Source organism: Salvelinus fontinalis, chromosome 24 (genome assembly GCF_029448725.1).
Source record: "Salvelinus fontinalis isolate EN_2023a chromosome 24, ASM2944872v1, whole genome shotgun sequence".
Classification (NCBI taxonomy): Eukaryota; Metazoa; Chordata; class Actinopteri; order Salmoniformes; family Salmonidae; genus Salvelinus; species Salvelinus fontinalis.
Genome location: NC_074688.1, coordinates 44490540 through 44634718, shown reverse-complemented (window position 1 = coordinate 44634718; position 144179 = coordinate 44490540). Strand labels below are relative to the sequence as shown.

Sequence of the window (144179 nt, the reverse complement as noted above, 5' to 3'; positions counted from 1 at the left end):
TGTCTCCCTGTCCCATCTCTAGTATACACAGCAATGTCTCCCTGTCCCATCTCTAGTATACACAGCAATGTCTCCCTGTCTCATCTCTAGTATACACAGCAATGTCTCCCTGTCCCATCTCTAGTATACACAGCAATATCTCCCTGTCCCATCTCTAGTATACACAGCAATGTCTCCCTGTCCCATCTCTAGTATACACAGCAATATCTCCCTGTCCCATCTCTAGTATACACAGCAATGTCTCCCTGTCCCATCTCTAGTATACACAGCAATGTCTCCCTGTCTCATCTCTAGTATACACAGCAATGTCTCCTTGTCCCATCTCTAGTTTACACAGCAATGTCTCCCTGTCCCATCTCTAGTATACACAGCAATGTCTCCTTGTCCCATCTCTAGTTTACACAGCAATGTCTCCCTGTCTCATCTCTAGTATACACAGCAATGTCTCCTTGTCCCATCTCTAGTATACACAGCAATGTCTCCCTGTCCCATCTCTAGTATACACAGCAATGTCTCCCTGTCTCATCTCTAGTATACACAGCAATGTCTCCCTGTCTCATCTCTAGTATACACAGCAATGTCTCCTTGTCCCATCTCTAGTTTACACAGCAATGTCTCCCTGTCTCATCTCTAGTATACACAGCAATGTCTCCCTGTCCCATCTCTAGTATACACAGCAATGTCTCCCTGTCTCATCTCTAGTATACACAGCAATGTCTCCCTGTCCCATCTCTAGTATACACAGCAATGTCTCCCTGTCTCATCTCTAGTATACACAGCAATGTCTCCCTGTCCCATCTCTAGTATACACAGCAATGTCTCCCTGTCTCATCTCTAGTATACACAGCAATGTCTCCCTGTCCCATCTCTAGTATACACAGCAATGTCTCCCTGTCCCATCTCTAGTATACACAGCAATGTCTCCCTGTCCCATCTCTAGTATACACAGCAATGTCTCCTTGTCCCATCTCTAGTATACACAGCAATGTCTCCCTGTCCCATCTCTAGTATACACAGCAATGTCTCCCTGTCTCATCTCTAGTATACACAGCAATGTCTCCCTGTCTCATCTCTAGTATACACAGCAATGTCTCCTTGTCCCATCTCTAGTTTACACAGCAATGTCTCCCTGTCTCATCTCTAGTATACACAGCAATGTCTCCCTGTCCCATCTCTAGTATACACAGCAATGTCTCCCTGTCTCATCTCTAGTATACACAGCAATGTCTCCCTGTCCCATCTCTAGTATACACAGCAATGTCTCCCTGTCCCATCTCTAGTATACACAGCAATGTCGTGTACAACCTACATTACACTACTGATTGTCTTTAAAACTTCTTCTGGATCGGTGTCCCTTCCACGGGACGGTTGAGCTAATGTAAGTAACAAGAATATTTCCCAGGACATAGACATATCTGATATGGGCAGAAAGCTTAAATTCTTGTTAATCTAACTGCACTGTCCAATTTACATTAGCTATTACAGTGAAATAATACCCTGCTATTGTTTGAGGAGAGTGCACCATTTTGAACATGAAAAGTTATTAATAAACAAATTAGGCATATTTGGGCTGACTTGATACAACATTCTGAACAGAAATACAATTGTTCATTGGATCAGTCTAAAACTTTGCACATACCCTGCTGCCATCTAGTGGCCAAAATCTAAATTGCACCTGGGCTGGAATAATACATGATGGCCTTTCTCTTGCATTTCAAAGATGCTGGATACAAAAAAATACATAAGAACGGTTGGCTTTTTCTTTGTATTATCTTTGACCAGATCTATTGTGTTATATTCTCCTACATTCCTGTCACATTTCCATAAACTTCAAAGTCTTTCTTTTCAAATGGTACCAAGAATATGCATATCCTTGCTACACAGCTACATTACTCTGTCTTTAATACACACCTACATTACTCTACTGTCTTTAATACACACCTACATTACTCTACTGTATTTAATACACACCTACATTACTCTACTGTCTGTCTTTAATACACACCTACATTACTCTACTATCTGTCTTTAATACACACCTGCATTACTCTACTGTCTTTAATACACACCTACATTACTCTACTGTCTCATTACTCTACTGTTTGTCTTTAATACACACCTACATTACTCTACTGTCTGTCTTTAATACACACCTACATTAATCTACTGTCTTTAATACACACCTACATTACTCTACTGTCTTTAATACACACCTACATTACAATACTGTCTTTAATACGCACCTACATTACTCTACTGTCTGTCTTTAATACACACCTACATTACTATACTGTCTTTAATACACACCTACATTACTCTACTGTCTGTCTTTAATACACACCTACATTACTCTACTGTCTTTAATACACACCTACATTACTCTACTGTCTTTAATACACACCTACATTACTCTATTGTCTGTCTTTAATACACACCTACATTACTCTACTGTCTTTAATACACACCTACATTACTCTACTGTCTTTAATACACACCTACATTACTCTACTGTCTTTAATACACACCTACATTACTCTACTGTCTTTAATACACACCTACATTACAATACTGTCTTTAATACACACCTGCATTACTCTACTGTCTTTAATACACACCTACATTACTCTACTGTCTGTCTTTAATACACACCTACATTACTCTACTGTCTTTAATACACACCTACATTACTCTACTGTCTGTCTTTAATACACACCTACATTACTCTACTGTCTTTAATACACACCTGCATTACTCTACTGTCTTTACTACACACCTACATTACTCTACTGTCTTTAATACACACCTACATTACTCTACTGTCTTTACTACACACCTACATTACTCTACTGTCTTTAATACACACCTGCATTACTCTACTGTCTTTAATACACACCTACATTACTCTACTGTCTTTAATACACACCTACATTACTCTACTGTCTTTAATACACACCTACATTACTCTACTGTCTGTCTTTAATACACACCTACATTACTCTACTGTCTTTAATACACACCTACATTACTCTACTGTCTTTAATACACACCTACATTACTCTACTGTCTTTAATACACACCTACATTACTCTACTGTCTTTAATACACACCTACATTACACTACTGTCTGTCTTTAATACACACCTACATTACTCTACTGTCTGTCTTTAATACACACCTACATTACTCTACTGTCTGTCTTTAATACACACCTACATTACTCTACTGTCTGTCTTTAATACACACCTACATTACTCTACTGTCTTTAATACACACCTACATTACTCTACTGTCTGTCTTTAATACACACCTACATTACTATACTGTCTGTCTTTAATACACACCGACATTACTCTACTGTCTGTCTTTAATACACACCTACATTACTCTACTGTCTGTCTTTAATACACACCTGCATTACTCTACTGTCTTTAATACACACCTACATTACTCTACTGTCTTTAATACACACCTACATTACACTACTGTCTTTAATACACACCTACATTACTCTACTGTCTTTAATACACACCTACATTACTCTACTGTCTTTAATACACACCTACATTACTCTACTGTCTTTAATACACACCTACATTACTCTACTGTCTTTAATACACACCTACATTACTCTACTGTCTTTAATACACACCTACATTACTCTACTGTCTTTAATACACACCTACATTACTCTACTGTCTGTCTTTAATACACACCTACATTACTATACTGTCTGTCTTTAATACACACCTACATTACTCTACTGTCTGTCTTTAATACACACCTACATTACTCTACTGTCTGTCTTTAATACACACCTACATTACTATACTGTCTGTCTTTAATACACACCTACATTACTCTACTGTCTGTCTTTAATACACACCTACATTACTCTACTGTCTTTAATACACACCTACATTACTCTACTCTCCTCTCTTGACTGGACGGAACTGTTTGCCAATAATTAGTCTGAAATCTACTGTCACTCTAACCTGGGATGTTGTTTAGCTAAATGATATCATTACACTACTCTGTCTCCCATCTCTACCGTCTCTCTACAATATCTACCTACACTCTCTCTACCGACACTGCAATATCTACCTACACTCTCTCTCTACCGACACTGCAATATCTACCTACACTCTCTCTCTACCGACACTGCAATATCTACCTACACTCTCTCTCTACCGACACTGCAATATCTACCTACACTCTCTCTCTACCGACACTGCAATATCTACCTACACTCTCTCTCTACCGACACTGCAATATCTACCTACACTCTCTCTCTACCGACACTGCGATGTTGTTTAATTACATGACACAGTTCTGTCCACAGAACAGGAAAAACGCCAAGGTCTCACAGTCAGTCACTCGTCTATAGCTGTAGAACTACATGTTCTGCACAGTGATTGGTCTGTATGCCAAATGTTTGGCTTAAAGTGACTGATTGTATTATATTGACATCTTATTTTGGTTATAAAGAAGAATCTATTTTTGAAAACCATCTTTATAAACCCATTATGCGTTGTGTGAAGAAAATCTGCAAAATAAACAAACTCCATCTATAGCCTACTGTTGTTTAGTGATGTTACATTTCCGGGAACTGAGACGATTCTATCTCGGTGTTTACACAAAACTTTTTCCCTTTTAGTTTTGTAACAAAAGCTTTCACATGAATATTCAACTTTTTTGCATATTTTTTATTTTATTTCCCGGCAAGCGGTGATTCGTGGCATAAAACAACAGTGCAGTATTTACCGATTCCTGTGTCAAGTGCAATTGTCTTGTACGAGACGATATACAATAAAGTGCCTACTACGAGTTTTTAGGATTTAAAAATCTCCTCAGGCACACACAGTATACTGTATACTCATAAAACACTTCTAAGACCTGTTTTCAGATACATACACAATTTGAAAATATCAAAACTAACATCACTGAGATACACAAAGCAATCTTTAGCCTGATATTTCTCAAGTTGACTGAAATCGAGGCCATGGTAATAAAGTTAGCGCTGCCATGAAAACAGATTCATTGGTAGCTACATGTTACACTGCTAGCAGTCCTGTTCTCTCTCTCTCTCTCCCTCTCTCTCTCTATGTCTCTGTCTCTCTCTCTCTCTGTCTCTGTCTCTCTCTGTCTCTGTCTCTCTCTGTCTCTCTCTGTCTCTCTCTCTGTCTGTCTCTCTCTCTGTCTGTCTCTCTCTCTCTCTCTCTCTCTCTCTCTGTGTCTCTCTCTGTCTCTCTCTGTCTCTCTCTCTGTCTGTCTCTCTCTCTGTCTCTCTCTGTCTCTCTCTCTCTCTGTCTCTCTCTCTCTCTCTGTCTATCTCTGTCTCTCTCTATCTCTCTCTGTCTCTCTTTCTCTCTCTCTGTCTGTCTCTTTCTCTCTCTCTGTCTGTCTCTGTCTGTCTCTCTCTCTCTCTCTCTCTGTGTCTCTCTCTCTCTCTCTCTCTATCTGTCTCTGTCTCTCTCTCTCTCTCTCTGTCTCTCTCTCTCTCTCTCTGTCTCTCTCTGTCTCTCTCTCTCTCTCTCTCCAGTGATCACAATCCATTCCAATTCATATTTTTCAGAAGTTTAATAACTTTTGTCTGGCACAATTATTGTGCAAAAACAGTTGTAATTCCACAAGGGGATGTTAGTTAGTTATATATATTAAATTAACATATTAACTAACAGGGGATCAACTAAGACAACCTGTATAGTGTAGGGTAGACTGTCTGGTAGATATGGCATGGACAGTCACAGGGGCCTGGTCCATGTTGCAGCCCTGAGATAAACACTGAAATCCTATAAGTATGTCCTCGATTCCTTGCTGATGCCTCAGCAGTCCTCCTCAAAGTCCAATGTCTCCAACGTCTCCCAGAGGCTTGCTGATAATCCATTGTGCTTGATGTTAATCCAGTGTGTGTGTAATGTCTGTATGTGTATTTGTATTTATCAATTAAATTCACAAGTCTTAAGTCCAGAACTACAGATAGATAGAACCATTTAGAGACCCTGGGTGCTACTGCTAGCAACCAGCCAGTCAGTCTCTACATCCCTATTGTGTGGTGTAGCCAGACAGACAGACAACCAGACAACCAGCCAGCCAACCAGCCATCCAGTCAGCCAGTCAGCCTGCCATTAAGCCAGCCAGTCAGTTAACCAGGCAACCAGCCAGCCAGTCAGTTAACCAGTCAACCAGCCATCCAGTCAGCCAGTAAGCCTGCCATTAAGCCAGTCAGTCAGTTAACCAGTCAACCAGCCATTAAGCCAGCCAGTCAGTTAACCAGTCAACCAGCCATCTAGTTAGCCAGTAAGCCTGCCATTAAGCCAGCCAGTCAGTTAACCAGCCATCCAACCAACCAGCCAGTCAGTTAACCAGTCAACCAGCCATCCAATCAGCCATTAAGCCAGCCAGTCAGTTAACCAGTCAACCAGCCATCCAATCAGCCATTAAGCCAGCCAGTCAGTTAACCAGTCAACCAACCAACCAGCCAGTCAGTTAACCAGTCAACCAGCCATCCAGTCAGCCAGTAAGCCTGCCATACAGCCAGCCAGTCAGTTAACCAGTCAACCAGCCAGCCAGTCAGTCCCTCCACACCCCCCAGTGTCACACAGAAGACTCTGTGTTGTTAAACACCTTGTTTTTCAGTGTCCTCAGGCTGCAGTGGATGTTAGAGCTGGTCTCACTCTGCAGCGCCTCAGAGAACTTAATGTCGTAGGCCTGGCTGATCGTGGATTTCCTCTTGATAGAGTTCTGGATGGTCTCCGAGGTAAAGTAGTAGATGATCGGGTCGAAGCAGCAGTTAGACACAGCGATACAGAGAGCGATAGGATAGATAGTTCGGACTACGGTCTCTGCAGCGCAGCCCTTCAGGTTCCCGGTGCGAACCAAGGCATAGAAGACTAGGTTGACGTTATACGGGATGAAACAAAAGCAAAAGATGAAGAGATGAACCACGATCATTCGAAGGATCTTGGTTTTGTTGAGTTTCCCCCCACGGCTGATGGTCTGAGGTCTCCTCAGGGTCTGGAGAACCATGACGGAACATACCACGTTGAGGAGCAGGGGGATCAGGAAACCCACCGTCTCGATGAAGATGACCATCTTGGAGAGGTGGGACTTCCACTGCGTGGACGAGAAGTTCTCGAAACAGAACCGTGCGGTGGAGTGGTTGTGTTGTAGTGACGTGGTCTCCAGTTTAAAACCTGTCGGTAGACTCCCCGCCAACACCAGCACCCAGACCGCCACGCACACCATTTTAGCGTTCCTCTTTGTCCTCAACGCCCGTGACCTGAGCGGGTGAACGATGGCCAGGAACCGATCCACACTGATACAGGTGAGGAATAGAATACTCCCGTACATGTTGGTATAAAATAACGACACAGAGAGCTTGCAGAGTACCCCGCCGAACGGCCAGTCCTGGTTGAGGAAGTAGAAAACCCTGAGAGGCAGTGTGAAGACGAAGAGAAGGTCTGACACCACTAGGTTGATCATGTAGGTCGTCGTCTCGTTCCTCAACTTGAGAGAACAGGTGAATATATACATGGCTGCCATGTTAGTGATCAACCCTACAATGAACACCAGGCTGAACACGGTGCTGTAGAGAGGATACTTAAAGCCATCGTTCTTGGTGCAGTTGGAATTGTCTGAGGCAACGGAAGAGTTGTGGTGAGGCAAAGGGGTGACGGTTGACCTGATAATCCCGCCGAGACCGTAGTTCATCAGGGTGAAGTTGTCCGTCGACATGGCCAGTGGGAGCAGGGTGGTATTGTTCATGTTGTCGAGGAAACAAGGGAACGGTGAGAGGTGCCGGTGGGTTGTGTAACAACTATATACAATGAAAGTATTTCCCTCAATTCTTGGTCCCAATCCACCATGAATGCCCAGCGAGGCACAACACAAAGGCAGAACACAAAACGCCTCTAAAGTGTCACAGTGTAAAACTCTTGAACAACCGTTAAAACGCCAAGGCTTTCATTCCAAAATCGCCATGATCACTATGGTTTCCTACCCCATTTTGTTGACATGTTGGTGACGGTGTTGTTGGAAGAGGACCCCCTTCCTTCCCCAAGTACTGGGGATCCAAGCTGCAGCTTCCTCCTATTCTCCCCCTGCCCCCTTAACCCCTGCCGGCAGGACTCCGGCCCCGAGGCTGCAGGACTAACTGGCCCAGACAGAGAGCTGTACTTACTCAGATAGCAGCCAGCCACTCAGTCAGTCACAAAAAAAAAAATCCCTTTTTTTTTTTTTATATACTGCGCTCAGAATAACTCGTGTAACCGTTCTCCAGTCAAGTCCTCGCAGAGAAGAAGGGTTTAATAAAATATAATAATTCACTTGTGGAGAGTTCTTTATAGTAACCCTTTCCCCTCTTTTCTTGTCAAAATGTTTATCAATAGAATCCACGATCCTCCTTTGTCCTCTTTGTTTGAAAATGATCCAGGCTTTCCATCCTAGTTCTCCCGTAGTAAAGGTTTAAAGCAGTTGACGGTGTATCTGTGCTCTAAAGTTCAACCGCGTGTTGCTTTGTCCTGAGCGTAGAGTAGAGACTTGGAGAATTACGGTCCTCTTCAGTCCTCCGTGTGGGTGTGTGTGTGAGTGAGTCTCTGTTTCTCTTCAAGGTCTATTTCCTGCCCTCTCCTCTGTCGCCCTCCCTCTCTCTGTTTTTCTCTCTCTCTGTTTTTCTCTCTCTCCCCTCTGTTTTTGTCTGTGACAGCCTCAAGGGTATTGTACAGCTCACACATCCAGTGAGAGGAACACAGGCTTGTGGTATAGGAACGATTACTTCTCTCCCTGCCCTGCCCTGCCCTGCCTGCCTCCCTGCCTGCCTGCCTGCCTGCCTGCCTCCCTGCCTGCGTGCCTCCCTGCCTGCCTGCCTCCCTGCCTGCCTCCCTGCCTGCCTCCCTCCCTCCCTCCCTCCCTCCCTCCCTGCCTGCCTGCCTCCCTCCCTGCCTCCCTGCCCTGCAGACAGTTTTTTTGTGGTCTGAGAGGAGAGAATAGGCAGTTGTTTAGCCCCTCCCCCCTCTTCTCTTTGTCTGTTGACTGTGTGTGTGTGTGTGGGGGGGGGGGGGGGGGGGCACTCCATTTTCCCTTTCTGTGTCTCTTATTCCCTATAGTTTGACCCAGTCAAAAGGGGGACCAAATATGGAATAGGGTGCCATTTGGGACAGACAGAGTTTAGACAGGTCCAGTGGGCAGTATTGGGTTGAAGCGACCCTTTGGTTGGTGACAGGGTGAGTTTGGGCAGCTGTATTTCTCATTAACAGACATTCATGTGTTGTATTCTGAAAGGACCTTTAACACTGAGGTGGAATAAACAACTGCTTCTATTCACTGCTGCTTCAGATGCCTTTGTCAGTCAACAAGAGGTCAGGGCTCTCTATCTCCCCCCTCCCTCTCCTCTCTCTCTCTCTCTCCTCCCTCCCTCTCCTCTCTCTCCCCTTCTCTCCTCTCTCTCTCTCTCTCTCTCCCCTCTTTCTCTCTCCCCTCTTTCTCTCTCTCTCTCCCTCTCCTTCTCTCTCTCCTTCTCTATTCAATTCAAAGGGCTTTATTGGCATGGGAAACATATGTTTACATTGCCAAAGCAAGTGAAATAGATCATAAACACAAGTTAAATAAACAATAAAAAATGAACAGTGAACATTACACACTGTCTAAGTTTTTTTTTTTAAAGCACTGCTCTGTCCGTCTCTCCCTCCCTCTCCCTCTCCGTCTCCCTCTCTCCCTCCCTCAGCAGACTCTTTAATCCAAAGTGACTTATGGCATGACTGTGGGTTTTTGCCATTCAACCGGTGTGTTCAGGGGAGACAGAGACAGGAGGGCAGAGCAGGTTAAAGTAGGTGTGGTATTAATCCTCTGGAACCTGACAGCTAATTTTAAACCCAAAATTCCAGAATTTATAAGTGCTTCTCTTTATTGTTCTGTGTTATTCCAATAGATCTGCTATTCATTTATTAGCAGTATTCTAATTCCAAATTCTATGGTTATTCAATGATGTGGAATTCTTTAAAGATTCTCAGCATTTCACAACAGTGAGATGGAACGCCTTTGGGCTTCTTGAGTTGTTGACACTGATCATTCAGTACTTTTCAACGTGTTTGAACAGTTTGAAATGGGCACAGCGTTTATCAAACATAAAAAAAAAAAAAACGTTATTACGCCAATCCCAGGACTGGATATCTTTTAAACTATTAGCATCATTGCATCATTCGTTTTAAAAACCACATCTACACAACAAGCACCTGAACCGAGGATTGGATTCTCACTTCGCTTTGCCACCTCAAATCTAATTCCTCATTCTTTGGAGAAAATAACTTTTACACCACATGACTTTGCAGCACAGCAAACCCCCAAAAATGTTCGAACAAACAAATATAGGACAGCGAGACAATGTTTATGACCAAGGCCCCTTTCTTCTTCACCTCCAGTTGGCCACAACATAAACACCATCGAGGTTACAAACAAACGTTTTAGATAAACATGGAACCATTGTCCTCGAAGCAACAACAACAAAAAAAAACGTTCCACTCAGCACATTAAAAAACCAAGCGCTTCACATGCGATTCAGTCAGTGTGTGGTTGTGGCTAAAGCACAAACATGTGGTAAGAATCCCAGAACCGTTAAACCTCCCCACAATGCCAGGAAACAGCCAACTGCCTCCAGGCCCCAAGGCATTCAGTCTCCAAATTCAGTCTTCAAATACGGAGACAAAACAAAAAAACATCAAAGTCAAAATGTGAAATCATTATGTCATGTGATCAATGCTATGTACTGTGTGAGGGACAAAGGGTGGTTGGATACCAGATGGATAATCTGTTGAAAATGCCATTTAAATAGATGGATACTATTAGTATTAGTTAGACAGTATCCTGGTGTCTCAGTCTGGTGTATTAGTTAGACAGTATCCTGGTGTCTCAGTCTGGTGTATTAGACAGTATCCTGGTGTCTCAGTCTGGTGTATTAGACAGTATCCTGGTGTCTCAGTCTGGTGTATTAGACAGTATCCTGGTGTCTCAGTCTGGTGTATTAGACAGTATCCTGGTGTCTCAGTCTGGTGTATTAGACAGTATTCTGGTGTCTCAGTCTGGTGTATTAGACAGTATCCTGGTGTCTCAGTCTGGTGTATTAGACAGTATCCTGGTGTCTCAGTCTGGTGTATTAGACAGTATCCTGGTGTCTCAGTCTGGTGTATTAGACAGTATCCTGGTGTCTCAGTCTGGTGTATTAGACAGTATCCTGGTGTCTCAGTCTGGTGTATTAGACAGTATCCTGGTGTCTCAGTCTGGTGTATTAGACAGTATTCTGGTGTCTCAGTCTGGTGTATTAGACAGTATTCTGGTGTCTCAGTCTGGTGTATTAGACAGTATCCTGGTGTCTCAGTCTGGTGTATTAGACAGTATCCTGGTGTCTCAGTCTGGTGTATTAGACAGTATCCTGGTGTCTCAGTCTGGTGTATTAGACAGTATCCTGGTGTCTCAGTCTGGTGTATTAGACAGTATCCTGGTGTCTCAGTCTGGTGTATTAGACAGTATCCTGGTGTCTCAGTCTGGTGTATTAGACAGTATCCTGGTGTCTCAGTCTGGTGTATTAGACAGTATCCTGGTGTCTCAGTCTGGTGTATTAGACAGTATCCTGGTGTCTCAGTCTGGTGTATTAGACAGTATCCTGGTGTCTCAGTCTGGTGTATTAGACAGTATCCTGGTGTCTCAGTCTGGTGTATTAGACAGTATCCTGGTGTCTCAGTCTGGTGTATTAGTTAGACAGTATCCTGGTCTGAACAGTCAGTTGCCTCAGTCTGCACAGGAGGTACAGTAGTTGCTGTCTTTTTTGATTGATGTTCTGAGTATTGGCATTAAAAGTGATTGTGCAGTCCATGATAGTTCCCAGGTACCTAAATCTCCCCTCTCTCTCTCTCTCTCTCTCTCTCTCTCCACCACCCAGGACTAGTTGGCTCACTGTTTCTGCCTTCCACCGGAAATCAATGAGCAGTTATTTTGTTTTTGAGTGTGAGGAAATTGATACCTGAACCCTGTTTATTTCTGTTGGGAAATGCAGTGTGTCAACTGAGAGGTCTGCAAGGCCATTGTCATCTCCATATTTCACTGCTAAGCAGTCCCCGTCAGAGCCTCTCAGGTCATTGGTGTATACGGAGAATAGGACTGGGGAGATGACAGTTCCTTGAGGGGGGAAACTAGTAGATGTACACAGAGGAAGGGATGTTGTGTTGTTGAACTTGACATACTGTTACTTATTCAGCAGGAAGTCCAGCACCCACAAAGTCATTTTGGGTCCAGCTGTTGGCGGGAGAGTTTGTCACATAGAAGGGTGAGACTGCATGCAGTTAAAAGCAGAGAAGTCCAGGAAAAAGATGCACACATTTATTTATTAATATAACCTTTATTTACCTAGGCAAGTCAGTTAAGAACAAATTCGTATTTACAATGACGGCCTACCCCGGCCAAACCCTTACCCGGACGATGCTGGGCCAATTGTGCTCTGCCCTGTGGGACTCCCAATCACGTCCGGTTGTGATACAGTCTGGACTCGAACCAGGGTCTGTAGTAAACGTCTCTAGCACTGAGATGCAGTGCCTTAGACTGATGCGCGACTCGGCGAGTCCCTCTCCAGCTGTGCGACTCGGCGAGTCCCTCTCCAGCTGTGCGACTCGGCGAGTCCCTCTCCAGCTGTGCGACTCGGCGAGTCCCTCTCCAGCTGTGCGACTCGGCGAGTCCCTCTCCAGCTGTGCGACTCGGCGAGTCCCTCTCCAGCTGTGCGAGTCGGCGAGTCCCTCTCCAGCTGTGCGAGTCGGCGAGTCCCTCTCCAGCTGTGCGAGTCCCTCTCCAGCTGTGCGACTCGGCGAGTCCCTCTCCAGCTGTGCGACTCGGCGAGTCCCTCTCCAGCTGTGCGACTCGGCGAGTCCCTCTCCAGCTGTGCGAGTCCCTCTCCAGCTGTGCAACTCGGCGAGTCCCTCTCCAGCTGTGCGAGTCCCTCTCCAGCTGTGCGACTCGGCGAGTCCCTCTCCAGCTGTGCGACTCGGCGAGTCCCTCTCCAGCTGTGCGACTCGGCGAGTCCCTCTCCAGCTGTGCGACTCGGCGAGTCCCTCTCCAGCTGTGCGACTCGGCGAGTCCCTCTCCAGCTGTGCGACTCGGCGAGTCCCTCTCCAGCTGTGCGACTCGGCGAGTCCCTCTCCAGCTGTGCGACTCGGCGAGTCCCTCTCCAGCTGTGCGACTCGGCGAGTCCCTCTCCAGCTGTGCGACTCGGCGAGTCCCTCTCCAGCTGTGCGACTCGGCGAGTCCCTCTCCAGCTGTGCGACTCGGCGAGTCCCTCTACAGCTGTGTCACAACACAGTCAGGACCTGCATCCTCCATTGATCTGTTTCTTTCTGAATGCAAACTGCTTTTGGGTCAAAGACTCCATCCACATGAGACGTGAGAGTACCAAGCACTCAATGAACTTCACAACAACTATCGTTAAGGACGATAGTCATTCATTCAGCGGAGGAGGGGGGGTCTTCTTTGGAACTTACAGCATGAACTGTCATGTTGTCCAACCAATCAAAGGATCAGAGAATTAATCTAGTACTTAAAGCATAAGCTACAGCTAGTTAGCACTGTGGTGCATAAAATGTGGTGAGTAGTTGACTCAAAGAGACAGACAATAACTGAAGAGTTAAAATAGACAGAGAGAGATAGCTATATTTTGTTGTTTTTTTCCCTTTCAGTTTACCCTTTCATTTACTGAGCTAATTTAGCCTACTCAACAACTTGACTCAGAGACGAACGCTATTTATATTTACACTGGCCAGTTTATTAGGTACAGCACCCCGTTCACCAAAATGGTTAGTTGCAACAGACAGTGAGTCACGTGGTCGTGGGTTGCTACATAAAGCAAGCGGACGTTTGATTGAACGATAGCATGAGGAAAAACGAGTGACCTAAGCGACTTTGAGCGTGGTATGATTGTCGGTTCCAGTATCTCAGAAACGGCCGACATCCTGTGATTTTCACGCACAACAGTATCTAAGGGTTGACAGAGAATTGGTGTGACAAACAAAAAGCATCAGATATCAGGAGTCCTCTAGCTATAGAATCACTCCTGGAGATATCAGGAGTCCTCTAGCTATAGAATCACTCCTGGAGATATCAGGAGACCTCTATAATCCCTCCTGGAGATATCAGGAGATAACAGGAGTCCTCTAGCTATAGAATCAATCCTGGAGATATCAGGACTCCTCTAGCTATAGAATCACTCATGGAGATAACAGGAGTCCTCTAGCTATAGAATCACTGCTGGAGATATCAGGAGTCCTCTAGCTATAGAATCACTCCTGGAGATATCAGGAGTCCTCTAGCTCTAGAATCACTCCTGGAGATATCAGGAGTCCTCTAGCTATATAATCACTCCTAGAGATATCAGGAGTCCTCTAGCTATAGAATCACTCCTGGAGATATCAGGAGATATCAGGAGTCCTCTAGCTATAGAATCACTCCTGGAGATAACATGAGTCCTCTAGCTATAGAATCACTAATGGAGATATCAGGAGATATCAGGAGTCCTCTAGCTATAGAATCACTCCTGGAGATAACATGAGTCCTCTAGCTATAGAATCACTCCTGGAGATAACAGGAGTCCTCTAGCTATAGAATCAATCCTGGAGATATCAGGAGATAACAGGAGTCCTCTAGCTATAGAATCACTCCTGAAGATATCAGGACTCCTCTAGCTATAGAATCACTCATGGAGATAACAGGAGTCCTCTAGCTATAGAATCACACCTGGAGATATCAGGAGTCCTCTGGCTATAGAATCACTCCTGGAGATATCAGGAGTCCTCTAGCTCTAGAATCACTCCTGGAGATATCAGGAGTCCTCTAGCTATATAATCACTCCTAGAGATATCAGGAGTCCTCTAGCTATAGAATCACTACTGGAGATAACTGGAGTCCTCTAGCTCTAGAATCACTCCTGGAGATAACAGGAGTCCTCTAGCTATAGAATCACTCCTGGAGATATCAGGAGATATCAGGAGTCCTCTAGCTATAGAATCACTCCTGGAGATAACATGAGTCCTCTAGCTATAGAATCACTCCTGGAGATATCAGGAGATATCAGGAGTCCTCTAGCTATAGAATCACTCCTGGAGATAACATGAGTCCTCTAGCTATAGAATCACTCCTGGAGATAACAGGAGTCCTCTAGCTATAGAATCACTCCTGGAGATATCAGGAGTTATCAGGAGTCCTCTAGCTATATAATCACTCCTGGAGATATCAGGAGTCCTCTAGATATAGAATCACTCCTGGAGATATCAGGAGATATCAGGAGTCCTCTAGCTATAGAATCACTCCTGGAGATAACAGGAGATATCAGGAGTCCTCTAGCTATAGAATCACTCCTGGAGTCATCAGGAGTCCTCTAGCTATAGAATCAATCATGGAGTCATCAGGAGTCCTCTAGCTATAGAATCACTCCTGGAGTCATCAGGAGTCCTCTAGCTATAGAATCACTCCTGGAGATATCAGGAGTCCTCTAGCTATAGAATCACTCCTGGAGATAACAGGAGTCCTCTAGCTATAGAATCACTCCTGGAGATAACAGGAGATATCAGGAGTCCTCTAGCTGAATAATCACTCCTGGAGATATCAGGAGTCCTCTAGCTATAGAATCACTCCTGGAGATATCAGGAGTCCTCTAATTATAGAATCACTCCTGGAGATATCAGGAGTCCTCTAGCTATAGAATCACTCCTGGAGATAACAGGAGTCCTCTAGCTATAGAATCACTCCTGGAGATAACAGGAGATATCAGGAGTCCTCTAGCTCTAGAATCACTCCTGGAGTCATCAGGAGTCCTCTAGTTATAGAACCACTCCTGGAGATAACAGGAGATATCAGGAGTCCTCTAGCTATAGAATCCCTCCGGGAGATATCAGGAGTCCTCTAGCTATAGAATCACTCCGGGAGATATCAGGAGTCCTCTAGCTATAGAATCACTCCTGGAGATAACAGGAGATATCAGGAGTCCTCTAGCTATAGAATCACTCCGGGAGATATCAGGAGTCCTCTAGCTATAGAATCACTCCGGGAGATATCAGGAGTCCTCTAGCTATAGAATCACTCCGGGAGATATCAGGAGTCCTCTAGCTATAGAATCACTCCTGGAGATATCAGGAGTCCTCTAGCTATAGAATCACTCCTGGATATATCAGGAGACCTCTAGCTATAGAATCACTCCTGGAGATATCAGGAGTCCTCTAGCTATAGAATCACTGCTGGAGATAACAGGAGTCCTCTAGCTATAGAATCACTCGTGGAGATAACAGGAGTCCTCTAGCTATAGAATCACTCCTGGAGATATCAGGAGTTATCAGGAGTCCTCTAGCTATAGAATCACTCCTGGAGATATCAGGAGTCCTCTAGCTATAGAATCACTCCTGGAGATAACAGGAGATAACTCCTGGAGATAACAGGAGATATCAGGAGTCCTCTAGCTATAGAATCACTCGTGGAGATAACAGGAGTCCTCTAGCTATAGAATCACTCCTGGAGATAACAGGAGTCCTCTAGCTATAGAATCACTCCTGGAGATATCAGGAGTCCTCTAGCTATAGAATCACTCCTGGAGATAACAGGAGATATCAGGAGTCCTCTAGCTATAGAATCACTCCTGGAGATATCAGGAGTCCTCTAGCTATAGAATCACTCCTGTAAATATCAGGAGTCCTCTAGCTATAGAATCACTCCTGGAGATAACAGGAGTCCTCTAGCTATAGAATCACTCCTGGAGATAACAGGAGATATCAGGAGTCCTCTAGCTGAATAATCACTCCTGGAGATATCAGGAGTCCTCTAGCTATAGAATCACTCCTGGAGATAACAGGAGATATCAGGAGTCCTCTAGCTATAGAATCACTCCTGGAGATATCAGGAGTCCTCTAGCTATAGAATCACTGCTGGAGATAACAGGAGATATCAGGAGTCCTCTAGCTATAGAATCACTCCTGGAGATATCAGGAGTCCTCTAGCTATAGAATCACTCCAGGAGATATCAGGAGTCCTCTAGATATAGAATCACTCCTGGAGATATCAGGAGTCCTCTAGCTATAGAATCACTCCTGGAGATAACATGAGTCCTCTAGCTATAGAATCACTCCTGGAGATATCTGGAGTCCTCTAGCTATAGAATCACTCCTGGAGAAATCAGGAGTCCTCTAGCTATAGAATCAATCCTGGAGATATCAGGAGATAACAGGAGTCCTCTAGCTATAGAATCACTCCTGAAGATATCAGGACTCCTCTAGCTATAGAATCACTCCTGGAGATAACAGGAGTCCTCTAGCTCTAGAATCACTCCTGGAGATATCAGGAGTCCTCTAGCTATAGAATCAATCCTGGAGATATCAGGAGTCCTCTAGCTATAGAATCACTGCTGGAGATAACTGGAGTCCTCTAGCTCTAGAATCACTCCTGGAGATAACAGGAGTCCTCTAGCTATAGAATCACTCCTGGAGATATCAGGAGATATCAGGAGTCCTCTAGCTATAGAATCACTCCTGGAGATAACATGAGTCCTCTAGCTATAGAATCACTCCTGGAGATAACAGGAGTCCTCTAGCTATAGAATCACTCCTGGAGATATCAGGAGATATCAGGAGTCCTCTAGCTATATAATCACTCGTGGAGATATCAGGAGTCCTCTAGCTATAGAATCACTCTTGGAGATATCAGGAGATATCAGGAGTCCTCTAGCTATAGAATCACTCCAGGAGATATCAGGAGTCCTGTAGATATAGAATCACTCCTGGAGATATCAGGAGTCCTCTAGCTATAGAATCACTCCTGGAGATATCAGGAGTCCTCTAGCTATAGAATCAATCCTGGAGATATCAGGAGATAACAGGAGTCCTCTAGCTATAGAATCACTCCTGAAGATATCAGGACTCCTCTAGCTATAGAATCACTCATGGAGATAACAGGAGTCCTCTAGCTATAGAAACACACCTGGAGATATCAGGAGTCCTCTAGCTATAGAATCACTCCTGGAGATATCAGGAGTCCTCTAGCTCTAGAATCACTCCTGGAGATATCAGGAGTCCTCTAGCTATATAATCACTCCTAGAGATATCAGGAGTCCTCTAGCTATAGAATCACTACTGGAGATAACTGGAGTCCTCTAGCTCTAGAATCACTCCTGGAGATAACAGGAGTCCTCTAGCTATAGAATCACTCCTGGAGATATCAGGAGTCCTCTAGCTATAGAATCACTCCTGGAGATAACATGAGTCCTCTAGCTATAGAATCACTAATGGAGATTTCAGGAGATATCAGGAGTCCTCTAGCTATAGAATCACTCCTGGAGATAACATGAGTCCTCTAGCTATAGAATCACTCCTGGAGATAACAGGAGTCCTCTAGCTATAGAATCAATCCTGGAGATATCAGGAGATAACAGGAGTCCTCTAGCTATAGAATCACTCCTGAAGATATCAGGACTCCTCTAGCTATAGAATCACTCATGGAGATAACAGGAGTCCTCTAGCTATAGAATCACACCTGGAGATATCAGGAGTCCTCTAGCTATAGAATCACTCCTGGAGATATCAGGAGTCCTCTAGCTCTAGAATCACTCCTGGAGATATCAGGAGTCCTCTAGCTATATAATCACTCCTAGAGATATCAGGAGTCCTCTAGCTATAGAATCACTACTGGAGATAACTGGAGTCCTCTAGCTCTAGAATCACTCCTGGAGATAACAGGAGTCCTCTAGCTATAGAATCACTCCTGGAGATATCAGGAGATATCAGGAGTCCTCTAGCTATAGAATCACTCCTGGAGATAACATGAGTCCTCTAGCTATAGAATCACTCCTGGAGATATCAGGAGATATCAGGAGTCCTCTAGCTATAGAATCACTCCTGGAGATAACATGAGTCCTCTAGCTATAGAATCACTCCTGGAGATAACAGGAGTCCTCTACCTATAGAATCACTCCTGGAGATATCAGGAGTTATCAGGAGTCCTCTAGCTATATAATCACTCCTGGAGATATCAGGAGTCCTCTAGATATAGAATCACTCCTGGAGATATCAGGAGATATCAGGAGTCCTCTAGCTATAGAATCACTCCTGGAGATAACAGGAGATATCAGGAGTCCTCTAGCTATAGAATCACTCCTGGAGTCATCAGGAGTCCTCTAGCTATAGAATCAATCATGGAGTCATCAGGAGTCCTCTAGCTATAGAATCACTCCTGGAGTCATCAGGAGTCCTCTAGCTATAGAATCACTCCTGGAGATAACAGGAGATATCAGGAGTCCTCTAGCTATAGAATCACTCCTGGAGATATCAGGAGTCCTCTAGCTATAGAATCACTCCTGGAGATAACAGGAGTCCTCTAGCTATAGAATCACTCCTGGAGATAACAGGAGATATCAGGAGTCCTCTAGCTGAATAATCACTCCTGGAGATATCAGGAGTCCTCTAGCTAGAGAATCACTCCTGGAGATAACAGGAGATATCAGGAGTCATCTAGCTATAGAATCACCCCTGGAGATATCAGGAGTCCTCTAATTATAGAGTCACTCCTGGAGATATCAGGAGTCCTCTAGCTATAGAATCACTCCTGGAGATAACAGGAGTCCTCTAGCTATAGAATCACTCCTGGAGATAACAGGAGATATCAGGAGTCCTCTAGCTCTAGAATCACTCCTGGAGTCATCAGGAGTCCTCTAGCTATAGAATCACTCCTGGAGATAACAGGAGATATCAGGAGTCCTCTAGCTATAGAATCACTCCGGGAGATATCAGGAGTCCTCTAGCTATAGAATCACTCCGGGAGATATCAGGAGTCCTCTAGCTATAGAATCACTCCGGGAGATATCAGGAGTCCTCTAGCTATAGAATCACTCCTGGAGATATCAGGAGTCCTCTAGCTATAGAATCACTCCTGGATATATCAGGAGACCTCTAGCTATAGAATCACTCCTGGAGATATCAGGAGTCCTCTAGCTATAGAATCACTGCTGGAGATAACAGGAGTCCTCTAGCTCTAGAATCACTCGTGGAGATAACAGGAGTCCTCTAGCTATAGAATCACTCCTGGAGATATCAGGAGTTATCAGGAGTCCTCTAGCTATAGAATCACTCCTGGAGATATCAGGAGTCCTCTAGCTATAGAATCACTCCTGGAGATAACAGGAGATAACTCCTGGAGATAACAGGAGATATCAGGAGTCCTCTAGCTATAGAATCACTCGTGGAGATAACAGGAGTCCTCTAGCTATAGAATCACTCCTGGAGATAACAGGAGTCCTCTAGCTATAGAATCACTCCTGGAGATATCAGGAGTCCTCTAGCTATAGAATCACTCCTGGAGATAACAGGAGATATCAGGAGTCCTCTAGCTCTAGAATCACTCCTGGAGATATCAGGAGTCCTCTAGCTATATAATCACTCCTAGAGATATCAGGAGTCCTCTAGCTATAGAATCACTCCTGGAGATATCAGGAGATATCAGGAGTCCTCTAGCTATAGAATCACTCCTGGAGATAACATGAGTCCTCTAGCTATAGAATCACTAATGGAGATATCAGGAGATATCAGGAGTCCTCTAGCTATAGAATCACTCCTGGAGATAACATGAGTCCTCTAGCTATAGAATCACTCCTGGAGATAACAGGAGTCCTCTAGCTATAGAATCAATCCTGGAGATATCAGGAGATAACAGGAGTCCTCTAGCTATAGAATCACTCCTGAAGATATCAGGACTCCTCTAGCTATAGAATCACTCATGGAGATAACAGGAGTCCTCTAGCTATAGAATCACACCTGGAGATATCAGGAGTCCTCTGGCTATAGAATCACTCCTGGAGATATCAGGAGTCCTCTAGCTCTAGAATCACTCCTGGAGATATCAGGAGTCCTCTAGCTATATAATCACTCCTAGAGATATCAGGAGTCCTCTAGCTATAGAATCACTACTGGAGATATCAGGAGATATCAGGAGTCCTCTAGCTATAGAATCACTCCTGGAGATAACATGAGTCCTCTAGCTATAGAATCACTCCTGGAGATATCAGGAGATATCAGGAGTCCTCTAGCTATAGAATCACTCCTGGAGATAACATGAGTCCTCTAGCTATAGAATCACTCCTGGAGATAACAGGAGTCCTCTAGCTATAGAATCACTCCTGGAGATATCAGGAGTTATCAGGAGTCCTCTAGCTATATAATCACTCCTGGAGATATCAGGAGTCCTCTAGATATAGAATCACTCCTGGAGATATCAGGAGATATCAGGAGTCCTCTAGCTATAGAATCACTCCTGGAGATAACAGGAGATATCAGGAGTCCTCTAGCTATAGAATCACTCCTGGAGTCATCAGGAGTCCTCTAGCTATAGAATCAATCATGGAGTCATCAGGAGTCCTCTAGCTATAGAATCACTCCTGGAGTCATCAGGAGTCCTCTAGCTATAGAATCACTCCTGGAGATATCAGGAGTCCTCTAGCTATAGAATCACTCCTGGAGATAACAGGAGTCCTCTAGCTATAGAATCACTCCTGGAGATAACAGGAGATATCAGGAGTCCTCTAGCTGAATAATCACTCCTGGAGATATCAGGAGTCCTCTAGCTATAGAATCACTCCTGGAGATATCAGGAGTCCTCTAATTATAGAATCACTCCTGGAGATATCAGGAGTCCTCTAGCTATAGAATCACTCCTGGAGATAACAGGAGTCCTCTAGCTATAGAATCACTCCTGGAGATAACAGGAGATATCAGGAGTCCTCTAGCTCTAGAATCACTCCTGGAGTCATCAGGAGTCCTCTAGTTATAGAACCACTCCTGGAGATAACAGGAGATATCAGGAGTCCTCTAGCTATAGAATCCCTCCGGGAGATATCAGGAGTCCTCTAGCTATAGAATCACTCCGGGAGATATCAGGAGTCCTCTAGCTATAGAATCACTCCTGGAGATAACAGGAGATATCAGGAGTCCTCTAGCTATAGAATCACTCCGGGAGATATCAGGAGTCCTCTAGCTATAGAATCACTCCGGGAGATATCAGGAGTCCTCTAGCTATAGAATCACTCCGGGAGATATCAGGAGTCCTCTAGCTATAGAATCACTCCTGGAGATATCAGGAGTCCTCTAGCTATAGAATCACTCCTGGATATATCAGGAGACCTCTAGCTATAGAATCACTCCTGGAGATATCAGGAGTCCTCTAGCTATAGAATCACTGCTGGAGATAACAGGAGTCCTCTAGCTCTAGAATCACTCGTGGAGATAACAGGAGTCCTCTAGCTATAGAATCACTCCTGGAGATATCAGGAGTTATCAGGAGTCCTCTAGCTATAGAATCACTCCTGGAGATATCAGGAGTCCTCTAGCTATAGAATCACTCCTGGAGATAACAGGAGATAACTCCTGGAGATAACAGGAGATATCAGGAGTCCTCTAGCTATAGAATCACTCGTGGAGATAACAGGAGTCCTCTAGCTATAGAATCACTCCTGGAGATAACAGGAGTCCTCTAGCTATAGAATCACTCCTGGAGATATCAGGAGTCCTCTAGCTATAGAATCACTCCTGGAGATAACAGGAGATATCAGGAGTCCTCTAGCTATAGAATCACTCCTGGAGATATCAGGAGTCCTCTAGCTATAGAATCACTCCTGTAAATATCAGGAGTCCTCTAGCTATAGAATCACTCCTGGAGATAACAGGAGTCCTCTAGCTATAGAATCACTCCTGGAGATAACAGGAGATATCAGGAGTCCTCTAGCTGAATAATCACTCCTGGAGATATCAGGAGTCCTCTAGCTATAGAATCACTCCTGGAGATAACAGGAGATATCAGGAGTCCTCTAGCTATAGAATCACTCCTGGAGATATCAGGAGTCCTCTAGCTATAGAATCACTCCAGGAGATATCAGGAGTCCTCTAGATATAGAATCACTCCTGGAGATATCAGGAGTCCTCTAGCTATAGAATCACTCCTGGAGATAACATGAGTCCTCTAGCTATAGAATCACTCCTGGAGATATCTGGAGTCCTCTAGCTATAGAATCACTCCTGGAGAAATCAGGAGTCCTCTAGCTATAGAATCAATCCTGGAGATATCAGGAGATAACAGGAGTCCTCTAGCTATAGAATCACTCCTGAAGATATCAGGACTCCTCTAGCTATAGAATCACTCCTGGAGATAACAGGAGTCCTCTAGCTCTAGAATCACTCCTGGAGATATCAGGAGTCCTCTAGCTATAGAATCAATCCTGGAGATATCAGGAGTCCTCTAGCTATAGAATCACTGCTGGAGATAACTGGAGTCCTCTAGCTCTAGAATCACTCCTGGAGATAACAGGAGTCCTCTAGCTATAGAATCACTCCTGGAGATATCAGGAGATATCAGGAGTCCTCTAGCTATAGAATCACTCCTGGAGATAACATGAGTCCTCTAGCTATAGAATCACTCCTGGAGATAACAGGAGTCCTCTAGCTATAGAATCACTCCTGGAGATATCAGGAGATATCAGGAGTCCTCTAGCTATATAATCACTCGTGGAGATATCAGGAGTCCTCTAGCTATAGAATCACTCTTGGAGATATCAGGAGATATCAGGAGTCCTCTAGCTATAGAATCACTCCAGGAGATATCAGGAGTCCTGTAGATATAGAATCACTCCTGGAGATATCAGGAGTCCTCTAGCTATAGAATCACTCCTGGAGATATCAGGAGTCCTCTAGCTATAGAATCAATCCTGGAGATATCAGGAGATAACAGGAGTCCTCTAGCTATAGAATCACTCCTGAAGATATCAGGACTCCTCTAGCTATAGAATCACTCATGGAGATAACAGGAGTCCTCTAGCTATAGAAACACACCTGGAGATATCAGGAGTCCTCTAGCTATAGAATCACTCCTGGAGATATCAGGAGTCCTCTAGCTCTAGAATCACTCCTGGAGATATCAGGAGTCCTCTAGCTATATAATCACTCCTAGAGATATCAGGAGTCCTCTAGCTATAGAATCACTACTGGAGATAACTGGAGTCCTCTAGCTCTAGAATCACTCCTGGAGATAACAGGAGTCCTCTAGCTATAGAATCACTCCTGGAGATATCAGGAGTCCTCTAGCTATAGAATCACTCCTGGAGATAACATGAGTCCTCTAGCTATAGAATCACTAATGGAGATATCAGGAGATATCAGGAGTCCTCTAGCTATAGAATCACTCCTGGAGATAACATGAGTCCTCTAGCTATAGAATCACTCCTGGAGATAACAGGAGTCCTCTAGCTATAGAATCAATCCTGGAGATATCAGGAGATAACAGGAGTCCTCTAGCTATAGAATCACTCCTGAAGATATCAGGACTCCTCTAGCTATAGAATCACTCATGGAGATAACAGGAGTCCTCTAGCTATAGAATCACACCTGGAGATATCAGGAGTCCTCTAGCTATAGAATCACTCCTGGAGATATCAGGAGTCCTCTAGCTCTAGAATCACTCCTGGAGATATCAGGAGTCCTCTAGCTATATAATCACTCCTAGAGATATCAGGAGTCCTCTAGCTATAGAATCACTACTGGAGATAACTGGAGTCCTCTAGCTCTAGAATCACTCCTGGAGATAACAGGAGTCCTCTAGCTATAGAATCACTCCTGGAGATATCAGGAGATATCAGGAGTCCTCTAGCTATAGAATCACTCCTGGAGATAACATGAGTCCTCTAGCTATAGAATCACTCCTGGAGATATCAGGAGATATCAGGAGTCCTCTAGCTATAGAATCACTCCTGGAGATAACATGAGTCCTCTAGCTATAGAATCACTCCTGGAGATAACAGGAGTCCTCTACCTATAGAATCACTCCTGGAGATATCAGGAGTTATCAGGAGTCCTCTAGCTATATAATCACTCCTGGAGATATCAGGAGTCCTCTAGATATAGAATCACTCCTGGAGATATCAGGAGATATCAGGAGTCCTCTAGCTATAGAATCACTCCTGGAGATAACAGGAGATATCAGGAGTCCTCTAGCTATAGAATCACTCCTGGAGTCATCAGGAGTCCTCTAGCTATAGAATCAATCATGGAGTCATCAGGAGTCCTCTAGCTATAGAATCACTCCTGGAGTCATCAGGAGTCCTCTAGCTATAGAATCACTCCTGGAGATAACAGGAGATATCAGGAGTCCTCTAGCTATAGAATCACTCCTGGAGATATCAGGAGTCCTCTAGCTATAGAATCACTCCTGGAGATAACAGGAGTCCTCTAGCTATAGAATCACTCCTGGAGATAACAGGAGATATCAGGAGTCCTCTAGCTGAATAATCACTCCTGGAGATATCAGGAGTCCTCTAGCTATAGAATCACTCCTGGAGATAACAGGAGATATCAGGAGTCATCTAGCTATAGAATCACCCCTGGAGATATCAGGAGTCCTCTAATTATAGAATCACTCCTGGAGATATCAGGAGTCCTCTAGCTATAGAATCACTCCTGGAGATAACAGGAGTCCTCTAGCTATAGAATCACTCCTGGAGATAACAGGAGATATCAGGAGTCCTCTAGCTCTAGAATCACTCCTGGAGTCATCAGGAGTCCTCTAGCTATAGAATCACTCCTGGAGATAACAGGAGATATCAGGAGTCCTCTAGCTATAGAATCACTCCGGGAGATATCAGGAGTCCTCTAGCTATAGAATCACTCCGGGAGATATCAGGAGTCCTCTAGCTATAGAATCACTCCGGGAGATATCAGGAGTCCTCTAGCTATAGAATCACTCCTGGAGATATCAGGAGTCCTCTAGCTATAGAATCACTCCTGGATATATCAGGAGACCTCTAGCTATAGAATCACTCCTGGAGATATCAGGAGTCCTCTAGCTATAGAATCACTGCTGGAGATAACAGGAGTCCTCTAGCTCTAGAATCACTCGTGGAGATAACAGGAGTCCTCTAGCTATAGAATCACTCCTGGAGATATCAGGAGTTATCAGGAGTCCTCTAGCTATAGAATCACTCCTGGAGATATCAGGAGTCCTCTAGCTATAGAATCACTCCTGGAGATAACAGGAGATAACTCCTGGAGATAACAGGAGATATCAGGAGTCCTCTAGCTATAGAATCACTCGTGGAGATAACAGGAGTCCTCTAGCTATAGAATCACTCCTGGAGATAACAGGAGTCCTCTAGCTATAGAATCACTCCTGGAGATATCAGGAGTCCTCTAGCTATAGAATCACTCCTGGAGATAACAGGAGATATCAGGAGTCCTCTAGCTATAGAATCACTCCTGGAGATATCAGGAGTCCTCTAGCTATAGAATCACTCCTGTAAATATCAGGAGTCCTCTAGCTATAGAATCACTACTGGAGATAACTGGAGTCCTCTAGCTCTAGAATCACTCCTGGAGATAACAGGAGTCCTCTAGCTATAGAATCACTCCTGGATATATCAGGAGATATCAGGAGTCCTCTAGCTATAGAATCACTCCTGGAGATAAGATGAGTCCTCTAGCTATAGAATCACTCCTGGAGATATCAGGAGATATCAGGAGTCCTCTAGCTATAGAATCACTCCTGGAGATAACATGAGTCCGCTAGCTATAGAATCATTCCTGGAGATAACAGGAGGCCTCTAGCTATAGAATCACTCCTGGAGATATCAGGAGTTATCAGGAGTCCTCTAGCTATATAATCACTCCTGGAGATATCAGGAGTCCTCTAGATATAGAATCACTCCTGGAGATATCAGGAGATATCAGGAGTCCTCTAGCTATAGAATCACTCCTGGAGATAACAGGAGATATCAGGAGTCCTCTAGCTATAGAATCACTCCTGGAGTCATCAGGAGTCCTCTAGCTATAGAATCAATCATGGAGTCATCAGGAGTCCTCTAGCTATAGAATCACTCCTGGAGTCATCAGGAGTCCTCTAGCTATAGAATCACTCCTGGAGATAACAGGAGATATCAGGAGTCCTCTAGCTATAGAATCACTCCTGGAGATATCAGGAGTCCTCTAGCTATAGAATCACTCCTGGAGATAACAGGAGTCCTCTAGCTATAGAATCACTCCTGGAGATAACAGGAGATATCAGGAGTCCTCTAGCTGAATAATCACTCCTGGAGATATCAGGAGTCCTCTAGCTATAGAATCACTCCTGGAGATAACAGGAGATATCAGGAGTCATCTAGCTATAGAATCACTCCTGGAGATATCAGGAGTCCTCTAATTATAGAATCACTCCTGGAGATATCAGGAGTCCTCTAGCTATAGAATCACTCCTGGAGATAACAGGAGTCCTCTAGCTATAGAATCACTCCTGGAGATAACAGGAGATATCAGGAGTCCTCTAGCTCTAGAATCACTCCTGGAGTCATCAGGAATCCTCTAGCTATAGAATCACTCCTGGAGATAACAGGAGATATCAGGAGTCCTCTAGCTATAGAATCACTCCGGGAGATATCAGGAGTCCTCTAGCTATAGAATCACTCCGGGAGATATCAGGAGTCCTCTAGCTATAGAATCACTCCGGGAGATATCAGGAGTCCTCTAGCTATAGAATCACTCCTGGAGATATCAGGAGTCCTCTAGCTATAGAATCACTCCTGGATATATCAGGAGACCTCTAGCTATAGAATCACTGCTGGAGATAACAGGAGTCCTCTAGCTCTAGAATCACTCGTGGAGATAACAGGAGTCCTCTAGCTATAGAATCACTCCTGGAGATATCAGGAGTTATCAGGAGTCCTCTAGCTATAGAATCACTCCTGGAGATATCAGGAGTCCTCTAGCTATAGAATCACTCCTGGAGATTACAGGAGATAACTCCTGGAGATAACAGGAGATATCAGGAGTCCTCTAGCTATAGAATCACTCGTGGAGATAACAGGAGTCCTCTAGCTATAGAATCACTCCTGGAGATAACAGGAGTCCTCTAGCTATAGAATCACTCCTGGAGATATCAGGAGTCCTCTAGCTATAGAATCACTCCTGGAGATAACAGGAGATATCAGGAGTCCTCTAGCTATAGAATCACTCCTGGAGATATAAGGAGTCCTCTAGCTATAGAATCACTCCTGTAAATATCAGGAGTCCTCTAGCTATAGAATCACTCCTGGAGATAACAGGAGTCCTCTAGCTATAGAATCACTCCTGGAGATAACAGGAGATATCAGGAGTCCTCTAGCTGAATAATCACTCCTGGAGATATCAGGAGTCCTCTAGCTATAGAATCACTCCTGGAGATAACAGGAGATATCAGGAGTCCTCTAGCTATAGAATCACTCCTGGAGATATCAGGAGTCCTCTAGCTATAGAATCACTCCAGGAGATATCAGGAGTCCTCTAGATATAGAATCACTCCTGGAGATATCAGGAGTCCTCTAGCTATAGAATCACTCCTGGAGATAACATGAGTCCTCTAGCTATAGAATCACTCCTGGAGATATCTGGAGTCCTCTAGCTATAGAATCACTCCTGGAGATATCAGGAGATATCAGGAGTCCTCTAGCTATAGAATCACTCCTGGAGATATCAGGAGTCCTCTAGCTATAGAATCACTCTTGGAGATATCAGGAGATATCAGGAGTCCTCTAGCTATAGAATCACTCCTGGAGTCATCAGGAGTCCTCTAGCTATAGAATCACTCCTGGAGTCATCAGGAGTCCTCTAGCTATAGAATCAATCATGGAGTCATCAGGAGTCCTCTAGCTATAGAATCACTCCTGGAGTCATCAGGAGTCCTCTAGCTATAGAATCACTCCTGGAGATAACAGGAGATATCAGGAGTCCTCTAGCTATAGAATCACTCCTGGAGATATCAGGAGTCCTCTAGCTATAGAATCACTCCTGGAGATAACAGGAGTCCTCTAGCTATAGAATCACTCCTGGAGATAACAGGAGATATCAGGAGTCCTCTAGCTGAATAATCACTCCTGGAGATATCAGGAGTCCTCTAGCTATATAATCACTCCTGGAGATAACAGGAGATATCAGGAGTCCTCTAGCTATAGAATCACTCCTGGAGATATCAGGAGTCCTCTAATTATAGAATCACTCCTGGAGATATCAGGAGTCCTCTAGCTATAGAATCACTCCTGGAGATAACAGGAGTCCTCTAGCTATAGAATCACTCCTGGAGATAACAGGAGATATCAGGAGTCCTCTAGCTCTAGAATCACTCCTGGAGTCATCAGGAGTCCTCTAGCTATAGAATCACTCCTGGAGATAACAGGAGATATCAGGAGTCCTCTAGCTATAGAATCACTCCGGGAGATATCAGGAGTCCTCTAGCTATAGAATCACTCCGGGAGATATCAGGAGTCCTCTAGCTATAGAATCACTCCTGGAGATATCAGGAGTCCTCTAGCTATAGAATCACTCCTGGATATATCAGGAGACCTCTAGCTATAGAATCACTCCTGGAGATATCAGGAGTCCTCTAGCTATAGAATCACTCCTGGAGATATCAGGAGATATCAGGAGTCCTCTAGCTATAGAATCACTCCTGGAGATATCAGGAGATATCAGGAGTCCTCTAGCTATAGAATCACTCCTGGAGATATCAGGAGTCCTCTAGCTATAGAATCACTCCTGGAGATATCAGGAGTCCTCTAGCTATAGAATCACTCCTGGAGATATCAGGAGATATCAGGAGTCCTCTAGCTATAGAATCACTCCTGGAGATAACAGGAGATATCAGGAGTCCTCTAGCTATAGAATCACTCCTGGAGATATCAGGAGTCCTCTAGCTATAGAATCACTCCTGGAGATAACAGGAGATATCAGGAGTCCTCTAGCTGAATAATCACTCCTGGAGATATCAGGAGTCCTCTAGCTATAGAATCACTCCGGGAGATATCAGGAGTCCTCTACTTATATAATCACTCCTGGAGATATCAGGAGTCCTCTAGCAATAGAATCACTCCTGGAGATAACAGGAGATATCAGGAGTCCTCTAGCTATAGAATCAGTGCTGGAGATAACTGGAGTCCTCTAGCTCTAGAATCACTCCTGGAGATATCAGGAGTCCTCTAGCTATAGAATCAATCCTGGAGATATCTGGAGTCCTCTAGCTATAGCATCACTCCTGGAGAAAACAGGAGATATTAGGAGTCCTCTAGCTACAGAATCACTCCTGGAGTCATCAGGAGTCCTCTAGCTATAGAATCACTCCTGGAGATAACAGGAGATATCAGGAGTCCTCTAGCTGAATAATCACTCCTGGAGATATCAGGAGTCCTCTAGCTATAGAATCACTCCTGGAGATATCAGGAGTCCTCTAGCTATAGAATAACTCCTGGAGATATCAGGAGTCCTCTAGCTATAGAATAACTCCTGGAGATATCAGGAGTCCTCTAGCTATAGAATCACTCCTAGAGATATCAAGAGATATCAGGAGTCCTCTAGCTATAGAATCACTCCTGGAGATATCAGGAGTTCTCTAGCTATAGAATCACTCCTGGAGATATCTGGAGTCCTCTAGCTATAGCATCACTCCTGGAGAAAACAGGAGATATTAGGAGTCCTCTAGCTATAGAATCAGTGCTGGAGATAACTGGAGTCCTCTAGCTCTAGAATCACTCCTGGAGATATCAGGAGTCCTCTAGCTATAGAATCACTCCTGGAGATATCTGGAGTCCTCTAGCTATAGCATCACTCCTGGAGAAAACAGGAGATATTAGGAGTCCTCTAGCTATAGAATCACTCCTGGAGTCATCAGGAGTCCTCTAGCTATAGAATCACTCCTGGAGATAACAGGAGATATCAGGAGTCCTCTAGCTGAATAATCACTCCTGGAGATATCAGGAGTCCTCTAGCTATAGAATCACTCCTGGAGATATCAGGAGTCCTCTAGCTATAGAATAACTCCTGGAGATATCAGGAGTCCTCTAGCTATAGAATCACTCCTAGAGATATCAAGAGATATCAGGAGTCCTCTAGCTATAGAATCACTCCTGGAGATATCAGGAGTTCTCTAGCTATAGAATCACTCCTGGAGATATCAGGAGTCCTCTAGCTATAGAATAACTCCTGGAGATAACAGGAGTCCTCTAGCTATAGAATCACTCCTGGAGATAACAGGAGATATCAGGAGTCCTCTAGCTATAGAATCACTCCTGGAGATATCAGGAGTCCTCTAGCTATAGAACCACTCCTGGAGATATCAGGAGCCCTCTAATTATAGAAACACTCCTGGAGATATCAGGAGTCCTCTAGCTATAGAATCACTCCTGGAGATAACAGGAGTCCTCTAGCTATAGAATCACTCCTGGAGATATCAGGAGTCCTCTATCTAAAGAATCACTCCTGGAGATAACAGGAGTCTTCTAGCTATAGAATCACTCTTGGAGATATCAGGAGATATTAGGAGTCCTCTAGCTATAGAATCACTCCTGGAGATATCAGGAGTCTTCTAGCTATAGAATCACTCCTGGAGATAACAGGAGATATCAGGAGTCCTCTAGCTATAGAATCACTCCTGGAGTCATCAGGAGTCCTCTAGTTATAGAATCACTCCTGGAGATATCAGGAGCCCTCTAGCTATAGAATCACTCCTGGAGATAACAGGAGTCCTCTAGCTATAGAATCACTCCTGGAGATATCAGGAGTCCTCTAGCTATAGAATCACTCCTGGAGATAACAGGAGATATCAGGAGTCCTCTAGCTATAGAATCACTCCTGGAGATAACAGGAGTCCTCTAGCTATAGAATCACTCCTGGAGATAACAGGAGATATCAGGAGACCTCTAGTTATTGAATCACTCCTGGAGATAACAGGAGATAACAGGAGTCCTCTAGCTATAGAATCACTCCTGGAGATATCAGGAGTCCTCTAGCTATAGAATCACTCCTGGAGATATCAGGAGTCCTCTAGCTATAGAATCACTCCTGGAGATAACAGGAGTCCTCTAGCTATAGAATCACTCCTGGAGATAACAGGAGATATCAGGAGTCCTCTAGTTATTGAATCACTCCTGGAGATAACAGGAGATAACAGGAGTCCTCTAGCTATAGAATCACTCCTGGAGATATCAGGAGTCCTCTAGCTATAGAATCACTCCTGGAGATATCAGGAGTCCTCTAGCTATAGAATCACTCCTGGAGATAACAGGAGATATCAGGAGTCCTCTAGCTATAGAATCACTCCTGGAGATAACAGGAGTCCTCTAGCTATAGAATCACTCCTGGAGATAACAGGAGATATCAGGAGTCCTCTAGTTATTGAATCACTCCTGGAGATAACAGGAGATAACAGGAGTCCTCTAGCTATAGAATCACTCCTGGAGATATCAGGAGTCCTCTAGCTATAGAATCACTCCTGGAGATATCAGGAGTCCTCTAGCTATAGAATCACTCCTGGAGATATCAGGAGATATCAGGAGTCCTCTAGCTATAGAATCACTCCTGGAGTCACCAGGAGTCCTCTAGCTATAGAATCACTCCTGGAGTCATCAGGAGTCCTCTAGCTATAGAATCACTCCTGTAGTCATCAGGAGTCCTCTAGTTATAGAATCACTCCTGGAGATAGCAGGAGTCCTCTAGCTATAGAATCACTCCTGGAGATAACAGAAGATATCAGGAGTCCTCTAGCTATAGAATCACTCCTGGAGATATCAGGAGTCCTCTAGCTATAGAATCACTCCTGGAGATAACAGGAGATATCAGGAGCCCTCTAGCTATAGAATCACTCCTGGAGATAACAGGAGTCCTCTAGCTATAGAATCACTCCTGGAGATATCAGGAGTCCTCTAGCTATAGAATCACTCCTGGAGATAACAGGAGATATCAGGAGCCCTCTAGCTATAGAATCACTCCTGGAGATAACAGGAGTCCTCTAGCTATAGAATCACTCCTGGAGATATCAGGAGTCCTCTAGCTATAGAATCACTCCTGGCGTCACCAGGAGTCCTCTAGCTATAGAATCACTCCTGGAGTCATCAGGAGTCCTCTAGCTATAGAATCACTCCTGTAGTCATCAGGAGTCCTCTAGTTATAGAATCACTCCTGGAGATAGCAGGAGTCCTCTAGCTATAGAATCACTCCTGGAGTCATCAGGAGTCCTCTAGCTATAGAATCACTCCTGGAGATAACAGGAGATATCAGGAGTCCTCTAGCTATAGAATCACTCCTGGAGATATCAGGAGTCCTCTAGCTATAGAATCACTCCTGGAGATAACAGGAGATATCAGGAGCCCTCTAGCTATAGAATCACTCCTGGAGATAACAGGAGTCCTCTAGCTATAGAATCACTCCTGGAGATATCAGGAGTCCTCTAGCTATAGAATCACTCCTGGAGATAACAGGAGATATCAGGAGTCCTCTAGCTATAGAATCACTCCTGGAGATAACAGGAGATATCAGGAGTCCTCTAGTTATTGAATCACTCCTGGAGATAACAGGAGATAACAGGAGTCCTCTAGCTATAGAATCACTCCTGGAGATAACAGGAGTCCTCTAGCTATAGAATCACTCCTGGAGATATCAGGAGTCCTCTAGCTATAGAATCACTCCTGGAGATAACAGGAGTCCTCTAGCTATAGAATCACTCCTGGAGATAACAGGAGATATCAGGAGTCCTCTAGTTATTGAATCACTCCTGGAGATAACAGGAGATAACAGGAGTCCTCTAGCTATAGAATCACTCCTGGAGATAACAGGAGTCCTCTAGCTATAGAATCACTCCTGGAGATATCAGGAGTCCTCTAGCTATAGAATCACTCCTGGAGATATCAGGAGTCCTCTAGCTATAGAATCACTGCTGGAGATATCAGGAGTCCTCTAGCTATAGAATCACTCCTGGAGTCATCAGGAGTCCTCTAGCTATAGAATCACTCCTGTAGTCATCAGGAGTCCTCTAGTTATAGAATCACTCCTGGAGATAGCAGGAGTCCTCTAGCTATAGAATCACTCCTGGAGTCATCAGGAGTCCTCTAGCTATAGAATCAATCATGGAGATATCAGGAGCCCTCTAGCTATAGAATCACTCCTGAAGATAACAGGAGATATCAGGAGTCCTCTAGCTATAGAATCCCTCCTGGAGATATCAGGAGTCCTCTAGCTATAGAATCACTCCTGGAGATATCAGGAGCCCTCTAGCTATAGAATCACTCCTGGAGATAACAAGAGTCCTCTAGCTATAGAATCACCCCTGGAGATAACAGGAGATATCAGGAGTCCTCTAGCTATAGAATCACTCCTGGAGATAACAGGAGTCCTCTAGCTATAGAATCACAAGTTGTCACGTTGGTGAGAGAATTATAGAAGACAGGCTCCACCATCTCCACATGATATACAGTGGATGTAGCAGTGGGAAGTCATACACGGGGAGGCATCCCCAATAGCACCCTATTCCCTACATAGTGCACTACTTTAGACCAGAGCCCTATTCCCTATATAGTGCACTACTTTAGACCAGAGCCCTATTCCCTATACAGTGCACTACTTTAGACCAGAGCCCTATTCCCTATTTAGTGCACTACTTTAGACCAGAGCCTTATTCCTTATTATAGTGCACTACTTTAGACCAGAGCCATATATAGTGCACTACTTTAGACCAGGGCCCAATTCCCTATATAGCTCACTATAGGTTCTGGTCAAAAGTAGTGCACGTTTATGGGTAATAGGATGCCATTTAGGATATACACACTCTCTTCCATGTCTGTTTGTGTTGTGTGGTAATCTTCTATCTAGGTCAGGATGTCATGGCGTGTTAATGTTAACAGAGACAGAATGTACAGGTGTTACTCTGTCCACTGGTACTGCCAGGCAGCACACTGGGGCGTGAAACCGCACCCTATTCCCTAATGGGCCCCTGGTCAAAAGTAGTCTACTAGGGCATAGCGTGCCATTTAGGAAGAAGAACCGTGAGAATGTGTGGAATTTAAAAGTCCTATTGCTCTGTCATCTCCTCTTTATGTCATTCTTCCCTAGAATGGATCATGAGTGGATCCAGCGGTCCAAAGCACCGCGCAAGAGGCTTCACTACAGACCTGGGTTCGATCCCCGGGCTGTATCACAACCGGGCGGGATCGGGAGTCCTATAGGGCGGTGCACAATTGGCCCAGCGTCGTTGTAAATAAGAATTTGATCTTTACTGACTTGCCTTGTTCTGACTTGCCTTGTGGAAATCCATTCTATCTACTCCCTATCCTCAGTTTAATATGACTTGTGCTATTTTACACACATGATGTCGGCATAAACGCAGCTATTTGTTTAGCATTAAAGTGTAACATAATTTCACGTTAGCGTGAAGCTATTTCCTTACTCCTTGAGGAGGGATGCAGAGACATTGTTATGCGTGTTATATTAACTGGTGTGTGTGTGTGTGTGTGTGGTGTGTGGTATGTGGTGTGTAAGTTCTGATAATATATGTGTGGGTTCTTCTGACACATCTCCATTACAGACAGGAAGTAACTGAGAATACTGTGACAGCTGCAGGAAACAGAGAGTGCGGCACAAATGGGACCATATTCCCTATGTAGTGCACTATATTGGGGGGGAAAGTAGTGCACTATATTAGGGGGGTAAAAAGTAGTGCACTATATTGGGGGGAAAAGTAGTGCACTATGTTAGGGGGAAAAAGTAGTGCATTGTGTTAGGGGGGAAAAGTAGTGCACTATGTTAGGGGGGAAAAGTAGTGCACTATATTAGGGGGGAAAAAGTAGTGCACTATATTAGGGGGAAAAAGTAGTGCACTATATTAGGGGGGAAAAAGTAGTGCACTATGTTAGGGGGGAAAAGTAGTGCACTATATTAGGGGGAAAAAGTAGTGCACTATATTAGGGGGAAAAGGTAGTGCACTATATTAGGGGGAAAAAGTAGTGCACTATATTAGGGGGGAAAAGTAGTGCTCTATGTTAGGGGGGGAAAGTAGTGCACTATATTAGGGGGGAAAAGTAGTGCACTATATTAGGGGGGAAAAGTAGTGCACTATATTAGGGGGGAAAAGTAGTGCACTATGTTAGGGGGAAAAAGTAGTGCATTGTGTTAGGGGGGAAAAGTAGTGCATTGTGTTAGGGGGGAAAAGTAGTGCATTGTGTTAGGGGGGAAAAGTAGTGCACTATATTAGGGGGGAAAAGTAGTGCTCTTCTTAGGACTGCCACCCTCTGCTGGTATTAGAGATCACATGACACGTCACCAAACTGTCTTTCTTCCTCAATGAAGTTTGCATGTCTTTGATAATGAAAATGTCCCGCTTTTTTACAACTGGCAGTATGTTTTGTTTCCAATAGGGAGGAGGGATAAAGAGGACATTGTTGGACATGTGATGGGCATCGACATCATGCTCCATGTATGTGGATGAGAGCAAACCCAAACTGACCTTACAATCATGATGGTGATTTTACAGACACCATCGTCCGAGTTAACAATATATTATTCACAATCTATTAGACAAATAACCAAGTGAATAATATATTATTAATCATATATTAAAACATTGAGTTAATAAACAAATCAGAAACAGAAGGCTAGAAACACCACTAGTTGGCCCAGAGAGAATCCCTGTTAATCCTAAATGATGTTCTTTCTCTCTCTATGTACATAATCCAGCCAGGCTAAAGGGGATAGGGCATTAGATATCTCCTATTTTTACCTCATCTCCGACTTCCTGTTCTTGTCCATAGTCTAGTTATTTGCTAGTTAAACTAGGAGTGGATGCATGTGGTAGAGGCTCAACTGCTCATTTCAGCCTCTCATCCAACACAACACATGTAGATTGTAGAAGATCGGTTTAATTTGGTTACTATTCTGACATTCGGTCAGGGATATATAGGCAGTATGCTAGGTAGCTATTAAATCACTACAGTGGTGCTCTGCAGCAGGGCAAGGAGTTAAAGACTAAATCTCTGAGTGTTGGAGCAGAGCGAGCTGGCCCTGCCTTGGTATCTAAATCTCTGAGTGTTGGAGCAGAGCGAGCTGGCCCTGCCTTGGTATCTAAATCTCTGAGTGTTGGAGCAGAGCGAGCTGGCCCTGCCTTGGTATCTAAATCTCTGAGTGTTGGAGCAGAGCGAGCTGGCCCTGCCTTGGTATCTAAATCTCTGAGTGTTGGGGCAGAGCGAGCTGGCCCTGCCTTGGTATCTAAATCTCTGAGTGTTGGAGCAGAGCGAGCTGGCCCTGCCTTGGTATCTAAATCTCTGAGTGTTGGAGCAGAGCGAGCTGGCCCTGCCTTGGTATCTAAATCTCTGAGTGTTGGAGCAGAGCGAGCTGGCCCTGCCTTGGTATCTAAATCTCTGAGTGTTGGAGCAGAGCGAGCTGGCCCTGCCTTGGTATCTAAATCTCTGAGTGTTGGAGCAGAGCGAGCTGGCCCTGCCTTGGTATCTAAATCTCTGAGTGTTGGAGCAGAGCGAGCTGGCCCTGCCTTGGTATCTAAATCTCTGAGTGTTGGAGCAGAGCGAGCTGGCCCTGCCTTGGTATCTAAATCTCTGAGTGTTGGAGCAGAGCGAGCTGGCCCTGCCTTGGTATCTAAATCTCTGAGTGTTGGAGCAGAGCGAGCTGGCCCTGCCTTGGTATCTAAATCTCTGAGTGTTGGAGCAGAGCGAGCTGGCCCTGCCTTGGTATCTAAATCTCTGAGTGTTGGAGCAGAGCGAGCTGGCCCTGCCTTGGTATCTAAATCTCTGAGTGTTGGAGCAGAGCGAGCTGGCCCTGCCTTGGTATCTAAATCTCTGAGTGTTGGAGCAGAGCGAGCTGGCCCTGCCTTGGTATCTAAATCTCTGAGTGTTGGAGCAGAGCGAGCTGGCCCTGCCTTGGTATCTAAATCTCTGAGTGTTGGAGCAGAGCGAGCTGGCCCTGCCTTGGTATCTAAATCTCTGAGTGTTGGAGCAGAGCGAGCTGGCCCTGCCTTGGTATCTAAATCTCTGAGTGTTGGAGCAGAGCGAGCTGGCCCTGCCTTGGTATCTAAATCTCTGAGTGTTGGAGCAGAGCGAGCTGGCCCTGCCTTGGTATCTAAATCTCTGAGTGTTGGAGCAGAGCGAGCTGGCCCTGCCTTGGTATCTAAATCTCTGAGTGTTGGAGCAGAGCGAGCTGGCCCTGCCTTGGTATCTAAATCTCTGAGTGTTGGAGCAGAGCGAGCTGGCCCTGCCTTGGTATCTAAATCTCTGAGTGTTGGAGCAGAGCGAGCTGGCCCTGCCTTGGTATCTAAATCTCTGAGTGTTGGAGCAGAGCGAGCTGGCCCTGCCTTGGTATCTAAATCTCTGAGTGTTGGAGCAGAGCGAGCTGGCCCTGCCTTGGTATCTAAATCTCTGAGTGTTGGAGCAGAGCGAGCTGGCCCTGCCTTGGTATCTAAATCTCTGAGTGTTGGAGCAGAGCGAGCTGGCCCTGCCTTGGTATCTAAATCTCTGAGTGTTGGAGCAGAGCGAGCTGGCCCTGCCTTGGTATCTAAATCTCTGAGTGTTGGAGCAGAGCGAGCTGGCCCTGCCTTGGTATCTAAATCTCTGAGTGTTGGAGCAGAGCGAGCTGGCCCTGCCTTGGTATCTAAATCTCTGAGTGTTGGAGCAGAGCGAGCTGGCCCTGCCTTGGTATCTAAATCTCTGAGTGTTGGAGCAGAGCGAGCTGGCCCTGCCTTGGTATCTAAATCTCTGAGTGTTGGAGCAGAGCGAGCTGGCCCTGCCTTGGTATCTAAATCTCTGAGTGTTGGAGCAGAGCGAGCTGGCCCTGCCTTGGTATCTAAATCTCTGAGTGTTGGAGCAGAGCGAGCTGGCCCTGCCTTGGTATCTAAATCTCTGAGTGTTGGAGCAGAGCGAGCTGGCCCTGCCTTGGTATCTAAATCTCTGAGTGTTGGAGCAGAGCGAGCTGGCCCTGCCTTGGTATCTAAATCTCTGAGTGTTGGAGCAGAGCGAGCTGGCCCTGCCTTGGTATCTAAATCTCTGAGTGTTGGAGCAGAGCGAGCTGGCCCTGCCTTGGTATCTAAATCTCTGAGTGTTGGAGCAGAGCGAGCTGGCCCTGCCTTGGTATCTAAATCTCTGAGTGTTGGAGCAGAGCGAGCTGGCCCTGCCTTGGTATCTAAATCTCTGAGTGTTGGAGCAGAGCGAGCTGGCCCTGCCTTGGTATCTAAATCTCTGAGTGTTGGAGCAGAGCGAGCTGGCCCTGCCTTGGTATCTAAATCTCTGAGTGTTGGAGCAGAGCGAGCTGGCCCTGCCTTGGTATCTAAATCTCTGAGTGTTGGAGCAGAGCGAGCTGGCCCTGCCTTGGTATCTAAATCTCTGAGTGTTGGAGCAGAGCGAGCTGGCCCTGCCTTGGTATCTAAATCTCTGAGTGTTGGAGCAGAGCGAGCTGGCCCTGCCTTGGTATCTAAATCTCTGAGTGTTGGAGCAGAGCGAGCTGGCCCTGCCTTGGTATCTAAATCTCTGAGTGTTGGAGCAGAGTGAGCTGGCCCTGCCTTGGTATCTAAATCTCTGAGTGTTGGAGCAGAGCGAGCTGGCCCTGCCTTGGTATCTAAATCTCTGAGTGTTGGGGCAGAGCGAGCTGGCCCTGCCTTGGTATCTAAATCTCTGAGTGTTGGGGCAGAGCGAGCTGGCCCTGCCTTGGTATCTAAATCTCTGAGTGTTGGGGCAGAGTGAGCTGGCCCTGCCTTGGTATCTAAATCTCTGAGTGTTGGGGCAGAGTGAGCTGGCCCTGCCTTGGTATCTAAATCTATAGCAGGTATTGATTATGACGTTACCACATCAGTATAGCAGATATTTATATTTTATTGATTATGACGTTATCTCATCAGTATAGCAGGTATTGATTTTAACGTTACTTCATCAGTATAGCAGGTATTGATATGGTATTGATTAATGTTACCTCATCAGTATAGCAGGTATTGATTATGTTACCTCATCAGTATAGCAGGTATTGATTAATATTACCTCATCAGTATAGCAGGTATTGATATGGTATTGATTAATGTTACCTCATCAGTATAGCAGGTATTGATTATGTTACCTCATCAGTATAGCAGGTATTGATTATGTTACCTCATCAGTATAGCAGGTATTGATTAATGTTACCTCATCAGTATAGCAGGTATTGATATGGTATTGATTATGTTACCTCATCAGTATAGCAGGTATTGATATGGTATTGATTATGTTACCTCATCAGTATAGCAGGTATTGATATGGTATTGATTATGTTACCTTATCAGTACAGCAGGTATTGATTAATGTTACCTCATCAGTATAGCAGGTATTGATATGGTATTGATTATGTTTACTATTAGCAAACGTGCGGAATGTCATTCACCTATCAACTTCAGCCAATGAGCAGGGCCCACAAAGGCAATTCCACCCCGCTTCCTGATTAACCTATGGGATCACTCGTACAATAATCACTTTACTGTCAACCAACCTCGGAGACGAGGCCTACCCCTAAACTATTCAATACAATTCCATACTGTATTCTGTCTCTGAGTACAGGCTTAACTAGTGAATGATAACAGTCTATATTTGTGGCCAAGTTTCAAGTTTTATTAGTCGTATGTACAGGATACACATGGTATACACCGTCTAACCAAATGCTTGCAGATTCCTTCTGGACAATGCAGTAATGAATAAAGAATAACAATAGGAAGGTAAAGTAAATGACTCAGTAGAAAATAATAAACATTTTAGCATTAGTATAATACAGGAAGGCACAGTTTATAGTCCCAATATTTACACATGTATCAGGGAAGGGGGGGTTGAGGGGCAAGTATTTATATGGTGTAGTATTAGTAATTATAATAAGAGTCTGGTAGCAGCAGTTGTGATGTGCGTGTAGCATGAATGTGTATGTGGATGGATGTGTGTGTAGCATGAATGTGTGTGTGTATGGATGTGTGTGTGGATGGATGTGTGTGTGGATGGATGTGTGTGTAGCATGAATGTGTGTGTGTATGAATGTGTGTGTAGCATGAATGTGTGTGTAGCATGAATGTGTGTGTGTATGGATGTGTGTGCTGTATATCTGTGAGCTCTGAAACCAGATCCTATACATGCCAGATCTGTGTATGAGGGTGGAGTCAAAACATGAACATGATTGTTGTGTAATTGAAGCTAGGTACTTAAGTACTGGTATCTTACCCTCCTACTTTGGTATTATTTGTTTTGGGAGTAACCATGAGAGAGGAATGAAGGGCTAATCGCCCAGGAAATACCTTCTGGGTCTGTGTGCCAAATGGCACCCTATTCCCTAGAGAGTGCACTACTATTGACCAGTCCCATGGTAACACATCACATCCCGCCCAAAACAAACCGTCGGAAACAGAGGGGAATAACGTTGAAAAGCTTTTCTCTCCGTGTTTTTTTGGTTAAATTGGAGCAGTTTAGCATTTGTTACAGATTCAAACCATATTTATGAACTCTTTCGCGATTCAGTTTGTCACGGCCTCATTGAAATGGACTTTTGCCAACATATTCTGTGTGTGGAGAATCTTAAAAAACTTTCCCACACTTCCATAGACAAATCATTTGACTACTACAGCAAAACAGAAGAGAATTGGAGAGCATTATTTGTGCGAGGAGAATGAAATGACGATTGCTTATCGGTTCCTGTGTGGTATGACAACATCAGTGGTGAGACTTAAACCCCTAGTTCAGAAGTCTGATACCATCAATAGGATTACATCCGTTTATGTGCGACTTGGAGAGACTTGTGGGCGCCCTTATCATTTCATAAATTACAGGTTATTTCCCCAAGGTTTTCTCCAAGCTAATGGACTAAAATGGTTTTGATATAACCAATTTGAAGCAGGAAATTGACAAGTCATTTGGAAACTCCAAAGTTAAAGACTGGAAAATAAGTAAACTGATTTTTTTTATTTTTTTTATCTGCAAATGTCATGGAAAAAGCTGAAAACATGATACAAATAAAATGCCCCCCATTATCCCCACAAGGAGCAGAGAGCCTCATTTATAACAAATGTTCGTAAGATCATTACTGACGTGCTTACGTTTCATTCATAAAAACATACTGAGCATGAAAAACCTCGCTTAGGCAGCTTCTAATGAGGCCCATTTGTAACTTACGCACCTGTGATCTATGTAAATCTCTAATTAACGACACCTGAACGTGCCTTACAAATCAGCGATGTCCCCTCACAGAACGCTAGCACAAACGTTTAGACGGGAATAGCCACGGTCCCGAAAGACGAGATCACGGCGATGGTAGGAGGAGAATGAAGACAGGCAACACGTATTATTCGGTGGACTGAATAGTGGGTTGACAAACAAAAAGCCCCAAAAACAGGTATCTTTGGGAGTGTGTCGCCGCTGCAATGAACGAGGTGGGACAGCAAGACAGAACTGTGTCTGATGTGAAACTTAAAATGGTCTGACCTTAAACTGCAAGGGGAAAATATAGTCATACATAACCAGCAGGAAAAAAATCACAACGTCAAATCTAGACTTTGAGTAGAGATACGATCATTTCTACGTCAAGGTAAAGTTTTATAAATAACTACTAATTCGTGGTTTTCTGCGTAAGTCATAACTTAAGAACTCAAAATGGATCGAAAGTCCGTTTTTATAAATGAGTTCCCAGGAGCCTTCTGTCAGTATGGACGTCTTGAAGAATGAAACACCGCCCCCATCTGGTTCCCAGCAGGCATCACACCTCGGTGTACAAAGGTTATTCAGTATTATGGACGAGTTAGAATGGGTAGCACTGGCACCAGACGACATAATCTGCATCCCAAATGGAAACCTATTACCTATGTAGTCCACTACTTCTGGCCAGGTTTGTAAATCCTCAAATGGCCAAGGGGGGGGGGGGGGAGTTGTACATCCCCAAATGGCCGGGGGGGGGGGGGGGGGTTGTACATCCTCAAATGGCCAAGGGGGTGGGGGGGGGGGTTGTACATCCCCAAATGGCCGGGGGGGGGGGGGGGGTTGTACATCCTCAAATAGCCGGGGGGGGGGGGGGGGTGTACATCCTCAAATAGCCGGGGGGGGGGGGGGGGTTGTACATCCTCAAATGGGAACCCAGTAACTAAAACAGAACCAAAAAATGACAGTTTCATCCAGATTTATTAAAACATCATTGGCTTCTCAATGACAAAGCATTTGATCCTATTGTTTCTGTATAAAACAGGCCTATAAGACTCTCTTAATAGATCCAAGTTGAAGGAACCAGTTTCCGTCACACATTCAGTTGTCATTTGCACTTGGGGGGGGGGGGGGGGCTAGCAGTACTGCCACGTCACTGACAATAAAGCACCATTCGTAAAGAGAGAGGGTGAGTTCCACCAATATAACCCAGGGCTCAATTCAACCCATATCACAGAAGATCAGCCTTGCGTCATGATTCAAATCTAAAAGGAAACGTTTCTGCGGTAGCGGAGACTCCATTGACGGTAAACGCTGCTCACGTCGCTCTATCGGATATTACATTTACATTATTGATCACTCAATCTGTAACGCTTTGAATAGAGGCCCCTAAACTAACTGCTGTAATTATACTGTATCTGCCAATAGGATGCCGTTTTACTACAATGTCTGCTTACCAAATGACAACCTATCCCCAACACAGTGTTCCCCCTATGGATCCTGATCCCGCCCTGGTCCTCCCCCCCTCCCCTCTTACGGGCCCTGGTCCCCCCCCCTTCCCCTCTTACGGGCCCTGGTCCTCCCCCTCCCCTCCCCTCTTACGGGCCCTGGTCCCCCCCCTCCCCTCCCCTCTTACGGGCCCTGGTCCCCCCCCTCCCCTCCCCTCTTACGGGCCCTGGTCCCCCCCCTCCCCTCCCCTCTTACGGGCCCTGGGCCCCCCCCCCCCCTCCCCTCTTACGGGCCCTGGTCCCCCCCCCCCCCCTCCCCTCTTACGGGCCCTGGTCCTCCCCCTCCCCTCTTACGGGCCCTGGTCCCCCCCCCCCTCCCCTCTTACGGGCCCTGGTCCTCCCCCTCCCCTCTTACGGACCCTGGTCCCCCCCTCCCCTCTTACGGGCCCTGGTCCTCCCCTCCCCTCTTACGGGCCCTGGTCCTCCCCTCTTACGTGCCCTGGTCCCCCACCCCCCTCCCCTCTTACGGGCCCCCCCCCCCCTATGGGCCGTGATCAAAAGTAATGCACTATATAGGGAATCCTTTAGGATGCATATGATGTCCCTGACAGTAAATCCATAGAAAGCTAATGGAGGTCGTCTGTCATGTTTACAGCTGGACACACGGACACACAGTGAGTTAATGAAGGACACTTTAAGGATGTCCCTACTCCCCCATTTCCTATCAGATAATTAGCTCATCGTGGGTGAGATGACTTGGTACACAGCAGCTAGTGAGAATAGACGTGCGCTACAAAAAAAACAGTAATACAATAATGAATGAACGACAAAAGCAGCACAGTACTGTATGAAACCGCTTGGCTAAATGACATTTTGACCTTCTGAGCGTGAAAAAATATGGAATCTACCATTTGCAGTTAGTTGGTGACCATTTAGTTAGTTAGTGTCCATTTGGTCTTTAACTGCCATTAGTCAGCTGCCCCCCCCCCCCCCCCCTCCCCCCTCGTCTGTTTGCTCTCCTGTTCTGTGCTAGTGTGGTGTAACAGCATCTATAGGACCCGTGATAAGGGCGTCCAATAGCATCCAAACCCTCCACAGCAGCAAACTGAGACGACCCTCCCTCTAACAGTGTGCCCGATAGGACCAGTGTTACAGGTCCTATTGCTCCCTCTAACAGTGTGCCCGATAGGACCAGTGTTACAGGTCCTATTGCTCCCTCTAACAGTGTGCCCGATAGGACCAGTGTTACAGGTCCTATTGCTCCCTCTAACAGTGTGCCCGATAGGACCAGTGTTACAGGTCCTATTGCTCCCTCTAACAGTGTGCCCGATAGGACCAGTGTTACAGGTCCTATTGCTCCCTCTAACAGTGTGCCCGATAGGACCAGTAGGACCTGTAGGACTCACCCATTCCCCTCCCCCATTCCCCTTCCTGCTCCCCCATCGCCCTCACCCATTTTCCTACCTGCTCCCCCATCCCCCTCACCCATTCCCCTTCCTGCTCCCCCATCCCCCTCACCCATTCCCCTCCTGCTCCCCCATCGCCCTCACCCATTCCCCTTCCTGCTCCTCACACCCGCTCCCCCATCGCCCTCACCCATTCCCCTACCCGCTCCCCCATCCCCCTCACCCATTCCTGCTCCCCCATCCCCCTCACCCATTCCCCTTCCTGCTCCCCCATTCCCCTTCCCCAGTCTCTTAACCCAGCGTCTTAGCCTGTGGGCTGTGGATCAGTCAGTTTTTGAAGGCCCCATAGCGACTAGCTTTACTGATGAAGGTCTTCAGCAGCTCGTGGTCCATGTCGGCGAAGGCCTGCGTCTGCGTAACGGCGGTCAGGTGGTTCACACAGAACTTGAAGCAGAACTCTTCCAGGTCCTGTAGGAGGAGGAACAGGGAGACGGCTGGTCAGCGCTGGGGACAGGAGGAGTACAACACAGAGGGCAGTGACTGTAGAGGTAACAGCTAGTACAACACAGAGGGCAGTGACTGTAGAGGTAACAACTAGTACAACAGACAGGGCAGTGACTGTAGAGGTAACAGCTAGTACAACAGACAGGGCAGTGACTGTAGAGGTAACAGCTAGTACAACAGACAGGGCAGTGACTGTAGAGGTAACAGCTAGTACAACATAGAGGGCAGTGACTGTAGAGGTAACAGCTAGTACAACATAGAGGGCAGTGACTGTAGAGGTAACAGCTAGTACAACAGACAGGGCAGTGACTGTAGAGGTAACAGCTAGTACAACAGACAGGGCAGTGACTGTAGAGGTAACAGCTAGTACAACACAGAGGGCAGAGGTAACAGCTAGTACAACAGACAGGGCAGTGACTGTAGAGGTAACAGCTAGTACAACAGACAGGACAGTGACTGTAGAGGTAACAGCTAGTACAACACAGAGGGCAGTGACTGTAGAGGTAACAGCTAGTACAACACAGAGGGCAGTGACTGTAGAGGTAACAGCTAGTACAACACAGAGGACAGTGACTGTAGAGGTAACAGCTAGTACAACAGACAGGGCAGTGACTGTAGAGGTAACAGCTAGTACAACAGACAGGGCAGTGACTGTAGAGGTAACAGCTAGTACAACATAGAGGGCAGTGACTGTAGAGGTAACAGCTAGTACAACATAGAGGGCAGTGACTGTAGAGGTAACAGCTAGTACAACAGACAGGGCAGTGACTGTAGAGGTAACAGCTAGTACAACACAGAGGGCAGTGACTGTAGAGGTAACAGCTAGTACAACACAGAGGGCAGTGACTGTAGAGGTAACAGCTAGTACAACACAGAGGGCAGTGACTGTAGAGGTAACAGCTAGTACAACAGACAGGACAGTGACTGTAGAGGTAACAGCTAGTACAACAGACAGGGCAGTGACTGTAGAGGTAACAGCTAGTACAACAGACAGGGCAGTGACTGTAGAGGTAACAGCTAGTACAACACAGAGGGCAGAGGTAACAGCTAGTACAACAGACAGGGCAGTGACTGTAGAGGTAACAGCTAGTACAACAGACAGGACAGTGACTGTAGAGGTAACAGCTAGTACAGCAGACAGGGCAGTGACTGTAGAGGTAACAGCTAGTACAACACAGAGGGCAGTGACTGTAGAGGTAACAGCTAGTACAACATAGAGGGCAGTGACTGTAGAGGTAACAGCTAGTACAACATAGAGGGCAGTGACTGTAGAGGTAACAGCTAGTACAACACAGAGGACAGTGACTGTAGAGGTAACAGCTAGTACAACAGACAGGGCAGTGACTGTAGAGGTAACAGCTAGTACAACAGACAGGGCAGTGACTGTAGAGGTAACAGCTAGTACAACATAGAGGGCAGTGACTGTAGAGGTAACAGCTAGTACAACACAGAGGGCAGTGACTGTAGAGGTAACAGCTAGTACAACACAGAGGGCAGTGACTGTAGAGGTAACAGCTAGTACAACACAGAGGGCAGTGACTGTAGAGGTAACAGCTAGTACAACACAGAGGGCAGTGACTGTAGAGGTAACAGCTAGTACAACATAGAGGGCAGTGACTGTAGAGGTAACAGCTAGTACAACACAGAGGGCAGTGACTGTAGAGGTAACAGCTAGTACAACATAGAGGGCAGTGACTGTAGAGGTAACAGCTAGTACAACATAGAGGGCAGTGACTGTAGAGGTAACAGCTAGTACAACATAGAGGGCAGTGACTGTAGAGGTAACAGCTAGTACAACACAGAGGACAGTGACTGTAGAGGTAACAGCTAGTACAACAGACAGGGCAGTGACTGTAGAGGTAACAGCTAGTACAACAGACAGGGCAGTGACTGTAGAGGTAACAGCTAGTACAACAGACAGGGCAGTGACTGTAGAGGTAACAGCTAGTACAACATAGAGGGCAGTGACTGTAGAGGTAACAGCTAGTACAACATAGAGGGCAGTGACTGTAGAGGTAACAGCTAGTACAACAGACAGGGCAGTGACTGTAGAGGTAACAGCTAGTACAACAGACAGGGCAGTGACTGTAGAGGTAACAGCTAGTACAACACAGAGGGCAGAGGTAACAGCTAGTACAACAGACAGGGCAGTGACTGTAGAGGTAACAGCTAGTACAACAGACAGGACAGTGACTGTAGAGGTAACAGCTAGTACAACACAGAGGGCAGTGACTGTAGAGGTAACAGCTAGTACAACACAGAGGGCAGTGACTGTAGAGGTAACAGCTAGTACAACACAGAGGACAGTGACTGTAGAGGTAACAGCTAGTACAAGAGACAGGGCAGTGACTGTAGAGGTAACAGCTAGTACAACAGACAGGGCAGTGACTGTAGAGGTAACAGCTAGTACAACATAGAGGGCAGTGACTGTAGAGGTAACAGCTAGTACAACATAGAGGGCAGTGACTGTAGAGGTAACAGCTAGTACAACAGACAGGGCAGTGACTGTAGAGGTAACAGCTAGTACAACACAGAGGGCAGTGACTGTAGAGGTAACAGCTAGTACAACACAGAGGGCAGTGACTGTAGAGGTAACAGCTAGTACAACACAGAGGGCAGTGACTGTAGAGGTAACAGCTAGTACAACAGACAGGACAGTGACTGTAGAGGTAACAGCTAGTACAACAGACAGGGCAGTGACTGTAGAGGTAACAGCTAGTACAACAGACAGGGCAGTGACTGTAGAGGTAACAGCTAGTACAACACAGAGGGCAGAGGTAACAGCTAGTACAACAGACAGGGCAGTGACTGTAGAGGTAACAGCTAGTACAACAGACAGGACAGTGACTGTAGAGGTAACAGCTAGTACAGCAGACAGGGCAGTGACTGTAGAGGTAACAGCTAGTACAACACAGAGGGCAGTGACTGTAGAGGTAACAGCTAGTACAACATAGAGGGCAGTGACTGTAGAGGTAACAGCTAGTACAACATAGAGGGCAGTGACTGTAGAGGTAACAGCTAGTACAACACAGAGGACAGTGACTGTAGAGGTAACAGCTAGTACAACAGACAGGGCAGTGACTGTAGAGGTAACAGCTAGTACAACAGACAGGGCAGTGACTGTAGAGGTAACAGCTAGTACAACATAGAGGGCAGTGACTGTAGAGGTAACAGCTAGTACAACACAGAGGGCAGTGACTGTAGAGGTAACAGCTAGTACAACACAGAGGGCAGTGACTGTAGAGGTAACAGCTAGTACAACAGACAGGGCAGTGACTGTAGAGGTAACAGCTAGTACAACAGACAGGGCAGTGACTGTAGAGGTAACAGCTAGTACAACATAGAGGGCAGTGACTGTAGAGGTAACAGCTAGTACAACATAGAGGGCAGTGACTGTAGAGGTAACAGCTAGTACAACAGACAGGGCAGTGACTGTAGAGGTAACAGCTAGTACAACACAGAGGGCAGTGACTGTAGAGGTAACAGCTAGTACAACACAGAGGGCAGTGACTGTAGAGGTAACAGCTAGTACAACACAGAGGGCAGTGACTGTAGAGGTAACAGCTAGTACAACAGACAGGACAGTGACTGTAGAGGTAACAGCTAGTACAACAGACAGGGCAGTGACTGTAGAGGTAACAGCTAGTACAACAGACAGGGCAGTGACTGTAGAGGTAACAGCTAGTACAACACAGAGGGCAGAGGTAACAGCTAGTACAACAGACAGGGCAGTGACTGTAGAGGTAACAGCTAGTACAACAGACAGGACAGTGACTGTAGAGGTAACAGCTAGTACAGCAGACAGGGCAGTGACTGTAGAGGTAACAGCTAGTACAACACAGAGGGCAGTGACTGTAGAGGTAACAGCTAGTACAACATAGAGGGCAGTGACTGTAGAGGTAACAGCTAGTACAACATAGAGGGCAGTGACTGTAGAGGTAACAGCTAGTACAACACAGAGGACAGTGACTGTAGAGGTAACAGCTAGTACAACAGACAGGGCAGTGACTGTAGAGGTAACAGCTAGTACAACAGACAGGGCAGTGACTGTAGAGGTAACAGCTAGTACAACATAGAGGGCAGTGACTGTAGAGGTAACAGCTAGTACAACACAGAGGGCAGTGACTGTAGAGGTAACAGCTAGTACAACACAGAGGGCAGTGACTGTAGAGGTAACAGCTAGTACAACACAGAGGGCAGTGACTGTAGAGGTAACAGCTAGTACAACACAGAGGGCAGTGACTGTAGAGGTAACAGCTAGTACAACATAGAGGGCAGTGACTGTAGAGGTAACAGCTAGTACAACACAGAGGGCAGTGACTGTAGAGGTAACAGCTAGTACAACATAGAGGGCAGTGACTGTAGAGGTAACAGCTAGTACAACATAGAGGGCAGTGACTGTAGAGGTAACAGCTAGTACAACATAGAGGGCAGTGACTGTAGAGGTAACAGCTAGTACAACACAGAGGACAGTGACTGTAGAGGTAACAGCTAGTACAACAGACAGGGCAGTGACTGTAGAGGTAACAGCTAGTACAACAGACAGGGCAGTGACTGTAGAGGTAACAGCTAGTACAACATAGAGGGCAGTGACTGTAGAGGTAACAGCTAGTACAACACAGAGGGCAGTGACTGTAGAGGTAACAGCTAGTACAACACAGAGGGCAGTGACTGTAGAGGTAACAGCTAGTACAACACAGAGGGCAGTGACTGTAGAGGTAACAGCTAGTACAACACAGAGGGCAGTGACTGTAGAGGTAACAGCTAGTACAACATAGAGGGCAGTGACTGTAGAGGTAACAGCTAGTACAACATAGAGGGCAGTGACTGTAGAGGTAACAGCTATTACAACACAGAGGGCAGTGACTGTAGAGGTAACAGCTAGTACAACACAGAGGGCAGTGACTGTAGAGGTAACAGCTAGTACAACACAGAGGGCAGTGACTGTAGAGGTAACAGCTAGTACAACAGACAGGGCAGTGACTGTAGAGGTAACAGCTAGTACAACACAGAGGGCAGTGACTGTAGAGGTAACAGCTAGTACAACACAGAGGGCAGTGACTGTAGAAGTAACAGCTAGTACAACAGACAGGGCAGTGACTGTAGAGGTAACAGCTAGTACAACAGACAGGGCAGTGACTGTAGAGGTAACAGCTAGTACAACACAGAGGGCAGAGGTAACAGCTAGTACAACAGACAGGGCAGTGACTGTAGAGGTAACAGCTAGTACAACAGACAGGACAGTGACTGTAGAGGTAACAGCTAGTACAGCAGACAGGGCAGTGACTGTAGAGGTAACAGCTAGTACAACACAGAGGGCAGTGACTGTAGAGGTAACAGCTAGTACAACACAGAGGGCAGAGGTAACAGCTAGTACAACAGACAGGGCAGTGACTGTAGAGGTAACAGCTAGTACAACAGACAGGACAGTGAATGTAGAGGTAACAGCTAGTACAACACAGAGGGCAGTGACTGTAGAGGTAACAGCTAGTACAACACAGAGGGCAGTGACTGTAGAGGTAACAGCTAGTACAACACAGAGGGCAGTGACTGTAGAGGTAACAGCTAGTACAACACAGAGGGCAGTGACTGTAGAGGTAACAGCTACTACAACATAGAGGGCAGTGACTGTAGAGGTAACAGCTAGTACAACAGACAGGACAGTGACTGTAGAGGTAACAGCTAGTACAACACAGAGGGCAGTGACTGTAGAGGTAACAGCTAGTACAACACAGAGGGCAGTGACTGTAGAGGTAACAGCTAGTACAACAGACAGGACAGTGACTGTAAAGGTAACAGCTAGTACAACAGACAGGGAAGTGACTGTAGAGGTAACAGCTAGTACAACACAGAGGGCAGAGGTAACAGCTAGTACAACAGACAGGGCAGTGACTGTAGAGGTAACAGCTAGTACAACACAGAGGGCAGTGACTGTAGAGGTAACAGCTAGTACAACACAGAGGGAAGTGACTGTAGAGGTAACAGCTAGTACAACACAGAGGGCAGTGACTGTAGAGGTAACAGCTAGTACAACACAGAGGGCAGTGACTGTAGAGGTAACAGCTAGTACAACAGACAGGACAGTGACTGTAGAGGTAACAGCTAGTACAACACAGAGGACAGTGACTGTAGAGGTAACAGCTAGTACAACACAGAGGGCAGTGACTGTAGAGGTAACAGCTAGTACAACACAGAGGGCAGTGACTGTAGAGGTAACAGCTAGTACAACAGACAGGACAGTGACTGTAGAGGTAACAGCTAGTACAACACAGAGGACAGTGACTGTAGAGGTAACAGCTAGTACAACACAGAGGGCAGTGACTGTAGAGGTAACAGCTAGTACAACACAGAGGGCAGTGACTGTAGAGGTAACAGCTAGTACAACAGACAGGGCAGTGACTGTAGAGGTAACAGCTAGTACAACAGACAGGACAGTGACTGTAGAGGTAACAGCTAGTACAACAGACAGGGCAGTGACTGTAGAGGTAACAGCTAATACAACACAGAGGGCAGTGACTGTAGAGGTAACAGCTAGTACAACACAGAGGGCAGTGACTGTAGAAGTAACAGCTAGTACAACAGACAGGGCAGTGACTGTAGAGGTAACAGAGAGGGTCTGGGCTGGCTGGTCGGCGGCCAGGGTCTACGGGAGGACAACAGAGAGGGTCTGGGCTGGTCAGTGTTCAGGGTCTACGGGAGGACAACAGAGAGGGTCTGGGCTGGTCAGTGTTCAGGGTCTACGGAAGGACAACAGAGAGGGTCTGGGCTGGTCAGTGTTCAGGGTCTACGGAAGGACAACAGAGAGGGTCTGGGCTGGTCAGTGTTCAGGGTCTACGGGAGGACAACAGAGAGGGTCTGGGCTGGTCAGTGTTCAGGGTCTACGGGAGGACAACAGAGAGGGTCTGGGCTGGTCAGTGTTCAGGGTCTACGGTAGGACAACAGAGAGGGTCTGGGCTGGTCAGTGTTCAGGGTCTACGGGAGGACAACAGAGAGGGTCTGGGCTGGTCAGTGTTCAGGGTCTACGGGAGGACAACAGAGAGGGTCTGGGCTGGTCAGTGTTCAGGGTCTACGGGAGGACAACAGAGAGGGTCTGGGCTGGCTGGTCGGCGGCCAGGGTCTACGGGAGGACAACAGAGAGGGTCTGGGCTGGCTGGTGTTCAGGGTCTACGGGAGGACAACAGAGAGGGTCTGGGCTGGTCAGTGTTCAGGGTCTACGGGAGGACAACAGAGAGGGTCTGGGCTGGTCAGTGTTCAGGGTCTACGGGAGGACAACAGAGAGGGTCTGGGCTGGTCAGTGTTCAGGGTCTACGGGAGGACAACAGAGAGGGTCTGGGCTGGCTGGTGTTCAGGGTCTACGGGAGGACAACAGAGAGGGTCTGGGCTGGTCAGTGTTCAGGGTCTACGGGAGGACAACAGAGAGGGTCTGGGCTGGTCAGTGTTCAGGGTCTACGGGAGGACAACAGAGAGGGTCTGGGCTGGCTGGTCAGTGTTCAGGGTCTACGAGAGGACAACAGAGAGGGTCTGGGCTGGCTGGTCAGTGTTCAGGGTCTACGGGAGGACAACAGAGAGGGTCTGGGCTGGTCAGTGTTCAGGGTCTACGGGAGGACAACAGAGAGGGTCTGGGCTGGTCAGTGTTCAGGGTCTACGGGAGGACAACAGAGAGGGTCTGGGCTGGTCAGTGTTCAGGGTCTACGGGAGGACAACAGTACGTATTAAGCCTCTTACCCTGGCCTCGTACTTGACGGCAGCAGAGAGCAGCGTAACAGCATTTTCCTCAGAGATGCCTCTCTTGATGGTCTCCTGACACAGTCTCTTCAGACGCGTCTCACGGTAGAACGTAGCTAAGTCCAGGAGACCTACAGTAAACACGGGAGAGATACATGGAATACGGCCCAAATGGTGCCCCAGTCATTTTACAGTGATCTCCCGCTGAGTCCAAGTTGACGGAGGAATTCTAGTGTATTACAACACTTTCTATAAGCCGTCTTAACTCACGTGAGGCCCTAGATGCTGATTTGGGGTCCTTTGCGAACCGCCTGGTAAATCATTATGCTAGGAAAAACACTGCGTCGTACCTCTGGCCTAAAGTTACGCTAGGGTTAGGTGTCGTACCAGGCGGCAGGGTAGCCTAGTGGTTAGAGCGTCGGACTAGTAACCGAAAGGTTTCAAGATCGAATCCCCGAGCTGACAAGGTACAAATCTATCGTTCTGCCCCTTGAACAAAGCTGTTAAACCCACTGTTCCCCGGTAGGCCGTCATTGAAAATAAGAATTTGTTCTTAACTGACTTAGTTAAATAAAGGTAAAATAAATACGAACCTATGGCGTCCTCTGGAGGCAGGTTGATGGTGTCCGTGTACAGGTATTCCAGGAAGGCCCTGTACACCAGGTAAGAGAACTGGTGGACCTCAATAGACTCCTCGTCTGTCTCGTTCAGCAACACACGGAAATGTTCACACCTGAAACCATGGACAAATGACAACAAATCAGTCACCGTGGAGGGTGGCGACAGACCAGTCACCGTGGAGGGTGGCGACAGACCAGTCCCCGTGGAGGGTGGCGACAGACCAGTCACCGTGGAGGGTTGCGACAGACCAGTCACCGTGGAGGGTGGCGACAGACCAGTCCCCGTGGAGGGTGGCGACAGACCAGTCACCGTGGAGGGTTGCGACAGACCAGTCACCGTGGAGGGTGGCGACAGATCAGTCAGATTGGAAGGTGGCGACAGACCAGTCCCCGTGGAGGGTGGCGACAGACCAGTCACCGTGGAGGGTGGCGACAGACCAGTCACCGTGGAGGGTGACGACAGACCAGTCACCGTGGAGGGTGGCGAACAGATCAGTCACCGTGGAGGGTGGCGACAGACCAGTCACCGTGGAGGGTGGCGACAGACCAGTCACCGTGGAGGGTGACGACAGACCAGTCACCGTGGAGGGTGACGACAGACCAGTCACCGTGGAGGGTGACGACAGACCAGTCACCGTGGAGGGTGACGACAGACCAGTCACCGTGGAGGGTGGCGACAGACCAGTCACCGTGGAGGGTGGCGACAGACCAGTCACCGTGGAGGGTGACGACAGACCAGTCACCGTGGAGGGTGACGACAGACCAGTCACCGTGGAGGGTGACGACAGACCAGTCACCGTGGAGGGTGACGACAGACCAGTCACCGTGGAGGGTGACGACAGACCAGTCACCGTGGAGGGTGGCGACAGACCAGTCACCGTGGAGGGTGGCGACAGACCAGTCACCGTGGAGGGTGACGACAGACCAGTCACCGTGGAAAATATGTGCCCTGATGTGAAGTTTGAATTCAGCCCATGTAGATCTATGGAGCATAGCTAGCTGGCTAATTAGATACACTACATGACCAAAAGTAAGTGGACACCTGCTGGTCGAACATCTCATTCCAAAATCATGGGCATTAATATGGAGTTGGTCCCCCCCTTTGCTGTTATAACAGCCTTCACTCTTCTGGGAAGGCTTTCTACTAGATGTTGGGACTTGCTTCCAGTCAGCCACAAGAGCATTAGTGAGGTCGGGCAGTGATGTTGGGCGATTAGGCCTGGCTCGCAGTCGGCGTTCCAATTCATCACAAAGGAGTTCGATGTGGTTGAGGTCAGGGCTCTGCGCAGGCCGGTCAAGTTCTTCCACACCGATCTCGACAAACCGTTTCTGTATGGACCTCGCTTTGTGCACGGGGGCATTGTCATGCTTAAACAGGAAAGGGCCATCCCCAAAATGTTGCCACAAAGTTGGAAGCACAGAATCATCTAGAATGTAATTGTATGCTGTAGCGTTAAGATTCCCCTTCACTGGAACTAAGGGGCACGAAACATGAAAAACAGACCCAGACCATTATTCCTCCTCCACCAAACATTACAGTTGGCACTATGCATTCAGGCAGGTACTGTTCTCCTGGCATCCGCCAAACCCCAGATTCGTCCGACGGACTGCAAGATGGTGAAGTGTGATTCATCACTCCAGACAACATGTTTCCACTGCTCCAGAGTCCCAATGGCGGGGAGCTTTTACACCACTCCAGCCGACGCTTGGCATTGCACATGGTGATCTTAGGCTTGTGCGTGGCTTCCCGGCCATGGAAACCCATTTCATTTAACTCCTTACGAACAGTTCTTGTGCTGACGTTGCTTCCTGAGGCAGTTTGTGCTGCGACCAACGACAGACCATTGTTTTACGCACTACATCACTCTCCGCTCCCGTTCTGTGAACTTGTGTGGTCTACCACTTCACGGCTGAGCCGTTGTTGCTCCTAGACGTGTTCACTTCACAACAACAGCGCTTACATTTGACCGGGGCAGCTCTAGCAGGGTAGAAATTTGACAAACTGACTTGTTGGAAAGGTGGCATCCCTATGACGGTGCCACGTTGAAAGTCACTGAGCTCTTCAGTACGGGTCATTCTACTTCCAATGTTTGTCTATGGAGATTGCATGGCTGTGTGCTCGATTTTATACACCTGTCAGCAACGGGTGTGTGGCTGAAATGGCCGGAATCCACTCATTTGAAGAGGTATCCACATACTTTTGTAAATATGTATCTAGTTTCTACACGGAGTACACCAAACATTAGGAATACCTGCGTCCGGCACCTACTACCATACCCCGTTCAAAAGACACTTCAATGTCTTGCCCGTTCACCCTCTGAAAGGCACACATACACAATCCACGTCTCAAATGGAGTCAAAGTCTTCTTTCCTCTCCTTCACCTACACTGAGCGACATACAATACAGGATCCGTAGCGTTCACCTGGTCAATCTGTGTCGGGGGGGGGGGGGGAAACAGCAGGTGTTCTTAATGTTTTGTCAACTCCATGTAGAAACAAAACACGTCTCCAGATGTAAAATAAATAACATTTTCTTTACCTCTGATTTGGCAAATGGAAAACCATGGCGTTTAAGGCATGAGGATGTTGCATAACAAAAGAACCAGAGGGGAAACTATAGCTGTGTCTTTGCTTCCTCATAGCGTCAACAGGAAGGACAGAGACACTGAATCATAGGTCCAAACACCGCAGTGAAAACATAGCAGACCTGGGAGGAGACAAGGCAACTACTGGAAATCAACATGTCATAATAACACATTGTTTACAGAAATGTTTGTAGCTGTGTGTGGGGGGGGATGGGGTGGCATGAAAAACTAACTCTGAACCCGTGGCAAAATGTGTATAATTCAAAGAAGTTACCCGTTTTAGCTTGCAGGAGGGCCTCGCCTTGACTAGGGTAGAGAGAGAGAGGAGAGACAGACTCGACTAGGGGAGAGAGAGAGGAGAGACTTGACTAGGGGGGGAGAGAGAGAGAGACTTGACTAGGGGAGAGAGAGAGAGACTTGACTAGGGGAGAGAGAGAGAGAGACTTGACTAGGGGAGAGAGAGAGAGAGACTTGACTAGGGGAGAGAGAGAGAGAGAGAGAGAGAGAGAGAAGAGAAGAGAAGAGAAGAAAAGAGAAAGAGAGAGAGAGAGACTTGACTAGGGGAGAGACTTGACTAGGGGGGAGAGAGAGAGAGAGAGAGAGAGAGAGAGAGAGAGAGAGAGAGACTTGACTAGGGGAGAGACTTGACTAGGGGGGAGAGAGAGAGAGAGAGAGAGAGAGAGAGACTTGACTAGGGGAGAGACTTGACTAGGGGAGGGGAGAGAGAGGGAGAGACTTGACTAGGGGAGGGGATAGAGAGAGAGAGACTTGACTAGGGGAGGGGAGAGAGAGAGAGAGACTTGACTAGGGGAGGGGAGAGAGAGAGACTTGACTAGGGGAGGGGAGAGAGAGAGACTTGACTAGGGGGGAGAGAGAGAGAGAGAGGGAGAGAGAGAGAGAGAGAGAAGAGAAGATAAGAGAAGAGGAGAAAGAGAGAGACTTGACTAGGGGAGAGACTTGACTAGGGGAGAGAGAGAGAGAGAGAGACTTGACTAGGGGAGGGGAGGGGAGAGAGACTTGACTAGGGGAGGGGAAAGAGAGAGACTTGACTAGGGGAGGGGAGAGAGAGAGACTTGACTAGGGGAGGGGAGAGTGAGAGACTTGACTAGGGGAGGGGAGAGAGAGAGACTTGACTAGGGGAGGGGAGAGAGAGAGACTTGACTAGGGGAGAGAGAGAGACTTGACTAGGGGAGAGAGAGAGAGAGAGAGACTTGACTAGGGGAGGGGAGAGAGAGAGAGAGACTTGACTAGGGGAGGGGAGAGAGAGAGAGAGACTTGACTAGGGGAGGGGAGAGAGAGAGACTTGACTAGGGGGGAGAGAGAGAGAGAGAGGGAGAGAGAGAGAGAGAGAGAAGAGAAGATAAGAGAAGAGGAGAAAGAGAGAGACTTGACTAGGGGAGAGACTTGACTAGGGGAGAGAGAGAGAGAGAGAGACTTGACTAGGGGAGGGGAGGGGAGAGAGACTTGACTAGGGGAGGGGAAAGAGAGAGACTTGACTAGGGGAGGGGAGAGAGAGAGACTTGACTAGGGGAGGGGAGAGTGAGAGACTTGACTAGGGGAGGGGAGAGAGAGAGACTTGACTAGGGGAGGGGAGAGAGAGAGACTTGACTAGGGGAGAGAGAGAGACTTGACTAGGGGAGAGAGAGAGAGAGACTTGACTAGGGGAGGGGAAAGAGAGAGACTTGACTAGGGGAGGGGAAAGAGAGAGACTTGACTAGGGGAGAGAGAGACTTGACTAGGGGAGAGAGAGAGAGAGGAGAGAGAGACTTGACTAGGGGAGAGACTTGACTAGGGGAGAGAGAGAGAGAGAGAGACTTGACTAGGGGAGGGGAGGGGAGAGAGACTTGACTAGGGGAGGGGAAAGAGAGAGACTTGACTAGGGGAGGGGAGAGAGAGAGACTTGACTAGGGGAGGGGAGAGTGAGAGACTTGACTAGGGGAGGGGAGAGAGAGAGACTTGACTAGGGGAGGGGAGAGAGAGAGACTTGACTAGGGGAGAGAGAGAGACTTGACTAGGGGAGAGAGAGAGAGAGACTTGACTAGGGGAGGGGAAAGAGAGAGACTTGACTAGGGGAGGGGAAAGAGAGAGACTTGACTAGGGGAGAGAGAGACTTGACTAGGGGAGAGAGAGAGAGAGGAGAGAGAGACTTGACTAGGGGAGAGAGAGAGAGAGGAGAGAGAGACTTGACTAGGGGAGAGAGAGACGTGACTAGGGGAGAGAGAGACTTGACTAGGGGAGAGAGAGACTTGACTAGGGGAGAGAGAGACTTGACTAGGGGAGAGAGAGACTTGACTAGGGGAGAGAGAGACTTGACTAGGGGAGAGAGAGAGAGGAGAGAGAGACTTGACTAGGGGAGAGAGAGAGAGAGAGAAAAAGAGAGAGAGACTTGACTAGGGGAGAGAGAGAGAGAGAAAAAGGGAGAGAGACTTGACTAGGGGAGAGAGAGAAGCTTGACTAGGGGAGGAGTGAGGTCTGAGGAGTAATGATGAAGTTCCTAACATGTATTCCCTAACGGTGACTGGCAGCTATCTCTCTGGGTCTCTCCAGTGACCAGCGGGCTGTCTCGAAGACGGTGGTCTGTGTTTCGCGGGCACAGTGTGGCGGGGGGACACAATGTGTCGGGGGGGGGGGGGGGGGCACAGTGTGGCGGGGGGGGGCACAGTGGTACAAAGAGCTAAATAACCTTCAGAATGATGTTGAGCCGCAAATAAATGATGTTTTTACAGAGGAAAAGGGGAAGTATGTCCTCTGTTTGGTAGAAATACTAAAACACACAGCATATACTGAATAAACATGTCACGATTTACAGTTGTTTGGATAAAAGCGTTGGCTACATGAACATCCTCATTGTATTAAACCATGGTTCTGTGTGACCAAGGTCCATAAGGGAGACAACCTGGGTCTGTTTGGCACCGTTTGAACATCTTGGCCCCATGTTCTGTTATAATCTCCACCCGGCACAGCCAGAAGAGGACTGGCCACCCCTCAGAGCCTGGTTCCTCTCCACCCGGCACAGCCAGAAGAGGACTGGCCACCCCTCAGAGCCTGGTTCCTCTCCACCCGGCACAGCCAGAAGAGGACTGGCCACCCCTCAGAGCCTGGTTCCTCTCCACCCGGCACAGCCAGAAGAGGACTGGCCACCCCTCAGAGCCTGGTTCCTCTCTAGGTTTCTTCCTAGGTTCTGTCCTTTCTAGGGAGTTTTTCCAAGCCACCGTGCTTCTACATCTGCATTGCTTGCTGTTTGGGGTTTTAGGCTGGGTTTCTGTACAGCACTTTGAGATATCAGCTGATGTTAGAAGGGCTTTATACATACATTTGATTTGATTTACACAGGCCGCCCAAATTCTGATCCCCCCCCCCAACTACTGTCAAATGAGGTGATCTGATTGGTATAAAAGATGTGAATTGGCCTGCCTGTGTAAACTCAGTCCTTTAGGTACCTGATCTTCAGGAGGGCTTTATGCACGTGGATACACTTTCCATCCACGAGGAACTTGAGATCTGAGATGTCCGGACTGTCAAACTCCCTCTTCAGAGACTGGGCCACTGTCAAGTAGTCATCACCATCTGAATAACACAGAACACAAAAATCTGTCAGTCCTCTACAACAGGCCAGAGCAAAACCACTCAACCTATTGGAAATACTTCAAATAGTATCTGATCCCAGGTCTGTAACCATCATCACTTCCTGTACAGTGTCAGTCTTTACCCACGGTTGAGGAAGTGTGTCAGTCTTTACCCACGGTTGAGGAAGTGTGTCAGTCTTTACCCACGAGGTGTGTCAGTCTTTACCCACGAGGTGTGTCAGTCTTTACCCACGAGGTGTGTCAGTCTTTACCCACGAGGTGTGTCAGTCTTTACCCACGAGGTGTGTCAGTCTTTACCCACGAGGTGTGTCAGTCTTACCCACGGTTGAGGAAGTGTGTCAGTCTTTACCCACGGTTGAGGAAGTGTGTCAGTCTTTACCCACGGTTGAGGAGGTGTGTCAGTCTTTACCCACGGTTGAGGAGGTGTGTCAGTCTTTACCCACGAGGTGTGTCAGTCTTACCCACGAGGTGTGTCAGTCTTTACCCACGAGGTGTGTCAGTCTTTACCCACGAGGTGTGTCAGTCTTTACCCACGAGGTGTGTCAGTCTTTACCCACGAGGTGTGTCAGTCTTTACCCACGAGGTGTGTCAGTCTTACCCACGAGGTGTGTCAGTCTTACCCACGAGGTGTGTCAGTCTTACCCACGAGGTGTGTCAGTCTTTACCCACGAGGTGTGTCAGTCTTACCCACGAGGTGTGTCAGTCTTTACTAACGAGGTGTGTCAGTCTTACCCACGAGGTGTGTCAGTCTTTACTAACGAGGTGTGTCAGTCTTTACTAACGAGGTGTGTCAGTCTTTACCCACGAGGTGTGTCAGTCTTTACTAACGAGGTGTGTCAGTCTTACCCACGAGGTGTGTCAGTCTTTACCCACGAGGTGTGTCAGTCTTTACCCACGAGGTGTGTCAGTCTTTACCCACGAGGTGTGTCAGTCTTTACCCACGAGGTGTGTCAGTCTTACCCACGAGGTGTGTCAGTCTTACCCACGAGGTGTGTCAGTCTTACCCACGAGGTGTGTCAGTCTTTACCCACAGTGAGGAGGTGTGTCAGTCTTACCCACGAGGTGTGTCAGTCTTACCCACGAGGTGTGTCAGTCTTACCCACGAGGTGTGTCAGTCTTACCCACGAGGTGTGTCAGTCTTAACCACGAGGTGTGTCAGTCTTACCCACGAGGTGTGTCAGTCTTTACTAACGAGGTGTGTCAGTCTTACCCACGAGGTGTGTCAGTCTTTACCCACGAGGTGTGTCAGTCTTTACCCACGAGGTGTGTCAGTCTTTACCCACGAGGTGTGTCAGTCTTACCCACGAGGTGTGTCAGTCTTTACCCACAGTGAGGAGGTGTGTCAGTCTTACCCACGAGGTGTGTCAGTCTTACCCACGAGGTGTGTCAGTCTTACCCACGAGGTGTGTCAGTCTTACCCACGAGGTGTGTCAGTCTTACCCACGAGGTGTGTCAGTCTTAACCACGAGGTGTGTCAGTCTTACCCACGAGGTGTGTCAGTCTTAACCACGAGGTGTGTCAGTCTTACCCACGAGGTGTGTCAGTCTTACCCACGAGGTGTGTCAGTCTTACCCACGAGGTGTGTCAGTCTTACCCACGAGGTGTGTCAGTCTTACCCACGAGGTGTGTCAGTCTTACCCACGAGGTGTGTCAGTCTTACCCACGAGGTGTGTCAGTCTTACCCACGAGGTGTGTCAGTCTTACCCACGAGGTGTGTCAGTCTTACCCACGAGGTGTGTCAGTCTTACCCACGAGGTGTGTCAGTCTTACCCACAGTTGAGGAGCTGTGTCAGTCTTACCCACGAGGTGTGTCAGTCTTACCCACGGTGAGGAGGTGTGTCAGTCTTACCCACGAGGTGTGTCAGTCTTACCCACGAGGTGTGTCAGTCTTACCCACGAGGTGTGTGTCAGTCTTACCCACGAGGTGTGTGTCAGTCTTACCCACGAGGTGTGTGTCAGTCTTACCCACGAGGTGTGTGTCAGTCTTACCCACGAGGTGTGTGTCAGTCTTACCCACGAGGTGTGTGTCAGTCTTACCCACGAGGTGTGTGTCAGTCTTACCCACGAGGTGTGTGTCAGTCTTACCCACGAGGTGTGTGTCAGTCTTACCCACGAGGTGTGTGTCAGTCTTACCCACGAGGTGTGTGTCAGTCTTACCCACGAGGTGTGTGTCAGTCTTACCCACGAGGTGTGTGTCAGTCTTACCCACGAGGTGTGTGTCAGTCTTACCCACGAGGTGTGTGTCAGTCTTACCCACGAGGTGTGTGTCAGTCTTACCCACGAGGTGTGTGTCAGTCTTACCCACGAGGTGTGTGTCAGTCTTACCCACGAGGTGTGTGTCAGTCTTACCCACGAGGTGTGTGTCAGTCTTACCCACGAGGTGTGTGTCAGTCTTACCCACGAGGTGTGTGTCAGTCTTACCCACGAGGTGTGTCAGTCTTACCCACGAGGTGTGTCAGTCTTACCCACGAGGTGTGTCAGTCTTACCCACGAGGTGTGTCAGTCTTACCCACGGTTGAGGAGGTGTGTCAGTCTTACCCACGAGGTGTGTCAGTCTTACCCACGAGGTGTGTCAGTCTTACCCACGAGGTGTGTCAGTCTTACCCACGAGGTGTGTCAGTCTTACCCACGGTGAGGAGGTGTGTCAGTCTTACCCACGAGGTGTGTCAGTCTTACCCACGAGGTGTGTCAGTCTTTACCCACGAGGTGTGTCAGTCTTTACCCACGAGGTGTGTCAATCTTACCCACGAGGTGTGTCAGTCTTTACCCACGAGGTGTGTCAGTCTTACCCACGAGGTGTGTCAGTCTTACCCACGAGGTGTGTCAGTCTTAACCACGAGGTGTGTCAGTCTTTACCCACGAGGTGTGTCAGTCTTACCCACGAGGTGTGTCAGTCTTACCCACGAGGTGTGTCAGTCTTAACCACGAGGTGTGTCAGTCTTTACCCAAGAGGTGTGTGTCAGTCTTACCCAAGAGGTGTGTGTCAGTCTTACCCACGAGGTGTGTGTCAGTCTTACCCACGAGGTGTCAGTCTTACCCACGAGGTGTGTCAGTCTTACCCACGAGGTGTGTCAGTCTTACCCACGAGGTGTGTCAGTCTTACCCACGAGGTGTGTCAGTCTTACCCACGAGGTGTGTCAGTCTTACCCACGAGGTGTGTCAGTCTTACCCACGAGGTGTGTCAGTCTTACCCACGAGGTGTGTCAGTCTTACCCACGAGGTGTGTCAGTCTTACCCACGAGGTGTGTCAGTCTTACCCACGAGGTGTGTCAGTCTTACCCACGAGGTGTGTCAGTCTTACCCACGAGGTGTGTCAGTCTTACCCACGAGGTGTGTCAGTCTTACCCACGAGGTGTGTCAGTCTTACCCACGAGGTGTGTCAGTCTTACCCACGAGGTGTGTCAGTCTTACCCACGAGGTGTGTCAGTCTTACCCACGAGGTGTGTCAGTCTTACCCACGAGGTGTGTCAGTCTTACCCACGAGGTGTGTCAGTCTTTACCCACAGTGAGGAGGTGTGTCAGTCTTTACCCACAGTGAGGAGGTGTGTCAGTCTTACCCACGAGGTGTGTCAGTCTTACCCACGAGGTGTGTCAGTCTTACCCACGAGGTGTGTGTCAGTCTTACCCACGAGGTGTGTGTCAGTCTTACCCACGAGGTGTGTGTCAGTCTTACCCACGAGGTGTGTGTCAGTCTTACCCACGAGGTGTGTGTCAGTCTTACCCACGAGGTGTGTGTCAGTCTTACCCACGAGGTGTGTGTCAGTCTTACCCACGAGGTGTGTGTCAGTCTTACCCACGAGGTGTGTGTCAGTCTTACCCACGAGGTGTGTGTCAGTCTTACCCACGAGGTGTGTGTCAGTCTTACCCACGAGGTGTGTGTCAGTCTTACCCACGAGGTGTGTGTCAGTCTTACCCACGAGGTGTGTGTCAGTCTTACCCACGAGGTGTGTGTCAGTCTTACCCACGAGGTGTGTGTCAGTCTTACCCACGAGGTGTGTGTCAGTCTTACCCACGAGGTGTGTCAGTCTTACCCACGAGGTGTGTCAGTCTTACCCACGAGGTGTGTCAGTCTTACCCACGAGGTGTGTCAGTCTTACCCACGAGGTGTGTCAGTCTTACCCACGAGGTGTGTCAGTCTTACCCACGAGGTGTGTCAGTCTTACCCACGAGGTGTGTCAGTCTTACCCACGAGGTGTGTCAGTCTTACCCACGAGGTGTGTCAGTCTTACCCACGAGGTGTGTCAGTCTTACCCACGAGGTGTGTCAGTCTTACCCACGAGGTGTGTCAGTCTTACCCACGAGTTGTGTCAGTCTTACCCACGAGTTGTGTCAGTCTTACCCACGAGGTGTGTCAGTCTTACCCACGAGGTGTGTCAGTCTTACCCACGAGGTGTGTCAGTCTTACCCACGAGGTGTGTCAGTCTTACCCACGAGGTGTGTCAGTCTTACCCACGAGGTGTGTCAGTCTTACCCACGAGGTGTGTCAGTCTTTACCCACGAGGTGTGTCAGTCTTTACCCACGAGGTGTGTCAGTCTTACCCACGAGGTGTGTCAGTCTTTACCCACGAGGTGTGTCAGTCTTTACCCACGAGGTGTGTCAGTCTTACCCACGAGGTGTGTCAGTCTTACCCACGAGGTGTGTCAGTCTTACCCACGAGGTGTGTCAGTCTTACCCACGAGGTGTGTCAGTCTTACCCACGAGGTGTCAGTCTTACCCACGAGGTGTCAGTCTTACCCACGGTGAGGAGGTGTGTCAGTCTTACCCACGGTGAGGAGGTGCCATGTGACCGCGGGCGTGGCGAAGCATGCAAAGACATCGTCAGTGCTGCCGAAGTGAGTGAGGTGAGGGCAGGCTACAGCTTGACCCCGACACTGACCCCACATCAGCACCTGGCCACTCTGAGTCTTAGCTGCAGACGTATGGCTGGTGTGACACGCTGCCACCTCCACCATCCTACAGAGAGACAGGACACACGAGGACGACAGACATCAGTCTTTTAGACACTTCGCCAGGCTGGACAACCAGACTGTGGTATAGACAGGCTGGACAACCAGACTGTGGTAAGGACAGGCTGGACAACCAGACTGTGGTAAAGACAGGCTGGACAACCAGACTGTGGTAACGACAGGCTGGACAACCAGACTGTGGTAACGACAGGCTGGACAACCTGACTGTGGTAACGACAGGCTGGACAACCTGACTGTGGTATAGACAGGCTGGACAACCAGACTGTGGTATAGACAGGCTGGACAACCAGACTGTGGTATAGACAGGCTGGACAACCAGACTGTGGTATAGACAGGCTGGACAACCAGACTGTGGTATAGACAGGCTGGACAACCAGACTGTGGTATAGACAGGCTGGACAACCAGACTGTGGTATAGACAGGCTGGACAACCAGACTGTGGTATAGACAGGCTGGACAACCAGACTGTGGTATATAGACAGGCTGGACAACCAGACTGTGGTATATAGACAGGCTGGACAACCAGACTGTGGTATATAGACAGGCTGGACAACCAGACTGTGGTATATAGACAGGCTGGACAACCAGACTGTGGTATAGACAGGCTGGACAACCAGACTGTGGTATAGACAGGCTGGACAACCTGACTGTGGTAAAGACAGGCTGGACAACCTGACTGTGGTATAGACAGGCTGGACAACCAGACTGTGGTAAAGACAGGCTGGACAACCAGACTGTGGTAAAGACAGGCTGGACAACCAGATTGTGGTAAAGACAGGCTGGACGACCTGACTGTGGTATAGACAGGCTGGACGACCAGACTGTGGTAAAGACAGGCTGGACGACCAGACTGTGGTAAAGACAGGCTGGACGACCAGACTGTGGTAAAGACAGGCTGGACGACCAGACTGTGGTAAAGACAGGCTGGACGACCAGACTGTGGTAAAGACAGGCTGGACGACCAGACTGTGGTATAGACAGGCTGGACGACCAGACTGTGGTATAGACAGGCTGGACGACCAGACTGTGGTATAGACAGGCTGGACAACCAGACTGTGGTATAGACAGGCTGGACAACCAGACTGTGGTATAGACAGGCTGGACAACCAGACTGTGGTATAGACAGGCTGGACAACCAGACTGTGGTATAGACAGGCTGGACAACCAGACTGTGGTATAGACAGGCTGGACAACCAGACTGTGGTATAGACAGGCTGGACAACCAGACTGTGGTATAGACAGGCTGGACAACCAGACTGTGGTATAGACAGGCTGGACAACCAGACTGTGGTATAGACAGGCTGGACAACCAGACTGTGGTATAGACAGGCTGGACAACCTGACTGTGGTATAGACAGGCTGGACAACCAGACTGTGGTAAAGACAGGCTGGACAACCAGACTGTGGTAAAGACAGGCTGGACAACCTGACTGTGGTAAAGACAGGCTGGACAACCAGACTGTGGTAAAGACAGGCTGGACAACCAGACTGTGGTAGAGACAGGCTGGACAACCAGACTGTGGTAAAGACAGGCTGGACAACCAACCCGACCTAAACCCTTCCAGAGTTCCTCACCCCGACCTAATCCCTTCCAGGGTTCCTCAACACGACCTAAACCCTTCCAGAGTTCCTCACCCCGACCTAAACCCTTCCAGAGTTCCTCACCCCGACCTAAACCCTTCCAGGGTTCCTCACCCCGACCTAAACCCTTCCAGGGTTCCTCACCCCGACCTAAACCCTTCCAGGGTTCCTCACCCCGACCTAAACCCTTCCAGGGTTCCTCACCCCGACCTAAACCCTTCCAGGGTTCCTCACCCCGACCTAAACCCTTCCAGGGTTCCTCACCCCGACCTAAACCCTTCCAGGGTTCCTCACCCCGACCTAAACCCTTCCAGGGTTCCTCACCCCGACCTAAACCCTTCCAGGGTTCCTCACCCCGACCTAAACCCTTCCAGGGTTCCTCACCCCGACCTAAACCCTTCCAGGGTTCCTCACCCCGACCTAAACCCTTCCAGGGTTCCTCACCCCGACCTAAACCCTTCCAGGGTTCCTCACCCCGACCTAAACCCTTCCAGGGTTCCTCACCCCGACCTAAACCCTTCCAGGGTTCCTCACCCCGACCTAAACCCTTCCAGGGTTCCTCACCCCGACCTAAACCCTTCCAGGGTTCCTCACCCCGACCTAAACCCTTCCAGGGTTCCTCACCCCGACCTAAACCCTTCCAGGGTTCCTCACCCCGACCTAAACCCTTCCAGGGTTCCTCACCCCGACCTAAACCCTTCCAGGGTTCCTCACCCCGACCTAAACCCTTCCAGGGTTCCTCACCCCGACCTAAACCCTTCCAGGGTTCCTCACAACAACCTAAACCCTTCCAGAGTTCCTCACCCCGACCTAAACCCTTCCAGAGTTCCTCACCCCGACCTAAACCCTTCCAGGTGTTTTCACCCCGACCTAAACCCTTCCAGGGTTCCTCACCCCGACCTAATCCCTTCCAGAGTTCCTCACCCCGACCTAAACCCTCCCATGGTTCCTCACCCCGACCTAAACCCTTCCAGGGTTCCTCACCCCGACCTAAACCCTTCCAGGGTTCCTCACCCCAACCTAAACCCTTCCAGGGTTCCTCACCCCAACCTAAACCCTCCCAGGGTTTTTTCACAGGAAAGATCTTTGCCAAAATACTGAAGTGACTCTAGCCCTGTTTATACCTGGTTCTAACTAGCGTCCTTTGTCGTGATTTTGTCCATACTCTGATTGTGGCCACATTTGAAACCCGGTGTAGATAATCAAAAGACACATAGTGATGTAATTACCTCCAGAGGGTAGTCTTTGATGTAATTACCTCCAGAGGGTAGTCTTTGATGTAATTACCTCCAGAGGGTAGTCTTTGATGTAATTACCTCCAGAGGGTAGTCTTTGATGCAATTACCTCCAGAGGGTAGTCTTTGATGTAATTACCTCCAGAGGGTAGTCAGACACGCATTGTGTCTGGATATCTTACAAGTGTAGACAGATCTGGACAGAGAGAACATTTAAATCGTCATTATCCCGCCCTCTAAAATCATTGGCTGGTAGCACCATTATCCCGCCCTCTAAAATCATTGGCTGGTGGCACCATTATCCCGCCCTCTAAAATCATTGGCTGGTGGCACCATTATCCCGCCCTCTAAAATCATTGCCTGCTGGCACCATTATCCCGCCCTCTAAAATCATTGGCTGGTGGCACCATTATCCCGCCCTCTAAAATCATTGGCTGGTAGCACCATTATCCCGCCCTCTAAAATCATTGGCTGGTAGCACCATTATCCCGCCCTCTAAAATCATTGGCTGGTGGCACCATTATCCCGCCCTCTAAAATCATTGGCTGGTGGCACCATTATCCCGCCCTCTAAAATCATTGGCTGGTAGCACCATTATCCCGCCCTCTAAAATCATTGGCTGGTGGCACCATTATCCCGCCCTCTAAAATCATTGCCTGCTGGCACCATTATCCCGCCCTGTAAAATCATTGCCTGCTGGCACCATTATCCCGCCCTGTAAAATCATTGCCTGTGGCACCATTATCCCGCCCTCTAAAATCATTGGCTGGTGGCACCATTGACTGATTACATCACTATGTTTCTTCGAATAAATAAATATTTTGAAAGAATAGCTGTGAAATCATTTGAACAAAAGGAACCAGGATATCTGGTCACAATGCAGACGTCTGGAAATGTGGGCACATTCAGAATGTGGACAAGATCAGGACAAAGGAGGCAAGTTAGAACAAGGTATAAACGGGGCTATTGCCAATGAATGGTATGCCACCACTAGTATCAGTATGGGGAAGATGAGACCAGAAGAACACACTAGCGACACCTGCATACAAATGAGTTTCTTCATTTCATTTGACAAGGTGAGATTCCAATCCAGGACCTGGGTTTAACATGTCACACAAGAACAGATCTCTTTGAGGCGTATAACAAGGACTACTTCCACTAAAGTTGTATGGGTGTCAATGCGTAGGCTATTGTCTATGGCAGTTCCATTAACAAACGTACACCAGGATAATGCTGTGGAGCGGCGTGTGATACCAGAAAGATATGAAAATATGGACCTCTAGATATCGCCCAAGACTACCTGGTGGCTGTCCTACCCTGGTGGCTGTCCTACCCTGGTGGCTGTCCTACCCCGGTGGCTGTCCTACCCTGGGGCCCTGGTGGCTGTCCTACCCTGGGGCCCTGGTGGCTGTCCTACCCTGGAGGCTGTCCTACCCTGGAGGCTGTCCTACCCTGGAGGCTGTCCTACCCTGGAGGCTGTCCTACCCTGGAGGCAGTCCTACCCTGGAGGCCGTCCTACCCTGGGACCTGGTGGCTGTCCTACCCTGGGGACCTGGTGGCTGTTCTACCCTGGGGACCTGGTGGCTGTTCTACCCTGGAGGCAGTCCTACACTGGAGGCTGTCCTACCCTGGAGGCTGTCCTACCCTGGAGGCTGTCCTACCCTGGGGACCTGGTGGCTGTCCTACCCTGGAGGCTGTCCTACCCTGGAGGCTGTCCTACCCTGGAGGCTGTCCTACCCTGGAGGCTGTCCTACCCTGGAGGCTGTCCTACCCTGGGGACCTGGTGGCTGTTCTACCCTGGAGGCTGTCCTACCCTGGAGGCTGTCCTACCCTGGGGACCTGGTGGCTGTCCTACCCTGGAGGCTGTCCTACCCTGGAGGCTGTCCTACCCTGGAGGCTGTCCTACCCTAGGGACCTGGTGGCTGTTCTACCCTGGAGGCTGTCCTACACTGGAGGCAGTCCTACCCTGGAGGCTGTCCTACCCCGGAGGACCCGTCCAACCCCGGAGGACCCGTCCAACCCCGGAGGACCCGTCCAACCCCGGAGGACCCGTCCAACCCCGGAGGACCCGTCCAACCCCGGAGGACCCGTCCAACCCCGGAGGACCCGTCCAACCCCGGAGGACCCGTCCAACCCTGGGGCCCTGGTGGCCGTCCTACCCCGGCGGCCTGTCCTACCCTGGGGCCCTGGTGGCCGTCCTACCCCGGGGCCCTAAGGCCCGTCCTACCCCGCAGGCCGTCCTACCCCGGAACAGAGGAACTCACCTCTCCTTGTCTGTGTTGATGAGTGTGGGGACAGCCTGGTTACTCTTGTTGCCTGTCCCCAGCTGCCCGTAAGAGTTGGCCCCCCAAGCGTAAATAAAGCCCTCGTCTGTCAGCGCCAGCGTATGGGCGTAGCCACAAGTAACCTGCACGGCACAGGCAAACAGGAAGTTAATATTCAGACCTTCCTATGTCATTACCCTGTGTCTTCCTACCTGCACAACCAACCATGAGTCCCACACAGAGCTAACAGAGTAGGTTTGGGTTGACCCCTCACCTGTGTAATGTTGACCCCTCACCTGTGTAATGTTGACCCCTCACCTGTGTAATGTTGACCCCTCACCTGTGTAATGTTGACCCCTCACCTGTGTAATGTTGACCCCTCACCTGTGTAATGTTGACGCCTCACCTGTGTAATGTTGACCCCTCACCTGTGTAATGTTGACCCCTCACCTGTGTAATGTTGACCCCTCACCTGTGTAATGTTGACCCCTCACCTGTGTAATGATGGCGCCTCACCTGTGTAATGATGGCGCCTCACCTGTGTAATGTTGACGCCTCACCTGTGTAATGTTGGCGCCTCACCTGTGTAATGTTGGCGCCTCACCTGTGTAATGTTGGCGCCTCACCTGTGTAATGTTGGCGCCTCACCTGTGTAATGATGGCGCCTCACCTGTGTAATGATGGCGCCTCACCTGTGTAATGTTGGCGCCTCACCTGTGTAATGTTGGCGCCTCACCTGTGTAATGTTGGCGCCTCACCTGTGTAATGTTGGCGCCTCACCTGTGTAATGTTGGCGCCTCACCTGTGTAATGTTGGCGCCTCACCTGTGTAATGTTGGCGCCTCACCTGTGTAATGTTGGCGCCTCACCTGTGTAATGTTGGCGCCTCACCTGTGTAATGTTGGCGCCTCACCTGTGTAATGTTGGCGCCTCACCTGTGTAATGTTGGCGCCTCACCTGTGTAATGTTGGCGCCTCACCTGTGTAATGTTGGCGCCTCACCTGTGTAATGTTGGCGCCTCACCTGTGTAATGTTGGCGCCTCACCTGTGTAATGTTGGCGCCTCACCTGTGTAATGTTGACTCCTCACCTGTATAATGTTGACTCCTCACCTGTATAATGTTGACTCCTCACCTGTATAATGTTGACTCCTCACCTGTATAATGTTGACTCCTCACCTGTATAATGTTGACTCCTCACCTGTATAATGTTGACTCCTCACCTGTATAATGTTGACTCCTCACCTGTATAATGTTGACTCCTCACCTGTATAATGTTGACTCCTCACCTGTATAATGTTGACTCCTCACCTGTATAATGTTGACTCCTCACCTGTATAATGTTGACTCCTCACCTGTATAATGTTGACTCCTCACCTGTATAATGTTGACTCCTCACCTGTATAATGTTGACTCCTCACCTGTATAATGTTGACTCCTCACCTGTATAATGTTGACTCCTCACCTGTATAATGTTGACTCCTCACCTGTATAATGTTGACTCCCTGTAGAGCTGCGATCCTACACGGGGTCTGCTGGTTCCCATTGTTGCCCAGACCAAGTTGCCCGTTACAGTTATAGCCCCAACCATAGGTCTGCAAACAGATCGCAGATTACAGTCCTACAGATAGCAACAGGACAGGGTTACAGTCCTACAGATAGCAACAGGACAGGGTTGTAGTCCTACAGATAGCAACAGGACAGGGTTGTAGTCCTACAGATAGCAACAGGACAGGGTTACAGTCCTACAGATAGCAACAGGACAGGGTTGTAGTCCTACAGATAGCAACAGGACAGGGTTGTAGTCCTACAGATAGCAACAGGACAGGGTTACAGTCCTACAGATAGCAACAGGACAGGGTTGTAGTCCTACAGATAGCAACAGGACAGGGTTGTAGTCCTACAGATAGCAACAGGACAGGGTTGTAGTCCTACAGATAGCAACAGGACAGGGTTACAGTCCTACAGATAGCAACAGGACAGGGTTACGGTCCTACAGATAGCAACAGGACAGGGTTACGGTCCTACAGATAGCACCAGGACAGGGTTACGGTCCTACAGATAGCAACAGGACAGGGTTACGGTCCTACAGATAGCACCAGGACAGGGTTACAGTCCTACAGATAGCAACAGGACAGGGTTGTAGTCCTACAGATAGCAACAGGACAGGGTTGTAGTCCTACAGATAGCAACAGGACAGGGTTACAGTCCTACAGATAGCACCAGGACAGGGTTACAGTCCTACAGATAGCAACAGGACAGGGTTACAGTCCTACAGATAGCAACAGGACAGGGTTACAGTCCTACAGATAGCAACAGGACAGGGTTACAGTCCTACAGATAGCAACAGGACAGGGTTACAGTCCTACAGATAGCAACAGGACAGGGTTGTAGTCCTACAGATAGCAACAGGACAGGGTTGTAGTCCTACAGATAGCAACAGGACAGGGTTACAGTCCTACAGATAGCAACAGGACAGGGTTGCAGTCCTACAGATAGCAACAGGACAGGGTTGCAGTCCTACAGATAGCAACAGGACAGGGTTGCAGTCCTACAGATAGCAACAGGACAGGGTTACAGTCCTACAGATAGCAACAGGACAGGGTTGTAGTCCTACAGATAGCAACAGGACAGGGTAACGGTCCTACAGATAGCAAAAGGACAGGGTTGTAGTCCTACAGATAGCAACAGGACAGGGTTACAGTCCTACAGATAGCAACAGGACAGGGTTACAGTCCTACAGATAGCAACAGGACAGGGTTGTAGTCCTACAGATAGCAACAGGACAGGGTTGTAGTCCTACAGATAGCAACAGGACAGGATAACGGTCCTACAGATAGCAACAGGACAGGGTTGTAGTCCTACAGATAGCAACAGGACAGGGTTACAGTCCTACAGATAGCAACAGGACAGGGTTACAGTCCTACAGATAGCAACAGGACAGGGTTACAGTCCTACAGATAGCAACAGGACAGGGTTGTAGTCCTACAGATAGCAACAGGACAGGGTTGTAGTCCTACAGATAGCAACAGGACAGGGTTGTAGTCCTACAGATAGCAACAGGACAGGGTTACAGTCCTACAGATAGCAACAGGACAGGGTTACAGTCCTACAGATAGCAACAGGACAGGGTTGTAGTCCTACAGATAGCAACAGGACAGGGTTACGGTCCTACAGATAGCAACAGGACAGGGTTGTAGTCCTACAGATAGCAACAGGACAGGGTTGTAGTCCTACAGATAGCAACAGGACAGGGTTGTAGTCCTACAGATAGCAACAGGACAGGGTTGTAGTCCTACAGATAGCAACAGGACAGGGTTGTAGTCCATAGCAACAGGACAGGGTTGTAGTCCATAGCAACAGGACAGGGTTGTAGTCCATAGCAACAGGACAGGGTTGTAGTCCATAGCAACAGGACAGGGTTGTAGTCCATAGCAACAGGACAGGGTTGTAGTCCATAGCAACAGGACAGGGTTGTAGTCCATAGCAACAGGACAGGGTTGTAGTCCATAGCAACAGGACAGGGTTGTAGTCCATAGCAACAGGACAGGGTTGTAGTCCATAGCAACAGGACAGGGTTGTAGTCCATAGCAACAGGACAGGGTTGTAGTCCATAGCAACAGGACAGGGTTGTAGTCCATAGCAACAGGACAGGGTTGTAGTCCATAGCAACAGGACAGGGTTGTAGTCCATAGCAACAGGACAGGGTTGTAGTCCATAGCAACAGGACAGGGTTACAGTCCATAGCAACAGGACAGGGTTACAGTCCATAGCAACAGGACAGGGTTACAGTCCATAGCAACAGGACAGGGTTACAGTCCATAGCAACAGGACAGGGTTGTAGTCCATAGCAACAGGACAGGGTTGTAGTCCATAGCAACAGGACAGGGTTGTAGTCCCACAGATAGCAACAGGACAGGGTTGTAGTCCATAGCAACAGGGTTACAGTCCTACAGATAGTGGGACTACAACCCTGTCCTGTTGCCATCTGTGGTACTATATTAATACATCTTCATTGGATGCATCAGCAGTCTTCTACGCTCAAAAAGCACAAATGATAAATTTTTGGACAGCTATTATATTTACTGTCTTTTACACTTCTACACTGCAGCAGAATCAATAGTCGATTATGAGCACAGACTCTTCTGCGACGACTTCATCACCTACCGATCAAACGCATCGATTTCTTACCGTTGAGCAACGGTTTCCAGCCTCTTTCTTTCCGCCATTCAGACAAACTAGGCCTTGACGACTCCAACATGACCGTATAAAATACTTGTTGTGTTAAGGATCTACTCGAGTATCCTCACCTCTCCGTTGTCCAGCACAGCCATGGAACAGAGCTGACCACAGGCGATATTAACCACGACTTTGTTCTGCAGGCAGCTGCTGACCCGGCGCGGCGTGGGCTGGTTGGCCGTCGACCCTGACCCCACCTGCCCAGAGTTGTTGTAACCCCATGCAAACACCTTGGGGGGGGGGGGGGGGGGGGTGTCAGAGGGGAAAGGTTAAAAAGGTCACAGAACCAGGAAATTCACAACAAAAACAGACCATTTAAGAACAGATGCCCACTGTATGTACATATCTACCTAAATGACCTCAACCCCTTTGCTGGGGAACGTAACAGGGTGTACCTGAGTCGATGTGCAAGAAAAAAACCAAAAATTGTTGTTCAAACAGAAGCCGTGTTCACAATGGCAGTTTGAACATAAAAGGAGAGCCGCACGCTCTAGGAGCTCAGGTGCAAAAAAATATTTAATTTACCAACGTTTCGACAGGCAAGCTGTCTTCATCAGGGTACAATCACAGACACTGCGGGATGACTCGTTTATATATAGTGTCAAGACACACAGGTGTCTATAAACATGGCCAAGAGTGGCCTAATATCATTGGTTCATTTCTCAAATATTAAAATGGCATAGAAAGAGCAGCATACAATAAACACAAATGGATAGCATACGATCATAGACTCACTTAAGACCACACAAGCCTACAAACAACCACAAGAATGGCTTCAGATCAAAGTCCACGTTGAGACCGAAGGGAACAAGGGTCTTTAAGTTAAAGATCCAGGCAGCCTCTCGTTTTAACAATAAATTATCAAGGTCACCCCGTCTCCTAGAGAGGGGGTGACCCCACCGCCCGTAGCACCATTTATCAGCCTCTATCTGCCTTCAGTTTTACCTCCCTCAGTCGCACGTCTACGGGACTCACCCCACCGCCCGTAGCACCATTTATCAGCCTCTATCTGCCTTCAGTTCTACCTCCCTCAGTCGCACGTCTACGGGACTCACCCCACCGCCCGTAGCACCATTTATCAGCCTCTATCTGCCTTCAGTTCTACCTCCCTCAGTCGCACGTCTACGGGACTCACCCCACCACCCGTAGCACCATTTATCAGCCTCTATCTGCCTTCAGTTCTACCTCCCTCAGTCGCACGTCTACGGGACTCACCCCACCGTCCGTAGCCCCATTTATCAGCCTCTCTCTGCGAGAGCATTTCCTCCTCCACCAAAACAGTACTGAGCAACACTTTATTTTTATAAATGTTACCACTTTTTCTCCCCAATTTTGTGGTATCCAATTGGTACCGTCTTGTCTCATCGCTGCAACTCCCGTACGGACTCGGGAGAGGCGAAGGTCGAGAGCCATGCGTCCTCCGAAACACAACCCAACCAAGCCGCACTGCTTCTTGACACAGTAGCCGCTTAACCCGGAAGCCAGCCGCACCAATGTGTCAGAGGAAACACCGTACAGCTACGCCCAGCCCGCCACAGGAGTCGCTAGAGTGCGATGGGACAAGGACATCCCTGCCCGGCCAAACCCTCCCCCTAACCCGGACGACACTGGGCCAATTGTGCGCCGCCCCATAAGTCGCCCGGTCGCGGCCGGCTGCGAAAGAGCCTGGACACGAAACAGGATCTCTAGTGGCACAGCTAGCACTGCGATGCAGTGTCTCAGACTAATGCTTTAGGATCGCTAGATGCCTCTGATGCCATAATGCATTGCAATGAGCAGATTTGCCTTCGTACCTTTATCTAGCATCTCCCATGTAGGGTTTTCCACAAAATGCTTCAAACTTGGTTTAATTTTTATGAACCTGTGTGTATATGTAATATAATCCCAAGGGTGGATGTCAGTGACAAACTCTCCCAGAAAAGTGTATTTTGAACATTCAAATAGCTTGGCACAGCAGAGCTCCAGAGTAGGAGATTAGAGCGACTGCCACACCCATGGGAAACAAGATCCCCGGACGAGCCCCCATTTTATTACCAAAATATTGTCACTCAAACAGACTCGTGGGGTTTTGTCCACTGAAAGTTGACTAGCAACAACAACTGGGACCTAAAAGACACCCACCATGAGACCCACTACATTTACCCAAGAAGAGGCAAATAACAGAAAAACCCACAACAAACGTGAAAACAGGAAGTAAACCTAAAAGTGGAGCAAAACGAAAACAGGAAAGATCAGACAATAGATTGTTTTTCTACAAATCAAATAAGGGAGCGTCAACTGAAGGTGTTAACCCTCCACATCTCTCAAGACCTCTGGTTTGCTGGGCCAGCCACTCTCAATAACACTGTCTACAGCCACGTCATTATCCCCTCCCCGTCTACAGCCACGTCATTATCCCCTCCCTGCCTACAGCCACGTCATTATCCCCTCCCTGCCCACAGCCACGTCATTATCCCCTCCCCGCCTACAGCCACGTCATTATCCCCTCCCTGCCCACAGCCACGTCATTATCCCCTCCCCGCCTACAGCCACGTCATTATCCCCTCCCTGCCTACAGCCACGTCATTATCCCCTCCCTGCCTACAGCCACGTCATTATCCCCTCCCCGCCTACAGCCACGTCATTATCTCCTCCCCGCCCACAGCCACGTCATTATCCCCTCCCCGCCTACAGCCACGTCATTATCCCCTCCCTGCCCACAGCCACGTCATTATCCCCTCCCCGCCCACAGCCACGTCATTATCCCCTCCCCGTCTACAGCCACGTCATTATCCCCTCCCCGTCTACAGCCACGTCATTATCCCCTCCCTGCCCACAGCCACGTCATTATCCCCTCCCCGTCTACAGCCACGTCATTAACCCCTCCCCGTCTACAGCCACGTCATTATCCCCTCCCCGTCTACAGCCACGTCATTATCCCCTCCCTGCCCACAGCCACGTCATTATCCCCTCCCTGCCTACAGCCACGTCATTATCCCCTCCCTGCCTACAGCCACGTCATTATCCCCTCTCTGCCTACAGCCATGTCATTATCCCCTCTCTGCCTACAGCCATGTCATTATCCCCTCCCCGTCTACAGCCATGTCATTATCCCCTCCCCGTCTACAGCCATGTCATTATCCCCTCCCCGCCTACAGCCACGTCATTATCCCCTCCCTGTCTACAGCCACGTCATTATCCCCTCCCCGTCTACAGCCACATCGTTATCCCCTCCCTGCTTACAGCCACGTCATTATCCCCTCCCCGTCTACAGCCACGTCATTATCCCCTCCCCGTCTACAGCCACGTCATTATCCCCTCCCTGCCCACAGCCACGTCATTATCCCCTCTCTGCCTACAGCCACGTCATTATCCCCTCTCTGCCTACAGCCACGTCATTATCCCCTCTCTGCCTACAGCCACGTCATTATCCCCTCCCTGCCTACAGCCACGCCATTATCCCCTCCCTGCCCACAGCCATGTCATTATCCCCTCCCTGCCCACAGCCACGTCATTATCCCCTCCCTGCCTACAGCCACGCCATTATCCCCTCCCCGTCTACAGCCACGTCATTATCCCCTCCCCGTCTACAGCCACGTCATTATCCCCTCCCTGCCTACAGCCCCGTCATTATCCCCTCCCTGCCTACAGCCACGTCATTATCCCCTCCCCGCCTACAGCCACGTCATTATCCCCTCCCTGCCTACAGCCACGTCATTATCCCCTCCCTGCCTACAGCCACGTCATTATCCCCTCCCTGCCCACAGCCACGTCATTATCCCCTCTCTGCCTACAGCCACGTCATTATCCCCTCCCCGTCTACAGCCACGTCATTATCCCCTCCCCGTCTACAGCCACGTCATTATCCCCTCCCCGTCTACAGCCACATCATTATCCCCTCCCCGTCTACAGCCCCGTCATTATCCCCTCCCTGCCCACAGCCACGTCGTTATCCCCTCCCTGCTTACAGCCACGTCATTATCCCCTCCCCGTCTACAGCCACGTCATTATCCCCTCCCCGTCTACAGCCACGTCATTATCCCCTCCCCGTCTACAGCCACATCATTATCCCCTCCCCGTCTACAGCCCCGTCATTATCCCCTCCCTGCCCACAGCCACGTCGTTATCCCCTCCCTGTATGTACACACACACACACACACCTCTGGGCCCTGATCAAAAGTGGTGCACTATAAGAAATAGGGTGCAATTTGAGAAGCATCCTACCTCTCCGTCGGTAGTGAGGGCGATGGTGTGGTGAGAGCCACAGGCCACCTCCGTCACCCTCTTGTTGAGCAGGTTAGTGGAGACCTGGGCTGGGGTCAAGCCGTGGTTGGTGGTCCCATTGCCCAGCTGGCTGTAGCCGTTGTGTCCCCAGGCAAACACCTCTCCATCTACCACAGCACATATAATAGATTGATTTGATTTAGTTGACAAATATCCACATTTATTAGGTCAGAATTAAACCACTTTGTAAGAAATAACCTCAATCCAATGTCTGCCTTCTACTGAGTAAAAATTGGGAAAATACGAAATCTATTTATTGACAGAAAAACATAAAAAAAAAAAATATGGAATCCTACTTTAACAAGCAACAAAATGTACCAAACATGATTTAGAGCGTCTCATCTCACCGGCAGTAGCGATGACTACATGTGGTCCCGTTCCGTAGCTCAGAGAGACTATCTTCTTCCCACATAGCACGTCGATCCTGCGGGGCTCTATGGTACTCTGCAGGTCCCCCAGACCCAGACAGCCACTACAGTTGGTGCCCAGGGCAAACACCTGTACAATGACAAGCAAAACAGCTTGCCTGAGGCCCAAATTACAACCCATTTCCTATAGAGTACACACATTCTTTACCAGAGCCCATATGACTGAGCTTCTTTTCTATGAGTTTAAAAAGATAGGGATGGGGGGGGGATACCTAGTCAGTTGTAAAACTGAATGCATCTTCCACATTCGATGCCCGGGGGAACAGTGGGTTAACTGCCTTGCTCAGGGCCCGGGGAACAGTGGGTTAACTGCCTTGCTCAGGGCCCGGGGAACAGAGGGTTAACTGCCTTGCTCAGGGCCCGGGGAACAGTGGGTTAACTGCCTTGCTCAGGGCCCGGGGAACAGTGGGTTAACTGCCTTGCTCAGGGCCCGGGGAACAGAGGGTTAACTGCCTTGCTCAGGGCCCGGGGAACAGTGGGTTAACTGCCTTGCTCAGGGCCCGGGGAACAGTGGGTTAACTGCCTTGCTCAGGGCCCGGGGAACAGTGGGTTAACTGCCTTGCTCAGGGCCCGGGGAACAGTGGGTTAACTGCCTTGCTCAGGGCCCGGGGAACAGTGGGTTAACTGCCTTGCTCAGGGCCCGGGGAACAGTGGGTTAACTGCCTTGCTCAGGGCCCGGGGAACAGTGGGTTAACTGCCTTGCTCAGGGCCCGGGGAACAGTGGGTTAACTGCCTTGCTCAGGGCCCGGGGAACAGTGGGTTAACTGCCTTGCTCAGGGCCCGGGGAACAGTGGGTTAACTGCCTTGCTCAGGGCCCGGGGAACAGTGGGTTAACTGCCTTGCTCCGGGGCAAAAATGATAGTAAAACTATATAGGCATGTTGTCGTCACATAACAGCTTCTTATCGTGTTATTTCCACGATAAACATCTAGGGCCCGTTTCCTGGGTAATCCTATTCTTGAACTAAAAAAACGCATGGATAATTTTTTGAAAGACCTTAGAATTTGTATTTATTATGGATCCCCATTAGCTGCTGCCTATTCTTCCTGGCGTCCAGCAAAATTAAGGCCGTTTATACCATTTTAAAAACGTTACAATACATTCACAACACACCGTATGCCCTCGGGCCCCTACTCCACCTCTACCACATATATACAGGACTAAATCCATGTGTAAATCCATGTGTACAGTGCGTATGTTATCGTGTGTTTGTGTCTCTGCCTATGTTTGTGTTGCTTCACAGTCGCCACTGTTCCATAAGGTGTATTTTTAGCTGTTTTTTTTTTATCTAAATTGTACTGGTTGCATCAGTTACTTGATGTGGAATAGAGTTCCATGTAGTCATGGCTCTATGTAGTACTGTGGAATAGAGTTCCATGTAGTCATGGCTCTATGTAGTACTGTGGAATAGAGTTCCATGTAGTCATGGCTCTATGTAGTACTGTGGAATAGAGTTCCATGTAGTCATGGCTCTATGTAGTACTGTGGAATAGAGTTCCATGTAGTCATGGCTCTATGTAGTACTGTGGAATAGAGTTCCATGTAGTCATGGCTCTATGTAGTACTGTGGAATAGAGTTCCATGTAGTCATGGCTCTATGTAGTACTGTGGAATAGAGTTCCATGTAGTCATGTCTCTATGTAGCACTGTGGAATAGAGTTCCATGGAGTCATGGCTCTATGTAGCACTGTGGAATAGAGTTCCATGTAGTCATGGCTCTATGTAGCACTGTGCACCTCCCATAGTCTGTTCTGGACTTGGGCACTGTGAAGAGACCTCGTGGCATGTCTTGTGGGGTATGCTTGGGTGTCCGAGCTGTGTGCCGGTAGTTTAGACAGACAGCGCAGTGTATTCAACATGTCAATACTTCTCATGAATAAAAGTAGTGATGAAATCAATCTCTCGTCCACTTTGAGCCAGGAGAGATTGACATGCATATTATTAATGTTAGCTCTCTGTGTTCATCCAAGGGCCAGACGTGCTGCCCTGTTATTTTCTGTAGCACCTGATCACATGACTGAACAGTAGTCCAGATGGGACAAAACTAGGGCCTGTAGGACCTGCCTTGTTGATAGTGTTGTTAAGAAGGTAGAAACTAGGGCCTGTAGGACCTGCCTTGTTGATAGTGTTGTTAAGAAGGTAGAAACTAGGGCCTGTAGGACCTGCCTTGTTGATAGTGTTGTTAAGAAGGTAGAAACTAGGGCCTGTAGGACCTGCCTTGTTGATAGTGTTGTTAAGAAGGTAGAAACTAGGGTCTGTAGGACCTGCCTTTTTGATAGTGTTGTTAAGAAGGTAGAAACTAGGGTCTGTAGGACCTGCCTTGTTGATAGTGTTGTTAAGAAGGTAGAAACTAGGGCCTGTAGGACCTGCCTTGTTGATAGTGTTGTTAAGAAGGTAGAAACTAGGGCCTGTAGGACCTGCCTTGTTGATAGTGTTGTTAAGAAGGTAGAGACTAGGGTCTGTAGGACCTGCCTTGTTGATAGTGTTGTTAAGAAGGTAGAAACTAGGGCCTGTAGGACCTGCCTTGTTGATAGTGTTGTTAAGAAGGTAGAAACTAGGGCCTGTAGGACCTGCCTTGTTGATAGTGTTGTTAAGAAGGTAGAAACTAGGGCCTGTAGGACCTGCCTTGTTGATAGTGTTGTTAAGAAGGTAGAGACTAGGGCCTGTAGGACCTGCCTTGTTGATAGTGTTGTGAAGAAGGCAGAAACTAGGGCCTGTAGGACCTGCCTGGTTGATAGTGTTGTGAAGAAGGTAGAAACTAGGGCCTGTAGGACCTGCCTTGTTGATAGTGTTGTTAAGACAGTAGAAACTAGGGCCTGTAGGACCTGCCTTGTTGATAGTGTTGTTAAGAAGGTAGAAACTAGGGCCTGTAGGACCTGCCTTTTTTTTTTTATCGCCTTTTTCTCCCCAATTTCGTGGTATCCAATTGCGTCCTCCGAAACACAACCCAACCAAGCCGCACTGCTTCTTGACACAATGCCCATCCAACCCGGAAGCCAGCCGCACCAATGTGTCTGAGGAAACACCGTACACCTGGCGACCGTGTCAGCGTGCACTGCACCCGGCCCGCCACAGGAGTCGCTAGTGCGCAAGGAGACAAGGATATCCCTGCCGGCCAAACCCTCCCTAACCCGGACGACGCTGGGCCAATTGTGCGTCGCCCCATGAGCCTCCCGGTCGCAGCCGGCTGCGGGCAGAACCTGGGCTCAAACCCACAATGTTTTTATGATCCATTTCTCTCAGCCAATCATCAGTCATTTCTGTAAGTGCTGTGCTTGTTAAATGACCTTCTATAAGTTGAAAGTCTTTTGTCAATTTGTTTACAGTGAAATAGCATCGTATCTTGTCAAACACCATTTTTCCCAGAAGTTTACTAAAGGTTGGTAACAGGCTGATTGGTCAGCTGTTTGAGCCAGTAAAGGGGTTTTAATATTATTAGGTAGGGGAATGACTTCAGCTTCCCATCAGGCCTGAGGGCACACACTCTCTAGTAGGCTTGGATTGAAGATGTGGCAAATAGGAGTGGAAATATCATCCGCTATCATCCTCAGTAATCTTCCATCCAAGTTGTCCGACCCCGTGACTTGTCATTGTTGATAAACAACAATATTATTTTTTTCACCTCTACCACACTGACTTTACGGAATTAAAATGTACACTGCTTGTCTTTTATCATTTGGTCAGATATACTTGGATGTGTAGTGTCAGCGTTTGTTGTTGGCATGTTATGCCTTATTTTTTTCATTGGCAAGATTCGCAAACTAACTTAAGTAGTTGGCAAGATCAGTTGGTTTTGTGCTGAACGAGCCATCTGATTCAATGAATGATGGAGCTGAGTTTGCTTTCCCCCCCCAAAAATGTCATTTAAGGTGCTGCAAAGATTTTTTACTTTCATCTTTTTATTCAGTTTAGTCACATGATTTCTCTATTTGCAATAAGTTTGCCAATCGGTTGTTCAGCCAGACTTATTTGCCATTCCTTTTGCCTCATCCCTCTAAACAATACAATGTTTCAATCCCTCATCAATCCACAGAGATATAACAGTTGTTATAGTCATTTTCTTAATGGGTGTTTATTAGTAACTGGAATAAGCAATTTCATTAATGTGTCAAGTGCAGCGTCTGGTTGCTCCTCATTACACACCACGGACCAACACATATTCTTAACATCATCAACATATGAATCACTACAAAACGTATTGTATGACCTCTTATACACTATATTAGGCCCAGCCTTTGGAACTGTGGGTTTCCTAGATGTGGCTACTATATTGTGATCACTACATCTGATGGATCTGGATACTGATTTAAAGCACATTTCTGCTGCATTAGTTAAGATGTGATCAATACCTGTTGATGATTTAATTCCTGTGCTGTTTTTAACAACCCTGGTAGGTTGACTGATAACCTGAACCAGGTTGCAGGCACTAGTTACAGTTTGAAGCTTTTTCTTGAGTGGGCAGCCTGATGAAAGCCAGTCAATATTTAAATCACCCAGAAAATATACTTCTCTGTTGATATCACATGCATTTCATACATATTATCCAGATACTGACTGTTAGCACTTGGTGGTCTATAGCAGTTTCCCACCAGAATGGGCTTTAGGTGAGGCAGATGAACCTGTAGCCATATTACTTCAACAGTATTTAACATGAGATCCTCTCTAATCTTTAATGTGGTTCTGAATATAAACAGCAACACCTCCACCATTGGCATTTCTATATTTTCTGTAAAAGTTTAGCCTGGGTGCCCACTACGACAACAAATTGGTATAGTTTTAAGTTTATAAAGACACTGCATGACAAAAGAAAATAACATCATTGCCTGGGTGTCAACTGGGTCCCTATGAGAAAAACAAATGGATCAGTGTGTTAAGACGCAGTCAGACATGAACAGAGGCTTTCAGATGGATCGAAACAGAGCTTGCACTGGCTTTACATGGCTAAATATAGCGTCACTATCTGCTTGACACAGTCTCTGGAACTATCGCTCGACTGAACTCAGGCTATGACCCACATGGCACCGTATTCCCTATACAGTGCCTCGCAAACGTATACTTCTGCAAGGATTTCATCACATTTTACTGTGTTACAAAGTGGGATTCAAATGGATTTTTTTATTTCTTGTAAACAATACACACAAAATACTCCCAATGTGAAAATGGAAGAAAAGTATACGTTTTTTTTACATAAAAAAAAATATCTATAAATCATAACCAAAATATAGTCATTCCATAAGTATTCAGCCAACTGGTTTAGGCAAGCCTAAATGAGTTCAGGAGATAAATGTGGCTCCACAAATCACAAAATAACTGTGTGAAATAATAGATGTTGACATGATTTATAAATGACTACACCTTCCTCTGCTGCAATGTTCAACAACCAACTTGATTGAGCTTTTAGAATTTTGAAAATAATAAATATGGGCAAATATTTCACCATCCAGGTGCACAAAGCTCTTAGACTTACCCAAGAAGACTATCAACTGTAATCACTGCCAAAGGTGTTTCAAACATGTATTGACTCACGGGAGAGCAGCATACCCCCGGGGGAACCAAAATACTCAGGGGGATACTCGGGGGGGGGGAGCAGAATACTCCGGGGGACACTCAGGGGGGAGCAGAATACTCCCGGGGGGGGGGGGGGGAATACTCAGGGGGGAGCAGAATACTCAGGGGAGAGCAGAATACTCACGGGAGAGCAGAATACTCACGGGAGAGCAGCATACCCCAGGGGGAAGCAAAATACTCAGGGGGATACTCGAGGGGGAGCAGAATACTCCCGGGGGGGGGGGGGATACTCAGGGGGGAGCAGAATACTCAGGGGAGAGCAGAATACTCAGGGGAGAGCAGAATACTCAGGGGGGAGCAGAATACTCAGGGGGGAGCAGAATACTCAGGGGGGAGCAGAATACTCAGGGGGGAGCAGAATACTCAGGGGAGAGCAGAATACTCAGGGGGGAGCAGAATACTCAGGGGAGAGCAGAATACTCAGGGGAGAGCAGAATACTCAGTGGGATACTCGAGGGGGAGCAGAATACTCCCGGGGGGGGGGGGGATACTCAGGGGGGAGCAGAATACTCAGGGGAGAGCAGAATACTCAGGGGGGAGCAGAATACTCAGGGGGGAGCAGAATACTCAGGGGGGAGCAGAATACTCAGGGGGGAGCAGAATACTCAGGGGGGAGCAGAATACTCAGGGGGGAGCAGAATACTCAGGGGGATACTCGAGGGGGAGCAGAATACTCCCGGGGGGGTGGGGGATACTCAGGGGTAAGCAGAATACTCAGGGGGGAGCAGAATACTCAGGGGGGAGCAGAATACTCAGGGGGGAGCAGAATACTCAGGGGGGAGCAGAATACTCAGGGGGGAGCAGAATACTCAGGGGGGAGCAGAATACTCAGGGGGGAGCAGAATACTCAGGGGGGAGCAGAATACTCAGGGGGGAGCAGAATACTCAGGGGGGAGCAGAATACTCAGGGGGGAGCAGAATACTCAGGGGGGAGCAGAATACTCAGGGGAGAGCAGAATACTCAGGGGAGAGCAGAATACTCAGGGGAGAGCAGAATACTCAGGGGAGAGCAGAATACTCAGGGGAGAGCAGAATACTCAGGGGAGAGCAGAATACTCAGGGGGGAGCAGAATACTCAGGGGGGAGCAGAATACTCAGGGGGGAGCAGAATACTCATGCAACCACTAGATTTTTATTTAGATATATAATATATATACAGTGGGGAGAACGAGTTCAAACAGGTGCATAAAATAAAATGCAAATTAATTACTTAAAAATAATACAATGTGATTTCCTGGATTTTTGTTTTAGATTCCATCTCTCACAGTTGAAGTGTACCTATGATACAAATGACAGACCTCTACATGCTTTGTAAGTAGGAAAAGCTGCAAAATCGGCAGTTTCTCAAATACTTGTTCTCCCCACTGTATATATATACACATACACAAGTATTTTGTGTAGCTTGTTGACAAAATATGACAATTAAATCCATTTGAATCCCACTTTGTAACACAAAATGTGAAGAAATCCAAGGGGTTTGAATACTTTTGCAAGGCACTGTATGTAGGGAAGGAGGTGCCACTTGAAGCGTTCTGCCTCAGTGTGCCAAACAACAAGGCCTCTCTGTTTCCAGCGACATATCACTCTGAGGATGCTGCTGATTACTCCGTCAGGCCTAGCCTATACGTTGTCACAAGTAGCATACGAGGCCTTGTCCAAGTACTATCTAGAGGAAAAAGAAACGCAGACATATTTAGGCGAGGTGCTGGCTAGCGGAGTGGAAAACCGACATTTTTGCATCTGAGCTCTTAGTGTGCAGCTCTACTTTATTTTCAAACTTGTCCAAGTACTAAACACTTATTATTTCATAAACACTAGGCCTAACAACTATCGGACTGTGTTAGAATATAACTTTAACCTTGTCTATTACATAGTAGTAGGCTATAGTTATCTACGTCCCAAATGGCACCCTATTCCCTACATAGTGCACTACTATTGACCAGGACCCATAGCACCCTATTCCCTACATAGTGCACTACTTTAGACCAGGACCCATAGCACCCTATTCCCTACATAGTGCACTACTTTAGACCAGGACCCATAGCACCCTATTCCCTACATAGTGCACTACTTTAGACCAGGACCCATAGCACCCTATTCCCTACATAGTGCACTACTTTAGACCAGGACCCATAGCACCCTATTCCCTACATAGTACACTACTTTAGACCAGGACCCATAGCACCCTATTCCCTACATAGTGCACTACTTTTGACATTTACATTTAAGTCATTTAGCAGACGCTCTTATCCAGAGCGACTTACAAGTACATACATTCATCCTTTTTTTTTTTTTTTTTTTGTACTGGCCCCCCGTGGGAATCGAACCCACAAACCTGGCGTTGCAAGCGCCATGCTCTACCAACTGAGCTACAAAATCTGACCAGAGCCCTATGTCAAAAGTAGTGAAGTATATTTGGAACTAGGGTGCCATTTGGGAAGTGAGCCATGTCCCCTGGTGCTGAGCCAGACGGGGCCCAACAGTACTTACCTCATCGTTGACGGTGACATAGAGGGCTTCGTTGGCAGCGCTGCCGAACACACAGGCCTGTCGTATCAGACGCAGTTCCTCTGGAGGCAGGAGAGCAAACACTGGCCACTTCCCCACGTCCAGCATACTACTACTTCTACTCAACTAGGACAAACAGACAGAAACGTCAGAGTAGCATCACGCATACTACTGCTACTCAACTAGGACAAACAGGCAGAGCCACTCTACCATCCATCATCAGCACAGAATAATGTAACAATAACAGTTGTTGAATCACTAATTAAATGAAAACAGTTGGTACACAAACAACATTCTCCCTTAGCAAAAAGTAATGCCAAGGAAGTAAATCTGTCAACAGGAATGCCAGGGGGAATTCCAAAAGGAACAGACAGTTATTCTGGATTTATCAAGGTATAACAATGTTCGTTTAGAGTGAGCAAGGAGAGTTTCAGAGTATAAATTGTCCCCCAAACGGCACCTTATTTGCTTGTCTAAATATCAGACTGTTTCCATGGTTACTCCATTGATATTAGTCTGAAAGAAGCCACTGTTAAAAAAAATATATGCAAGTCTGTACAAGCCAGAATGTTGAATACAATGATATTTAAAAACGTACTTCACCGGTTGTCAGTCCTTTTTTGGCGGTAGGAAGTGGAGATATAGTAACCATAGGAAAGTGTGCTGGTAGGATCTGTTGCTTATATTTCTCATCTCCTGACGGATTCCACGATGCACAATATGTAAACAATATCTGAATGTAACCGAACGTTGTCAGCCATAACGCGTTCCCTCGCTATCAGCTGGAAGTGCCGGTGAACTTCGCCAGATGATTGCGTGGGACAACTTTAGGTCTATGCTTCGGTTAAATTCGGAAATATTAACATATTGTGTAAATCGTGCGCAAATTCCTCAAGCATTGAAAATGCAAACCAGAAATACCCTTACGGGAAAATATAGCAGTCAGGGAGCATTATAACGGCAGTACATTGTAGTATAACTGCAATTAGCGGAATATACTGCTTCCCCCCCCTAATTTTTTTTTACTGCAGTATAATTTTGCAGTAAAGTTCAATCGCAGTAATTCTGCAATTACTGCATCCAAAATACCACAGTCAACTGCAGTTACAACACTTTTAATTTAGTTTCAAAACGGGGAAAAAAAAATGTACGGGTAAAAACCGACATTTTTATTTAACCTGTATTTTTATCAGGGAGTCATACTGAGATGAAGGTCTCTTTTACATATGAGCTCTGAAATACAGACCAGCACACTGAAATGCGGTTTAAGAACACTACTGTGTGGTTATTTTGTCTCAGATTACCTCCTACATTAAAAAAAGGTCAAAAATCATCAGACAAGTACATTCAAATGAAGTGTATTTAACAGTCTGACTTGTGATTGAACTGTTCGCAAATGGGGAGCCTACATGTTTGGAGAGAGAAAGATGAGTCTTCCACTCTCGGATTCCTAGAGGCTACCTATTCCCTGTGTTTACGTCGGCCTTCCAGTTTGCCCACTCTTGTCGCCTCTCAACGCCATCGAAAACCTTTGAGAGTTTATCCCCAACGCTAGCTGGTGTGACCAAAGATAGTACAGTATGAGATATGAAGACAAGCAAAAACTGACATCCCCCCGATCACACTTGTAGGCGATGTCATGGCGACGTTGGCTAGCTAAGATCATGCGCAGAAACTCGTCATGTAGAAACTGTAGTGGCTAAGTTTTAACGCCAAAAACAAACAAACACACTAAATTGCTTAGTTATTGAATGTCATTGTAGAGGTTTATGCTATCACTCACTGACTGTCTCCAACGTAAACAAGACTCGGATAACGTTACCGAAGATGTTTTCTAAAGTAGCGTACGCTAGCTAGCATAGCTTACCCCGGCGTTGTTGTGCTATTCGTCAACGATGTCGTCGGGTCAGACAGTGATATCGTCGACTCCCTAACATTTTCATATGGCAGATCGAGTTAAAAGCGACCACATTTCTGGAAGACAGATGCTTGCTAACCAACCAACCGTGCCAATACAGTGCCGATCCCTTCTCTAGCTGAGGAAGCTTCTTGGCAATTCAGTAGTGATGTGCAGTTCGCGAACGACTCTTTTTACTGACTCGAGTCATGATTCATTTTCCCGAGTGACTCATTCATTTTAGTTGTTCGTTTGACCTGCTGCCAGGCCTCAATTAATCATACAACAGGATAAATACGCGCTCCACCGGAAAATATAAGGGGGAAAAAACATGTTTTGAGCTGATAATTGATCACATGGTGCAAGAATGGATGCAATTAATGAATTATTTTATGTTATGATGGACACAGCTTTGTATAACCAAAACATACACTAAACATACCTCCCTTTGTCAACGAACTCGAGAACGATTCGTTTGGGGTGCTGCAGTTGGAACCATATCACCTTCATAGCAGTCAGGCAATGCCTTCCACCAAGAGTCGTTCACAAACTAGTCCGGCTACGGCCACAACTAGACCTTGTTTCAAATGTATCAATAAATACTCTTATTTGTATGCCTAGCAATCAATAAATGTACATTGTTTAAAGCACACTTTTACAAATCTCAGTCACAAATAACAGCTCCAATAAACCCCTTGTGGTGAACGAGAGGCTTGTAAGATCATGACGAGTTTCCAGTTCATCATTCAACGGTAGAGGGTCCTGCGTGCCCTGGGCATTATTGACTCAAATGAACGAAATGAGTCGAAAGATTCGTTCTTTTGACTGAACGAGTCGAAAAGATCAGTCAGTAAATAGGGCCGAACGTCCCATCACTACTATTCAGACAGTACAAGTTGACTGCCGAGTTCATATCTTCATCGATGGGGGCGGGGGGCGTTCTCGTTCGTGTTGCATTCAAGCACATCCGTCCTGCGCATTCGTCAGCAAGATGTGATTGATGGGCACACTGCTCAGTGGCGGTTCTAGACCATTTCAACTGGGGGGGGGGGGTCAAGCTGGGGCCAGTTGTACTGTTAGAGAAGCCAGTTACATTAGGCGTTATTGTTGTCATCGTTCTCTTCACTGCATTGCAGACATCAGCAGTCAACTGGCCATGTTCATAATCATCATCGTTGCCACTGTCTAATAAAGGATGTAAAAAAAGAACGATAGCAAAAATTAGTTATGTAAAAATTATTTCATACTCCACATTTAGGGGGGCCACAAGGGGGTCCAAAATTGTTGTCACAGGGGCACTGCCCCCCCCCCCCCCCCCCCCCTACCCCCAGGACCGCTAGTGACACTGCTACAGGTTGATTTGAAATCATTCCTTTCCAGTAGCCTAAAATATGTGTTTTATATGTACACAAGATGATATAAGGGGACTGCTCTGTAGCCACCGCACCTTCACCATTGTAAAACATATTTTGGAAGCTATAGATAATATAAATGCATCTGTTAATGTCTACATTCATTTTTTTTCCCATGTTTATTTTATTACAGACACTTTAAATGCATACTTTAAAATTATGTCAGCTAAACATTTTTTTTTTTTTTTTTTTAAGATATCAAAACATTTTCCTTATAAGTATAATTTTTTAGAGAGTACTAATGTTACCGTCCCCACTACAACAAAACAATAGTTAAATACATGTAATTTAGTCCTTGAAACGTTCAATTTAAATACTGTAGAATTCCATCCATTCCCATGGAGGACTGTTCCTACCGGGGAGTACCAATATGGCCGACTAGTGGCTTCAAAGCCTCTTAATTGCCAATACACAGTATCCACAATCCAGGGTTTATATACTGTACATCATAGCCTAAAATACGTCAGTCCAGGGTTATTGAGAGATACTGACAGTATCTTTAAGATAAGAGAATCTTGGCACCATCTTTTCTCTCTTCCCTTTTGGTAACCATAACATAATATATTTACCTTTTAAGTAAACATTATATCATATATTTCACCCCTGCCTTACATTCATTGATTACTAGAATATCTACATGTCCAATAACCAATTTTTTGGGCTACCTAAAGGAGGGGGCGGGGGTTGTACCCAATATTTGATCTGCAAGCCATAGGTGTGTGTTTCTCAGTAACCACGCACAAACTTGTAATTTAAGCTACTGGAAAGGAATGACTTCTCAAGTAAAAAGGCTATGCTCCGTATAGGCCTAACGTCCGGGGTTTTCATCTGGTTGTTTACTTTGTATCCATGGATGTGTATTAACAACTTTTTTCTGGTTGTTTACTTTGGATCGATGAATGTGTATTAATAGATTTTTTTCTCTCCATCCTTAGCAAATCTCTGAGGACAACGGTCTACTGTACACTGTGTGCAGAGAATGTCTCCGACTGCAGTCATAAACCAGCCACCAGAGTTTATAATAATAAAGATGAATTGATTTCTTGACTGATTTGAAACTGAGTTGCAGAAAAAGGAACTCGTCTCACCAACAAATAAACAACGTTTTGAAAATGGAAAGTTTACATTTACATTTACATTTAAGTCATTTAGCAGACGCTCTTATCCAGAGCGACTTATAATAAGCAAGTGTTTATGAATGCAGAAATACAGGCCATACAGACACACGTTAAGACACATTCTATTGCCTTGGTGTCTGGTAACTAGGAATGCTGGGGAGGGAGGGAGGCAGGGGGGGGGGGGGGGGGGGGCTATACAGGCATCTTTTTTTCAAATTCATCTTTAAAAGGACATATGTAGCTTTGCTGGAAGAGCAAAACTAAATGGGCGGGGTGAACGACATCATGACAAGTGTTATTATGAAACGACCAACCGGGGAGATGGAAAATCAAGTGCTTCTAGGGTTGATCCTGCGAACCAACAGTACACGGCGCAGCATACTCCACTCGGTAATGAAGTCTCGCTGTGGCGGTAGGTACACCCCTGGATCTGAGATGAACAGCTGCTGATCGGCAACACAGTGTTAACTGAAAAGTCAGGGTGCTTCTCATCATTAGTGTATCACAGTAGGTAAAAATCAAATCGTGGTCAAGTTTTTTGTTTTAAGATTGATTGTTGTTGCAGCTTATGGCTCTGTTTTGGCATTTTGCTACAGAATGTGTTGTACAATGTGCATGGAAGATTATTAAGAAAATACATACACAAAGTATTGAGTATTTTAAGCTTCTAAATGCTGTGTTATGGGACAATTCTTACAATATTGAGAGTCCACGGGATGGGATTGTGAAGAATTTTGTCAGGTAACAGCCTCCTCAAATTTATAGCAGAAACTATAAACACTCAGGCCATTTGGCTTTTACAAATCTCCTGAACTAACCAGATTTACAATTTTAAGTTATTGTTCTGCTATTGTTCTTATTCTTTACTTAAGGGTTACAGTTAATCACTCTCTTCTCCCACTATTTATCTCTCTCTCTAAGTTGCTATTGTTAAGAATCCTTTCATTATCACAAGTGAAAGCAAGTTTACAGTGCGGGGCAAGAGAGGACTGTGGTATTTGAGAATGTTTGATTTTGGAGAAGCAAAACTCAATTGTGGTCCCAGACGATGTGGTAGATCAGTGATAACTGAACAGGGTTGGCAGTTTTTATTATTTTATATATATGACGTAACGTGTCAACAGGATTAAAGGAAATGGTATTTAGAAGTCTAAATGTCAAAAAGTCTCGTGACAACCACAGATACGAGGAAAAGCTTTGAAACACTCCTGTGGTCTGAATGCGGATCAAGTGAGTTTGAAACCTGCTTGTTGCACTCCAACTTCCGCGTGAATTCTTTCACCCACGGAGGAACACTTCGTGCTGCTGTGTAACTGTTTCACTTTTTTCTCCCCATTACATCAGTCTCTCTTTTGTGTGGACTCAAGGAAAAGTGCATGTGCAACAGCTAATGGGGATCCTAATAAACTGATCTCTCTCTCTGCCTCTCTCTCTCTCTCTCTGCCTCGTTCTCTCTCTCTCTCTCTGCCTCGTTCTCTCTCTCTCGGCCTCGTTCTCTCTCTCTGCCTCGTTCTCTCTCTCTCTCTCTGCCTCGTTCTCTCTCTCTCTCTCTCTCTGCCTCGTTCTCTCTCTCTCTCTCTGCCTCGTTCTCTCTCTCTTTCTCCCTGTCTATCTCTCTTTCTTTCTCCATATTTTAGGAGCAATCTAAAAGGATTAAATCAGTCATCATGGAAGATGGCAACGTGTCCTCTAACTGCTCCATCAGCATGTTCAAACACAGAGTCTACCCACCCATATACCTCGTCATCTTCCTCCTCGGCCTCACCTTCAACCTCATCTCCCTCTGCTTCTTCGTCAGTGTCTGGAGGAGTAAGAAAAGGTTTACTCCTGTCAACCTGTACATGGTCAACCTGCTGGTGTCAGACTTGATGCTGGTGTGCTCCCTGCCACTCCGGGCCTTCTACTACTTCATGGAATCTAGCTGGGTGTTTGGAGACATCGCCTGTCGAGTTATGTCCTACATCTTCTACATCAACATGTACGGGAGCATCTACTTCCTCATGGTGCTGAGTGTGGTTCGTTTTGTGGCAATCACCCAGCCGTACAGGTATATGAGCATGCAGAATAGCCGTAATTCCTGGCTGGTGTGTATTTTAGTCTGGCTGCTGGTGTCGCTAGCCTCCATCCCTATGCTCACTTCAGGGACCGTCATAGATGCTTCTGGTAGAACCAGGTGCTTGGAGCTTAATCCAGAATACAAACTCACTCACATCCGCACGCTGATCATAGCTAACCATGCCACCTTACTTCTGGGCTTCATTGTGCCCTTTGCAGTGATCTCTATCTGTTATATATTTGTGGTGCGTAGCCTGCTGAAGCTGAGGAAGTTTGAAGGAAGGACGAAACCCCACTTCAAGAAGTCCATGTCCCTAGTTGTAATAGTCCTTAGCATCTTCCTGGTGTGTTTCCTGCCCTACCACGTCATGCGGACTGTCTTCCTGGAAGCTGAGATGCAGGTGAGGGATAAAGGGTATGGAGATTCCTGTAGGTACATAGAGCGTGTACGCCAAGCAGCTGTGATCACTCTGTGTCTCGCAGCGGGGAACAGCTGCTTGGACCCACTCCTTTATTTCTTCGTTGGAGAGAACTTCAGGGTTTTCTGTCAGGGTGCTTACAAGGAGATGGAGGCAAAGTCATTGGCTAAGATGGAGGGAAAGAGGAAGGTTCCGACGACAGAGCTACAGGAAGGAACACGTCCGACGACAGAGCTACAGGAAGGGACACGTCCGACGACAGAGCTACAGGAAGGGACACGTCCGACGACAGAGCTACAGGAAGGGACACGTCCGACGACAGAGCTACAGGAAGGGACACGTCCGACGACAGAGCTACAGGAAGGGACACGTACGAAGACAGAGCTACAGGAAGGGACACTTACGACGACAGAGCTACAGGAAGGGACACGTCCGACGACAGAGCTACAGGAAGGGACACGTCCGACGACAGAGCTACAGGAACTAAACACTCCAAACAGCTACAGATCTGATAGTTAGCCCGGGACAGGTTGTACGTGAAATATGACTATATTTGATGGCTTTGAGAAGAAACTCGAGAGATGGTTATTTTCTTTTTCCATAAAAGACACTGCTGACAACCCAAGAAGGGAATATACAGGTATATCAATACAAATTATGTGTCCCACTGTGTATGTATCCAGTCCCCTCCTCATGAATTGTTTTATCTAATTGTTGTAGGCCTAACAGGTTTACTATCAGAATATTCTGTGACTTGTCCAAGCCTGAACCGTTGCAATATACAGGTTAATATGTACCTTAGTCGTGTTCAAACAGCAACTTCTGGAGAAATCAGACACACCCACCATTGGCAGGGTACAGACCGACAGGATTGGACAGCTCTGTAGGTTCTGAATGGAAAGCACCAATCAGCATGAAGGAGTGATAAAGTAGAGGTCAAATCAAACAAACACTTTATTTGTCACGTGCGCCGAATACAACAAGTGTAGACTTTACCGTGAAATGGTAAACCCACAAGCCCTTAACTCTTCTTGAACTGTAGTGTTGGTTAAGAAAATATTTAATAATAAAAAGTAACACAATAAGAATAACAATAACGAGGCTATATACAGGAGGCACCGGTACAGAGTCAATGTGGAGGCTATATACAGGGGGTACCGGTACCGAGTCAGTGTGGAGGCTATATGCAGGGGGCACTGGTACCGAGTCAGTGTGGAGGCTATATACAGGAGGTACCGGTACCGAGTCAGTGTGGAGGCTATATACAGGGGGTACCAGTACCGAGTCAGTGTGGAGGCTATATACAGGGGTACTGGTACAGAGTCAATGTGGAGGCTATATACAGGGGGTACCGGTACCGAGTCAGTGTGGAGGCTATATGCAGGGGGCACTGGTACCGAGTCAGTGTGGAGGCTATATGCAGGGGGCACTGGTACCGAGTCAGTGTGGAGGCTATATACAGGAGGTACCGGTACCGAGTCAGTGTGGAGGCTATATACAGGGGGTACCAGTACCGAGTCAATGTGGAGGCTATATACAGGGGGCACCGGTACAGAGACAGTGTGCGGGGGTACAGACTAGTTGAGGTAATTTGTACATGTAGGTGGGAGTGAAGTGACTATGCATAGATAATCTACAGTGAGTAGCAGCAGTGTACATGTAGGTGGGAGTGAAGTGACTATGCATAGATAATCTACAGTGAGTAGCAGCAGTGTACATGTAGGTGGGAGTGAAGTGACTATGCATAGATAATCTACAGTGAGTAGCAGCAGTGTACAAAAAAGGAGGTTGGCAGTTGTATTAGTTGTTCAGCAGTCTAATGGCTTGGGGGTAGAAGCTGTTGAGGAGCCTTTTGGTCCTAGACTTCGTGCTCTGGCACCGCTTGCAGAGAAAACAGTTTATAACTTGGGTGACTGGAGTCTCTGACAATTTTCTGGTCTTTCCTCTGACACCGCCTATTATATAGGTCCTGGATGGCAGGAAGCTTGGCCCCAGTGATGTACTGGGCCGTTCGCACTACCCTCTGTAGCGCTTTACAGTCAGATGCCGAGCAGTTGCCATACCAGGCAATGATGTAACCGCTCAGGATGCTCTCGATGGTGCAGCTGTAGAACCTTTTGAGGATCTGGGGACCCATGCCAAATCTTTTCAGTCTCCTGAGGGGGAAAAGGTTAAGTTGTGCCCTCTTCACGATTGTCTTGGTATGTTTGGAACATGATAGTTGGTTGGTGATGTGGACACCAAGGAACTTGAAACTCTCCACTACAGCCCTGTCGATGTTAATGGGGGCCTGTTTGGCCCGCCTTTTCCTGTAGTCCACAATCATCTCCTTAGTCTTGATCACGTTGAGGGAGAGGTTGTTGTCCTGGCACCACACTGCCAGTTCTCTGACCTCCTCCCTATAGGCGGTCTCATCGTTGTCGGTGATCAGGCCTACCACTGTTGTGTCGTCAGCAAACTTAATGATGGTGTTGGAGTCGTCTCTGACCATGCAGTCGTGGGTGAACAGGGAGTACAGGAGGAGACTGAGCATGCACCCCTGATGGGCTCCAGTGTCGAGGATCAGCGTGGCAGTTGTGTTGTTACCTACCCTTACCACCTGGGGGCGGCCCGTCAGGAAGTCCAGGATCTAGTTGCAGAGGGAGGTGTTTAGTCCCAGAGTCCTTAGCTTAGTGATGAGCTTTGAGGGCGCTATAGTGTTGAGCGCTGAACTGTAGTCAATGAATAGCATTCTCACATAGGTGTTCCTTTTGTCCAGGTAGGAAAGGGCAGTGTGGAGTGCGATTGAGATTGCATCATCTGTGAGTCTGTTGGAATCCAATTGGAGAATGCTGTTGATGTGAGCCATGATAATTACCTTGATAACTAGTTTATCATAGCACTAAGACACCTCGGCGAAGGCTGTATCCAGGTGTTGCGTTGTGCTTCAGAACAGCCCTTAGCTTTGGTATTGTGATGGCTAGATCTTATAAGCCCAGGGTCGTTACAGTATATTGGCCATATACCCCTACCGCTGCCCCCTCGGGCCTTACACGGTATATTTGGAATTCAATGGCTATTAGTTAATTTTTGACACGTTTTGTTTGAGCTGCTATTTGAAAGCAAAAGTCTAATTGTAAACCGTATTTGTTTTGATTAAATTCGATTTTCATAATAGCAAACTAGGACTGATGGTTTGGTCAACTAAACTAGCACGTCTGTTTGGTTACCACGGCAACTACCGTAGCTATCTAGTAGACTTGCTAGCTACTTCAGTGGATGTTGAACACATTTCTAGCGGCAAATGTGTTAAATTATAGCCATGGTATAAAAGGGATAGGACGTTATGCTTCTGTGGAAAATAATCCAACTCAGTAGGAAGCAGGTGCAGAAAGAGCGTTTGATGCAAGGTAATAAAAAAGACCACAACAGGAGCCGCGTACTGAACATGAAAACAAACCAATACTCTCTGACGACTGAGGCCACAGAGGGCTAAATAAAGAGAAGATAATCAAGGTGATGATGAAGTCTATGTGTGCGTAATAATGGTTGCCAGGGCCGGTGGTTAGTTGAATATCCCTTACATACAATATTCTTTTGAATAACACATTACAGGTGAAAAGAGCCTACAGTAGCCTATCAGTAAAAATAATGGCCTACCTGGGGTGTTTATGAGGGGGATTTGAGTGTGCAACATTGGGCTAGGGAACTTGTAGCTTTAAAAAAAAAAATAATAATTGTGCGAAACCTCTGATCTCAGACGGTTTTGTAGCTTGGTGACAAACTGTCCACAGACAGAGATGGACCTTTCTGCCTCCACGATGTCGCCTTTATGGTGGGGAGCGCCTTGGTCAGCTGGTGGAGGTGTCCCGATCTTTGTTGCATCAAACAATGCCAGCTCCTTGCATAGCCGCGGGAAGAAGGGATGCTGAAAAATCACTATACAAAAAACAATAATATATATATTTTTTTTTTTAATGGAGATTTTTGAAAATAATCTCACAAAAGTAGTACACTGGGTCTTTACAAGTCCTGTATTAGTAGATCTATAGCTGTCTGTAGCACAGGCAAATTAATATTTATAAAAATGTGATCCTTGGAGAATCTTGAGTATGTCATCACTTCTCTCCCATGTCGGGAGGGCGGTTCAGTTGTCATGGAGATCACTTGTTTGTAAGTTTGTGGCCTCCCCTTGTACACTTCAAGAAGATGATCCCTACACAGGTTACTTTACTCAAAGGTTAAACTACATCAAATATTCCCGGACACCTCACCACTGTGCAAGAGGTGCAAGCAGGATGAGGGGACGTTGACCCACTTATTTTGGACATGTCCTTAGTTACATACTTACTGGGCTCTCGTTTTTGACGACTTGTCTAAAGCCTTTGATAGTTCTAGCCCCAGACCCACTGGTCGCTCTGTTTGGTACAGTTGATGGGAATAACCAGGAACGCAAGACTGTCTCTCTTTGTACTCTATTAGCCAGCAATTTTGGAAAGTGGAGACTGTACCGACCTTTGAAATGTGGTTACGTGATTTAGGGAATGTAATGTAACAGTATAACTTTAAACCGTCCCCTCGCCCCGACACGGGCGCGAACCAGGGACTCTCTGCACACATCAACGACGGTCGCCCACGAAGCATCGTTACCCATCGCTCCACAAAGGCCACGGCACCAATGTAACAGTATAACTTTAAACCGTCTTTAAACCGATGTGAAATGGCTAGCTAGTTAGCGGGTACGCGCTAGTAGCATTTCAATCAGTTACGTCACTTGCTCTGAGACTAGAAGTAGTGTTGCACCTTGCTCTGCAAGGGCCGCGGCTTTTGTGGAGCGATGGGTAACTACGCTTCTAGGTTTCAGAGCAAGTGACGTGACTGATTGAAACGCTAGTAGCGCGTACCCGCTAACTAGCTAGCCATTTCACATCCGTTACACTATACATATGGAAAAGATTAGATACAATACCTCCAATAGAAGTCCAATGTTATAACAAAATATGGCAGCCGATACTGGTTAAATGGTCTATTCCCCCTTCATCACTGGGTTGATGATCTGCTGCTACTGTGTGCTGTACTCCACTCAATATTTACTTTGGGTTTAACTACACTGCTTGTAATGACTATATGCTGTCTTCTTATAATATGTACCACCTAGTAGGATTTTTATTTTTGTATATGCGAGTTAAGTTTTGTTTTGTCCTGTACATTTGCCATCCCATTCAACACTACAATGAATGTCAATGTTTGTATCTCCGTCTTCTTTTTCTGTTGGAAAATAATAAACATATTCAAATAATAAACATCATCATGATAAACGTCATCTTCGGGCCTGCTCTCTGACTCTGCATCTTCCTCCTTGGCATAGAGGTCTTCGACAAGGCCATTTGTTGTCCTCAGCTGCATTTGCTGCGATGGCCTTACTGAAGACATCGTCGGGTAGTTTGCTCAGAACAGATGGATTCAGGAGGTACCTGTAAATATATAAATCCACAAAGTCACTCACATAGGTAATTGCATAGTCTGATGATTTACCAAAGATATAATCATAGGCAATTGTTGTAGCCTAAACTATGAGTGTTTTTATAAGAAGGAATAAAACAGATTTATTACACTATATGCATATGTAACCGATGTGAAATGGCTAGCTAGTTAGCGGGGTGCGCGCTAATAGTGTTTCAAATCGGGTGATGTCACTCGCTCTGAGACCTTGAAGTAGTTGTTCCCCTTGCTGTGCAAGGACCATGGCTTTTGTGGAGCGATGGGTAACGATGCTTCGTGGGAAGCAGTTGCAGATGTGTGCAGAGGGTCCCTGGTTCGGGGCGAGGAGAGGGATGGAAGCTATACTGTTACACATAGGAATAATAAAATATAAATTAGATACAATTGCAAGCCTATGCCTGAAGAGGAAGACCAGGTTATTTTGCCTCCACTGGCTGAATCTGGTCTCGATGGTATCTCCTGGCAGATCGGGGTTTGATCCAGCGTGAACCGAAAGATTCCATCTGCCATGATGAGTGTGGTGCCCTGCTGGTTAACTCCACGGCCATTTTGACAGGTTTGAGACAGGTGAGATTAACTTTTTCAAAAGTTTCAGCTGCCCATCACTCACAAGAAGTCCTGGATTGATGTCAATTAGAGCCTTGGACACTGATCTGTGCAACAGCCCACATCGCTCCACCATAAAGGCGAGACTGTTCCAGTGGGTGCGACAATACAATATCAGGGACAGTTCATTCTCCGTCTCCTGTTGCACGCAGGCCTGAAGCTTATCATTGCTGACTGTGTGTAACGGAGGTGAAATGGCTAGCTAGTTAGCGGTGGTGCGCGCTAATAGCCTTTCAATCGGTGACGTCACTTGCTCCGAGACCTTGAAGTAGTGGTTCCCCTTGCTCTGCAAGGGCCGCGGCTTTTGTGGAGCGATGGGTAACGATGCTTCGTGGGTGACTGTTGTTGATGTGTGCAGAGGGTCCCTGGTTCGCGCCCGGGTCGGGGCGAGGGGACGGGCGTAAAGTTATACTGTTACATGTGGCCCTGTGAAAGTGACATGTAATCTTTCGGATCCTTTCTACTGTGTTGTACAGATCATCTCTCACATGGGACAGGGCTCCGATTCCCTCTTCTTCTTCCGTCAGTTTGCTTTATCTGGGCCAGGTCGCAATTGTAAATTAGAACTTGTTCTCAACTTGCCTACCTGGTTAAATAAAGGTGAAATAAATAAATAAATGTTTCAACATCATCTCTGCTGTCATCATCAGTGGCTGCTGTAACGGATGTGTAACGGTTCTCATTTGCTTGGACGACAAAGTCCACAGTGCTGTTCTCTTCCACGGTTTATTCTGCAGACACAACACAATGTGTAACCTTCAGAGAAACTGAAAATTCATCATGAAATCCCCATCAAAGTTGAACAACTCTTTGTCTTTTTTTAATAATAGTTGTAGAAAAGCTTTAAAAAAACAAAACAGTTACCTTTATTTAACTAGGCGAGTCAGTTAATAAGAACAAACTCATACTTCCAATATGCATCGTTACATCTACAACAACATGACTACAGAGGAGCGCTCAATTTATAATGACTCCCTCTGGTGGTCATACCACAGCACCGCAGCACATGGGCTCCACATATACAGTCACATAACATTGGTCCATAACAGTTTGGGAGCACGTACCTGAAGACACACACACACACACACACACACACACACACACACACACACACACACACACACACACACACACACACACACACACACACACACACACACACACACACACACACACACACACACACTGTGTAAACCTCAGAGCAACTGCAAATCCGTCATGAAAACACATTTACACTTCACGAGGTTACTAATCTCACTAGCAAGGAAAAGTACAGGATGGACGCTAGCTAGCCTTTAGCGTACATGTCCATACAATTGTAAATACAGGGCACAACTCTGTAACACTATCATATAACATGTCAACATCGATAGTGATTATAAAACAATATCGTGTTCAGCCTTAACATACATTAGGTATCATTTTAAAAGTGAAAACACTGGGTGCAGCATGATACATACGTCCATCAAAGTTGAACAACTCTGTGGCTGAATGCTGCGTGATCATGCAGACATATATGCACAGAGATGCAGTTACGCAAATAATACAGCAGGTGGCTCCACAACTACACATACACACACACACACACACACATACATGCATACAGTCGTGGCCAAAAGTTTTGAGAATGGCACAAATATTAATTTTCACAAAGTCTGCTGCCTCAGTTTTGTATGATGTCAATTTGCATATTTGGGGCAGCAGGGTAGCCTAGTGGTTAGAGCATTGGACTAGTAACCGAAAGGTTGCAAGTTCAAATCCCCGAGCTGACAAGGTACAAATCTGTCGTTCTGCCCCTGAACAGGCAGTTAACCCACTGTTCCTAGGCTGTCATTGAAAATAAGAATTTGTTCTGAACTGATTTGCCTAGTTAAATAAAGATAAAATATACTCCAGAATGCTATGAAGAGTGATCAGATGAATTGCAAAGACCCTCTTTGCCATGCAAATGAACTGAATCCCCCAAAAATATTTCCACTGCATTTCAGCCCTGCCACAAAAGGACCAGCTGACATCATGTCAGTGATTCTCTCGTTAACACAGGTGTGAGTGTTGACGAGGACAAGGCTGGAGATCACTCTGTCATGCTGATTGAGTTCGAATAACAGACTGGAAGCTTCAAAAGGAGGGTGGTGCTTGCAATCATTGTTCTTCCTCTGTAAACCATGGTTACCTGCAAGGAAACACGTGTCGTCATCATTGCTTTGCACACAAAGGGCTTCACAGGCAAGAATATTGCTGCCAGTAAGATTGCACCTAAATCAACCATTTATCGGATCATCAAGAACTTCAAGGAGAGCGGTTCAATTGTTGTGAAGAAGGCTTCAGGGTGCGCAAAAAAGTCCAGCAAGTGCCAGGACCGTCTCCTAAAGTTGATTCAGCTTCGGGATCGGGGCACCACCAGAACAGAGCTTGCTCAGGAATGGCAGCAGGCAAGTGTGAGTGCATCTGCACGCACAGTGAGGCGAATACTTTTGGAGGAAGGCCTGGTGTCAAGAAGGGCAGCAAAGAAGCCACTTCTCTCCAGGAAAAACATCAGGGACAGACTGATATTCTGCAAAAGGTACAGGGATTGGACTGCTGAGGACTGGGGTAAAGGAATTTTTCTGATGAATCCCCTTTCCGGTTGTTTGGGGCATCTGGAAAAAAGCTTGTCCGGAGAAGACAAGGTGAGCGCTACCATCAGTCCTGTGTCATGCCAACAGTAAAGCATCCTGAGACCATTCATGTGTGGGGTTGCTTCTCAGCCAAGGGAGTGGGCTCACTCCCAATTTTGCCTAAGAACACAGCCATGAATAAAGAATGGTACCAACACATCCTCCGAGGGCAACTTCTCCCAACCATCCAGGAACAGTTTGGTGACGAACAATGCCTTTTCCAGCATGATGGAGCACCTTGCCACAAGGCAAAAGTGATAACTAAGTGGCTCGGGGAACAAAACATCTATATTTTGGGTCCATGGCCAGGAAACTCCCCACACCTTAATCCCATTGAGAACTTGTGGTCAATCCCCAAGAGGCGGGTGGACAAACAAAAACCCACAAATTCTGACAAACTCCAAGCATTGATTATGCAAGAATGGGCTGCCATCAGTCAGGATGTGGCCCAGAAGTTAATTGACAGCATGCCAGGGCGGATTGCAGAGGTCTTGAAAAAGAATGGTCAACACTGTTGCAAAGAGTCAACACTTTTGACTCTTTGCATCAACTTCATGTAGCCTTTGACACTTATGAAATGCTTGTAATTATACTTCAGTATTCCATAGTAACATCTGACAAAAATATCTAAAGACACTGAAGGAGCAAACCTTGTGGAAATTAATATTTGTGTCATTCTCAAAACTTTTACCACGACTGTACATAACCTGGCTGCTTAATTATGGCAAAACTCATACAACCAAGGATGCCAATTTCAACCGTGTTACACCAGGACATCCGTCACAGTCAGGTTCTTGAAAGTAGCAGAGTTGGTGTTCTGGTAAGACAAGAGTCCCGTACTTTAAAAAAAAGAAGACATTTATTATATTTTTCCCTTATTTTAACAGGTCTCCCGTACTTGACCATCACTGACGTTCCATTGGTGGTGCTACATACGATGTAGCCTAACATGTAGTTCAGGTTGTACCTACTCAGTTGACTATTTACCCCTTTCAGTTGGCAGGCTACCACAGATCCAGTGGCGGTCGGTGCCGTTTAAGATGAGGGAGGACAATATATATATTTTTTTCATGAGCACATGGCCTTATTTCTATTACAGCATATTGAATGACTGTCATTCATATTCCATTCACCCAGTTCAATGTAACAGCGATAGGTTTAGGCTACTACATGATACTAGAATGTTCCCCAAATATCTCAAAGTGCTGTACAGAAACCCAGCCTAAAACCCCAAACAGCAAGCAATGCAGGTGTAGAAGCACGGTGGCTAGGAAAAACTCCCTAGAAAGGCCAAAACCTAGGAAGAAACCTAAAGAGGAACCTGGCTATGAGGGGTGGCCAGTCCTCTTCTGGCTGTGCCGGGTGGAGATTATAACAGAACATGGCCAAGATGTTCAAATGTTCATAAATGACCAGCATGGTCAAATAATAATAATCACAGTAGTTGTCGAGGGTGCAGCAAGTCAGCACCTCAGGAGTAAATGTCAGTTGGCTTTTCATAGCCGATCATTAAAAGTATCTCTACCGCTCCTGCGGTCTCTAGAGAGTTGAAAACAGCAGGTCTGGGACAGGTAGCACGTCCGGTGAACAGGTCAGGGTTCCATAGCTGCAGGCAGAACAGTTGAAACTGGAGCAGCAGCACGGCCAGGTGGACTGGGGACAGCAAGGAGTCATCATGCCAGGTAGTCCTGAGGCATGGTCCTAGGGCTCAGGTTCTCCGAGAGAGAGAAAGAAAGAGAGAAAGAATGAACCTACCAGGTACAACCCCAAATCCGTAAATACAGGCACCCTCATAGATATCATCCTAACCAACTTGCCCTCCAAATACACCCCTGCTGTCTTCAACCAAGATCTCAGTGATCACTGCCTCATTACCTGCATCCGTAATGGGTCTGCGGTCAAACGACCACCCCTCATCACTGTCAAATGCTCTCTAAAACACTTCAGCGAGCAGGCCTTTCTAATCGACCTGGCCCGGGTTTCCTGGAAGGATATTGACCTCATCCCGTCAGTAGAGGATGCCTGGTTATTCTTTAAAAGTGCCTTCCTCACCATCTTAAATAAGCATGCCCCATTTAAAAAATGTAGAACCAAGAACAGATATAGCCCTTGGTTCACTCCCGACCTGAATGCTCTTGACCAGCACAAAAACATCCTGTGGCGTACTGCATTAGCATCAAATAGCCCCCGTGATACGCAACCTTTTAGGGAAATTAGGAACCAGGCAAGCTAAGGCTAGCTTTTTTCAAACAGAAATTTGCATCCTGTAGCACAAACTCCAAACAGTTTTGGGACACTGTAAAGTCCATGGAGAATAAGAACACCTCCTCCCAGCTGCTCCCAGGCTAGAAAACACTGTCACCACCGATAAATCCACGATAATTGAGAATTTCAATAAGCATTTTTCTACGGCTGGCTATGCTTTCCACCTGGCTACCCCTACCCCGGTCAACTGCCCTGCACCCCCCACAGCAACTCGCCCAAGCCTCCCCCATTTCTCCTTTACCCAAATCCAGATAGCTGATGTCCTGAAAGAGCGGCAAAATCTGGACCCCTACAAATCAGCCGGGCTAGACAATCTGGACCCTCTCTTTCTAAAATTATCTGCCGAAATTGTTGCAACCCCTATTACTAGCCTGTTCAACCTCTCTTTCGTATCGTCTGAGATCCCCAAAGATTGGAAACCTGCCGCGGTCATCCCCTTCTTTAAAGGGGGAGACACTCTAGACCCAAACTGCTACAGACCTATATCTATCCTACTCTGCCTTTCTAAGGTCTTCGAAAACCAAGTTAACGAACAGATCACCGACCATTTCGAATCCCACCGTACCTTCTCCGCAGTGCAATCTGGCTTCCGAGCTGGTCATGGGTGCACCTCAGCCTCGCTCAAGGTCCAAAATGATATCATAACTGCCATCGATAAGAGACAGTACTGTGCAGCCGTATTCATCGACCTGGCCAAGGCTTTAGACTCTGTCAATCACCACAATCTTATCGGCAGTCTCAACAGCCTTGGTTTCTCAAATGACTGCATCGCCTGGTTCACCAACTACTTATCTGATAGAGTTCAGTGTGTCAAATTGGAGGGCCTGTTGTCCGGACCTCTGGCAGTCTCTATGAGGGTGCCACAGGGTTCAATTCTCAGGCCGACTCTCTTCTCTGTATACATCAATGATGTCGCTCTTGCTGCTGGTGATTCTCTGATCCACCTCTACTGAGACAACACCATTCTGTATACCTCTGGCCGTTCTTTGGACACTGTGTTAACAAACCTCCAGAAGAGCTTCAATGCCATACAACACTTCTTCCGTGGCCTCCGACTACTCTTAAATGTAAGTAAAACTAAATGCATGCTCTTCAACCGTTCACTGCCCGCACCCGCCCGCCCGACTAGCGTCACTACTCTGGACGGTTCTGACCTAGAATATGTGGACAACTACAAATACCTAGGTGTCTGGTAAGACTGTAAACTCTCCTTCCAGACCGACATTAGGCATCTCCAATCCAAATTTAAATCTACAATCGGCTTCCTAATTCGCAACAAAGCATCCTTCACTCATGCTGCCAAACATACCCTCGTAAAACTGACTATCCTACCGATCCTCGACTTTGGCGATGTCATTTACAAAATAGCCTCCAAAACCCTACTCAATAAATTGGATGCAGTCTATCACAGTGCCATCCGTTTTGTCACCAAAGCCCCATACACTACCCACCACTGCGACCTGTACACTCTCGTTGGCTGGCCCTCGCTTCATACTCGTCATCAAACCCACTGGCTCCAGGTCATCTACAAGTCTTTGCTATGTAAAGCCCCGCCTTATCTCAGTACACTGGTCACCATAGCAGCACCCACCCGTAGCACGCGCTCCAGCAGGTATATCTCACTGGTCACCCTCAAAGCCAATTCCTCCTTTGGCCGCCTTTCCTTCCAGTTCTCTGCTGCCAATGACTGGAACGAATTGCAAAAATCACTGAAGCTGGAGACTCTTATCTCCCTCACTAACTTCAAGCACCAGCTGTCAGAGCAGCTCACAGATCATTGCACCTGTACATAGCCCATCTGTAAACAGCCCATCCAACTACCTCATCCCCATAGTGTATTTATTTTGCTCCTTTGCACCCAGTGTTGCCAACTAATTTTCAGGGTAAGTTGCTAGAGGCAGGTTGTTTTGTGGCTAAAAGTTGCTAAATGACGTTCTGATGTCATTGCGTGATAACATAAAACTGCATTATTACGTAGAATACACAATAACGTTACTCAAATTGACTGTCCATCTCGGCAAAAAATATGATTTGACATTTGTTCAGGTACAGACTTTTCTGTACTTCTGGCTGTACAATTTTGATTGAGACATGTTGATTGATGTTGTAAGTTCTGTTCAAGTTCAAACATTCGTGACCAACTATATTCATTGGGTTTGGCTCGTCGAACCCGTACTACTGCTGCTGCTGCAGCCAACAATGATTTGCAAGTTGCTGGAATTGCTGCTGCCTGTGCACGAGTTGAGCGCCTGCTGCTGACGTCACTCACAATGCACTTTTGCAGCCAGGCACGTGTGTTGTGACTGAGTGTGTGACAGGGAAAATCGTTTTTGTGTAATTTAGAGGGAAAATGCGTGCATTTTAGCATTTAAGTCACATTTCAAAAGTTGCGTAAAAGTTCCAAATATATATTTTTTAAAGTAGCTAAATATGTTGCTATATGCTGTTTGATTAAAAAAAAGTTGCCAAGGTAGTCTGAAAAGTTGAAAATTGCTAAATTGTTCTAGCCTACCTGCTTAAATAAAGATGAAATAAAATAAAATAAAAACAAATATTAATACTATGCAAGCTAATCTATATTGGCTAACAGTTGAGGAAAGATTGACTGAATCACTTCTTGTTTTTATAAGAAACATTGAAACTCCCACATCTCATATAGCACAAGTGAACAGCAAACCTGGCTTCAAAAAACAAATATCTGGATGTGTGCTACAGTGAAATGTCTATGATGCGCATGCGTACAAAGATTTGTGTACATTCTTCTGCGAGTCAGTGCGAGAGACGGTTGCGTTATGTACGGACTGGTGCTGGGTTGACGGTTACAAAAGTGTCAAGAATAGCTGGTCATTTGGCATTTTGGGACAGAGAAAATCTCGAAATACTTACTTTAAACACGTCTTCTCTGCGAAACATGTCACATACCCAAAGTCTTCTTGCGGTCTGAATCTGACTGACTACTTAACGTGAGTTAACTTCGCTAGCTAACGTTAGGTAGAGTAGCTATCCAGCTGTCAAGCTAACTACAACAGTATCAGGTGCTGCTTGCCTGTGCTAACTAATTATCTTCGACGATTATAGCTACCTACAGTAACTAGCTAACTTCATCACCATTAATCACATTGCTGCCGCCGAACAAGGAACAACTGTGGTGAGTAGCATTTGGTGACATACATTTGGTGCTAATTAGCAACTAGCATAGATAGCTAACTTAGCTACATAAGACAGTCTTGACTTGTGTAACGTTAATGCTAGGAAGCTAATCGATTGCTATACAAAGTTAAGTTATCCTAACGTAGCCATCGTCAGTGTGAATGTTACTCTCACATGTTGTTTTTGTTAATATTCGCTATTAGCGAGGTAATAGCTACATGTGTTGTAGGTAGGCCATTTAAAGCTAACTTTAGCTCGCTATTAAACGGCCTACTACAACACCTGTAGCTGGCTTTTACCATAGACGCTAACTGCTTTACCGCCTAGTATTGACGATAGTATGTGTCTGACCGGGGAGTTTTGTTAAAACCCCCGACGCAAGGCTAAACATTAACACGCATCGCTTGCGGTACGTTTTTGAGAACACATGTTTAGGGTTTACAACCCTTGTTTACGGAAAACAGACGGAAGATGGAGTGGACTACCTGTGTTATCTGTTCTCTGAACACCTGTGTGTAAACGGAAGATGGACGCCACAAACGTCTTGTCACCGAGAAATGCTGTAGGTTGCAACTGTCTTAAAACCGGTTAAAACTAGGAGTGTGAAGGTTCACCAAAACCATAGTTCGGTACTATTGCGGTTTAAGTCCACGGTTCGATTTCGGTACAGAGAGAAAATTAAATGGCAATCACAATGTTCTTTGCATAGTCTTTTTCTTATCACATTTTATTTATCACATGCGCCGAACACCACAAGTGTAGACCTTCCCGTGGAAATGCTTAGTTGCAAGCCCTTAACCAACAATGCAGTTCAAGAAATAGTTAAGCAAATATTGACTAAATATACTAAAGTGTGTGTGTGTGTGTGTGTATAAGATTTTTTATATATATATATTTATTTTAGTAACACAACAAAATAACATATATATATATATATATATATATATATATATATATATATACAGGGGGTACTGAGTCAATGTGCAGGGGTACAGGTTAGTCGAGGTAATTTGTTCATGTATTTATTATGAATCCCCACTACTCTTCCTGGGGTCCAAACATATTAAAGCACTTACATTACTTAAAAAAACAATAGATGTAAAACAGTACATATATTATTATACCATTACATATCTAGAATACAAAATGTTTAATACCACCATACAACAATATCACAATGAATGTGTATGCATGTCTCTTAACAGTCCCCGTTTTTCCATAAGTTGTAATTTTACCCGTTTAAAAAAAAAATCTGATTCTACCGCTACATCAGTTACCTCATGTGGAATAGTTCCATGTAGTCATGGCTCTATGTAGTACTGTGTACCTCCCATAATCTGTTCTGGACTTGGGGACTGTGAAGAGACCTCTTGTGGCATGTCTTGTGGGGTATGCATGTGTGTCTGAGCTGTGTGCAAGTATTTTAAACTGGCAGCTCGGTACATTCAGCTTGTCAACACCTCTTACAAAAACAAGTGGAGATTAAGTCAATCTCTCCTCTACTTTGAGCCATGAGAGATTGATATGCATGTCATTAATGTTAGCTCACTGTGTACTTTTAAGGGCCAGCGTGCTGCCCTTTTCTATATTAAGGGACTATGCATAGATAATAGAGCGAGTAGCACCAGTGTGACACTGAGTAGTATAGAGGTCCTGGATGGCAGGAAGCTTGGCCTCAGTGATGTACTGGGCCGTTCGCACTACCCTCTGTAGCTCCTTACGGTCAGATGCCGAGCAATTACCATACCAGGCAATGATGTAACCGCTCAGGATGCTCTCGATGGTGCAGCTGTAGAACTGTTTGAGTTTCTGGGGACCCATGACAAATCTTTCAGTCTCCTGAGGGGGGAAACATGTTGTTGTGCCCTCTTCACATCTGTTGTGTGTTTGTGTGTGTGTGTGTGTGTGTGTGTGTGTGTGTGTGTGTGTGTGTGTGTGTGTGTGTGTGTGTGTGTGTGTGTGTGTGTGTGTGTGTGTGTGTGTGTGTGTGTGTGTGTGTGTGTGTGTGTGTGTGTGTTTGTGTGTGTATGTGTACCAGTCATAAGTTTGGACACACCTACTCATTCAAGGGTTTTTCTTTGTTTTTTCTACATTGTAGAATAATAGTGAAGACATCAAAACTATGAAATAACACATATGGAATCATGTAGTAAAACAAAGTGATAAACAAATCAAAATATATTTTAGATTTTTCTTAACTAACCCAAGCCTCCACCAAGTTCAGTTTTATGACTCCTGTGAAAGACATTTTAAATGATTACGTTCAGTCCAAGTTGTTCACAAATGAGTGAAGTGAACAACCGCGGGCTGTATGTGTTCAGGGTCTCTGAATACGAGCGCTGATCTAGGATCAGTTATCCTGTCTTATTTATTACCATCTATACGATAACTGATCTTTAGAGCAGCGCTTCTACTCTTGATAATCTACATTTAGCCCCAGATACAGTATTTTTTCCAGTCCAGGTGTCCTATATAAGAGGGGTCATTACAGCTGCCGAGAGTAGGCTACTGATTGTTGGGACAGACTCAGGAAGGCGGTTGTGCTGTTTATAATCACCCGAAACTGAGAAACAAAACTATCACAACTATTTGGGCTTGTTTCAGTACTGTGTTGAGGTTGAACGTCAGAAACATTTTCAAGTGAAACTCCTCTCTGATCTCAGTTTGTCAGATTTTGTTCTTATGCACGATTATTGCCTGAGGATATTGAAAGTCATTTGCATTTGGGGTGGACATTTGGAGGAATTGATCATGTTCACCAGTAGTGTAACGTCATAGTTCCTAAGTATTGTAGCTAAGGATGTTGTCTTTGTGACCTCATGACTGAGTAAAGACCAATCTCTGTTTCCTCAGAGCACTTGACTTATGTCTGCACCCCATTCCCTATATAGTGCACTGCTTTTAACCAGGGCCAATAGGGTGCCTTTTAACCAGGGCCAATAGGGTGCCTTTTAACCAGGGCCAATAGGGTGCCTTTTAACCAGGGCCAATAGGGTGCCTTTTAACCAGGGCCAATAGGGTGCCTTTTAACCAGGGCCAATAGGGTGCCTTTTAACCAGGGCCAATAGGGTGCCTTTTAACCAGGGCCAATAGGGTGCCTTTTAACCAGGGCCAATAAGGTGCCTTTTAACCAGGGCCAATAGGGTGCCTTTTAACCAGGGCCAATAGGGACTAGGGTGCCATTTTGAAGGCATCCTTGACCTTACCTTTGACTCGACTCATCTTCTCCATCTATAGGTGTCTGCAACTCCTCCGCCATAATTCCCCCCCCCCCCCCCCCCCCAATGTTAAAAAAACAAATACGCCCCTTCTCTCTCTGTCTCTCTCTATTGCTCTCATCTTTATTTCTTGCTAAATGAAGGAAGTCATAAAAAAAAAAATCAAAATAAATTATTTCTCACCCTGACTCTCACTGACACCAATTCTGTAGTAGTAGAAAGTGGTCCACTTATTTTTCAGGGTGCTGTATTCCTGGCTGTTTTCTCTTGCCGTTGGGCCACTGCAGTCAGATCTTGAGAGGAGGCAATGACTGTGAGTAGTGTAATTGCCTATAACCCTGCCTGCCTGTGGTTAGCGCCACACTGCTGGCTGCATTATAGCACTGCGTGGGTGTAGGGTAGACGGGGGACTTGGACGGGAGCTGGGCTGGCAGGTCAGTGAGAGGACCCTTAAGTGTTTGTACTCTAGCAAAGGGGAGGCTAGTATTCACATGGCCACTTAACATAATTGTGTGTGACCCACTTAGAGAGAGAGGTGTGTATGAGCGGTCCTCCAGGCCTGCTGCAGCAGAAGTCAGTTCTCTCAGGTCCCCAGCTCTAATGAGCTGTCCTCCAGGCCTGCTGCAGCAGAAGTCAGTTCTCTCAGGTCCCCAGCTCTAATGAGCTGTCCTCCAGGCCTGCTGCAGCAGAAGTCAGTTCTCTCAGGTCCCCAGCTCTAATGAGCTGTCCTCCAGGCCTGCTGCAGCAGAAGTCAGTTCTCTCAGGTCCCCAGCTCTAATGAGCTGTCCTCCAGGCCTGCTGCAGCAGAAGTCAGTTCTCTCAGGTCCCCAGCTCTAATGAGCTGTCCTCCAGGCCTGCTGCAGCAGAAGTCAGTTCTCTCAGGCCCCCAGCTCTAATGAGCTGTCCTCCAGGCCTGCTGCAGCAGAAGTCAGTTCTCTCAGGCCCCCAGCTCTAATGAGCTGTCCTCCATGGCCTGCTGCAGCGGTAGTCAGTTCTCTCAGGTCCCCAGCTCTAATGAGCTGTCCTCCAGGCCTGCTGCAGCAGAAGTCAGTTCTCTCAGGCCCCCAGCTCTAATGAGCTGTCCTCCATGGCCTGCTGCAGCGGTAGTCAGTTCTCTCAGGCCCCCAGCTCTAATGAGCTGTCCTCCATGGCCTGCTGCAGCGGTAGTCAGTTCTCTCAGGTCCCCAGCTCTAATGAGCTGTCCTCCAGGCCTGCTGCAGCAGAAGTCAGTTCTCTCAGGTCCCCAGCTCTAATGAGCTGTCCTCCAGGCCTGCTGCAGCAGAAGTCAGTTCTCTCAGGCCCCCAGCTCTAATGAGCTGTCCTCCAGGCCTGCTGCAGCAGAAGTCAGTTCTCTCAGGTCCCCAGCTCTAATGAGCTGTCCTCCAGGCCTGCTGCAGCAGAAGTCAGTTCTCTCAGGCCCCCAGCTCTAATGAGTTAGCCGAAGTCTACGCCCTTTCGTCGGTGTTTGGTCACCTATAGGGATTCTTCAATAAAGTCTTTGTTGTCATTCAATCAGAGGCAACTGGTTTTCATGCACTTTTTTATTATTATTATCGAGAAATACTGCACCAAACAGCTTTAGTTAGATGTAAAATATGGCGACTGATCTCATCAAAAACATCTAAGAGTTATCTTAGATTCAGTAGGACTATTTCAAGGAAGTGTTTTCTAGCTACCATGTATCAACATGGACAAGCAGTGCTATTGCTACTCTTTTCTCATTTTTCGAGCGAAGATCTTTTTAAGGGAGTATGGAAGCACACACTTGTTCGTTTCGTCGAGTTTGGCTTGGCGCCAGCCGACCTGATACATGCTAACAGCTTAAGAATCATTATTTGCCCCACTGTGTGTGTGTGCCCACTAAGGGGGCAGAGGATTGTATCATAAACTGAACAGTCATCAGCTTTTAATGTCCCTTTTTACTCACTGTTATTGACCTCCTTATGCTAGTACCAAATCCCACATTTTTTGAAGGACTGTTATTTTCAATATAGAAACATTCATGACTACTATGTAAGCTGCTTGCTACATTGTTGATAGCTTTGTAATAGTAGTCTGCTGTACATTTTAATGAAGTTCTATTATATAGAAACATTCATATAATTATCATAGGCTGCTACTTTGCTGATAGCTTTGTAATGCAGTAGTTGATGTGGCTGTAATGCTATGATAACACTATCATTAACTGGGCCTAAAGAAAATTGCTGCATGGGGGTTCTGAGCTGTTGGCCGGGTTAGGGGTGCAAAGCATGGCCAGTCATAGAAAAAGGCTTATCAAAATGATCGATTATCGTGGTTTTATTGGTGGTGCCAGTGTTTCCTAGCCTCAGTGCAGTCGGCAGCTGGGAGGAGGTGCTCTAATTCTCCATGGACTTTAGTGTCCCAAAACCTTTTGGAATTAGTGCTACAGGATGCACATTTCTGTTTGAAAAAGCTAGCCTGCCGCTACCAACTACTGCTGCCCACAACTAATACCAACAACTGCTTCCACAGCAAATGCCACAACTACTAATACCAACGAATACAACTAAGTACCTACAATACATACATATTTACAAAGTACTAGTGTCAGAGCTTCTGTCTGTGCCTTCCATCTTGACAGAGGAGAATTAATTTATGTGCTAGCCTCGAGATGCTAAAGGCTTTTTCCTCCCTAAATAAAGAACCCTGGCTGAGGTGTGTTTTGAATGAATGATTAAATGTCCTTGCAGTTATTACCGTGCTTCCTTAACTCCCAGGAAGTTGTGTGTGTGCTAGACAAAATACTTTTATTTTGGCCTATACAACTGTCAAGTAACTCACAGGGCTCTAGTCAAAATCAGTGTTGAAATTAGTTACTTGTAAAGTTAATGTATATATATATATATATATATATATATATATATATATATATATATATATATATATATATATATATATATATATATATATAAAATAAATTTTATCCCCTTTTTCTTCCCAGTTTTCGTGGTATCCAATCGCTAGTAATTACTATCTTGTCTCATTGCTACAACTCCCGTACGGGCTCGGGAGAGACGAAGGTCGAAAGCCATGCGTCCTCCGAAGCACAACCCAACCAAGCCGCACTGCTTCTTAACACAGCGCACCTCCAACCCGGAAGCCAGCCGCACCAATGTGTCGGAGGAAACACCGTGTACCTGGCCCCCTTGGTTAGCGCGCACTGCGCCCAGCCCGCCACAGGAGTCGCTGGAGCGCGATGGGACAAGGAAATCCCTACCGGCCAAACCCTCCCTAACCCGGACGACGCTAGCCCAATTGTGCATCGCCCCACGGACCTCCCGGTCGCGGCCGGCTGCGACAGAGCCTGGGGGCGAACCCAGAGACTCTGGTGGCGCAGTTAGCACTGCGATGCAGTGCCCTAGACCACTGCGCCACCCGGGAGGCCCTTGAAAAGTTAATATTTATTGTTACATTTTGAATAAGATTTTACCTGTTTGAAAAGTAACATGTTATATTACTTAGTTACTTTCATGAAGAAAAACCCCCCCCGAAATCTCATCGTTTTTGTTTTGACTGTCAGAGGGAGCAAGGCGAGTTGCGCAAGTTTTAACCAAAGATCGGTTACCTTGCCCTAATTCAAACAGCGCACCTCTTTCTCGTGCGGCTGAAGCACGTCTCTGTTTTCATTTGAGCGCACCAGAGCAGTTCTTCCACTGTCTGGAGAAACGGTCAGGCATATTTAAGGTTGCGTTGGCTACCACACCACAAGTGGAGGACTTGTGTTAGAGGTCACTGTTCTACCTGAGTTCGACCCAAAACCAACAAGGAAGTCTGTTAGTGTTGTATGAAACCAATAGGTGTGTGAAGCGAAGCTCACAATCCCTCTTCATTTCTATTCAAACACTCACTCTGCAGAAATATGATTCTGATCGTAATGGACACGTTGTTTGACAAGGTAATTGTAATATTAGCCGATATGAAAAAGTAACACAACTCCAAAGTTATTTGATTACGTAACACGTTACTTTTTTTAACACGTTACCCCCAACACTGGTCAAATGTAGTGCACTATGCAGGGAAAAGGGTGTAATGTGTTCTCTTTGTGTATGTACAGTGCATTTGGAAAGTATTCAGACCCCTTCATTGTACCCCCCCCCACCATTTTGTTACGTTACAGCCTTATTCTAAAATGGATTAAATAAAAAAAATATCCTCGTTAATCTGCAGACAATACTTCCTGATGACAAAGCAAAAACAGGTTTTTAGAAATGTTTGCAAATTTATTAAGCAATAAAAACAAATCTTACATTCATAAGATTTCAGACCCGTTGCTATGAGACTCAAAATTGAGTTCAGGTGCATCCTGTTTCCATTGATCATCCTTGAGATGTTTCTACAACTATAATTGGTGTCCACCTGTTGTAAATTCAATTGATTGGACATGATTTGGAAAGGCACACACCTGTCTATATAAGGTCCCACAGTTGACCGTTCATGTCAGAGCAAAAACCAAGCCATGAGGTCGAAGGAATTGTCTGTAGAGCTCCGAGACAGGATTGTGTCGATGCACAGATCTGGGGAAGGGTACCAAAACGTTTCTGCAGCATTGAAGGTCCCCAACAACAGAGTGACTTCCATTCTTTAATGGAAGAAGTTTGGAACCACCGAGACTCTTCCTAGAGCTGGCTGCCCGGCCAAACATCAGGGGAGAAGGGCTTTGGTCAGGGAGGTGACCAAGAACCTGATGGTCACTCTGACAGAGCTCCAGATTTCTTCTGTGGAGATGGGACAACCTTCCAGAAGGACAACCATCTCTGCAGCTCTCCACCAATCAGGCCTTTATGGTAGAGTGGCCAAACAGAAGCCACTCCTCAGTAAAAGGCTTATGACAGCCCGCTTGGAGTTTGCCAAAAGACACCTAAAGGACTAAACAAGATTATTTGGTCTGATGAAACCAAGATCGAACTCTTTGTCCTGAATGTCAAGCGTCATGTTTGGAGGAAACCTGGCACCATCCTTACGGTGAAGCATGGTGGTAGCAGCATCATGCTGTGGGGATGTTTTTCAGCGACAGGGACTGGGAGACTAGTCAGGATCGAGGGAAAGATGAACGGAGCAAAGTACAGAGAGATCCTTGATGAAAACCTGCTCCAGAACGCTCAGGACCTCAGACTGGGGCGGAGGTTCAACTTCCAATAGGATAGCGACCCTCAGCACACAGCCAAGACAACGCAGGAGTAGCTTCGTGTCATGTCTCTGAATGTCCTTGAATGGCCCAGTCAGAGCCCGGACGTGAACCCGATCGAACATCTCTGGAGACGTCTCTGCATCTGTTGCCTGTTTGAGAGTTTAATAGCCTACTGATTCCGTGAGCTCAAAGCCTCACGCAACCACATTTACAAATTCTGCGGGTTTTAAATCTTTGCTATGCTGTAATAAATGTTTTACACTATTTTTCTTTAGACCAGCCTCACTGGTATTAGAATTTATTCAGTGTTTACACTTACAAATTGTCTGAATTTTTAATAACCCTCCCTTTTCCTTGATCTCCTTCTTGTTCCTTGATCGTCATTGTTGTAATAATAATAATAATCGTCATTTATCATTAGTACAGCATGCTTAGTATCGCAGCCTTGTATAACCACCATTGAGCTGTAGGCCCAAAGAGCGCATCCTGTTTAGTCTTAATACTGTAACTTAGTAAGGCCCATTATTTCAACACTTTTATATTGGCTTCTGTATCCATCATTTATTCCTTATGTTATAGACAGAAGCGTGCTACTTGGCAGACCAATCCGAACTCCTCTCTCGGGCATTTCCTGCACATCCATTATATCTGCCAATCATGGCTAATGGGAAAGGTTCCTGGCTTTTTCCGTGGTTAACCAAACTAGGCTCGTAATTTAACAATTGTATTCGTATTTACAGATGGTATACAAGTTTGTTATTAAGGCACATGAAAGGTCACATGGTCAAGAAGGGATTTCTGCCATAAAACGCATTTTGCAAAAATGTTTTACATTTAAATGCCTCTAGTAGTGATGCGGGACTTATGCCTAGTTTCCTGAAATGAGTCACATGACACACCCTGTGTGTTTTTAATAAAATCAACTATATGCGTTGACCTTGTCTGATGCTTTAAGCTTACTGTTTGATGAAATAAGACACAAATGACTCGAGGGAGCCAGAGATCTAAACATGAACCTGACCCAACCAGTCTCCTCCTGCTGGCTTTCTCAGATTCTGCCATTATTCTCCGGAAGTTACCGTAATAGGCGGCAGGAGGACCACCTTTTCTCATGTGGCATTCCAATTTATATTTTCTACCGATTTGTGTGCCAGCTATGGTTTTTATATGCACATAAAGACGCATCTCAATCATTGTCATGTGGTTAATCAAAATTCTGTCTAAATTAAAATGATAGAAACCTAAACTTTTATTGCCAAATTTCTAAAAAGATCCAACATATAAAAACTGCAGCTGGCAGGTAGAAAATATCCTGATTTAAAAAAAATAAAAAAAATAAGTAAAATATCCCTAGAAATTGCATTGGCTATGCATGGCCTGTCTGCAACGAACTTGAAACACTGTATCAACTATTTAACCTGGGTTAGACCTGAAGCTCTTTGAAACATTGTATCAACTATTTAACCTGGGTTAGACCTGAAGCTCTTTGAAACACTGTATCAACTATTTAACCTGGGTTAGACCTGAAGCTCTTTGAAACATTGTATCAACTATTTAACCTGGGTTAGACCTGAAGCTCTTTGAAACATTGTATCAACTATTTAACTTGGGTTAGACCTGAAGCTCTTTGAAACATTGTATCAACTATTTAACTTGGGTTAGACCTGAAGCTCTTTGAAACATTGTAGCAACTATTTAACCTGGGTTAGACCTGAAGCTCTTTGAAACACTGTATCAACTATTTAACCTGGGTTAGACCTGAAGCTCTTTGAAACATTGTATCAACTATTTAACCTGGGTTAGACCTGAAGCTCTTTGAAACATTGTATCAACTATTTAACTTGGGTTAGACCTGAAGCTCTTTGAAACATTGTATCAACTATTTAACTTGGGTTAGACCAAGCAAACTTACAACATTGTATAAAATATTCTGGTCCCTCAAGAGTTTTCTGTGCTTGTGAGCTCGGGACAGACACAGCTGTAGGCTATTTGTTCAAGGGATAAGAAGCAGTGTTTGACTTGGGCGGTAGTTGCTCACTGCAATTTTCCACTGCTTGAGCTCTTGTTCCTCTTACAGAATATTTGCTCAAAAGTATTGTAGAGCTCCTGCGTCTAAATATAAACAGTACAAGCACCCAAAATGAGTATTTACAGATGGCATATAAGTTTAGCACTGATAAGTAGTAATCAGGTAGGCCTATTTTATGACTTTCCAGTGGATCAGCATGACATTTTTCCCTTTCATGCTCACCCCGGCTATCCTACAATCGAAGCTTGATGCCCTCAATCTCACACAAATTATCAATGAACCTACCAGGTACAACCCCAAATCCATAAACACGGGCACCCTCATAGATATCATCTTAACCAACCTGCCCTCCCAAACCAGGATCTCAGCTATCACTGCGTCATTGCTTGCGTCTGTAATGGGTCTGCGGTCAAATGACCAACCCTCATCACTGTCAAACGCTCCCAAAACCGTTCTAATCGACCTGGCCCGGGTATCCTGGAAGGATATTGACCTCATTCCATCACTAGAAGATTCCTAGTTATTTTTAAGTGTTTCCTCACAATCTTAAATAAGCATGCCCCAGTCAAATTTAGAACCAGGAACAGATATAGCCCGTGGTTTACTCCAGACCCGACTGCCCTTGACCAGCACAAAAACATCCTGTGGCGTTCTGCATTAGCATCGAATAGCCCCCTGCGATACGCAACTTTTCAGGGTAGTTGAAGTCAGGAAAGCAAAGGCTAGCTTTTTCAAACAGACATTTGCATCCTGATGCACAATGCCAGCAAGCTGCTAGCGCAAAGGAGCCAAATAATCACCTGTTAATTGCACTTAACTAGCGCGTTCACTCTCTACTTCCTGTCGCAAGGCATTCTGGAACTTGCAGTCAAAAGCGTAATTCAATACTAACCAATTCAATTACATATGTAAATAACTGTAAAGAGATATCTTTAGATACAGCTCAATGAATTAACTTAAACATTAACTCTGTAACACATTAAAGTTACAACATCTGGACACTAAAGTCCATAGAGAATAAGAGCACCTCCTCCCAGCTGCCCACTGCTCTGAGGCTAGGAAACACTGTCACCACCGATAAATCCACGATATTCGATCATTTCAATAAGCCTTTTTCTACAGCTGGCCATGCTTTCCACCTGGCTACCCCTAGCCCGGTCAACTGCCCTGCACCCCCCCCCCCCCCCCCAGCAACTCGCCCAAGCCTCCCCCATTTCTCCTTCACCTAAATACAGATAGCTGATGTTCCGAAAGAGCGGCAACATCTGGACCCTCTTTATAAAATTTACAAGCCGAAATTGCTGCTGCTCTTATTACTAGCCTGTTCAACCTCTTTCGTATCTACTGAGACCCCCAAAGATTGGATAGCTGCTGTGGTCATCCCCCTCTTCAAAGGGGGAGACACTCAAGACCCAAACTGCTACAGACCTATATCTATCCTACCCTGCCTTTCTAAGGTCTTCGAAAACCAAGTTAACAAACAGATCACTGTACATTTCGAATCCCATCGTACCTTCTCCGCTATGCAATCTGGTTTCCGAGCTGGTCATGGGTGCACCTCAGCCACGCTCAAGATCCTAAACGATATCATAACCTCCATCGATAAGAGACAATACTGTGCGGCTGTATTCATTAACCTGTCCAAGGCTTTAGACTCTGTCAAACACCACATTCTTATCGGCAGACTCAACAGCCTTGGTTTCTCAAATGACTGCCTCGCCTGGTTCACCAACTACTTCTCTGATAGAGTTCAGTGTGTCAAATCGGAGGGCCTGTTGTCCGGACCTCTGGCAGTCTCTCTGGGTGTGCCACAGGGTTCAATTCTCGGGCCGTCTCTTTTTTTCTCTGTATACATCAATGATGTCGCTCTTGCTGCTGGTGATTCTCTGATCCATCTCTACGCAGACGACTCCATTCTGTATACTTCTGGCACTTCTTTGGACACTGTGTTAACAAACCTCCAAACGAGCTTCAATGTCATACAACACTCCTTCCGTGGCCTCCGACTGCTCTTAAATGTAAAACTAAATGTGTGCTCTTCAACCAATCGCTGTCCACACCTGCCCGCCCGTCCAGCATCACTACTCTGGACGGTTCTGACTTAGAATATGTGGACAACTACAAATACCTAGGTGTCTGGTTAGACTGTAAACTCTCCTTCCAGACTCAATAAGCATCTCCAATCCAAAATGAAATCTAGAATCGGCTTCCTATTTCGCAACAAAGCATCCTTCACTCATGATGCCAAACATACCCTCATAAAACTAACTATCTTACCGATCCTTGACTTCGGCGATGTAATTTACTAAATAGCCTCCAACACTCTACTCAACAAATTGGATGCAGTCTTATCACAGTGCCATCCGTTTTGTCACCAAAGCCCCATATACCATCCACCACTGCAACCTGTATGCTCTCGTTGGCTGGCCCTCGCTTCATATTCGTCGCCAAACCCACTGGTCTTTGCTAGGTAAAGTCTTTGCTAGGTAAAGCCCCGCCTTATCTCAGCTCACTGGTCACCATAGCAGCACCCACCCATAGCACGCGCTACAGCAGGTATATTTTACTGGTCACCCCCAAAGCCAATTCCTCCTTTGGTCGTCTTTCCTTCCAGTTCTCTGCTGCCAATGACTGGAACGAACTGCAAAAATCACTGACGCTGGAGACTCATATCTCCCCCTCTAACTTTAAGCACCAGCTGTCAGAGCAGCTCATAGATCACTGCACCTGTACATAGCCCATCTGTAAATAGCCCATCCAACTACCTCATTCCCATACTAATATTTACATTTTCTTGCTCCTTTGCACCCCATTATCTCTACTTGCACATTCATCTTCTGCACATCTATCACTCCAGTCTCTATCACTCCAGTGTTCAATTGCTAAATTGTAATTATTTCGCCACTATGGCCTATTTTTTGCCTTACCTCCCTTATCTTACCTCATTTGCACACACTGTGTGTATATATATATACTTTTTCCCCCTATTGTGTTATTGAGTGTATGTTTTGTTTATCCCATGTGTAACTGTTGTTTTTATCGCACTGCTTTGCTTTATCTTGGCCAGGTCGCAGTTGTAAGTGAGAACTTGTTCTCAACTAGCCTACCTGCTTAAATAAAGGTGTGAAAAAAATAATGGGTTATTGAAAGGTGTCTGTGTGTGCTTGAAAGATCGTTCAAATATTTTATGTTACTGTTGTAATTATCAATGGATGTAAAAACAGACTTTGTTGGGATAAAGGAACAATGAGCTCCGCAGGTCATTGGTGGTGGTGCGTTAAACCAATCAGAAATACTGTGAGATTGGCCAGGTAGCCTATAGGCCTGCTTCTATGTGTAGTCGGGCCAGGTAGCCTATAGGCCTGCTTCTATGTGTAAGCGGGGCCAGGTAGCCTACAGGCCTGCTTCTATGCGTAAGCAGGGCCAGGTAGCCTATAGATCTGCTTCTATGCGTAAGCAGGGCCAGGTAGCCTATAGACCTGCTTCTATGCGTAAGCAGGGGCAGGTAGCCTATAGGCCTGCTTCTATGTGTAATCAGGCCAGGTAGCCAAAAGGCCTGCTTCTATGTGTAAGCAGGGCCAGGTAGCCTATAGACCTGCTTCTATGTGTAAGCAGGGCCAGGTAGCCTATAGGCCTGCTTCTATGTGTAAGCGGGGCCAGGTAGCCTATAGGCCTGCTTCTATGTGTAAGCGGGGCCAGGTAGCCTACAGGCCTGCTTCTATGTGTAATCGGGCCAGGTAGCCTACAGGCCTGCTTCTATGTGTAAGCAGGGCCAGGTAGCCTATAGGCCTGCATCTATGTGTAAGCAGGGCCAGGTAGCCTATAGGCCTGCTTCTATGTGTAAGCAGGGCCAGGTAGCCTATAGGCCTGCTTCTATGTGTAAGCAGGGCCAGGTAGCCTATAGGCCTGCTTCTATGTGTAAGCAGGGCCAGGTAGCCTATAGGCCTGCTTCTATGTGTAAGCAGGGCCAGGTAGCCTATAGGCCTGCTTCTATGTGTAAGCAGGGCCAGGTAGCCTATAGACCTGCTTCTATGTGTAAGCAGGGCCAGGTAGCCTATAGACCTGCTTCTATGTGTAAGCAGGGCCAGGTAGCCTATAGGCCTGCTTCTATGTGTAAGCGGGGCCAGGTAGCCTATAGGCCTGCTTCTATGTGTAAGCGGGGCCAGGTAGCCTACAGGCCTGCTTCTATGTGTAAGCAGGGCCAGGTAGCCTATAGGCCTGCATCTATGTGTAAGCAGGGCCAGGTAGCCTACAGGCCTGCTTCTATGTGTAAGCAGGGCCAGGTAGCCTATAGGCCTGCTTCTATGTGTAAGCAGGGCCAGGTAGCCTACAGGCCTGCTTCTATGTGTAATCAGGTGCGTGTCCTTACTCAAAGTCGACAGGAGCGCTCCAAACACAAGATAATGACTCAATTGAATTGACAAAACTCATAAATGGAATGAAATTAACTTGTTTTTCACTAGTGTAGCAGCATAGGTTGTGCGCTCTGCAAACAAAGTGTCCACTCTGAAAAGGAGGATGTAAGACTGGAATAATAATACTGAATGCGTTAAAATAAGTGACCATAACCAAAGCAACGAACATTGTGGATGAGAAGGCTAAATGTACTACTGGTGATTATGTGTAATGGGGAAAGTGATAGACACTAACGATCAAATGCAAACGATTCACACAATGAAGTTATGAAACAATGAATGTGCACAAATTGGTGGGAAGAGAGAAGTGCATTGTACATCTGGGTGCTGCGTGGTCAATTCGACTTCTGCGTTGGCCGTGCAGTATTTACAGTGATGCAGAATTCAGGGCATTAATACAATCTTGCGTTTCGGCAGAGCAGCACAGAGCTGTTGTGAAGAAATTTAGGAAGTGAGTTTGTGTTTTATACAGGATGTGCCTACCCGCCTACCGTCAACCAATCTTGTCAACGGGGAGCTATACAGAGCCCGCCGCATTGTTACACCATTAAGGAGGGGCTTGGCACCTCGTTCGATTTGGCCTCCGCATGACTCCGGAAGCTCTGCGATATTGTCACACCCGCCCATATGGAGCTTCCGACGTAAAGTATTAGTCTAGGCCTCCGCAATGGATTTGTTCACTGAGATGGGCGCCTGTGTGTGTGTGTGTGTGTGTGTGTGTGTATGTTATGTGTGTGTGTGTGTGTGTGTGTGTGTGTGTGTGTGTGTATGTTATGTGTGTGCTACTGCTCGACTATAATCTTGGTCGATCAACAGCTTATCAACCAAGCAGTCGACTAATTGCGGTCTTCCCTACTATAAAGGGTACTACTGTAGACCAGGGTCCGTAGGGTCCTATGTAGGGGATAGGGTGCCATTTGTTACTTATTATTTTTGCGTTCGGGGAAACTTTAATGTGCTGCGAGTCAAAAGCCTTTTTTATTTGTTAAGAGCGGCGTCTGTCAAAGGACATGCACAGCGGTAGTGTTTCTAGGCTCACGTCTTTGTGAATGGTTTCCGTCCGTACGTCCGTACCATCATTGTGATGACTGTCCGTTGTGTTCCAGGAGCTTGGAGTGCCTGGTCGCTGTTGTGAATGGTTTCCGTCCGTACGTCCGTGCCATCGTTGTGATGACTGTCCGTTGTGTTCCAGGAGCTTGGAGTGCCTGGTCGGTGTTGTGAATGGTTTCCGTCCGTACGTCCGTGCCATCGTTGTGATGACTGTCCGTTGTGTTCCAGGAGCTTGGAGTGCCTGGTCGGTGTTGTGAATGGTTTCCGTCCGTACGTCCGTACCATCGTTGTGATGACTGTCCGTTGTGTTCCAGGAGCTTGGTGTGCCTGGTCGGTGTTGTGAATGGTTTCCGTCCGTACGTCCGTGCCATCGTTGTGATGACTGTCCGTTGTGTTCCAGGAGCTTGGAGTGCCTGGTCGGTGTTGTGAATGGTTTCCGTCCGTGCCATCGTTGTGATGACTGTCCGTTGTGTTCCAGGAGCTTGGAGTGCCTGGTCGGTGTTGTGAATGGTTTCCGTCCGTACGTCCGTGCCATCGTTGTGATGACTGTCCGTTGTGTTCCAGGAGCTTGGAGTGCCTGGTCGGTGTTGTGAATGGTTTCCGTCCGTACGTCCGTGCCATCGTTGTGATGACTGTTCTTTGTGTTCCAGGAGCTTGGAGTGCCTGGTCGGTGTTGTGAATGGTTTCCGTCCGTACGTCCGTACCATCGTTGTGATGACTGTCCGTTGTGTTCCAGGAGCTTGGAGTGCCTGGTCGGTGTTGTGAATGGATTCCGTACGTCCGTACCATCGTTGTGATAACTGTCCGTTGTGTTCCAGGAACTTGGAGTGCCTGGTCGCTGTTGTGAATGGTTTCCGTCCGTACGTCCGTACCATCATTGTGATGACTGTCCGTTGTGTTCCAGGAGCTTGGAGTGCCTGGTCGGTGTTGTGAATGAGGGAGTCATGGCAGACCACACCCCCCCACTGGAGTCCGGCCAGATACTCAGCCCCGACCTCCCGCTCCTCGCCTCGCCTCCCCCTGCCATGGTCAACGGAGAGGGACCCCAGCAGGTACGGCCACATTCTATTACATTCTATAATGTGTAGGCCCTGAATACTGGACCCCAGCTGGTACTGTCACATTCTATTATATTCTATAATTTGTAGGCCCTGAATACTGGACCCCAGCTGGTACTGTCACATTCTATAATGTGTAGGCCCTGAATACTGGACCCCAGCTGGTACTGTCACATTCTATTATATTCTATAATGTGTAGGCCCTGAATACTGGACCCCAGCTGGTACTGTCACATTCTATTACATTCTATAATGTGTAGGCCCTGAATACTGGACCCCAGCTGGTACTGTCACATTCTATTATATTCTATAATGTGTAGGCCCTGAATACTGGACCCCAGCTGGTATTGTCACATTCTATTATATTCTATAATGTGTAGGCCCTGAATACTGGACCCCAGCAGGTACTGTTACATTCTATAATGTGTAGGCCCTGAATACTGGACCCCAGCAGGTACGGTCACATTCTATTATATTCTATAATGTGTAGGCCCTGAATACTGGACCCCAGCTGGTACGGTCACATTCTATAATGTGTAGGCCCTGAATACTGGGCCCCAGCTGGTACTGTCACATTCTATTCTATAATGTGTAGGCCCTGAATACTGGACCCCAGCAGGTACTGTCACATTCTATTACATTCTATAATGTGTAGGCCCTGAATACTGGGCCCCAGCTGGTACTGTTACATTCTATAATGTGTAGGCCCTGAATACTGGACCCCAGCTGGTACTGTTACATTCTATAATGTGTAGGCCCTGAATACTGGACCCCAGCAGGTACGGTCACATTCTATTATATTCTATAATGTGTAGGCCCTGAATACTGGGCCCCAGCTGGTACTGTCACATTCTATTCTATAATGTGTAGGCCCTGAATACTGGGCCCCAGCAGGTACTGTCACATTCTATTATATTCTATAATGTGTAGGCCCTGAATACTGGGCCCCAGCTGGTACTGTCACATTCTATTCCAAAATGTGTAGGCCCTGAATACTGGACCCCAGCAGGTACTGTCACATTCTATTATATTCTATAATGTGTAGGCCCTGAATACTGGACCCCAGCTGGTACTGTCACATTCTAGTACATTCTATAATGTGTAGGCCCTGAATACTGGACCCCAGCAGGTACTATTATATTCTATAATGTGTAGGCCCTGAATACTGGACCCCAGCTGGTACTGTCACATTCTATTCTATAATGTGTAGGCCCTGAATACTGGGCCCCAGCAGGTACTGTCACATTCTATTATATTCTATAATGTGTAGGCCCTGAATACTGGACCCCAGCTGGTACGGTCACATTCTATTACATTCTATAATGTGTAGGCCCTGAATACTGGACCCCAGCTGGTACTGTCACATTCTATTATATTCTATAATGTGTAGGCCCTGAATACTGGACCCCAGCAGGTACTGTCACATTCTGTTACATTCTATAATGTGTAGGCCCTGAATACTGGACCCCAGCTGGTACTGTCACATTCTATTCTATAATGTGTAGTCCCTGAATACTGGACCCCAGCTGGTACTGTGATAGAGTAGAGATGTACTATCTATAGTTGTGTTTTAACTGGACTTAGGATGTGTCCCTCTGAACTCTCGAGGTTGTAAAACTTGTACCTATGTTTACTGCCTGGGCTTGTTTAGGGAACTAAACCTTGGCTGTGTTAATCCCCTTCTGACACTTGAGCTGTAGGTATAATACCACTGTAATGTTTTCCTAAAAGCTTTCATAAACCTTGATCTCTCTGTAACGTTAGTTATAGTGATCGTTAGTACTGTAATAGTGATCGTTAGTACTAGTAATAGTGATCGTTAGTACTAGTAATTGTGATCGTTAGTACTAGTAATAGTGATCGTTAGTACTAGTAATAGTGATCGTTAGTACTAGTAATAGTGATCGTTAGTACTAGTAATAGTGATCGTTAGTACTAGTAATAGTGATCGTTAGTACTAGTAATAGTGATCGTTAGTACTAGTAATAGTGATCGTTAGTACTAGTAATAGTGATCGTTAGTACTAGTAATAGTGATAGTTAGTACTAGTAATAGTTAGTACTAGTAATAGTGTTTGTTCGTACTAATAGTGATCACAAAGTGCTGTACAGAAACCCAGCCTAAAACCCCAAACAGCAAGCAATGCAGATGTAGAAGCACGGTGGCTAGGAAAAACTCCCTAGAAAGGCAGGAACCTAGGAAGAAACCTAGAGAGGAACCAGGCTATGAGGGGTGGCCAGTCTTCTTCCGGCTGTGCCGGTAGAGATTATAACAGTACATGGCCAAGATGTTCAAACGTTCATATATGACCAGCAGGGTCAGATGAAAATAATCACAGTGGTTGTAAAGGGTGGAACAGGTCAGCACCTCAGGAGTAAATGTCAGTTGGCTTTTCATAGCCGATCATTCAGAGTTAGAGACAGCAGGTGCGGTAGAGAGAGAGTCCAAAACAGCAGATCCGGGACAAGGTAGCACATCTGGTGACCAGGTCAGGGTTCCTTAGCCGCAGGCAGAACAGTTGAAACTGGAGCAGCAGCAAGACCAGGTGGGCTGGGGACAGCAAGGAGTCATCAGGCCAGGTAGTCCTGAGGCATGGTCCTGTGGGGGAGGGGCGGGTCCAACTCAAGGTGTCATTTAAACTTAATACATTAACTCAGCAAAAAAAGAAACATCCTCTCACTGTCAACTGTGTTTATTTTCAGCAAACTTAACGTGTAAATATTTGTATGACCATAACAAGATTCAACAACTGAGACATAAACTGAACAAGTTCCACTGACGTGTGACTAACAGAAATGGAATAATGTGTCCCTGAACAAAGGGTTAAAATCAAAAGTAACTGGTGTGGCCACCAGCTGCATTAAGTACTGCATTTTTCCTCATGAACTGCAACAGATTTGCCAGTTCTTGCTGTGAAATGTTACCCCACTGTTCCAACAAGGCACCTGCAAGTTCCCGGACATTTTTTATTTTTATTTCACCTTTATTTAACCAGGTAGGCTAGTTGAGAACAAGTTCTCATTTGCAACTGCGACCTGGCCAAGATAAAGCATAGCAGTGTGAACAGACAACAACACAGAGTTACACATGGAGTAAACAATAAACAAGTCAATAACATGGTAGAAAAAAAAGAGAATCTATATACAATGTGTGCAAAAGGCATGAGGTAGGCAATAAATCGAGTAATTACAATTTAGCAGATTAACACTGGAGTGATAAATCATCAGATGATCATGTGCAAGAAGAGATACTGGTGTGCAAAATAGCAGAAAAGTAAATAAATAAAAGCAGTATGGGGGGTGAGGTAGGTAAATTGGGTGGGTAGTTTACAGATGGACTATGTACAGCTGCAGCGATCGGTTAGCTGCTCGGATAGCAGATTTTTAAAGTTGTTGAGGGAGATAAAAGTCTCCAACTTCAGAGATTTTTGCAATTCGTTCCAGTCGCAGGCAGCAGAGAACTGGAAGGAAAGGCGTCCAAATTAGGTTTTGGCTTTAGGGATGATCAGTGAGATACACCTGCTGGAGCGCGTGCTACGGGTGGGTGTAGCCATCGTGACCAGTGAACTGAGATAAGGCGGCACTTTACCTAGCATAGCCTTGTAGATGACCTGGAGCCAGTGGGTCTGACGACGAACATGTAGCGAGGGCCAGCCGACTAGGGCATACAGGTCGCAGTGGTGGGTCGTATAAGGTGCTTTAGTAACAAAACGGATGGCACTGTGATAAACTGCATCCAGTTTGCTGAGTAGAGTATTGGAAGCTATTTTGTAGATGACATCGCCGAAGTCGTGGATCGGTAGGATAGTCAGTTTTACTAGGGTAAGTTTGGCGGCGTGAGTGAAGGAGGCTTTGTTGCGGAATAGAAAGCCGACTCTAGATTTGATTTTGGATTGGAGATGTTTGATATGAGTCTGGAAGGAGAGTTTGCAGTCTAGCCAGACACCTAGGTACTTATAGATGTCCACATATTCTATGTCGGAACCGTCCAGGGTGGTGATGCTAGTCGGGCGTGCGGGTGCAGGCAGCGAATGGTTGAAAAGCATGCATTTGGTTTTACTAGCGTTTAAGAGCAGTTGGAGGCCACGGAAGGAGTGTTGTATGGCATTGAAGCTCGTTTGGAGGGTTAGATAGCACAGTGTCCAAGGAAGGGCCGGAAGTATACAGAATGGTGTCGTCTGCATAGAGGTGGATCAGGGAATCGCCCGCAGCAAGAGCAACATCATTGATGTATACAGAGAAAAGAGTCGGCCCGAGAATTGAACCCTGTGGTACCCCCACAGAGACTGCCAGAGGACCGGACAATATGCCCTCCGATTTGACACACTGAACTCTGTCTGCAAAGTTGTTGGTGAACCAGGCAAGGCAGTCATTAGAAAAACCGAGGCTACTGAGTCTGCCGATAAGAATATGGTGATTGACAGAGTCGAAAGCCTTGGCCAGGTCGATGAAGACGGCTGCACAGTAATGTCTTTTATCGATGGCGGTTATGACATCGTTTAGTACCTTGAGCGTGGCTGAGGTGCACCCGTGACCGGCTCGGAAACCGGATTGCACAGCGGAGAAGGTACGGTGGGATTCGAGATGGTCAGTGATCTGTTTGTTGACTTGGCTTTCGAAGACCTTAGATAGGCAGGGCAGGATGGATATAGGTCTGTAACAGTTTGGGTCCAGGGTGTCTCCCCCTTTGAAGAGGGGGATGACCGCGGCAGCTTTCCAATCCTTGGGGATCTCAGATGATACGAAGGAGAGGTTGAACAGGCTGGTAATAGGTAGTGCGACAATGGCGGCGGACAGTTTCAGAAATAGGGGTCCAGATTGTCAAGCCCAGCTGATTTGTATGGGTCCAGGTTTTCCAGCTCTTTCAGAACATCTGCTATCTGGATATGGGTAAAGGAGAAGCTGGGGAGGCTTGGGCGAGTAGCAGCGGGGAGGGGGCGGGGCTGTTGGCCAAGGTTGGAGTCGCCAGGAGGAAGGCATGGCCAGCCATTGAGAAATGTTTGTTGAAGTTTTCGATTATCACGGACTTATCAGTGGTGACCGTGTTACCTAGCCTCAGTGAAGTGGGCAGCTGGGAGGAGGTGCTCTTGTTTTCCATGGACTTTACAGTGTCCCAGAACTTTTTGGATGCAAATTTCTGCTTGAAAAAGCTGGCCTTTGCTTTCCTGACTGACTGCGTGTATTGGTTCCTGATTTCCCTGAACAGTTGCATATCGCGGGGGCTCTCTGATGCTATTGCAGTTCGCCACAGGATGTTTTTGTGCTGGTCGAGGGCAGTCAGGTCTGGAGTGAACCAAGGGCTATATCTGTTCTTGGTTCTGCATTTTTTGAACGGAGCATGCTTGTCTAATATGGTGAGGAAGTAACTTTTAAAGAATGACCAGGCATCCTCAACTGACGGGATGAGGTCAATATCCTTCCAGGGTACCCGGGCCAGGTCGATTAGAAAGGCCTGCTCGCAGAAGTGTTTTAGGGAGCGTTTGACAGTGATGAGGGGTGGTCGTTTGGCCACGGATCCGTGGCGGATACAGGCAATGAGGCAGTGATCGCTGAGATCTTGATTGAAGACAGCAGAGGTGTATTTGGAGGGCAAGTTGGTCAGGATAATGTCTATTAGGGTGCCCATGTTTACGGATTTAGGGTTGTACCTGGTGGGTTCCTTGATGATTTGAGTGAGATTGAGGGCATCAAGCTTAGATTGTAGGACTGCCGGGGTGTTAAGCATATCCCAGTTTAGGTCACCTAACAGAACAAACTCTGAAGCTAGATGGGGAGCGATCAATTCACAGACGGTGTCCAGGGCACAGCTGGGAGCTGAGGGGGGTCGGTAGCAGGCGGCAACAGTGAGAGACTTATTTCTGGAGAGATTAATTTTTAAAATTAGAAGTTCAAACTGTTTGGGCATAGACCTGGAGAGTATGACAGAACTTTGCAGGCTATCTCTGCAGTAGATTGCAACTCCTCCCCCTTTGGCAGTTCTATCTTGACGGAAAGTGTTATAGTTGGGTATGGAAATCTCTGAATTTTTGGTGGCCTTCCTAAGCCAGGATTCGGACACGGCAAGGACATCAGGGTTGGCAGAGTGTGCTAAAGCGGTGAGTAAGGCAAACTTAGGGAGGAGGCTTCTGATGTTGACATGCATGAGGCCAAGGCTTTTTCGATCACAGAAGTCAACAAATGAGGGTGACTGGGGACATGCAGGGCCTGGGTTAACCTCCACATCACCCGAGGAACAGAGGAGTAGTAGGATGAGGGTGCGGCTAAAGGCTATCAAAACTGGTCGCCTAGAGCGTTGGGGACAAGGAATAAAAGGAGCAGATTTATGGGCGTGGTAGAATAGATTCAGACCAGGGTATGGTGGGGCACGGGTACAGCGGAGGCAAGCCCAGGCACTGGGTGATGATAAGAGAGGTTGTATCTCTGGACATGCTGGTCTCAATGGGTGAGGTCACCGCATGTGTGGGGGGTGGGACAAAGGAGGTATCAGAGGTACGGAGAGTGGAACTACGGGGTCCATTGCAAACCAAAACAATGATAACTAGCCTGAACAACAGTATGCAAGGCATATTGATATTTGAGAAAGACATACAATAAGGCATAAAGTGATTGCAGGTCTTGATTGGGAGAGCTAGCTAAAACAACAGGTGAGATAACAGCAGCTAGTCAGCTAACACAGCAACAGCAGGTAAAAATGGCGACGACTAGGCAGAGAGGGTCGGATTAACTACACACAGATCCTGAGTTAAAGCACAGAGCCGACAGATAAAACACAAATAAACGGAATGGAGTACCGTGAATTAATGGACAGTCAAGCAGGCATCAGCTATGTAGCCAAGTGATCATAGTGTCCAGGGGGCAGCCGTAGATGGAGCAGTGAGGCCTCCACTAAGCTAGCCCGCGGCGTTTAAAGTTAGTAGCCCGGGGGGTGGTCTGCTCAGACGGAGGGGGTCTGCTCAGACGGAGGCCGGTTGAGGGCACAGCGGATGGGGTATTCGTCTGCAGACCAGGCGTGGTCGTGTCGACAGAGAATCCAAGCCGGATGGCGATGGCGAAAGAGAGGTTGTGAATTGTCAAATTGTGTTTGCTAACTGGTGCTAGCTTCGTGATTCAGACAGCTAGTCATGGGTAGCAAGCTAGCAGAAGATGGAGGTCTGTTTTTAGCCACGCCGTGAATTTCCGTCGGTAGATTAGTGGGGTTCCGTGTGGTAGAGGGGACCAATCCAATTGTCAAAATAGTTATAGTGGCCTAAGAAGATTGTTCGATAGACCTGTTCAGATAGCAGCCGATATGCTCAAGACAGCTAACGATTAGCGGGCCGCAGTTAGCATATGGGCGTTCAGGTTACGTCGCGATGGAGGGGCCAGTTGAATAACTCCCTCGGGCAGATAACGTCGGTATCCCAGTCGTGAAGGCCCGGTGGGGCTCCGCAACGGCAGTAAAACGGGTCCGGATAGGTGATTGTAGCCCAGGAGTGGCTGATGGAACTCTTCAGCTGGCTAGCTCCGGGATAATTGGTGTTTGCTCCGGAATTGATGTTAGCCAATAGTCACTCGGATAGCAGCTAGTTAGCTGCAAGATCCAGGTGTAAATGTCCAGAGCTTGAGGTAAAAATCCGGGGATATGGAGAGAAAATAGGTCTGGTATGCTCTGGTCTGAATAGTTTTCCGAGCTAAAGGATAGCTGATGAGCGCTATCTGTGGTTAGCTGAACTACTAACGTTAGCTTGTGGCTAACTTCTGGCTAGCTTCTGTTGTAGATTTCGGATACGAGGTGAATAATACTTTTGAGGAAAAAAAAACAGATCCGCACCACACTTGGTGAGGTGGGTTGCAGGAGAGTGTTTTGAAGTTGAGTTTTTAAGAAGAAAAAAAATATATATAAAAAGATATGCGAAGAAAAATATATAAAATATATATACACGGGACAAGACGAGGACAAAGGACGTCTTACTGCTACGCCATCTTGGATTTGATGGGGGGGAATTTCTGGGGGGAATGGCCCTAGCCCTCACCCTCCGATCCAACATGTCCCAGACGTGCTCAATGGGATTGAGATCCGGGCTCGTCGCTGGCCATTGCAGAACACTGACATTCCTGTCTTGCAGGAAATCACTCACAGAACGAGCAGTATGGCTGGTGGCATTGTCATGCTGGAGGGTCATGCCAGGATGAGCCTGCAGGAAGGGTACCACATGAGGGAGGAGGATGTCTTCCCTGTAACGCACAGCCTTGAGATTGCCTGCAATGGACAACAAGCTCAGTCCGATGATGCTGTGACACACCGCCCCAGACCATGACGGACCCTCCACCTCCAAATCAATCCCGCTCCAGAGTACAGGCCTCGGTGTAACACTCATTCCTTCGACGATAAATGCGAATCCGACCATCACCCCTGGTGAGACAAAACCGAGTCTCGTCAGTGAAGAGCACTTTTTGCCGGTCCTGTCTGGTCCAGCGACTGTGGGTTTGTGCCCATAGGCGACGTTGTTGCCGGTGATGTCTGGTGAGGACCTGCCTTACAACAGGCCTACAAGCCCTCAGTCCAGCCTCTCTCAGCCTATTGCGGACAGTCTGAGCACTGATGGAGGGATTGTGCGTTCCTGGTGTAACTCGGGCAGTTGTTGTTGCCATCCTGTACCTGTCCCGCAGGTGTGATGTTCGGATATACCGATCCTGTGCAGGTGTTGTTTTACGTGGTCTGCCACTGTGAGGGTGATCAGCTGTCCGTCCTGTCTCCCTGTAGCGCTGTCTTAGGCGTCTCACAGTACGGACATTGCAATTTATTGCCCTGGCCACATCTGCAGTCCTCATGCGTCCTTGCAGCATGCCTAAGGTACGTTCACGCAGATGAGCAGGGACCCTAGGCATCTTTCTTTTGGTGTTTTTCAGAGTCAGTAGAAAGGCCCCTTGTGTCCTAAGTTTTCATAACTGTGACCTTAATTACCTACCGTCTGTAAGCTGTTAGTGTCTTAACGACCGTTCCACAGGTGCATGTTCATTAATTGTTTATGGTTCATTGAACAAGCATGGGAAACAGTGTTTAAACCCTTTACAATGAAGATCTGTGAAGTTATTTGAATTTTTACGAATTATCGTTGAAAGACAGGGTCATGAAAAAGGGACGTTTCTTTTTTTGCTGCATTTTTATTTTCACTTGATCCCTCCCCTTGTTCTGTAAAATAAATCGAACACCCTCCACCTCATAGAATTAACTCAATAACGTTTACGACCACAATTTAACAACTGTAACTACCCTATGTTTGTAAAAGTGGGTATGGAATTTTGCCACTTCAGCTTGCTTTTGTGGCGTGTTCGATGGCACGCAGTCCACCACAGACGAGCTCACTCTGCTTGCCTCTGGTCGATGGCACGCAGTCCACCACAGACGAGCTCACTCTGCTTGCCTCTGGTCGGTGGCACGCAGTCCACCACAGACGAGCTCACTCTGCTTGCCTCTGGTCGATGGCACGCAGTCCACCACAGACGAGCTCACTCTGCTTGCCTCTGGTCGGTGGCACGCAGTCCACCACAGACGAGCTCACTCTGCTTGCCTCTGGTCGATGGCACGCAGTCCACCACAGACAAGCTCACTCTGCTTGCCTCTGGTCGATGGCTATCAGTCCACCACAGACAAGCTCACTCTGCTTGCCTCTTGTCGATGGCACGCAGTCCACCACAGACAAGCTCACTCTGCTTGCCTCTGGTCGATGGCACGCAGTCCACCACAGACAAGCTCACTCTGCTTGCCTCTTGTCGATGGCACGCAGTCCACCACAGACAAGCTCACTCTGCTTGCCTCTTGTCGATGGCACGCAGTCCACCACAGACAAGCTCACTCTGCTTGCCTCTTGTCGATGGCACGCAGTCCACCACAGACAAGCTCACTCTGCTTGCCTCTGGTCGATGGCACGCAGTCCACCACAGACAAGCTCGCTCTGCTTGCCTCTTTAATAATTCACAATCGGAGCCGGTTGCAGAAAATAATCAGCTAGGGGAGAATCAGATTTGCAACTTTTTGATGCCATATTTTTTTTTTGTTTAAAATATATGCCAAACATTTTCCACCAACAGGTTTCTATGCCAATGCACCACACAACCAATAAACAAAACGTCTTTAGGCACTTAAATATCATGGTTTGTGTTTTCAACTCCACAATCAATCGACTATGTCAATCTGGACAAACAGAAAACACATGCCTCCCTACCTGGTAGTCTTACCCAGTATAGAAGTCTTGGCTTGACAATCTGGACAAACAGAAAACACATGCCTCCCTACCTGGTAGTCTTACCCAGTATAGAAGGCTTGGCTTGACAATCTCTGAATGTCATTCAACTTTTTCGTGTTTTGTAACGGATGTCTCTCTCCGTTAATCAAATTGCCGCTGCGCGGTTTGATTTTATTTGTCAGTTTAAAAAAAAAAAAATTCTTACAGTTGAAGTCGGAAGTTTACATACACTTAGGTTGGTGTCATTTAAACTCGTTTTTCAACCACTCCACAAATTTCTTGTTAACCAACTATAGCTTTGGCAAGTTGTTTAGGACATCTACTTTGTGCATGACACAAGTCGTTTTTCCCAAAATTGTTTACAGACAGATTATTTCACTTTATAATTCACTGTATCACAATTCCAGTGGGTCAGAAGTTTACATACACTAAGTTGACTGTGCCTTTAAACAGCTTGGAAAATTCCAGAAAATGATGTCATGGCTTTAGAAGCTTCTGATAGGCTAATTGACATCATTTGAGTCAATTGGAGGTGTACCTGTGGATGTATTTTAAGGTCTACCTTCAAACTCAGTGCCTCTTTGCTTGACATCATGGGAAAATCAAAAGAAATCAGCTAAGACCTCAGAAAATAATTTGTAGACCCTTCATCCTTGGGAGCAATTTCCAAACGCCTGAAGGTACCACGTTCATCTGTACAAACAATAGTATGCAAGTTTAAACACCATGGGACCACGCAGCCGTCATACCGCTCAGGAAGGAGACGTGTTCTGTCACTTAGAGATGAACGTACTTTGGTGCAAAAAGTGCAAATCAATCCCAGAACAACAGCAAAAGACCTTGTGAAGATGCTGGAGGAAACAGGTACAAAAGTATATTTTTCCACAGTAAAACAAGTCCTATATTGACATAACCTGAAAGGCCGCTCAGCAAGGAAGAAGCCACTGCTCCAAAATCGCCATAAAAATAGCCAGACTACGGTTTGCAACTGCACATGGGGACAAAGATCGTACTTTTTGGAGAAATGTCCTCTGGTCTGATGAAACAAAAATGGAACTGTTTGGGCATAATGACCATTGTTATGTTTGGAGGAAAAAGGGGGATGCTTGCAAGCCGAAGAACACCATCCCAACCGTGAAGCATGGGGGTGGCAGCATCATGTTGTGGGGGTGCTTTGCTGCAGGAGGGACTGGTCCACTTCACAAAATAGATGGCATCATGAGGCAGGAAAATGATGTGGATATATTGAAGCAACATCTCAAGATATCAGTCAGGAAGTTAAAGCTTGGTTGCACATGGGTCTTCCAAATGGACAATGACCCCAAGCATACTTCCAAAGTTGTGGCAAAATGGCAATGCTACCAAATACCAATTGAATGCATGTAAGCTTCTGACCCACTGGGAATGTGATGAAAGAAATAAAAGCTGAAATAAATCATTCTCTCTACTATTATTCTGATATTTCACATTGTTAAAATAAAGTAGGGCTCCTAACTGACCTAAAACAGAGAATTTTTACTAGAAATAAATGTCAGGAATTGTGAAAAACTGAGTTTAAAATGTATTTCGCTAAGGTGTATGTAAACTTCCGTCTTCAACTGTACACACACATAATTTTAAGTAATATTGCACAATAAAATCAGACTTATTTCCATAGTGGTCGCTATGATACAGTGATATAAGGACTACGTGTGTGTGTGTAATTTACATATCTCCATCTGGCTTTCAGGGGTCATCTTATATATATTTTTAAATTATAAATTCAGTGCAGTTATTAGCCTTGATATTTAGCTAATGAATGATAGGCTATGCATAAGCGTGTTACTTTCTCTTGCACAATTCACATTTGGCCTTTCTCCTTTAAAAAAAAACCAACGTGTTTGCTCTTGGAGAAGTAGGAAAAGCAAGACTAGAATAGCTTGCTGGAAAAACATATTTTTTTTTTTAGCATTTCTTATACTAATAGACTTGGAAGAGGGAAGCAAGCTCTTGTTTGCTGAATGTTAAATACAGAAGCCCATAGAACTCATGGCCACAGCCGTGGAGCCTGAAAGAAGAGAGAACGCAGGATGGCGGTAGGCTATATAGCTGTTTATATGTTCAGACTTGTCGCCATTCAATCTTCACAAAGAGACTAGAAAGCCATCTGCATCTTATTCTAGTCCTATATTATTCAAGCGTGTCATTACAATGATGATGATCAGGACAACAAAACATTTCAGTTAACTGTTGGAAGCGAGGAAGGAGTGAATCGACAATAGAGGACGGAGCCGGGCACGTCGTACAACACGAAGGGAAATATTATAAAAGGTGCGCATGAGTCAGCCTACTAATTATGCAAATTATATTTCAAAATCTAATTGGCTAGCCTATTCGATGACCGGCTTGATAAGTCATCTGTAGTCCCTAATTGGCTAGCCTATAATTAACTTTGTGTAACGGGTGACGCTCTCCTCATCCTCGGAAGAGGTGAGGAGAGAAGGATCTTCAGACCAAAACGCAGGCTCAGGGAAATAAGCCATCTTTATTATAAATTACGATGGCACACGAAACGAAACAAAACACTTTCCAAACTACAAAATAACAAAACGACGTTGACGAGACCTGAACATAAACTTACATAACTAAACATAAACTTACGTACAGGTAACAGACGACATCGAAACGAAAACGAAACAAACAAACGCTACAGTCCTATGTGGTACGAACATAACATACGGACACAGGAGACAATCACCCACAAACAAACAGTGAGAATGCCCTACCTAAATATGACTCTTAATTAGAGGCAAACGCAAACCACCTGCCTCTAATCAAGAGCCATACCAGGCAAACCAAAACCAACATAGAAACAGATAACATAGAATGCCCACCCAACCTCACGTCCTGACCAACTAACACACAAAAACTAACATAAATAGGTCAGGAACGTGACACTTTGTTAGACTGCGTGTCCTGCACCAGCATCACAAGTTTTCTCCCAGGTTCATGGTTTGAAACGAGGTGCATAATTCCAGTCTGTATAATATACACTGCTCAAAAAAATAAAGGGAACACTTAAACAACACAATGTAACTCCAAGTCAATCATACTTCTGTGAAATCAAACTGTACACTTAGGAAGCAACACTGATTGACAATACATTTCACATGCTGTTGTGCAAATGGAATAGACAAAAGGTGGAAATTATAGGCAATTAGCAAGACACCCCCAATAAAGGAGTGATTCTGCAGGTGGTGACCACAGACCACTTCTCAGTTCCTATGCTTCCTGGCTGATGTTTTGGTCACTTTTGAATGCTGGCGGTGCTCTCACTCTAGTGGTAGCATGAGACAGAGTCTACAACCCACACAAGTCGCTCAGGTAGTGCAGCTCATCCAGGATGGCACATCAATGCGAGCTGTGGCAAGAAGGTTTGCTGTGTCTGTCAGCGTAGTGTCCAGAGCATGGAGGCGCTACCAGGAGACAGGCCAGTACATCAGGAGACGTGGAGGAGGCCGTAGGAGGGCAACAACCCAGCAGCAGGACCGCTACCTCCGCCTTTGAGCAGGAGGAGCACTGCCAGAGCCCTGCAAAATGACCTCCACCAGGCCACATGTGCATGTGTCAGCATATGGTCTCACAAGGGCTCTGAGGATCGCAAAATGTTGGTGTGAAATTTTTAACATCTTTTTGATGTGCAGCCTTCAGGACCTCTGTGAAGACCGATTTGCGGCCCGCGGGGGGGAAATGAGTTTGACACCCCTGCTGTAGGGAACGACATGGTGTTAACCGTACTGTTAATCACTGGCTAGATCTGGGCCCACAAAGCGTCTCAGCGTAGGAGTGCAGATCTCGGATCAGTACCTTTTTTAAGATTACAGCGAATAAGATAATATGGAAAGATCCTAGATCAGCGCTCTGAATAATAGACCCTGGTAAATTAAGGGATTTCTGTACCACTGGTTTAGTCCTGTAGGCCTGTGTCTGAGAGGTGTGGGGTTTAACTTCTTATGGCTGAGATCCCGTTAACGAGATCGACTTGACAGTGAAAGTGCAGGGCGCCAAATTCAAACAACAGAAATCTCATAATTAAAATTCCTTAAACATACAAGTATTATACACCATTTTAAACACTTGTTAATCCTAGCACAGTGTCCGATTTCAAAAAGGCTTTACGACGAAAGCACATCATGCGATTATGTTAGGTCAGTGCCTAGTCACAGAAAAACACAGCCATTTTTCCAGCCAAAGAGAGGAGTCACAAAAAGCAGAAATAGAGAAAATTAATCACTAACCTTTCATCTTCATCAGATGACACTCATAGTACTTCATGTTACACAATACATGTATATTTTGTTCGATAAAGTTTAGACAAGGATGTTGGGCAGACTTTCTCCCCCACCTACGCTCTCTGACTGTAGAAAATGATGTTGGGCAGACTTCCCCTTACGCTCTCTGACTGTAGTAAAGGATGTTGGGCAGACTTTCCCCCTACGCTCTCTGACTGTAGAACAGGATGTTGGGCAGACTTTCCCCCCTACGCTCTCTGACTGTAGAAAATGATGTTGGGCAGACTTTCCCCCTACGCTCTCTGACTGTAGAACATGATGTTGGGCAGACTTTCCCCCTACGCTCTCTGACTGTAGAACATGATGTTGGGCAGACTTTCCCCCTACGCTCTCTGACTGTAGAACATGATGTTGGGCAGACTTTCCCCCTACGCTCTCTGACTGTAGAAAATGATGTTGGGCAGACTTTCCCCCTACGCTCTCTGACTGTAGAACATGATGTTGGGCAGACTTTCCCCCTACGCTCTCTGACTGTAGTAAATGATGTTGGGCAGACTTTCCCCCTACGCTCTCTGACTGTAGAACATGATGTTGGGCAGACTTTCCCCCCTACGCTCTCTGACTGTAGAAAATGATGTTGGGCAGACTTCCCCTTACGCTCTCTGACTGTAGTAAAGGATGTTGGGCAGACTTTCCCCCTACGCTCTCTGACTGTAGTAAATGATGTTGGGCAGACTTTCCCCCCTACGCTCTCTGACTGTAGTAAAGGATGTTGGGGAGACTTTCCCCCCTACGCTCTCTGACTGTAGTAAATGATGTTGGGCAGACTTTCCCCCCTACGCTCTCTGACTGTAGTAAAGGATGTTGGGCAGACTTTCCCCCTACGCTCTCTGACTGTAGTAAAGGATGTTGGGGGGACTTTCCCCCCTACACTCTCTGACTGTAGACATGATGTTGGGCAGACTTCCCCCTACGCTCTCTGACTGTAGTAAAGGATGTTGGGCAGACTTCCCCCCTACGCTCTCTGACTGTAGTAAAGGATGTTGGGCAGACTTCCCCCCCTACGCTCTCTGACTGTAGTAAAGGATGTTGGGCAGACTTCCCCCCTACGCTCTCTGACTGTAGTAAAGGATGTTGGGCAGACTTCCCCCCTACGCTCTCTGACTGTAGAACAGGATGTTGGGCAGACTTTACCCTTACGCTCTCTGACTGTAGTAAAGGATGTTGGGCAGACTTCCCCCTTACGCTCTCTGACTGTAGTAAAGGATGTTGGGCAGACTTCCCCCTTACGCTCTCTGACTGTAGTAAAGGATGTTGGGCAGACTTTCCCCTTACGCTCTCTGACTGTAGAACAGGATGTTGGGCAGACTTTCCCCCCCCCACCCCTACGCTCTCTGACTGTAGAAAAGGATGTTTGGCAGACTTTCCCCTTACGCTCTCTGACTGTAGTAAAGGATGTTGGGCAGACTTCCCCCCCCTACGCTCTCTGACTGTAGAACAGGATGTTGGGCAGACTTTCCCCCTACGCTCTCTGACTGTAGTAAAGGATGTTGGGCAGACTTTCCCCCCTACGCTCTCTGACTGTAGTAAAGGATGTTGGGCAGACTTTCCCCCCTACGCTCTCTGACTGTAGTAAAGGATGTTGGGCAGACTTCCCCCTACGCTCTCTGACTGTAGAACATGATGTTGGGCAGACTTTCCCCCTACGCTCTCTGACTGTAGTAAAGGATGTTGGGCAGACTTCCCCTTACGCTCTCTGACTGTAGTAAAGGATGTTGGGCAGACTTCCCCCCTACGCTCTCTGACTGTAGTAAAGGATGTTGGGCAGACTTCCCCCTACGCTCTCTGACTGTAGTAAATGATGTTGGGCAGACTTCCCCCCTACGCTCTCTGACTGTAGAACAGGATGTTGGGCAGACTTTACCCTTACGCTCTCTGACTGTAGTAAAGGATGTTGGGCAGACTTTCCCCTTACGCTCTCTGACTGTAGTAAAGGATGTTGGGCAGACTTTCCCCTTACGCTCTCTGACTGTAGAACAGGATGTTGGGCAGACTTTCCCCTTACGCTCTCTGACTGTAGAACATGATGTTGGGCAGACTTCCCCTTACGCTCTCTGACTGTAGTAAAGGATGTTGGGCAGACTTTCCCCTACGCTCTCTGACTGTAGTAAAGGATGTTGGGCAGACTTTCCCCTACGCTCTCTGACTGTAGTAAAGGATGTTGGGCAGACTTTCCCCTACGCTCTCTGACTGTAGTAAAGGATGTTGGGCAGACTTTCCCCCCTACGCTCTCTGACTGTAGAACATGATGTTGGGCAGACTTTCCCCCTACGCTCTCTGACTGTAGTAAAGGATGTTGGGCAGACTTTCCCCCCTACGCTCTCTGACTGTAGTAAAGGATGTTGGGCAGACTTCCCCCCCTACGCTCTCTGACTGTAGTAAAGGATGTTGGGCAGACTTTCCCCTTACGCTCTCTGACTGTAGTAAAGGATGTTGGGCAGACTTTCCCCCTACGCTCTCTGACTGTAGTAAAGGATGTTGGGCAGACTTTCCCCCTACGCTCTCTGACTGTAGTAAAGGATGTTGGGCAGACTTCCCCCCCTACGCTCTCTGACTGTAGTAAAGGATGTTGGGCAGACTTTCCCCCCTACGCTCTCTGACTGTAGTAAAGGATGTTGGGCAGACTTCCCCTTACGCTCTCTGACTGTAGAACAGGATGTTGGGCAGACTTTCCCCCCTACGCTCTCTGACTGTAGAACAGGATGTTGGGCAGACTTTCTCCCCCCCTACGCTCTCTGACTGTAGTAAATGATGTTGGGCAGACTTTCCCCTTACGCTCTCTGACTGTAGTAAATGATGTTGGGCAGACTTTCCCCCTACGCTCTCTGACTGTAGAACAGGATGTTGGGCAGACTTCCCCTTACGCTCTCTGACTGTAGAAAATGATGTTGGGCAGACTTCCCCCTACGCTCTCTGACTGTAGAACATGATGTTGGGCAGACTTTCCCCCCCTACGCTCTCTGACTGTAGAAAATGATGTTGGGCAGACTTCCCCCTACGCTCTCTGACTGTAGTAAAGGATGTTGGGCAGACTTTCCCCCCTACGCTCTCTGACTGTAGACAAGGATGTCGTCTACGCAGCTCTTATCTTTGTACATATTTGCTTTGTCATCTTGTTGGCAGCTGCTTCTTCTGTATTTATATCAGCCTTCTGGAAAGGTTTTTTAAATGTCTGTCCATGTGAGAGAGGGGGTGAGAGAGACCCAGACAGATTGAATGTGCTTACCAAATGGCTCCCCTTTTTCAAATCAAATCAAAATGTTCTTTGTCACAAACCCATGGTTAGCAGATGTTAATGCGAGTGTAGCGAAATGCTTGTGCTTCTAGTTCCTACAATGCAGTAATAACCAACGAGTAATCTAACCTAACAATTCCACAACTTCTACCTTATACACACACAAGTGTAAAGGAATGAATAAAAATATGTACATAAAGATATATGGATGAGTGACGGCCGAACGGCATAGGCAAGATGCAGTAGATGATATAGAGTACAGTATATACATATGAGATGAGTAATGTAGGGTATGTAAACATTATATAAAGTGGATTTGTTTAAAGTGACTAGTGATACATTTATTACATCCAATTTTTAATTATTAAAGTGGCTAGAGATTTGAGTCTGTATGTTGGCAGCAGCGACTCAGTGTTAGTGATGGCTGTTTAACAGTCTGATGGCCTTTAGATATAAGCTGTCTCTCGGTCCCTGCTTTGATGCACCTGTACTGACCTCGCCTTCTGGATGATAGCGGGGTGAACAAGCAGTGGCTCGGGTGGTTGTTGTCCTTGATGAACTTTATGGCCTTCCTGTGACATCGGGTGGTGTAGGTGTCCTGGAGGGCAGGTAGTTTGCCCCCGGTGATGCGTCGTGCAGACCGCACTACCCTCTGGAGAGCTTTACGGTTGTGGGCGAAGCAGTTGCCGAACCAGGCGGTGATACAGCCCAACAGGATGCCCTCGATTGTGCATCTGAAGAAGTTTGTGAGTGCTTTTGGTGACAAGCCAAATTTCTTCAGCCTCCTGAGGTTGAAGAGGCGCTGCTGCGTGTTCTTCACCACGCTGTCTGTGTGGGTGGACCAATTCAGTTTGTCCGTGATGTGTACGCCGAGGAACTTAAAACTTTACACCCTCTCCACTACTGACCCGTCGATGTGGATAGGGGGGTGCTCCCTCTGCTGTTTCCTGAAGTCCACGATCATCTCCTTTGTTTTGTTGATGTTGAGTGTGAGGTTATTTTCCTGACACCACACTCCGAGGGCCCTCACCTCCTCGCTGTAGGCCGTCTCGTTGTTGTTGATAATCAAGCCTACCACTGTAGTGTCGTCTGCAAACTTGATGATTGAGTTGGAGGCGTGCTTGGCCACGCAGTCATGGGTCAACAGGGAGTACTGGAGAGGGCTGAGAACACACCCTTGTGGGGCCCCAGTGTTGAGGATCAGCGGAGTGGAGATGTTGTTACCTACCCTCACCACCTGGGGGCGGCCCGTCAGGAAGTCCAGGACCCAGTTGCCCTAGTGTTGTCATAGCCAGGACTGATCTGTCCGTGACAGAGGGGAGCCTGGGCTCTCCGGGACACACTCCTCACCATGTCATCCAGGTCGGACGCGATCCCCTCCTACTCCTCCGACTGCCCCACCTCCACTCCTCCCCATCTCCTCACCGCCACTGCCCCACCTCCACTCCTCCTCACCTCCACTCCTCCCCACTGCCC

At 46.8% G+C, this 144179-nt stretch overlaps 4 protein-coding genes across 7 annotated transcripts in view; 2 read left to right on the top strand and 2 right to left on the bottom strand.

Moving 5' to 3' along the window:
* Positions 1 to 4682: 4682 nt before the first annotated feature.
* lpar6a (lysophosphatidic acid receptor 6a) lies at positions 4683 to 8785 on the bottom strand. The gene has a single exon (XM_055880779.1). The coding sequence runs from the start codon at positions 7762 to 7764 to the stop codon at positions 6595 to 6597; it is 1170 nt and encodes a 389-aa protein (XP_055736754.1). The 5' UTR covers positions 7765 to 8785; the 3' UTR covers positions 4683 to 6594.
* Positions 8786 to 45115: 36330 nt separating this feature from the next.
* Positions 45116 to 89031, bottom strand: rcbtb2 (regulator of chromosome condensation (RCC1) and BTB (POZ) domain containing protein 2). 3 transcript variants are annotated; one of them, XM_055880776.1, is made up of 12 exons: positions 88801 to 89031; positions 86916 to 87059; positions 78777 to 78927; positions 78370 to 78536; positions 74238 to 74396; positions 71415 to 71522; positions 69931 to 70073; positions 64646 to 64836; positions 59736 to 59862; positions 53684 to 53823; positions 53091 to 53221; positions 45116 to 45329 (listed from the first exon to the last, which is right to left on the bottom strand). In XM_055880776.1, exons 2-12 carry the CDS (start codon positions 87039 to 87041, stop codon positions 45189 to 45191), a joined length of 1584 nt encoding a protein of 527 aa, XP_055736751.1. In that variant the 5' UTR covers positions 87042 to 87059; positions 88801 to 89031; the 3' UTR covers positions 45116 to 45188. The 3 variants fall into 3 exon arrangements, with proteins under 3 accessions (XP_055736751.1, XP_055736752.1, XP_055736753.1); XM_055880777.1 differs by having other exon boundaries at positions 86916 to 87045; XM_055880778.1 differs by having other exon boundaries at positions 45272 to 45365.
* Positions 89032 to 93003: 3972 nt separating this feature from the next.
* cysltr2b (cysteinyl leukotriene receptor 2b) lies at positions 93004 to 95045 on the top strand. The gene has a single exon (XM_055881035.1). The coding sequence runs from the start codon at positions 93028 to 93030 to the stop codon at positions 94351 to 94353; it is 1326 nt and encodes a 441-aa protein (XP_055737010.1). The 5' UTR covers positions 93004 to 93027; the 3' UTR covers positions 94354 to 95045.
* A 12556-nt stretch (positions 95046 to 107601) lies between these two features.
* fndc3a (fibronectin type III domain containing 3A) overlaps positions 107602 to 144179 on the top strand; it is a 197957-nt gene continuing 161379 nt past the window's right edge. Inside the window, exons 1-2 of one of the 2 annotated variants that reach the window (XM_055880773.1) lie at positions 107602 to 107806; positions 124759 to 124906. In XM_055880773.1, coding sequence (XP_055736748.1) covers positions 124799 to 124906 — 108 coding nt within the window. In that variant the 5' untranslated portion in view covers positions 107602 to 107806; positions 124759 to 124798. Of the gene's footprint in view, positions 107992 to 124758; positions 124907 to 144179 lie in introns of both variants that reach the window. The other variant, XM_055880772.1, reaches the window with a different exon arrangement.

Bases quoted from the DNA above. Each gene is read 5' to 3' on its own strand.
- lpar6a (XM_055880779.1), bottom strand. From the start codon at position 7,764: ATGAACAATACCACCCTGCTCCCACTGGCCATGTCGACGGACAACTTC.
- rcbtb2 (XM_055880776.1), bottom strand. From the start codon at position 87,041: ATGCTGGACGTGGGGAAGTGGCCAGTGTTTGCTCTCCTGCCTCCAGAG. The intron at 53,824-59,735 runs GTACCTAAAGGA...CCATGGTTTCAG, and splicing joins AAAGCCCTCCTGAAGATCAG to GTGTGAACATTTCCGTGTGT. The intron at 53,222-53,683 runs GTTCGTATTTAT...TGTTTACTGTAG, and splicing joins GCCTCCAGAGGACGCCATAG to GTCTCCTGGACTTAGCTACG.
- cysltr2b (XM_055881035.1), top strand. From the start codon at position 93,028: ATGGAAGATGGCAACGTGTCCTCTAACTGCTCCATCAGCATGTTCAAA.